We start from the raw sequence: 121,896 nt of genomic DNA, 5'->3' as shown, positions 1-121,896 counted from the left end.
GAGTCAAACACACGCTGAGCATTAGTGAAGCATCATAAAGTCACTTAACACCTGTTGGATCTGTACCTGTCAGACCAAGCTGCACACACATTGGTGGAGCCTCATCTAGGTTTTTACATACAAAAAACAAATTAAAAAATAAAGATTATCCATCTCCCTGTGCTCCCAGTCCACCTACCTCGTATTGCCTCTCTGCATAAGGACAAATACAATCTACTGATCTTGATCCTGATAAAATCAGCCTCACTGTGACTCGCGCTGCAAACATGGGGTGAATTAATGTGGGAGCTCAGTCTCACTTATAATTAGCTGTTGCCTGAGATAATGAAGCCACCTACAGGTGTGTGAGGCGCTGTAATATGTGAGACACACCTGTGCAGTGATTTGTAACAGCTTTCGTCTCTTTCTGGTCATTGTGCGTTTTTCAGTCTCTTCCAAACAACAACTGGGAGCAGGAACATCAAGAGACCTGAGGCCCGATCACCTGTCCACCTGCGGAACGGGTCTAGATGAGCTGGATTGGGCGTCGTGGACACCCAGTCCAGTTCCAATGTGGATCAGACAGTTTGCGGAGAACCTTGAAGGAACCCTGCTGTGTCCGAACTTGTGCTTTGTCCTTGCTGAAGGAGACGGAGCGTCTCTGCAGGCGTCCCACCTCAGAAACACAGGATTTAATGGACTGTCTGCTGATTCGTCCATCAGCCTTTAATTGACCTGCCGAGTGTATATGTGTGTGTGTGTGTCAGAGTGATTTCAAAGAGCATTAAGGGTTAATTATGTCCCAGAGGACGAGTGTTCGACGATTATTTACGTCTCATCACACGTGGACAGAATTACCTGCAGGACCAATCACAGGAGCCGCAGGACGGAGCAGCTTGCGGGGGGGTCTGATGGTGGTGATGGGGGCCAGTGAACCGAACGTTTGCCTTTCAGGCAGAGGCGCTGCAGCTGTCAGACAGATGCAGAGCAGCTGAGGAGACCGGTGAAGGCGGTGATGGAGCTGTCAGCCGGACGGCCATTAGCCGCTCGCTGAGACGCTGCTTCTCCTTCTACTTTGTGTTTTCCTCATTTGCCCCCCCCCCCCAAAAAAAACTCGTCAAACTCGCATGACCGCACACGGAACCGTACGCGAGACAAACATGGCGTCGGTTGCCGTTTGACAGCGTGTTTGTTTGTTTGCAGCAGCTCTCTGCGGGGAGTCAGTGGGACGATGGCGAGGAGGAAATGTGGAGGAAGAGATGGGCTCCAAGGCAGTTACAGACCGGCTGATGGGCTCTGGGTGCAGGGTGGGAGGCGGGAAGAATTAGCATTTAAAGTAGCTGCCCACCAGGCATTAGCGCACCTTGGTGAGCGCAGCCAATATGTTTCCTGCTGCTGCGGGGAGAACGCTGCGGCCAACAACATCCAGCAAAGCAGCTGCCGAAAAATACTTCATCTGTCTTTAAATAGTTCATTAAACACGTAGAAATGATTAAAAACGGTGTCAGGTTTGGTTCAGTTGTAGCCACAGGAGGCAGAAGGTCAAGGTCCAGGTTCTGGAAAACCAGCAGGTTACAGGAAGTAACTTTATTCACAGCTGTGGCACTAGAGTAAAGTCAAGGTTTGTGGTCTGGAGTACAGGTATAGATTTGGGTATAGAGACAGGTTCATGAATACTCTTGTTTAAAGAAGTTCAAACATTGAACAGCAGGAAAAAGGAGCCAAATATTCCAAACATCTTCTCCTCCTTCGTTTTCATTCTACTTACCAGGTGTATTTGGATCCCAGGGAGCAGAAATCTTTTACCTTCAGTCCCCTTCTGTCATTCCACATCAGGAGGAAGAATCGGCCTCCTCCTCCTCCTCGCTGCCCAGAACAAAAGCATCCACGTCCTCAGCAGGCGAAAATGAAAAGTGACACTTGATTAAACCTGACAGGAGGTCAGAGGTCAAACAGCAGAGATGGTAACGTGACGTTGGTCATGTTTCCTGTGAACATGGAGACGTGTACTTTGGTTTAGAGAAAGAAAAACAAACGAGAAGTCTGAGAAAAGAGATGAAAACAAAGAAAAGATGGAGGGAAAAGAGAGGGAAACAACTAATCCCGCTTTCAAACACGAGATGAGACTGAGGGTGAGGGTGGGGATTAAAGAAGCTGAAAATCTTTAATTGGAGTCTTGAAAAGAAGAATGGAGTCGAGCGGCGTCTCTGAACTGTCCGTCATCATTAGAGCATAAGGGGACTTTTATTTTTGTTGTTATTCAAAAGGAAACAGCAGCCACAAGAGTCTCCTCATCATCAGCGTCGGTTTAAATGTGCAGATGTGCGAAAATACGTTGCTCAACAGAACCTCGGCAGGAAGACAGATGAAATCAGTGACCTTGGAGGTCATTGTGTGTCTCCTCGCTGCTCTTACTGTCTCATATTCAGAAACGAGATGCTGAACACTCGACAGCTTCCTGTGGTTTTTGGTCCATGCTGACACATATTTGGGTTTGTATCGTCCCAGTAACAGGTACTGACACTAGCACCAGACCAGTGGCCCAGGCGCCAGAAACTCGGAGCCTGGTTTTATCGGGGTGTCTCTGTTATTCTGTCCACCCGTTTTGCGTGCGTGTGTTGGAGGGTGATTATGTTAAAACTCTGCTCGGACTGAGGGATTTCTGGCTGACAGCTAAGACCAAGCTGCCATGCCAACGCTTTTCCCCCCACAATCCCTCTTTGTTCGGTGGTGTGTCACCGGTCCAACATGCTTATGGACACGCTCCCCCCCCCCACCCCCAAAACAGTCTGTAAAGCCTCAGACGTTGTCGTTTCCACAAGACTGCATGTGACAACGCTTCACTTCTCGTCCCTCGTCCTTTACAATTATTACAATAACGCTTCAGGAATCAGCCTCTTTACTGACTCACTGTAAAGACGACCTCAGAGTTTTAGATAAAAAGTGATTTAATGTTTTTTCTTTGAGGATCAGAACAGTCGCACACTTTCATCAAAATATACGTTTCACCAGATATAAAACCAACAGTCACCTCTCAGACACAAACTGGGCTACAAAACACGTATATACAGTTAACCCCCCCATTACAGACTGGTCCCATTGCTGCCCCACCTGATACGAGGGCGTGTGATGCATTCAAGTCAACTGGGAGAAACACTAATCCGAGTTGAGAAGAATTAAACTCTGGTCTTTGTCTTCATTTACATCCGAACAGTGGAGATTTCATGGGTCTCGTTCTGTCCAATGTCTGAGTAACAAAAATCACACATAAAAGGTGGAGGTGTTCTGGTGAGGATGCAAAGCTCAGTGGGTCAATTCTTTCACTGTTCTCTTGTGAAATGCAGAGACAAAACCCAGCTTATATACACATGAGCTCTCTGTTCAGATACAGACCCAACACTGTGCCCAGAGATGCTCAGAGCTGAGAGGGGAATCTAACGGCCTACATGCTGCAGGTCTTCGGGAGGCAGAACAGGTGTCGCGTACGGAACAAAATAAGTGGTTCTCAAAGACCACTGCGTCGCTCGCTTTCAAACTAACCCCGCACTACTCACAGCTGGTTATATGTCCCAGGTGCATTCAGTCAATCAGAAGCTTGGAAACACCAATTTACTTCATCTTTCCCAACTCCACCCTCACCAATGCCACCTTCCAGCTTCTGAATGATCCAACGCCTAATGGACATGATTAGCAGTGGGTAATGTAGGGCAGGGGGGCCTTGAAGACCAGGATTTTGAAGAGCCACCTTAGAGGATCTACCCCAACGACCAGATAATTAAACTATTTTGCTTTCACTGACCACTGTAGTTAGAACATGCTGATTTTACAGAAACATTTTTTTAGATTCATTGTTAATAATTACAGCAGCAGCTGAGGAACATCAACTTCACCAGAGCTGGAGCCGCTTCCTGCAGCTGGTCTTTAGTCTCTGGAAGATCTGAGATCTAGTTTTCCTCTCAATGATCAACATTTTACTAGGCAAAGACACAAAGGCTGGTGGGAAACTGTCAGCTGTCAAGGACATCATGCATGTCCACATTTAGTGAATGTGGATCTTCTGAACCTGTCGACCTCTAAAAACGGATTTAGACGGATCACAAAAGTGCAAGAGGGAAAGTAACAGCTTTCTTGCTTTTACCTCATCTATAAAACTCCCAGGTGCCTTGAATGCAACATGCTGTAGAAACCCTCAGCGGCTCATTCAGAGGAAACAGTGTTGTCACTTTTAAGTTCAGGTGGAAATCTGAGCCCCTGGAATGTTGACGTAATATTAAGACACACAAAGAAACTAAAACCTGCATCTTGTGGTTTTCAGTACATTTCTGAAGGCTGCAGGGCTTCTTCTCCTACAATCAAGAGGAATCTACAGCTGATGCACGATTCAGTGCTGTGGTGAAGGCACTCCACTTTTGCACCGGTGGACTGAATCCAGTGAAGCGGTCAATAATAAAAAGTCTCGCACAGAGGAAAAAAAAAAAACAAACAACAAGGAACTAAACTAAACCAGTTTTAGTCCTTAGAACCAGAAACCTGAGACAGGCAGATTTGTTTGCATCTAGAAGACTGTTTTTGGTTTTAGCTGTAGTGGATTACAAACTTATAAATAAAACCGTTCAGAGAGGCAACGCGACAGACGAAACAAGCCCACTTTTGTGACATACAAATCCCACACAACACCACAGAAACTAAACATTTGTCTGCAGATTGTAAAAGCAAACAGAGCTGGAAAAAAGAAAAAGTTCAGGAATGATTAAAATATTGCTACAATATTTGATTTTGAATAAAACGTGATTGCATACATAGAAATAACAAATAGGAATCAAAGAGAATTGCATCTAGGACTAAAAACCCAGAAAACCCGCTACAACAGAATCACTTCACATGTTCAATGCTACAGTAACCAGCAGTAAAAAACTAACAGAAACCAATGTAGCACAGTTAAAATACGGATATATGTAATATATATATTAACAGTAAACCTTTATCAGCTGTAAACCTGCTATTTGCCAATTTACAGAGGCATGATGGGTAATTTTCTTTGTTGTACGTCAAGTTCATTACGACTCCAGGAATAAGGCACAAGGATCATGCAAAGCCCAAAGACAGCTCATTTTACCAAAGCCCAGTCTACCAGCTGAGAGCCAGATGGTAAATGTTCGACTTCCCAAACGTCATAGCTGGTATTTTACGGACAGAAGCGTTACTTCACAGGGCAACACTACGGAAGAGGATTAGGGTCAGAGGGAAAACAGAAAAACCACAAATCTGAGATTAAAGACAGAACTCTGAGCTAAGAAATTCAGAATTCTAAGAATGTAAGGCTTTCACAATAAATTAAATTGCTGACTTCAATTCTGAGATTAAAGTCTAAAGGCAAGAGTGGCTAAAACCTAACAAGAAGGCATGAGAGGTCTTGTCCGAATTCTGACAGGGATCTGAGAATTCCCTCTTCATGTTTAAATAATATCTGAAAATCCAGACCTCTGACTTCCTCCAGACCTCTGAGAATGAGTATTTCCAGGGACCCTAATCCTCTCTAGAGGCAAATAACCTAAACATGGATTTGAAAAAAAATAATTTAACATCGCAGCAGACTTCACTGTGGTTTCTGCAGACATGCACTGGAATGATCGGAGTGTAGTGGACACCACTGAGGGCGCTTTCAGAAGATCGTGCAGAATTCAGATGGGGGAGTCCGAGGCTCAGATGGAGGACTTTGAAAAAGAGACCCGCAGGTGGTGGTTCTCTCCCAGGTCGTGGTTGTGGAACTCAATGAGTGACTCAATGGCCTCCTCCACTGAAGCCATCTGGATCAAAGCCATTTTATGGTCCTTCCTAAAAGACAAACAAAAAAAAACAACGAGAGATTATTAAGACTTAAGTCCACAAGGAGACATTAGCTTTAGTGAAAGAGAGAAAGGCGGGGGGGGGGGGGGGGGGGGGGGGGGGGGGGGCTAAACAAAGCGGTTCTGAGACAAGAGCAGCAACTCTGAAAACTTTTATTCATGCTCCAATGAAAAAAGCCTTTATCAAAGGGCAAGTACAGAGAGAAGACTGAAGGCTTTGGGACCTGATTTCTATTTAGCTTTAGCCTTCATTAAAATTAGCTGCATGCTGCTGCATATTCATGACAGCCTCAGTTTTTGTGTCATGTTGCCTAATAATGAACCCAGTAACATCAGGTAATAGAGAAAGAAGCTTCTTATTAACTCAATAACAAGCAGCTAAATCATCTTTTGAACCAGACATTTAGGTGGAGGAGGAAACGGTTTTAACTGATGACAGTGATTCCACAGATCCTGCAGGTTGTTTTAAAAACACTTTGCATAAAAACAATTTCTTGTCTTTTTGTCACTTTTTCTGTAGAGATATCGCTGTCTCCCTCTATTTAGATCCATCTCATGGTAGGCCAGGGAGCTCTAGGCCAATTTTAAAGGGCTTCCAGACAAGAACTAGGTATTTACACAGGGGCTCGAGGGGAAGGTTATAGTGAAGGGGAAAGACTGAGAAATCAGGGTGAGCATAGAGGCGTTGAGGGAAGATTAAGGTCTTCCAAACAAGAACATGGATGTTAAACACTCCAGCACAGGTACCGGGACCACACAACAAAGTGAGAAATTTCTGGAAATGTAGTATATTTTAGGGCTGCAGGACAGGTCCAATAGGAAAGATGGGGCCTTGTGGCAAGAACAAGAACATTGGGAGATGGGACTTTGGGACTACAAAAACACTTGAGGGTAAAATAAGAACAAGAAGTACAGTGCATGGATGTAGGTGAAGATAAATACAGGATTGCGTAAACATTTTGAAATTGACTGAGATTAAACAGACGACTTACTGGAAAAACTTGAAAGCTTTGACCATGGCCCCTGAGCTGGAAAACAGAATCTTGAGTTCATCTTCAACAACAGATGGGCTGAAAACACAGACAGACCAGATTTAACAAGTGTTGCAGGAGGCTGTGGTCATCTCCAGAGTAACAGCCAGTTGTGGATGATGCTTTAGCAGCCGAAGAACTTACGGGATGTTGGAGAGGTGTAAGGTGGCAGAAGGTGGGAAGATGTTAGAGTAGTTCTTGGAGCCAGGCTTCTTAAAGCGATGCAGGGGGGAGTTGCTGTAGTCTTTGGTCAGCCCTTGGTCCTCGTGGCCTTCACGGGGAAGTTGGACGCTGGTGTGTTTGGACAGCGTAATGCGCAGAGGCTTCCCGTGCAGCCGCTGGCCGTTCAGGTGGCTCATGGCTGTAAAACAGACGCGTGGGGAAACCTGCTCAAGTTTCTGATTAGAAAGCAACTACTAAATGAAAACCGTTAAATGCTAAAAGACAGAAAACACTCCTTGTTTGTTGCTGTACAGAATAACAGAGTGAAGCAGCACTAAAGATAAAAATGAGCAGTGGGGACTAGGAGCCGTGAGGCCATTGTTCATGTTTGTAGGCTGATAATGTTGCTTAAGTTCTGAACATTGCTTGAGTTGACAATGTTCATAACAATCTTGAGTAGATGATTAGATTGTGATCATGACATACTGACAGTCACCGTTTCTTAGTCCCCTTCAAACTCCCTCCTCTTTGTGGACCGGGAGAAATGAGTTCATCATCAAACCTACTTAAAACAGGACTGAATGCCATAACTGAAAAAAGTCAAATGTTAATGCTTGTTAGGAGCAGGAGGCATCCAACTCAAGGCTAATTTTGGCAGAGTGACGACCAAGTTGTTACCTAGCTGAGCCTGTGTGCTGTCAGACATCTGAACCAGAGCATTTTCCTTCTTGTTGAACAGAATCTTGACTCTCATCACATCGCCATAAACACCTTAACACGCAGTCAGAAAAAAATATATAAAAAAATGCTGGTTATGTCTTGTCACACATCAAGTCACACAAACATTATGATCTACACATGAAACTGCACAGTTTGACCCTACATGAAGTTGTGTGTGTGAATCTGGTCTGATTGCAGCCTGCCAAGCTACTGACCCAGCTAATGGAAAATAAAACAAAATATGTGTTGACATTTTTCCTTTGAAACGGGGGCTCACTTTCTGGGTATAAAACTTAGAGGTGGAGGTAGAGCAGCAGAGAGATGCTGCCATCAGAATGTGGGAACACTAACTATATTTGTGAATTTAATTTAGAAGGATTCCTGGATATTATACACAGGAAAAAAGTGAGGAAAATTCAGGGTAAGGGTCAGAGAAAATTAAAAATGGCAGATTACCCTGTATGAATTATGGGAGTGTTGACCAGCTGATTCAGCACTGAGGACATGCAAACTGAAAGAAACCCAGCATGCAAATTCAAAAACTGAGACTCAAGTTCACTAAAATAAGATGAAACACACAATAAATGCAGCTCCTCGATGTGCATAACAATAAAAAAAAACGTTAATTTTAACGTCTGTAATTTTAGTCTCTTGCTAGGTGCTAGATGTTTTTGCAAATGATGGGTCACTTGGATTAACATTAGTGAAACCATCTTTAGCTGATTCACAGCTGCTGGCTTCTTGAACCTCTGAGGAACTTTACATAGATGTTGCAGCACTTTGAGGACAATAAGCGCAATAATACTTTTAATTCTGCACCAATTGAATCAAAAACCAAGACTGCAGAGAGTTAGCTTTGCTTTTTGTTTGAGCTTTTCACCTGCATGTGTGATGACCAGTACTGGATCAGTCTATATAGTAAGTGGCAGCTTTTTTCTTTTGTAGAATTTTAAATTGCAAATTATATTTCCTTAACACTATGTATTCTGACATTTTATTTCAATAATTATATTGACTTGTAAACCTCATCATATACAGGGTCCCAACTTGATTCCATTTATTTATTTTCTACAAACATTGTATTTAAAGCCCAGCGGACTCTAAACTTTCACTGTAGTTCTATTTTAATCTCCTGAAGATAAGATCATTTTGATTTTAGTTTCTGATCAGTGTTGGACACCAGATCTACATGTTTCTCATTAACGAGTTTAAATTTGCCTCTTAAATAAAATTTGTTTAAATTAACATTTTTTTTTAGATCACTGTGGAAAAGCTGCAAATATTGTGTATTAACTCAAATCACTCAACACGCAAAATCTGACAAAACCAGCAGACATATTTTCTTCAAAGAACTGAAAAAGAGGAAAACAAAACAAAAAAAAAAACCAACCAAGTGCTTCAAATAATTCAAAATAAGAAGCTAGTGACAACATACCGAAGAGAATAAAGAGGCAGTAGGGCGTAACTCTCTTTAAAGACAGCAGAGAAGGCAGCGGAGGGACAGGACAGGTAAAGGTGGGAGGGCAGGACAGGTGGAGGGTCCGATGCGTTTCCATGGCAACAAATTAAAAAGGAAACAAAAAGAAGACATGTGAGGGGTCAATCAGAAGGTTAATTACCTTTGGAGAGGAGGGGTCAGTTAATGTCCATATGTCTAGAACATGTTTACACAGGACTGGACAGATGTGTGTGTTCACAGGGGGGGAGGGGGGAGGGGGGTCTCTCAGGAGTTTAACGGGAGGACATTTAAACGCGTCATGACATCAGAAGGTAAAAACATGAATGAGAAAACAAAATCATGTCACAGATAAATCAAGTTAGCAGGTAATTTTGGATTTAAACAGCCAATTAAATATCACACTGCAGAAGAACGAAGGTGGTCTCTCATCTATGTGCTGTTCTGTGGGAATGTAGTTACTTTCTTTTGAATCTTTTCTAAAACAGACAAGTTTAGTTGCACACAGGAAATGTGATCGTCACCAATGAGAATGTGTGTAGGTTGGTGAGTCTCATCCTCTGCCTACAATTATCCATAAAAGTCATCAATATTGACACACTGTTACCATAGAGACGGGGGGACTCGAACAAACTCAGAGGGGCGGACTGCAGCAGCAGCTGTTACTTCTTAAAAAACTGGGTAATTGGTCATTGGTTTTGGTGGTGGTTCACACTACAATAGGACTATGAACCAGCTGATGGAAGTATCGACACACAGAAATTCACGGCTCTGTATGTTTTGTGAAGAGGAAAGAAAAAAAAATCATCTTCTGTGTGTTAGAAACATCTACATTTAACTTTAAGCTGCAGGAGACATGTGACACTATGGTAAACCTACAGAGGATACGAGGATGTAAGCTGGGACGTCCCCCATTTATATACTGCTACTGCCATCTACTGCTGCAGAAGTAACGGCTCTTTGTAATTTATCGTGAAGCACATCAGGAAAAAGTGATGGGTAAGAGTTTTTCCTCTCCACTGTTTCCTAGGGCTTGTTCAAGGGGGGAATTGTTGGGTTTTTTTCTCCACATCTTTATGATCTTGACTTTATTCTGGGAAGTGCCTTGAAATGACTTTGTTGTGAATTGGCACAATATAAATAAAGTTGAATTAAATTGAAAAACTGAATTAAGACAACTCAAAACAATACATACAAAACAAAAATCTTCAATTGCATCTCCTGTTCTATTAAGACATTTGATGATTCTTTCACTGTTTAATGTGAATGAGATGAGAAAAAGAATGAATGTTCTGGTATCATCCTCTGGATTTCCACTGTGCTCCATCCGTTTCCTGTTGAGTTTTTTTTTGTCATGAAGGGTTTTAACGTTTGTGTATGACAGCTCTAACAAGGCCCCTGACGTTTATGATCATGGCCCAATGACCTGCACAGAATGGACAATCGGTAAAACACCGATTGAAAACTTTGGGACTCACCTCAGGGTTCAGGTTGCTGACCAGCAGGACACAGTGTCCAGCAGGGATTGGGGGGAATCCCAGCCTGGTGGCCCCAGGAAGCGACAGAGAGGCCAGGGCTCCGGGCAGACCTGGGACCGTAAGGCCTGGATAGGGGGAGGACACTGGGAGAGGTGAGACAAGTAAAAAAAACAAAAAACAATCTGAAACCTGCAGGACACAACCAACTGAGACAAGGAATGAATCATCCTGATTTGTTAAGACCTGGTTTTAGTTCTGGAGGAACTGAGTCCATGTAGACAGCGAGGCCGGAAACTAATGCTCACGTTCTAACTGCCTGATTTGTTCTTTTGTCTCAGGACTGTTTGAGTCATTTTAATGTTTCTCCGTGTGTGGACACCTCGTTTCGTCAGTATGTGAAAGATCAGTCCGTCAATTTCACGTTCTTATTTATTTCTAACTGCTCAGTTCTTAAACCATCGGTGTCCATCATGCTTCAACATACTGGCATGTTTCAGGAATTTTCCTTAGCATCTGAAAGAGGGCAATAACTAATTTACCGGTTATACCTAAGATTTATTATGATACGAGGTTGTGATGCATCTCCACTCACCTGCAGGCTGGATGGTGAAGGCCGGTGGGAAGGCGTGAGTTGCTCCAGCGTATGGTGCAGCTGAGATGATACCTGGAGCTGCAGGAAGACAAGACTTAGCTTAGTTGAAATGAAAGCTTTCACTTTTGTTAGTAAAAACATTTACAATAACAGTTACTTTTAAGAGAATTATCTTTTTTTTTTTAACTTAAAACCTTTTCATTAACTCTTATTTGTGCACATTTAATGACTTAATGAACTGAATATAATTTATGTGTAAACTGAATTTAATTAATAACTCAATACTCGAATCAGAATATGCATCTTTTCTAATCCTAAATGAAATACTTTAATACTTTTTTAAACATATTACAGCCTGTTAGTTTTCTTCCAGCTTTTACACAAACATTACACACCACAAGCTTAAATAATACAAAAGCTCTCTGTGCTAAAACAGAAATCTAGCAAATGTAAGGCAAAAATCTTCACTTTACCGTGCAGCGTTAATTAGGGAGTAACATTAAATTCGACAGCGTATCGTGCAGAACAAAAAGGAAGAATCTTCCCAGATAAGAGCTTCAATGGGCACATTATTCTCCTAAACACGTCTGTGACGGGCACATAATGCTACATGAGTGACCGAATATGAACAAATGAATGACGGTGCTCATTTACACTGTAAATGTAAGTCTATGACGCCGTTGTTGTTAAGAGAATTGAGATCAAATATCACATCTGTCAGAGTTCACAGCTTCGTTAGACGTGTTGTCAGCACAAAGAACCCTATGGCCACACGAGTGCCACAATTATAAAAGGCTTCACAACCAAATATGAGGGCAATGTGACCACGGCTGCCATGTAATTTATACCCTGTGTAAAACAAGTGATGCGACTGTAGCTCTGGTAGCTTTGGTCACTTGTTTTGTAAATGTGCTCTGAAAACAATTGACATGATTAACACCAGAAGCAGTTTCATCACTGCCACAAACACACCACACAATCTCTAACATCTGGATTTCGACACTCTGGGTGGTAAATGATGCTTTTGGTGAATATTGTGGCACAGCTGGACTGAGGATGTTTGTCGTGTGTCTTACTGAATGCTGTGGCCATGGCCGGGTGCTCGATGGTGTGATGGCTTTCTCCACTGGGAAGGTCCGGCCTAGTGAAGTCTCGGCTCTTTTCGTTGTTGTATTTGACATTGAGGCTAGTGAGTTTAGAGAAGCTGATCCTCAGTGTGCAACAGCCATTGTAAATGTTTTGCCCGTCCAGAGACTGAAACAGCAGCGCATCATAATTAATGAGACTCCACTGATACTGACAGCTGGTGTTAGTGGTGTGTGATACTCACCAGTTTAGCAGCCTGAGCTGACGCTCCATCTGGATACTGCAGCAGAGCCTGAAACTGGCCATTCTTGGTGAAGACGATGATCCTCAGCACCGTGCCGAACTTAGCGAAGATCTGAGGACCAGAAAGAGGCTGAGCTTAGCTCATTTCTATAGAAAAGGTTTTTTCTTAGGTTTATTAAGTTTCACTGTTTGTACCTAGTGTACGGGAACAGAGAACTTGAAATTTGAAGGACACTTTAACCAGTGGAACATTTTTTGTTCCCAACAAAACAGCCTCACCATCAGCAGGGTTTGACGTTACCTGGCAAAGGGCATCCAGGGTGACTGGGTAGACCAGGTTCTCCACCACTACTCTCAACACCGTGCTCGGTGCCGCCACAGCTGTATCCATGTGAGATGAACTGAGGGCCCGAAGAGCCGCCTGTGCCCTCTGAGACATGATTGAGGGACAGAGGGTGAACAAATGGCAACACTGGTTTGGAGTGAATGCACATTAAGATTGCTGAGTGTTACCTCCTGGTTGGGGGAGTTGTCAGTCTTCAGCTCCTTGTGGTTGGAGAACTGGACAAAGACCGGATGATGTCTGATGATGGGCATGACTGTAGAGTAATAACCCACCATGTTCTGTGCTGCTTCCTCTGAGTGCATCTCTAAGAAGGCCTGTTGGGAAAGGCCTGTTCAGTACCAACAATCAACACGATCACTGCAGATACACTCATTAGTCCAAGTCCTGCACCTGATTCTTGGCTTTCAGCATCAGCAGGTTGGTGACGTCTCCGAAGGGCAGACCCAGGCTGATGACCTCGGCCTCGTTGATGTCGTTGGGAAGCTTGCGGATGTGGATGACCCTGGACGGCACCCCGGGACCTCTTATGTCACCTTTGAATTTCTTGCTGTCGTTGCCATTTGCTGCAGAGGAACAGAAGGGTTTAAACCACAGCGGAGATGTGGAGACTAGGTTAGATCACACAATGTTTTTGTGTGGGCCATGGACTATATATCCAATACACATAAGCCAAAACATTAGGACTGCACACAGCATTCATTAACCAGATCTACAGAATATGGAAGTCTGGATGTGCCAGGCAGTAATTGAAGTGTCAGCTGCTGTTGTCGAGATGTTGGAGAAATATGCAGGTGTCAACATTTGAGCCACTCTGAGCAGTGGGAGGACCTACAGACTTTTCACTCGCACATGTCATGGAACAGATTTCCATCTTGATGCCGAGACACTACGAGAATGCAGCAGGTTCTTCTGCTCTTCCACAGACAGCTGGTTAACGGTTGATGCTGTGACTGCTCAGGTTCCCTGTGGCACTGTCTGTTCTTTGCTGATGTAGTGTTTTTGCTCGTTTGTGTTTGTGTGTGTGTGTGTGTGTGTGTGTGTGTGTGTGTGTGTGTGTGTGTGTGTGTGTGCACACACGCACTCTGATATCATGCAGTTCACTTTTAGGTGTGATGAAAGTGAGTAATGACCTGTAGTGCTCATGATATACGGGCCGTTGGAGATGCTGGAGAAAAGCTCGTCAGATCCTCTCTGTAACACAGACATCAGTTTTTTGTTCACTGACAGATAAAAACACACAAAGAATATATAGTTTTTACAACTAAGAATTTTTTTCCTTATCAATCTTACAGCTGCTTTCTTATTTAATAATTTGTCTTTTAGAATACATTTCTCTCCTGGCTGCACCAATCCCAACACAGTGGACCCCATCTTGATGGCAGGAGAACTAAAATCAGCGAATATCTGACAGGTCTAACAAGAGACCTGTCATTAGATTCCTGTAATTAGAGTTTAGCTCTGATCTGTTCGGATTAACTGCTATAATCTAATCACCTGTCCCCCCTCCCCTTCAGATAGATTACAGTATATCAAAATCATTCTTTAGTATCAGAGAAGGACAGAAAAACAGTCTGGGTGGAGGGATCTTTTAGTTTGTATCTGCAGTCCTGTCCTCTGCTTCTGAATGAAGAGTACAAACTACTGCCATCTGCTGCTGTGGGACAGAACGTACAAGCAGACTTGGAGCTGGGGGTCTCTCTGGTTTGTTCAGGTGGAACAGTCTTTCCTGGATAAAGGCAACACAACAGTTTGTTCTAGTTCATTGCTGTTGGCTTGGTGTGTCTCTATTCTTAAGCCTCTCAGACTAATGGGTTAATCGTTTTGCGTGCATCAGCGCCCTCTGAGGACTGTACAATCGTGGAGACGAGGATTTTTTATTTTAACTACAGCGTCACTTAACCAATGCCAGCTTTGTTTCTGCTTCATTATTTACCAGGAACTAGCCTGTTGTGACCCTGTTGTTTTTTTTATGTTTATGCCCATCGCTCCTGTAACTACAGCTAACAGTTATTAAAAATGGAGTCAAATTAAAAAAGGCTATTGGGCTTCATCACGATAGTGAAGGCAGAGCTAAAACATTTGCACTCCAATTCTGGGCCGACATCTAAGTTGGAAACTTTTTTTAAAGTTTCCTGCAGATTTGGGTGTGAAGACTTTAATTTTTTTTTTTTAAATGGAATTTAGTTGAATGCACCATGGATCTGCCTTTTTTTATCCTTAGCCGAACACAATTATGAATCTTTTAAAATAACTGCTTTATGTCAATCCACTGATTATTCAGGTGAACATACAGGCACTGAGTTTGATGAATGACAGAGTCCTCTGCAGGTTAGGGAAATAATTATTTATGATGCATTTCCATATTTCTGCATTGAGTGTGGTTGAATGCATTTCTCAGAGGAACCCGATCAGACGTTTTCTTTGTGAACAAAGGATCAGACCTTGTTACTGATCCTGTCGTTAATAAAACAGCAGAAACCCGAGACTGGCTCTTATCTCAGGCTGTCTCTCTGAAGCTGAAGCTTCAGGGTGACAGCTGCTGACCACCGCCTGCCTTGGGCAGAGCAGGAGACAAAGAGCAACAGCTCTATAGATCAACAACGGTTGCTGACAGTCTGTCACAAGTGGTTAATGAGGTTTACAGTCCAAAATAAACTAAATGGTCATTACTGCTCATCACTCTGCCTCAGTGATGAGAAGACCACTTGTTAATTGCATTTCCTTTTATTAATTATATTTTCAGAATGCACTGGTGCCACATTCTATTTTGACTACATTTGGAACATGTGTCAGTGCCAAAAACTAAAAGAGTGGAGTAGCCATCATCTAGTGTTAATTTTTTAAAGGGTTTTGTCGAAATCAAATGTCCATTTGTGGTGTAGAAATTAAAATCCAACTCTGTGGAAACAAACTGCAGCCCTCAGCTATTTAAACCGTATTAAAAATGTTGCATGTGGAAAAACACTATGAAAATTAGATGAATTCTTGCAGAGCTTGAATCCGATTCTGCAAGAATTCAGCAATTTTTTTTTTTTTTTTTAACAGAAACCCGAACAGACTCAACTGTTAAATTTGTTTTCTTCTCCTTTGCAATTATTCATTACAATCAGCACAACAAGCAGCATCTGAGTTCAGTCAGTGAAGTGACAACTCAGACTTCCTTTCTGCGTGTTTAACAGCTGTTTAACACTTGACAAGCACTGTGAAACCAACATGCACAGGGTTGATGTAAAGAGGAACCACTCACTAACAATGAAGCAGGCTCAACCCACAACATATCATTTTAGTCTGTCACATACACAGTTCAGAAAACAAACACACATCATTTTTATTTCGGAATACAAAATGCTCTAGATCTTAAACTCTGACAAGACCGTCTAACCACCCTGGTGAAAATACAGTTAATTAGGACTAAGTTACTCAAAGTGAACCACGTTAAATTGCTAATTATTTCCAAATCCATTGACAAACCACATCAACATTTCAGTTGGTGTTTGCCTTAATAACAAAGAAAAGTGTATTTAAATATCAGAACTCTAATCAAACGCTAGGCTTCATAAATCACTTAACTGGACTCTTCCCAGACCAACAAGGACCTGCAGACTTCTCCAGACCAGAACCAACAGCTGTATATGTCTGTGGGTGTGAATCTGAACAAACTGCAAAAAAAAAAAAAAAAAAACCTGAAATGCTCTTTTAAAGAGAGCTTCAGTGCGGTTTCAGATGACTTGCCCAGGGGAGTTCAGAGGAGGAAACAGGAGAGCTGTGATCATCCCTCCTCCTCACATCACTTCGTGCTCTCTCAGCCTTCAAGTGGTTTTAACCCTTAGGAGTCGACGCCCGCACCGGTGCGGGTTAGGGTTCACCCCAACCCCAACCCTCAGACCACTAAGGGTTAAATTCTGGTTTTGTCCCGAAACCAGCTGCATCAGTGTTTGTCGCCACTTTGCTGCCAGACGAACACCAGCCATGGCAAGTGAGGACAGAGCACGGCTTCTAGAAGATTAGGAGAGAGCACCGCACAAATTTGTCATTGGCCGCTTCCCATAAACTTAAATTGTCTCTGCTCTTACACTGCATCTTATCCTCGGGCCTCAATCCCTCCCACATAAGATATGAGGAAAAAATCCAAGATGCGGAGAGAGGAACAGAGCAGACTGTCAATAGGAGAAATGAGACGTCCTGTCCTATGACCATCACCTAAAGCATCAGTTTCTGATGACTAATGATAGCTGGGTCTACAGGTTTTTACTGCCTTGGAGCTTGTATAGTAAGACATCCTTAATGACGGCAGATGACAAACAATTTCTGGGTTGACCAAAAAAACAAAAAGCCTCACGATCCCCAAACCCAGATCATAGCTTGGAGCAGCTAATATGAGCCACTGCCATCTCTTTTTTTTTTTTTTTACACGCTGCAGATTTTACCAATCAGAGGTGTAAACACCTGTCATGGCGGGATTCAGGTGAGACCTGCAGAGGTAGTCACTAAGTGGATAAAGTAAGTTCAAGACAAAGTATGAGCTCCTGGTCGGTTCTGGCAGTGGTACTGTTAAATGTGTTTAGAGAGGAGAAACTAATAACTGGCCTAGTCACGGCTCCAAGCCTTTGCAACTCCTAAATTTATAACGCAAATGATAATCTACAGCTTACTTTCTTCAACAGGCCACACTGCCCTGTGATTGTAAATTTACAACATTGTACTACTGAACGTCATGCGGAGTAGCTGCTCGTTAGTTAGCAAGGTAGCATTATAGTCAGCTAACAGCTGGGACATGCTACGTTGCCATGTTCTATTGGAAAACAGAAAACAGATGGAGGACAAAGAAAGTAAATTAGACATGCACCAGAAAAGACTTGTGCCCAAGACAGGAGTTTTTTGACCTTGAAAAAAAAATTTAAATCAGAAACAATATCAAAAGACTAGGTTTGTTGTTAGCCTCTGGTGCTAACACTAGCAAGAATCTACTCCATCAGAAAATGTGTTGGAATAGCAGGATTGGGTTACGTTCAGCAGACTTCAGTAATAGGGAAACAGTGAAACCAAACATTGCTTCAAACGTCTGATGTAGAGGCATTTTTATGGAGGAACCAACTGGATGTGGCAACTAAAACAAGCAATTTAGTTGCATAACAAAAGGAGTAAAATTACATGTCATCAGCACAAACATGGCCCTGCTACAGTCATGGTGTCTGTACAATTTTCAATTGATACAAGGTTTAAATAATTTGCAAGTTGTTTCAGTGTATTTGTATCATTTACAGCATCCGAATTTATGTGGAAATGGCAAAAAAAAAAACAACAACTCAGAGTTCAGAATTAAAGCTGTGATATGCGACTGAGACTCAAAAAACTCCCTCTCCCAGCTCTACTACACTGACACACTGTGTACAGCCCTTCAGTTATTAGTCAGTGTCAAATTACACAAAAAGAAAAGAATGAAACAGAAATTAGCGGCATGGTCCTTTAAGAATGTTGTTGTTTAATCAGTTTTTCCTCAGACTTGTTGTGGAATGTGAGTAAATACTGCAGCACAGACAACTAATTACAGAGCAAACCTCTGAATGGTTCCCAGATGGCAGAAACACTCACAGCAGAAACCAAACCATCAGACTGAGACAGGAGGCGGAGGAAGCAGTGGTGCCTACCTTAGTACCAACTGTTATATCGTGGTGGACACTGCTGTGAAGAGAAGACAGCATGTTAGAAGCAGCAGGGAGAAAGAAAAAAAAAAACTAACTCAAAACTGCAGCAAAAAATGTGAAATAATGAAGTTAAAGAGAAACGGAGCAGAGAGAAAAGAGTGAAAGAGTTTCACTGGTAAATGTTCAGGGCTGCACACAGGTATGTTGTACAACAGCATTTTTCTTAGTTTTTCAGCTTATCCCGTGAGTTCAGGGTCGCTACGCCGGATCATTGTGCGCATGTTGATTTGGCACAGTTTTTACACCGGACCCCCCCTCCCCAATTTCTACCGCCTTGGACCGCGGGTTCAGTGTCTTGCCCACAGACATTTAACGACATATAGCCGGGATCGAACCACTGACCCTGTGGTCTTCACCAACTGAGCTACAGCTGCCCCTGGATCAACAGCATTTTACTGAACCCAAATCTAGGTTTAAACATCTTTTTGAATCAAATTGTACAGGTTGGCAGTGTAAAAGCTACTGATGCCATTTTTATTCAGTGCAGTAACAAGCAGAACTTCAACTGTTCTGTGTAGGAGGCTAAACTGAACTAAACTTACAGTGACACAAACATTCTTATATTTGAGTCAATACAGATGAGTATCAGAAAATAATTTAAGAGCCTTTCTGAATCAGGAAGTTTGCTACATTTGCCAGATTCTCATTATGCTTGTGGTGTGCGTGTTTGGTCTGGTAAAGCTAAATCAATATTGGTTCAGGTTTATGACACAGCTTGCAAATCCTAGAAGTCTGATTCACATCTGATTTGTTGCTGAACCTTTTCCAAAACAGTGGAAGCTCTAATGTCAGAATTAACACGTCTCTAAACTCTGTCATGGTTCGAGCTTTTTGTCCCACCCTGCATGTTCTTTGTTAGTCTCATGTGAGGTGTCCACATTAATAAAAACATGGACATGAAGCTTTAAAGTTAATATCACAATACGACAAATGTTCGACAAACTGATCCGATGATAATTGATATCCTGTCTCAAAGCCCTAATTACTTTTTCATTATTATTACAAACTTGTTAGTAGACATGTTTAATGTTCGGGGGGGTTAGAAATGAACCCTTCTCTGAACTACCTCAGGAACAGAAGTAGGATATTTCACACTGCCTTATAGAATGCTCCTGTGTAAATGATGCAAGCTGGAGTCTAGGGTTGGAGGAGGAGGATTATGGGATAGGATTAAATTCTGATGAAATTTTATTTTTATGATCTATATTATCTATATTCAATTTGAGACCTACTTGTTGTTTTTCCTGAATCTCTCCCTCCTACACTGGAGAAAACTGCCTTTTTCTCATGATTCAGACTAAAGAACAAGGTGGGAACAAGCAAATCAGTGTGACATTTAATCCTTTACTCTGAAACCAACTGGGTACAAACCTCCAACTTACCAAGTTTACCTATTACCAGTGGTGATTTTTGGTTTCTTTTTTTTGTTAAAAACCAAGGTCACAATTATTTTAATTTAGCGTCAGACAAGATAAAAATGCTCTTATCACAGAAGCCAGTAGTAGGGAACATTTGCCGTATTTCTTTACGGTGCTTAGTAGAGCTGCTAACACTACAGACAACGACGTTCTAATGTATGATGGTACATAACGGTCTACAAAGCCTATTGGCAAGTGGAGTATGGCTCTAAATTGAGGTGGACTTAAGAATTATTTTAAAGTCATTTAAAGTTGATTATTTGTAAAGCTTGCTGGTAGAACCATGGAAAGATAGTTTAATCCTACATACTAATGCCACACTTTGCTTCATGTCATGCGCATCAACAACAGGTGGTGTCATACTGGTCAAGTTACTGTGAAAGAAAGAGTCTGTTGCATGGGACGTCATACACATCCCAATGCCCTCTTTACGATCTCGGGTGACTTTATTCATGAAACCCTGTCCAAGACCCTCCCCACCTTCACAAAGTATGTGAACTGTCACACCATGGGGGAGAAGACACTGGAACTGATGCACTCAAATGTTAAAGAGGCCTACAGCTCTCCTGTGCTTCCACACCTGACCACAACCTGATCCACTTCCTGCCTGTGTACAAGCCCCTGGTTCAAAGGCAGCCGCCCCCCCAAAGATGGTCTGAGGGGGCCACAAATGCCCTGCAGGGATGTTTTGAGGCCAGGGATTGGAAGACACTCTGTGAGACACATGGCGAGGACATTGATAGACTGACAGGCTGCATTACAGATTACATCAACTTCTGTGTTGACATCTGTATACCAAGCAGCGAGAGAGATCCAGAGGTGGCTGTCGGTAAAGAGCAAAGAGGGGAAGGAGTCTTACAAGAGGAAGCTAGAACAGAGGCCCCAACAGAAGGATACCAGAGCAGTCTGGAGTGGCAAGAAAAGCATCTCCATCTTCTATGCTGTGGTTTGCTGGGGCAGCAATATGAAGGTGGCAGACATCAGGAGACTGGACAAACTAATAAGAAGGGCTGGTTCTGTTCTGGGGAGAAGCTGGACAATCCCACGCACCGAACTCCACTGTGTGCTGGCTGCACAGAGGAGCATTTTCAGCCAGAGACTGATCACAGTCAAGTGTCCCATAGAACAACACAGGAGATCCTTTCTCCCAGTGTCCATTCAAATGTTCAACTCATCCCCCTTTTATTTTATTTATAATTTTTATTTCATTTATTTTTACTCCTCTAGGTGGGTTTTTTCTTACTTACTGATCAGTAGTTTCTACTTGTGGTTGTTTATTGTCTTGGTTTGGTGGAAGTTTTTTCCTCTCTTTTCTACTTTTCACATGGAGAGCAGCTGTAACAAGGCAACACAATTTCCCTATGGGATCAATAAACGTGTTTGAAACTTAAATCTTGAATTGGGACTGTGAAAGCCAAAGTTTACATAAAGTCACCAACATGAGATTATCTGGATGTAGAACAGTGACTGAGCTCCAACCTGACATCGGCTCCACTTCCAAACATCTCCCTATTAAATCTGATCATCTCTGCAGCTAATTAACCACTCCTTCATTTCTGTCCTACCAGATGCAGCTCAGAGTTTAACACCTACTTCCTACCACCAACTAAAGTGAACACAATACCAACTAAACACCATCTCCGTTCAGCAATAATACAATAAGGTGTAGTTGTAACCACAATAGGATTTAGTCTCGATTGCACTACATTACCATCTAGACTATCTAAACATTGACAAGGATTTCTGTTATAAATAACAAAAGTTCATAGATTTTAATATCTGTCATACTCAGAACCTTTGCCTGTTTTTCCAAAATATAAATTTTATTTAAAACAACGCATCCTGCTTTTTGGCAAACGATTAGGAAAGTGTCTTGCTCTAAAAAAACGTATTAGATTAAACTTCAGCAAGCAGTCAATAATGTAGTTTTGCTGTACAAAAGTGTGGCGCATGAGGACATGTACAGGTACAGTTGGACAGCTCTGACTTACTCACTGACATGATACTGAAAACAAAAGAAAAACCGGCTGGTCAGGCTGACACTAACAACACTGTGCAGACTGTAAATCAGCTGGAAGAGGACCCCTCAGGGCACGAATGAGTCCTGACAAAGCAGAAATATTCACAACAGGAACTCAACTAGCCCAAAAGTCTTTAGCTCCTGACAGCAGCAGACGAGAACAGTTTAAAGCACAGTGAACACGATGTGGCCGTTTTCAGAGGAAAGGAATAAGACCAACTGAAATTTTAAACAGGTGCAGGGCAAACTGGTTAGTTAGCTCCTGTTTCCTCCCTTGGCCAACAGCTCTCTGGAGATCAATGGACTAATTCTCTCTTTATATTACCAGCAGGGATATCAGGTTGAACAGAACCACCCAGATCTATAATGCTTAACACTTCAAACTTAAGTTTAGCTTCATGTAGCTTCACTGGGTGGGTGGGGGGCTACAATCACCATTGCAATTTAAGAAAACTTTAGCACTTGTTACTTTTGTAAAAACTGAACTTCATCCATTTTTCTGTCATTTTAAGTTCTTTTTCATATTCACAAAAACCACAAACCCATTAGAATACACGTATCATGCTGCTAATACGTAATCTGAGACCACTCTTTGATTCGGAACACACAAAGCTAAATTAACTCTAAAAGTCAGTCTCAGTCATTGTTAAATATCCGGTTTGGATAACAGCAGTCACAATGTTGGAGCTCTCCACACACACACACACACACACACACACACACACACACACACACTATACCTTCCCATTCGTTCTCTCCGAGTAGAACGTTACTTAGTCATTCACAACTGCATAGCACTTATTTGCTATTTTATTTAAATTTCTACGATACGTTTGTAGTTATCCAGTTTAGCTACAAACATATCGTAACATGACAATTACACTTTTAACATGCATCACCATCAACTCAACAAATTAGCAATATGAAGCTATATTAACTGTAATCGAATCCACAGTTTTGCAACTAAATGACTTAACGACAACAAAATCCAGTTTGATGAGATTTGGTTTCAGATGAATTACCGTTTCTGATGTCTAGCATGTGATTACAGCTAGGAAGAGTAAAATTATACTTCATAATTTTACCATGACTTCAAAGGGTAATTTCCACATGTATAGCGCTTTTTTTTTTAAATCTATATGAGGACAACCCTGGAATTAAGCACATAGAAAATACACAACGACGAGATCACAACACATAAACTTTAAAACTGCAGTAGTGCTCACAGTGGGCGTGAGAACACAGTGAAGCTGAACTGGGAGTTAAAGTGATTCTTGCTACAAATCATTCAGTTGTCTGGTATCGGGGGTTTTGAAATCGGGTTGGTCGTTAAGAAAACCTGTTATAACGGGTAAACGCTCCCACATTGGAAATCCAGGTTGTGTCAAGGAAGTTTAGTGGGTCGTTGTGTCCGCAGAGAATGGCCCGTGTCGAGGCTAATTCGGCTAGCTTAGCTTCCTGTTGCTAACATAAACATAAGTTTACCGATAAATGAGCGAAGAAGAGAAGCCCGGGTGCTCATAGGAAAAACGTTAACGTATTGAGGCTACTGCTCTAACATGCCAGTAAATTATCTATAAAGTAAATTTCACAGGAGCGTGAGTGTAAGCCGATGAGACAACTCACCCGTCCATTGCACAACACGGAACTGCAGAGCAACAGGTTCCAGCCAGCGGCCAACAGGAACCCCCCCCCCCACACACACACACACACACACACACACACAAGCCACCGCTGTTATAAACTGACAAAATGGCGTCCGGATGGAGGAACGCTCTGATTGGACGCTTGACAAGATTTGAAGGCGTTCCAGAAATGACTTGAACCACGATTGGCTGGTTGGACACCGAGTGCAACAACAAAGACCACAGATGCCAGAGATCAAAGATTGTCTATAAAGAAGATTCATTTCACACTCGGAAAACCGGACCATTCTTTTTTTTTTTCTCTCTGAATGAGTGGGCGTCGTCCCGACAAAACAACAGTTGTGCGTGTCTGCAATGCGGGATTAGCAACAGCTTTTACGCTTATAACTTTAGTGGATTTGACCGAAAATGAGAAAAGAAGCAGAAAATCTACATTGACGCGTTCACCACAGTGACGGATTATGATACGATAGGGCAGCGTGAGCCGCAGTTTGCAGGTGGTTGGTTTCTGGTTACAGGGTGCTGGTTTTCTGTGCTGAACTCTGGGTCATGTAACGCTCTTATAAATAATTCCTCCACGTGCTGCTTTTCAGGAAATTGCTTTATTGGTTGAAATACGACCCAGCTGCTCACACACGAATATTTTACCAAAGGCAGAAATAAACCTTTTTACATGTTGTTTACAGTCTCATTGCCCGGTAAACCAAATGACTAGAAATACGTAATCGGAGTAAAAACTAAGAACAAATAATTGTGTTACTATAGAGACTTGGTGTGGAATAAAAACAGCAGCAGGAAAAGATGGAGCTCATTTTAACAACTTAATATACTGACAGCTGATGCATCCTCAGTAATACATCAGCATTTCTTAGCTCATTATATTCTGGATCTGGAGTATAAGTAAAGCAGCATCTCAAAACAAAAGGTTTCTTAAATGTCATTAGTTACTTTCGGTCATTCGTGGAAAATAATTAACAATGAAAATGGCCCATTTCGAGCCTAATTCGGTAAATGAGCTAAGAAGAGAAGCCCGGGGACTCGCATAAAAGCATTAACATAACAATTTGTTCTGTCCCGTGGGGGCGATGTCGAGCTTTGCTTAATTTAAACTACCGTCAAACTACACGAGGAAGAAGAACCAAAGTGCCACATCATTGGTCAGTTTCGTTGTGACGACGCTTCCTATTGGCTGGTTGATTTGCCCCGCCAGTAAAGCGTAGAAACAGCGCCATAATTGAACTGCAGCGAGTTCTTGTTTTCGGTGGATGGTTTGCCTCTGGATTTTACCCAAACAGGATCGCTAAACGATAAACTAGTTGCTTTAGAAAAACTGCGGTTTTATAAAACGTCTACTTAATGTCTGGGAAAATCGAATTTTCTTCTGTTTGTGAAGCTAGCTGAACTATAAAACGAAGCTGATGCGGGCCGAGCTGACAGCTAACCTGGCTAACACGGTTTAGCCGAACCGACGGCGGCATTTGAAGTTAAAGTCACCGACCACAGCGTCACTTTGTTGGCTATAGCAACGATGAGCCTCCCGTTGAAACTCCAGGCTCTACCAAGTGCTGTTCTCGAGGAAGTATTTACTCCAGAGAACTTGAGAGTACGGTGAGTTAATTTTTGAAGACAGTCTAATTACAACTGCTGTGCCTGTGTTAAACCTTCACACCGTGGCGAACAATAACTAAACTCACGTTACTCAAGAAGCCCAACGTTACTGAAGTTTTTGTGTGCACTGCTGCCACTGACACGTCTTTAGGTAACAGATCTAATGTTAGAGTATGTATTTCTCATGAATTACAAGAACCTTTTATTTTTTATTGCTAAAAAATACTTTACGATTGCTACATTTGGCGCTGGAACACAGAGATATTACCAACCATCTTTAGAGATTCTTCCGGATTTCTCCGTGATTCAGACATATTTCGAATTCCTGGACAAACGAAGAAGTTTGTTGATATCATCTGTAGCTTTAGGAACCTGTGATGGTCAACTTTGGAATCGCTTATGCATTTTAGACCCAACTGTGGCTAAACGGATCTTACAAGATTATAGGAAAACAAAGTCATACATATTTGCCTGGAGAGGAGTCGGTCATTTTGTCACCCTTTTGTTGTTCTACAGAACCTCAGTGAACTCTCTCACTCCACTGAGTTTCCCAAAATCCAGATCAGCTCTGTGGGATGGCAACCCTGCAGGGGAGAAGCTGCACCTCCAGCTCTGCTCTCATAGGTAACACATATCTTTTTACCACAAACATCCAAGTTCTACCAGTTAATTTAAAGTTTAAATGACTTCTCAGATATTTCAACACTCTCTGCTTATAAGATTCACATTGTTGATCCGAGATGATCAAACGTCACCTGCTTTTTCACCAAACCACAGGTGATCATTCACTGAGGGGCAGTGGTTCATTCCCTATGTCTGATTTCAGAAAAATTGTGCACTTTGTTTATCCAAAATCAAAATTGTTAAAAAGTATATAAATGTATTTTCAGCTTCTTCTGGATTTAGTAAAATCATTACAGAAACAATTAAACTGTCTCAAAGAAAACCCACAGAGTTTACTTTGAAGTGCAAAGGACAAAGAACTTCATTAATGCCATAATTATTAACAATGCTGTCTAAACCTCTGTTTAAGATTGCTGTACTACTTTACATTTTTTATTGTCTTGCTATATTTGACATAACATAAAAGATCTGATATCTGAAAGGTTGTAACTGTGTCTTCAGTAAGAGGGAGTGAGATGCATTTGAAGGACCCATGGATGGATGAAGGGAATTTAGGAATATTCTTTGTTTCTCTACAGGAAGCCTCGGTTGGTGCTGATGGAGAAAGCTTTGCGTCTGGCTCAGCGCCACGTCCGTCACACCAACAAACCCAACCTCCACTGTTTCTTCTTGGGATCGGTGTCCATTGACTCAGGTGGGACCAACCAACCTGGGTTTTATTTATTTATTCCTTCAATCATATTTAATTTATTAGAATTAGTAATTAGGTTGTCAATGCCACTTTAGTGTAGAAAGCAGGTGGACACACCTGGCCACCCACTAGAACTGCCCATTTCCACCCATTTATTTACTTCAGTAATGTAAGTTCCATGTTTGGAGTAATGCCGCAGATATTTTTATATTTCAAAAAAACAAAACTAAAAATACCCTGTAATAAAAGAAATCACAAAGTGCTGTTTTTTGCTGGAAATGAAAATGTGGAGACTAATATTATTGGATTGGACACATTCTGAACACAGTTGCTTTGTTTAACTGTATAACCTGTGGGTCCGTGTGCAACAGCTGACCTGTTTGCTGTACAGAAAAGTGTTAAGGCTGATAAGGCTACAGTAAGAGCAGGATGTCCAGTCAGATGATTTAAATAGCGGTGGAGCGCATTAAAAAACACCCCTTGTTCATCTGGAGACACACATTGATTCTGTTGCACTTTGACAGTCACAGCAACTTAATAGACTTAATAAACTTCATTAAAAGTCAAGGGAACAGAGCTACATTCTACATTTAGCCAGTCAAAGCGAATCTGTGTCGGTGCCACAATATGTGACACAAAAGCATAACAATTAAAGGAGAGGTGGGTGACATTTAGCGAAAATCAACTCCAGTGCTCTCCAGCAAAATTTAATACACATGAATGCACACATGCTCCTCAGGGTTTCACGAACTAACTGCAGCATTTTATTTTCTCAAGCAAACATACCTCACGTAGGGACATCACAGCTAGCAACTATATTAATTTACACTAAATGCAAATCTTAATGTTAACTTGTGGGACTTCTTGACTTTGTTGACTGGTTGTCTTCTGTTAAGATGCTCATGCACTGATGTTGTGTTGGCTAGTTTGGTTTGACGCTGGAACAAGTGCAAAAACTGTAACGGAAACTTTAGACACGTTCCGTTTTCTCTGGTCTCTCTTATCTTCACCTCCCTGCATTTTCCAATCCATGCCATCACTCAAACATGCAGTGTGTTATGGTGATTCTGCACAATATGAATAAATTAGAAAATGTCTAGAGTTGTTGTTTAAGGCCTGAGATGTGTCCCCTATAAGTAAAGCACACCTCCCTATGTAAAATCTGTGGACAAAAAAACCCACAGAATTAGTGTAACGTACAGTTGTCAGTTTTAAATTTTTGAAACCCTGATATATACGGATATCCTATGCTCTTTGGGCTGCTGTCGTCCAGATGATGAGGGGATCACAGTGACTCTGGACCGGTTCGATCCAGGTCGGGAGCAGACCGGGTCCTCGGGCAGGGTTCCCTCGGCTCTGGTTCCTGGAGACATCCTGGTTCCCTGTTTGTTCTCCACTCAGACCGAGACCACATTCGACCCTGTTCTCCAATCAGAGGCAGAACTCCTGCAGTGCTTCAAGGTGAGTTTTCATCTGTGGATTAGTGAACATTGTGGTTGACTCCAGTCAGTCACTAACCCTAACTCCCTAATGTGAAAACAAGAGAAAACAATCAAAAGAACATGGCAGTTCACCCCTACAGATTCAATACTATTTGCAAAATATACAATATCTTTACAAAAACATGGCACAAAGCCTAACAATTCAAAAATGCTCAACCAGGTTTGGAGGCCAAGGACAGAGAACAGGTGCTGCTGCCAGAGAAAGCCGTCTGGCTGTTGGAAACCGTACTTTTCAAACTCCAGGAAGTGTAGGATGGACCAATCAGCTTCGAGTACTGCCCCCCAATCCGGCCAATCGGGCTGGGCACCTATAACTCAAAAAGATATCTTAAATGTGAAGCATAACTGTGTTTCTTTCAAATCAATGTTAGGGGAACCAAATGGTGATGAACTTTTGCTGGTCTCTCACATTCGTACATAAAGAAACTTGTGCATCGTGTAAAGCAGGTTAATGGTTATTGTCAGCATCCTATTGCTTGTACAATAGGATGTAAATGAAGAAAACCCTTTGGCATAAAACACTACATTTCTTCTTCCCCAAACCATCTCCTACGTTTCCCTAGTCAGAACACAGATCTTTGGGAGCCTGTGCGAGGAGCATGGGCAGTGGCGAAGAGAACTAAGCGTCAAATAATAAACCTATTGTTCACCATTGCAAGTGGTAAATAATGAGCAGACTCGCCATTTTAATCCAGCGGTAACTGATTTACATTAAATTACGTCCATTTGTAGAACAGAAAACCCAGAGTTAAACCCATTATCTGGATTTTCCCCAGGTCTTCTATGGATGTTTGTTTTTATTTATTTATTTTCTTTTCTCATTGCTTTAAATTTGTCTCTCAGGTGTTGCAGCAATTTGTGAGCAGTAGACAGACCCTGGATCTGTCTCAGCTGATAAAGGTCAGAGGTCGTGTTGTCTGCGCTAAGCAATCTGACGCTGCACTGTTCGGTCTCAGTTGGTCGGCTGTCTGTCCATCTGTCAGCTTGGAAGTTCAGCCGGTCCGAGCCGTACCCATCATTCCCACTGCTCTGCTGAGGAGTCTGACCAGCATCAACCAGCCGCTGCAACACACCTCTACCCGCCTGAGAGGGTACGAAAGGGTTCACAAAAATGTCAGTGTCCCTCTGATGGAGCCTGGTCATGTTTCAGCTGCTGTGTTTGTGTTTCCAGGTTTCTGACCATGGACCAGACCAGAAAACTCCTCCTGCTGCTGGAGTCTGACCCCAAAGCGTCCAACCTGCCACTAGTTGGACTGTAAGTCCGACATTCATGTGTTAATTCATTATTTAACAATGGGGTCGAACTTAGCAATTGTTCACATAGTAAAACAAGTCCAACTTGGAAGAAGAATTGTTAAATCAATAAACACAACTCTGTCTGAGCTTTGAGCGTACAATGAATATCACTGCAGTAAGTGATTTTGATTTATTGGAAAGGAATCTCTGGTAGCATAAGAATTTCTTCAAACCCATTTGGAGTCGGGATTTTGAAATGACACGAACGAATTAAAATTACAGAAATTACAATATCTACTCATCAAGCCCTCTAAAGATGATTTCTCTCTCAAAGCTTCCCAAGCACAACATTTTTATTGAATGAGTATTAAATCCTGACTCGAAGACAGAAACCTGGATTAGTCAAAAGCTGGGGGAGCAAATAGATGTGCGGTTTGAATTTTAAATGAGCTGCTTCTGTTTCATTTCTTTGTGGCGTCAGTGTGAATTAACCTAAATTGTTTTCTAAACCACACACACACACACCTTTCTACATCTGGCAACTGTGCAATACTCAGAAATGTTTTAGTTGTGCTATTTGTGCCCTTACAGCTGGCTGAGTGGAGTCACACACATCTACAACCCTCAAGTGTGGGCCTGGTGTCTCAGGTTCCTGTTCAGCTCTGCTCTTCAGGACAGGTGAGGCCCACTGGTGCTTGACAGCTGAACGTCACAATAGGCCAGAAGGTTAAATGGGAATCTCTGAGGTTTATTTTCGACCTCAAAAAGAGAGTTTGACAAACAGTTTAACTGTCGGCCTACACAGAAATATTCGGTTTGCCTCCACTTTCTCAACTTGCCTCCTGAGTACATATCTCTCTGCTTCTAGCTGTAATGTGAGGTAAAATTCCAGTAAGCAACTGAAAAAGAGGATTTACTGTTGTATGATTGTCACGAAGTGTCTCTGCTATATTTCAGAGTTCTGTCAGAGAGCGGATGTTTCCTCCTCGTTTTGTTCGGTTCGACCCACAGAGCTCCTCAGTTCTTCCAGTGTCGAGGACCCAGACCAGGACTACAGTTGGACTACCAGCTGCTGACTGGCTTCCAGTCTGTTAGTCTATACCAGGTAACAACACACCTGATGGTACAGGGACATCAGCAGCTTTTACATGTTATCTGAGTTTCTTTTAAACAATGTATCTGCAGGGAAATACTTTCACTTTAATTAAAAAACACTTTAGAAGCTTTTAAAAATCGTAGCTTTTATTTGTGCTAAAGATGTTTTCTTGTTGGCTGTAGACCCAACATTAGGCATCAGTTGTTTGGAGGCATTGACATATTAAACAGGTGCTGATTTTTTGTTAAAACAACACTTGCATCTCGTGAAATGTGAACACTTTTCTGACAGGACTTTGCTTTGATGTTTTCTCCTTGACTTAGATTCTTGCTGCATGTACCTCACTTGTAAGTGGCTTTGGATAAAAGTGTCTCCTAAATGGGTTTTTTTTTTATATAAAATATCTGGTTAAACCATAAATCAACTTTATGCCAATAATCTTTGTCCAAACAGGGACTGTTGAGACCTGTTGGTTTTACTAGCGATGTCAATACATTTGTTAAATGCATGTATACTAATGCATAGTGTTTAAATACAGGTTATCTCAGTCTTAAAGTCTTACATGCTGACCAAATTTAAATTTTTTAGGGATCCTTTTTAATCACCTTAGTGATAAATGTATTCCTAATGATGAAACCTGGATAAAGTTTTGCTGTCTAATGTGGGCTGATTATGAGCTGTCTGGTCAGCAGGTGGCATCAGTGGATGGTCAGACTCTGCAGTGTGAGCTCAGTCAACATGTTCCCAGCAGACAGATGGAGGTCTTCACCAAGGCCCAGAGCTCCTTCAACAGGTACCAGTGTTACCACCTGAGATGTCCTGGTGTTATTTATGTGAACTTCATTTTTCGTGCCTCTTGTTTATTTATTACCGATAAGTCAGAAAGAGATAATGTCTTTACTTTAAGTTATGTTTTATAGAAAATATGTAATAGTCCCTGAGGGAATTGCTTTTGTACCAGATGTTCCAAGCCAGAGTAGGAATTTTTACATAACAACATAACATATGTCATGTAGAAAGAGAATACAATAAATGTAACCAGAGTATCTGATCTTAGAGGAAGGAGATAAAAAGATTGATGGCCACAGAAAGGAAAGACTTCCTGTGGTGCTCAGTATTTCACTTTGGTGGTGTGAGTCTTGCACTGAAGGTGTCCCTAAGGATCACCAGCACGTCATGCAGAGGATGGAAACCATTCTCCGTACTTCCTCGCAGCTTGGACAGCATCTTGACACTGGTGTTAAAGATGCTCCAACCTCCGTCCCCACAATGTCACTGGCCCCTCTGACCTGTGTATTGAGTCTGTTGGTGTCTGCAGCTCTTAGTCCACTGCCCCAGCAAACAGAAGTGCACTGGCATCCACAGACCCATAAAACATCCTCAGCATGGTTCAACAGATGTTAAAGGACCTGGACCTGATCACAAAATACACTGGCCCTTCTTGACTTCATTGTTCTTTCCCCAGTACAGTTTACTGTCAGTAAACACTCCCAGGTATTTATAATCCTCCACAACTTCACACTGAGACCCTGATTGGAAACTGGGTCCACCAGTGCCTTAGCCCTCCTCAGATCCACAACCACTTTGTCAAATGGTTCTGCTCACACCATGGGACAAAGTTATCCACCACAGCCCTGTATTCAGACTCATCCCCCTTGCTGATACATCCAACTATGGCAGAATCCTCACACAACTCCTGAACTTCTGGCACGACTCTGTCCAGTAGCTGAAGCCCATGGTACAAAGAGTGAAGAATAAGGTAGAGAGGACTGACCTTTGTTGGGCCCAGTGTTGCTCACCGGTTTGTCTGCTACATCGTACTGCAGACGTACAGACTGTGGTCTGCCAGTCAGATAGTCAACAATGCAGGACAGAATCTACCTGCATTGCTGTCAGTTTCTCACCCAGAAGAGCTGGTCTGATGGTGTAAAAAGCACTGGTGAAGTCAAAACAATTTGGCCCTCAGTGCTCACAGGCTTGTCAAGATGGACATATGTGTGGTTCAGCAGGTAGATGATGGCATCCTCAGCTCCTAGCTGGGGCGAGTGCTTTAGAAACATAGGCCGATGTAAAGGAAAGGCTGATGTATCTGTACAACTCTGTCTTCAGTGCCCCTTTACCTGCTGCCGCCCTGCTGTCTGTCAGCGATCAGGACTCTGGAGTCGAGGATGAGGACCTTTCACCACGACCGTCCCCGAGTCCACATGCACCTTCTCAGCAGGTAAGTCACAGGTTCGCTTCGCCTTGGGTCACAAATGCTCACTGCAAACCAGGCTTCCAGATCCCACGGTTTGTGGGAGAGGGGACGAGGTAGGGATATTTGTTTAAATATGTATTTAGCATGAGGAAGAGCTAATTAAGAATTTGTCATTGTTATTGTTGACAAGGGTGAAGATCAGAACTTTCCAATCCTTTTTTTTTTTAAATTGAGCAATAGTTAGCACCAGTTCACCTATTAGATGACCTGGATTAAGAGACTAAAAAGGTGCAGAAAGTGTATGTGTGGTATATATGTGAAATCTGGCCACCTTCAGTGATCAATCACTAAGTGGAGGCTTGGTGATTCATACCTAGTTTCTCCTGGCCACCTATGTACCTGTTGTACTTGTTGAATGTAGCGGCTGTTCACAGCAACTTCTCCATGGGATCAGTGATGGATCTTGACAACTTGGTAAGAACTAAATGTACTAAAACAGAATTTTGAACTGAAAGGAAGGAAACTTTTAAAGGAACAAATTAAATACAAAATACAAACAATTAAACTTGTCAGACAGTGAAAACATGGATCTGTTGGTTGAACCTGGCATTTTTTCTTTCAGACTCGGAGAATTCAGCCTTTGGTTCCTGAACTTTCTCTGCTGATTGACAGCAGCTTTAGCTCCAATCACAATGGCTGGCAGGACCCTCCCTCCACCCACAGACCTCCTCCACCTCCTTCTGCTGACAGAAAGTCTGCTCCTCCAACTAGAAACAACCACACCACTACTACCACCACCTCCTCAGCTCCCACTCCTGCTCCTCCTGCTCACCATCTCCACAGCACCCCCAATTCCAACCTGCAGCAGCCATGCAACTGCTGCTCCACCCACACCTATGACTGTACCACTATTTTCTCCTCCACAGGACTCTACCCTGCTCCCATTCTTCCACCTTCCAGCTTCCACCCTGCTACTTCTCCTACTTCACTACATACAATTTCCACTGCTGCCACAAACCATCCAACTACTCCTTCTGCTCCACCTTCATCTACCCACGGACCTAATACATTCTCCCACCAACCTACTCCTCCTCCATCCACCCACCAACCTACTCCTCCTCCATCCACCCACCAACCTACTCCTCCATCTTTCAGCCACTCTACCCCTCCTCATTCCCATAATCCTTCTTCTCCTTCTTCTACTCAGCGCCACCACACCCCTCCTCCCCCCAGTCATCTGTGTGCTCTTCCTCCCTCCGCCTTCCCCCCACATGCTCCTTCCATTCCATACACTCACCCTACTCCTGTCCCTTTTTGTGGAGACTCCCCCTCTCCTCAACCAGCAGCTCCAGCAGACCCTTTTTATCCCCCCTGGGTTCCCCGGCCCTCCTGTGCAAATCATTGCTGTAATCAGACAGGTGCAGTTGTTCCGTCTGACACCTACCAGCTCCTCCTCCACCAAGACCGGCAGCTCCGCCTTCTGCAGGCCCAGGTAAATGTTCCACTCTGCACCTGACAGAGGCTTTTCCATTCTCTGACTTTATTCTCACAACATTACTTCTAAGCTAAACATTATTAGCATTATTACCATTACTGAGCTAAGTTGGACTGATGGCAAATGTACAGTACAAGCACCTTTTAATACACTAAATCTTTTATCAAAACTTCCTGTGAATCACCTAACGGTGTCATTATTAGCTGTTCATAAGATTTGACCGTATTGAGGTGTGGCTGGGTCCCATTTCTTAAGTAAAACAAAATCTAAGTAATCAAGATTGCTGGTTTATGGTGTTTATTCAGTGGGACTAGTTACAGCCTCCTCAGTTCACTTATCAGTAAATATGTCTGTTTTCTATCTGCCTGTAGGTCCAGATGCTGCTGGAGGCGCAGGGGAAGTTTCAGTCCTCCAGTCGGCAAGTCGACGATCAAACACCCAGGACCACAGCCAGCATCGCTGTGGGAACAGGTGAGACTGTGGTCAGGACAGATCTGAGAATACTGGTTACAGGGAAAAGTCCTCACAGCAAAACAGTGTTCAAAGTATGTGGAAACGGCACATTGGAGCTATGAATCTTTAAAATAAAAAACACTAAAGTGACAGTGGACTGTTAGAAAATATTTACTCCCAATAATTCAGCATGCGCCACGCACAGTCTCACACACATCATACAGACTTGCAGGATAAAGTCCAAGGAAACTCGGGAGCATCTCACCCCATTAGCATTCTCACTTACACCACCTGCAGATAAAATGTGGAGAGGTTCAGGATTTCAGTGCATGTGTAAAAGAGGCTTATGATGTGCTTCTGATCCACTCTGTCTTAAGGTGCCAGTCTGCTCTGGGGGGATCCAGACCAGCCAGTCCCCCAACAGGAAGTAGAGGATCCTCCTCCCCCTTCCTGCTCTACTCCTCCCCCCTCTTTACCCCTTAGTCCTTCCTCCTCCGCCTCAAACGACCTGTCCGTCAACAAACCTGTGGGAGATACTGAGGACAACGATCAAGTCAGGGGTCAGGTGACTCCCTGCTCCTCCTCTGGTCAGCACAGGTGAGATGACTCCCAGCATCATTGCATATTTATTTCCCCAGGGCTTCACAGTGTAAACTCTATTTCCGTATCAAAATAGGGTCCGCTGACATCTCGGCGGTCAGTAAGTGTGTTTACATGGACTTTTCTTATTACAGTTATTTTTCTTGGAAAAGCTGATCTTGTTTCCATAATCGTGGTAGGAGACTATGGAAACTTAATGTCCTCATGTAGATTTCTGTCGGAAAATGCACATTTCTTTGCCGTTGCTATGCGTAACCAGGCTTTAATCGATTTCCTGCGCGCAAGAAAAGGCTGCAAACAGACAAGCAGCTGAGTGAAAGGCTGAATAAAAGGAGAGATCGTCAAAAGAACCGCTGATTTCGGCTTTTCCTTTCAGGGGTCACCACAGCGGAACGTGGACGGCACGTTGGTTTGGCATGAGTTTTTACATCAGATGCCCTTCCTGCTGTAAACTTCTAGTTTTATCTGGCCTCGGGACCCAGGTTGACCCTTGGTGGCTGGACAGGGCCACACCTGGTGGGGTGGGATTTGAACGCAGCCTTTTCCATCCTAACCCAATGCTCTACCACTGAGCCACCAGGCTACTTTTTTCTGTCTACTCTTTTGTTTTACTTCGGTGCGGCATGAACACACACACAAAAAGAAAAGTCAGAGTAATGTTTTCTGGCCGTTTCCCCAACAGTTAAATCTGTAATTAGAAAATAATTCCAGGGTGCAGAAGAAGTCAGGTTTCTCTTCTGCTGCGTGTATATGTGGATTTTAAGTAACCAGGTTGTTAAGTTCATGTCAAAGTCATTTCCCAATTAAGAAAGTTAGTGTATGAAAATCATTCCGTGTGGCTCCCTCATGGTGCAATCAGACCAGTATTAAACCTAAAAACAATTGCTAATGTAACGTGACTTTGTTTTTCCCTAAATCAATGATGCATTAACTGACTTAGAACTTCAGTTGTAATGGGACCATTAATCAACACTATAACAAGTATGTTTATCTGACCAATAACAATATTTCCTTCTCAAGTCGGCTGTTTTTTTACAGACACAACTGCTTCATATACTCATCACTTTGGCTTTTAATGTTATTTGTCTAACATTTTCAGTCTCATTGCTGATGCTAGTTTTTGGTGCTGTGCTTTACTGTTAAACCTGCAGACTATAACCTTTTGCCCTCTGTTTTGTTCAGTCTCAGTGGTCTGGAAAGCCCAGTTCTAGGAGAAAGCGTGAGCATGTACAGACCTGCAGATGACCAGCAGAGCTTCTACCACAACCTCATGGTAACACACCTTCAAACACACCCACTCCCATAAATATAAGTCAAATGAGTTTATTTTGGAAAAGGCTTTTATTTATTTTTAGATTAGATTTTATATCTTTTTAGCAAACTTACAGCCTAAACCTAAAAATTAAGATTGGTTCCTTCAACACAAGCTGCAGCCATGTTCTGGTCTGGTCAGCTGTCCCTCTTTTTTTGGGTGATGCCTGCGTGTGTGTTGGCTTTACTAGTTAACAAGTCATTGAGGCCACGGCAGATAAAGATGATGAAATTAAACATGGAATTGTCGGATGTCTCACCTGATGCCTCTTTCATTTGTCTTTGTGTGCAGGCTTCCCAATAAAAGAGAGTTAACACTATGTTTCCAAAAAAGTCAAAGTCTTACCCAACCTGTAGCAATCATTACTGTGTTATGGTGCAACGTGATGACGTCACATATGGTGCAGGCTGTAGGTCAGCTGTGTTTTGGAAGCAGTTGGGGCCAATACTATGGTTTATTGCTGCACAACTGCTCCTGATGTTATTTTTTACTATGTTTGCAACACGTCTTGTGAATGTTTGTTGTTGTTTTTTTAAAGCAATATGGCACAAAAAATTATTACGGCAGATTTATCATCTGAAAGATGTACAGTACTGATGTTTAGTTATTCGGTAAGAAATGGGTGGATTTTATGTTGTTTAAGACCATTATCTGAAGTAGAGCAGGTTCATGGGTTTCAGAACTGTTTAAGGCCCTGGCTCACAGACACGATCTGCAGGGATCTGCCAATGAAAAGAATAAAGACTAACTTTTTACATTGTTACTTAGTAGATAACCTGTCGACTTGTCCCCTCTTTGTTTCCTCAGACTCAGCTGACCAGTCGTCTTCAGGAGTCCGACGGCAAACAACAGGTGGAGACGAAGGACGACCCCAGGAGAAGCAGTCTGTCTGTGGTTTCTGACCAGTCCCGGCCCTCCCGTTCTTCTTCATCCAGGAGAAAGCAGCAGAGTCCAGTGGACGACCCGGTGGTGAGCGCCACTCTGCGGCAGCTGGAGCAGCTCGGAGTCAATATGGACGAACAAGTTCTGACGGAGTCAGACAGAAGCAGGGTCAGAACTGTCGAAAGCACCAGGTACTGAATTGTGTCTGGGTCAACTAAGGCTTTTTTCCTGCAGCACAGGAGCCACAGTCTGCTCAAGCTTTGTTTTCTGCTGTGATGTCATGTGTCCTTATGACACCACAGTGATGTCATCAGATTCCCTAAAGTTAGGTTCAGATTACACAGTATATCCCCAACAACAGCCTGACCTGACACACACACAGCCTTCGTCACCAGTAAGAGTCTGTTCTGTTTTGACCCTTCTCTGTTTTTTCGACAGCACTCTGGCGAGCATCAATCCGGCAGCGGTCGTGTCCAGACTCAGTGTTTCTGATCCCACAGTCAGCTCTCTGTTCCCAGGAAGCAGCGTGGACCTGAGCCTGGAGGCCAATGCCATCGCCCTGCGTTACCTGAGTGACTCTCAGCTTAGCCGGTTGTCTCTGGGAGCCCCCACGCTCCAACCAGCCCCGACTTCCTCCAATGACTCCCTGCTGTCACCAAGAAACATGTCTCTGGCTACGAGGAAGTACATGAGGAGGTACGGCCTAATCGAGGAGGAGGATGGGGAGGACGAAGAGGAGCCGGAGAAGGTCACAGTTCAGGAAAAGGTGCGGCGTCAACCGCTGAATGAAGCCAACAATGTGGGCCTCCCCCCGCAGAGTCAGCTGATCAGAGACCTCCGGCCAAAGATGCAGCTATTGGCCGTAGAGGCCAAACCTAACTGTGCCACTGACAAGGAGAACTGTTCCAGCAGGCGGCCATCTTTAATCAGGGCAAGCAGCCGCCAGACAGAGGGGTCGGTGGGAAATATCCTGGACCTGAGCCGCCTGAGACAGCTGCCCAAACTGTTCTGACTCCACTACAAACACAGCAGAACCAGCTGTCTGAAGACTGGAAATAATTCTCTGTTTTACAGTCTGTTGTGTCTGAAGTTTTCTGCGTGGAAACGCTCTGCTGATCGTGTTTTCATTCAGCCTGCTTTAGAGGAAATCATCCATCTTCAGTCACACCAAGCAGACATTAGATGGTGCGACTGATGAGAGGCAGCAACACCGACGAATGAAAAGCCAGCTGTTGTGATGTCCTAGAGCTTCTTTTCGAGTCTGGTGGGGCTCGAGTGCTTGATGAAACCCTTTGCAAGCCGTCCTGGTTTTTATGGTCCCACTTACTTTAGTGAAAATTTCCCAACTTTACTTATCGTGAGGTGTGAAACGTGTCCAAACTGTTCTGACTCCATCAGCATTGGAAAAGTGGCTGTTGGGTCAGTTTGACTGTGCAAGACGTCCAGAAAACTTTTAATAGTGCTACTTTTTAAGTGTGTGTGTGTGTGTGTGTGTGTGTGTGTGTGTGTGTGTGTGTGTGTGTGTGTGTGTGTGTGTGTGTGTGTGTGTGTGTGTGTGTGTGTGTGTGTGTGTGTGTGTGTGTGTGTGTGTGTGTGTGTGTGTGTGTGTGTGGTGACTGCTGGTCTGACTCAGGTCCTACTTTTACTGGAAATCTGCCTGCTTGAGTTTGTCTTTGACTAATTTCTATTAGTTTTTCATGTTCATGAATTGTGAGATTTTAAAATGTTGTTTTTTTTTTTGTTTTTTTTTTGTCAATTGTTTTTATGTAAAATGTCTTTTGCACAGATTTATATTTGATTCCACAAATAAAAGTGAGAATATTTTAGTAACTGATGGCTTTTGATTTGACCTGTTACATGAACCTCAGCAATACAGTTTTTCTAAAGAAAGTTACCTGGAGGTTGCGTTGCTTGTCGTCATGGTGGCTAACGATCTTTTTACTCCGGCTGGTGGTAAGAAAGTGCAGTTTATTCCAGTAAGGGCAGACGTCTGTTCACATTCAGATGCAGTTTTCACCTCTTTCACATGTCTAAGGTGTGTTCATGCTTTAGTCGCGTGTTTCTCAGTGACACACATTAATAACCTGACAGAATTGGGGTCTCAGAATGGCATTTAACTCAACTCTCAATGGTTGTGGGTGTTTTGAAAGCCAGGCTGATGTTCTTGACTTGTTGGAAATTGATTTGCCCTGGTAAAGTGTGTGAACCCACAGGTTTAGAAAGGTGATTCCTAGTCCTACTCTCAGACTGAGGAAGCACCAGTGGGTGAGATGATGGCAAACTAAATCGATTAAACTGGCACAGTTGTAATTTTGTTAAAACAACTACATAAGATTTTGAGTTGTTTATCAGAATCAGCCTGAAAGATTCCTAATTCTGCAGGTGAAAGTAAAAATTAATAATGAATTAGTCTGTTTTAAGAAAGTAAGAATATTGCAGATTTATTAAAATACCCACATATATAAAATGCGGTTTGTTTTTTTGTGCAGGGGGGGACATTATAGTCTTTATAAGATTTGGCTGAATTGATTTTCCTTTTTTTTAATTTTTTTTTTTAAACCATCAGACAATCACTGTGAATTAGTGCGATATAAATAACGTTAAATTGAAAATGATCAATATCCGTGTTGAAATATGTGTCAAAGTTATCAGATACTCTAAATGTAGTGAAGAGGAAAAAACCAACTGCAACTGCTACAGAACTGCTTTGGTTTTGTTGTAGCAGGTGGGTCAAGTGGGTTTTTACACCTGTAGATCACAAACAGCTGTTTAGTCTGTAAAACTGTTCCATCATTTATTAGTGGATTGTGTTTTGTAAATGCATCTATAAATCTGCAAAGTATCTAAAGCTGTCAGATACAAGTAGTGTAGAAAATACGAAATGTGGGGCAAAAGTGAAAAGTACAAGAGTCTGTAAAATGTTTTTAGCTGCAGTTGGCGTTTGTGACGGAGACGCCGTGTCCTGCAGCTGTGTTTTCGTGTGGAGGACATGAGTTAATCATCACTGTGTTTGTGTGCTGATGCTTCCTGGTAGAAATCTCTGTTGTGGACCAACAGTCAATCAATGTCTCAAAGGTTGATGTGATGGTTGGTGCTCTGCAGGACACTGACCTGAGTTCAGCTTAAACTGCACAACTGTCTGGAAACGCACGACTACCTGCTCAGGTAACATTTAAGATTTTAAATCCTAAAAACTGTTAGAGAAGCTGTGTGTGTGTGTGTTAACATGTTAAGTCTGGCATCTGGTTTGGTCAGGACTCATTACAACGCTTTCAGCTCACATTTCTTGTTTTTTATGTCCAAATGTTGATGTTGATTAATTTTGGTTTTTAATGCCTGTTCACTTCAACTGAAAATGATTTGCCTTCCTGAGGCAACGTCTAAGTGTGTGTACAAACATGTGTATTGGTGTGATACATTTTAGCAGCAAGTCAACTCCGTGCTTCACATGACATAAAGACAATATGACAAGCAATTAACATATGAAGGGAGTTTTAAAAAGCAGTGGTCATAGTTTCCAAAAACATGATGAAACTCATCACAGATTGAGAGTAAAGGACAAAACCAAGAAATGTTTTAAATCTCTGTATTGAGTGTTTTAATACTGACCTAAAATTGTAAAATCAGCCTTTTAAACACACAGAAATCCGGCTTCTGTTATCAGTGTGTTAATTACTATTTTTCCTTACAAAGAGAAATTTGCTTTTTGGTGTTTGTTTTTGCTTCCTTGGTTTAAACCCAAGATTCAGTAGCAAGACTCGGGTCTGTTTCTGATCCAAAATTCAGTTTCTTAACTCAAACTGGTTTTCAGTGATTCAAATCGCTCACAAGTGACCCGAACATTTACAGTGTTATTGATCGTGGCCTCCTGAGTCTTTGTTAAAGTAGTAACACATTGTGGATTTTGTTGGGTCTCCCTAGAACTGTTTCTCCAGAATGAGGGCTGCTAATTGGCTGTTGGTTCTGGCATTCCTGCCGTCCCTCTCTCTCAGCGTCCACCCGGACATCTGCAGCGCTAAACCCAAACAGCTCCCCCTGGAGCCACGCTGCATCTATCGCAGGCCTGACGCCGAGGACCTGTCACCAGAGAATGAGACGGTCCCCGAGTCCACCAACCCCCGAGTGTGGGAGCTGTCGAAGGCTAACAGCCGCTTTGCCCTATCACTGTACAAACAGCTGTCCAGCACCAAGCCCCCCGAGTCCAACATCTTTATGTCCCCCATCAGCATCTCCACGGCATTTGCCATGACCAAACTGGGAGCCTGCAACCAGACACTGGAGGAGATCATGAAGGTCAGACCGAGCTCTTGTAAAGACGTAAATTTTTTTAAAAATAAGTTTGATTTCCTTTTTATAATTTCTGTAAAGTCTGTAAAGGTTGATCGAGGATTCAGCAGGATTCATCCCATTAACCCTCCTCCTGGTCCATGTTTAGACCGTAACACGGTCAGACACCTTAGGTTTGTCCTGTTTACTGTCAGAATCAGCATCAACAACATTGGATCCAATACAAAACGGACCCATGCAAACCAGGTGTCCATAAATTGTTTTCCTAGAATGAAGTAACCCATGTCCATAGAGTTATGAACCAGCCGAACCTGCAGATTATCAGACCCAAGACCCTAAATGGGGTCAAACAGAGAGACAGAACATGCCAGCAGCAACATGATGAAACTAATATAATGAATGTTTCATAGACGAAAGAGAACACAACCCTTTAAAAGCATGTTGATTGAGAAAATTAGGACCCGACCCCACTGGAGTCCTGGTTTATCAGAACTAAGTCAACCAATGAAGACCTCTTCCTGATAAAAAACTGAACTAACATTGTTGGTGTGTTACTGTGAGCAGGTGTTTGAGTTTGACACCACCAAGGAGAAGACATCGGATCAGGTCCACTTCTTCTTCGCCAAGCTGAACTGTCGCCTGTACAGGAAGAAGGACACAACCACCGAGCTGATCTCTGCCAACAGACTGTTTGGAGACAAATCTCTGGCCTTCAACGAGACCTATCAGAATATCAGTGAGACAGTGTACGGAGCCAAACTGCTGCCTCTCAACTTCAAGGTAATGTCACGGTTCTTTGTGTAAACTCGGACACCTGACAGCACGTACCTGATGAAACTGGTCCTGTCCTGCAGGAAGACCCAGATACGGCACGGGTCATCATCAATGACTGGATTGCCAACAAGACAAAGAACCTGATCCGGGACACACTGCCAGAGGGTGCACTGGATTCCGCCACCGTCCTGGTCCTTGTCAACGCCATCTACTTTAAGGTACCTGAACAGTCGAAAACTCAGAGCCTGATTGGAGGAGAGAAACCCGGAGGCTTAAACTGTGAAGTAACAATGTTTAGTTTTAGTTTATTTTCTTCTTTTTTTTAAATTGTTGTTTTAGTTGAGAAAAATAATCTGACAAAACTCTTTCAGAACTGTTTCAAAGTTCATCAAAGACCGTGAGTGTATGTTAAACTATTTACTTCAGGCCATGACGCACAATATGACGGGCTTCAACGTCAACCTCACAGGTAATAACATGTCGCTCTGAGGTGGCATTTTAGAAACAGTCTGGTCCTGCTGCTGCGAAACAAACTGCTCTCTGCTTGGTTTTCTGTTAACGGGGTTTTCTTTCGATGGAAACTCCGAACGTGAGCTTTTCTTTTCTAGTTTAATGTCCATGTGACAGGTGGCTGAAAATGCATGATCGTGTTTCTCAGTTTAAATGGAAACGGCGCCTCATTTTCCGCCTGACACGCTGACCTACGTACTTCCCTCAGGGAAGTTAACGCTAGGCCTTGTAGCACTACGTCGCCATCTAAAGGTTATAAACGACACAGACTTTCAGAACACGTAATGAGCAGGACCTGCAGGCAGCTGTCAGCAGAACACTAGGTCTGTGATGAATCAATGTACATACATTTAAAACAAATATTTTATTATTCTATTTTCATTTTTTAGCAGCTATCATTACTTTTATTTCATTATGGGTTTTTTTTCTAATCTCTTTTGGTAAATCCATTTATTTTAGTTTAAAAACGTCAAAATAAATATTTAAAAATTCTTCACCAAATTCTCTGAGAAGATTTGCGAACAATGTAAAGTTTACATTTCTCTTAGGGATCATTTGCATGATGGCAACCTCATCCCTGATAACACCTGCATGTTGAAGTTCGAAGTAGGCTGAGGTGACACTAAAAGGTGATGTGAAAAGTAGTGATTGCTCAGAGAGAAGCATCACTGCCAGAGTTATGTCATTGTCTAAACCAAACTCCGGGGAAGTGTGCTCCAAACTTTCCCGACTGAAATCTTTGGTCCTGCAGCCACATGCACAAGTGTGAAGAACGGAGACTCAATAGATACTGTAGAAGAAGATTATGATAAAGAACGGCCGGTTTTTGTGCCATAGTGCGCTGGAAAATAAGTTGAATTTGGTTTGAATTTTCCTCACTGTTGATTCTGCCTCTCAGGGTCAGTGGAAGAACAAGTTCAACAAAGAGGATGTCGTTGCCCGTAATTTCCAAGTCAGTGCAAGTCGCTCCTGCTCGGTGGACATGATGTACCAGTTGACCAAGTTCAGGTACGGAAACTTCCCCGAAGACCAGGTGCAGCTCCTGGAGATGCCGTACCGTGGAGACGATATTACCATGGTGCTCATCCTGCCGAACAAACACACCCTGCTCAGTAAGGTAGTTATCCGTCGGTCAAGTTTGAGAGATTCTCTTTGCTCTTTGGCCCTGACGTCGTCAGTGTCTCTGTGGATTGAACAAACCACAATCTCCTTCAGCCAGTATTAGATAGATAAATTAAAGGAATAGTTCAGGAATTTTCAAATTGGTCTCGTCGGTTATTAAATGTTATTAAATGTCTTCCTGCTTTCCAGTGTCCAACTACCCTGTAGGAAACGAGGGGCCACTGTTTAAAGCCCACGTTCCGTCTAAAAATGCACTTTAACGTCTTTGTTGTGTTGAGGTGGAGGAGAGTCTGACCCTGAAAAAACTGACCAGCTGGTTGGACGGGATGAAGGAAACCAGCATCGCTGTCAACGTCCCTCGGTTCACAGTGGAGGACAGCTTCAGTCTGAAGGAGAAGCTGCAGGCTATGGGGCTTGTCGACCTGTTCAGCGCTGAGAAGGCCAGCCTGCCAGGTGCTTCAACCCGGAACTATGTCCCCCTGTCTCTGGCAGTGTCCACACTCCAGATAAACTGATGTTTTTCTATCTATATTTACCTGTGGTGGTTTGCTGTCCATCACTGGTTTAACCCACACATGCATGTAAATGTGTCCTTTCGCTCAGTCCCGTGTTTGCGTTTGTTGCAGGAATCCTGGAGGACGGCAGTGATATGATCTACATCTCAGACGCCTACCACAAAGCCTTCCTGGAGGTCAGTTAGGTGACATCAGTGACGGCCACTCGCTGCTCACTGTGGATTTGACTATATTTCCAGTTATGTTTTTGTAAATCTCATTTCCTAAAGTAAAGGTCTAAGTATTGTTTTAAATGGTGGTTAAATATATAGGGAGACCTGTAGTGTGGTGGTTCAGACATTTACGGCGATTACTTCCCTTTTGCAGGTGAACGAGGAGGGCAGCGAGGCAGCAGCGGCCTCTGCCGTCGTGGTCACCGGACGCTCCATCAACTTAAATCAGGAGGTTTTCATGGCAGACCGGCCGTTTCTGCTGCTCATCAGAGAGTCGACCATCAACACGCTGATTTTCACCGGCCGCGTGGCCGACCCCTGCCGCCAATAAAAACTGTCCAACAGTCGCCGAGCTGCTGCTTTAATCTGACCTCAGAATCCACAAAATATAAAAATGTAGCGTCTTGTGTGTAAAACTGTGATATGTGACTGTTCAGGACTGGATGACTGTAGACGAGCAGCTTTTTAATACCTTTGCTTGCTGAATGTGGTTTTCCAGTTGGACTGAGCTTATTGGTGGACAAAATCTGCCACAGCATCTGCGGCTCTTGTTAACTAGCGAGTAAAAAGCTGTTATTTCTCTCTCTATGTCCATTTTTATATACGGACTTTGATTGGCTTTCTTCTTCCTGCTTCCTTCCAACATGCAAACAAATACAAAGGGTCACACATGAAACTGAACCAGGGGGAGATTCACAAGTTTTAACTAGCCGATTGCTGCAGACAGCTCACACACTCACGTTCCATCCTTACTTCAGCTGTTTGGAACCCAGTTTACTTTTCCGTATCTCCGAAGCTTCAGTGTCATTATTGTGCGATCAGCCTCAAAAACAGCCTCAAAAACATTACCAGCCTAATTAACTGAAGGGGTCAGAAGAAACATATGAACTGCACTGGACCACAAGGCCTGTTGCACTGATGGACTGAACAATTATACTTCAAACAATTTGACTATTCATTTATTCCCATGTTTGAATGATCATAAAAAGTGACGGCCCTAATCCATATTCCAAAAACACGTATGTGTAAAGGTTGGTTACGTGTTTTAATTGAATGGTCGGCAGTGCTTCCTATCACACTGCTTCTCATTCACCCACTCGCACTCACACTCTGATGACGGAGCCGCTTTGTAGCTGGTTGCAGTTCTAGAGGAGAGTGTGTGTCAAGACTGAGGGTTTTCAGAGTCAGACTCAAACACTTGATACAGGAAATTAAGCAGCCTTATGAATCATCTGCAAGGTGACTGTGAAAAGTTCCTTGCCGGATTTGTAAAATATAATTACCACGCTTTTTTTGAGGTGTAGCATAAACCTTTTGTTTCTTCCAGCCGTAACAAAAATCCCTGACACCACAGCTGAAGACATTCGTAATGTTCACCGAACCACTGTCGTGTACCGATGCTGCACAGGGACCTTGACGCGTCGTCTGATTTAATAACGCGGTTGTTTAACTGCTACGCATCGTAACTCTGTTTTCAGAGGTCGGGGTAAACCAACCAACCAGAACCTGGCTATTTTCTGGAAGATTGAAGAGTAATGAATGAGGCGAGACGCTGCCGTTTTGACACTTAAAGTGCTTTATTTCCTTAGAAGGAGATGTGACCGGTGAGTGATCTAGTGGTCATAGTGAAAGAAGCTTTTTTCACATTTTTACTAAACTAATCAACCTTTGGCCTCACACCCCCCCCCCAACCCCCATGTTTTAGCAACAAAGACATGCAACATAAAAGAGCTTCACATAAAACCTTTCAGGTTTGTCTACTACATGTTAAGTACCTCCTCTTTAAAAACATGTACAGTATTAAAAGTTAATTTACTAAACTCCATTTTTTTTCCTTTGAGTCATTTTCAGCTTCGATATATTAGGGATATAACTTTAAGAATCAACAGTAAAGAGTAAATTTCATTAAGTGAATATATCTAAATGATTTATAATTAGGCATGTTGTGGTCAAGTTAACTGGATAATCATATACTAAACATTTGATTCACATAATAAAAAGTGAAAAAAGAAAAAAGAAAAAAAAAGGTGAAAGCAATGTTTGGCGTTTGTTGTAAAGAGCTGATCAGAAGAACTGAAGCCTTGACCGAGTGAAAGACGCGATGAAGACCAAAGGAGGATGATGATGAGGTTTGGCTGTTTTCACAGTTTGAAGGTGAAACCGAACTGAACCGAGGAACCTTCAAAGAGGAAAAGTCGGATCCTGAGCTGCTTTTTAAACCTGCCTCAAATCAAACTGTGCTCGACCTGGTTCACATCGGCCAGATTGAACATGGCAACCGCACTCAAGTGCAAACCAAAAGAAACTGCACAATGACCCTTTAGTAGATGTGGTCTTGGTCTGGTCACAAATAAACTCTAGTGCAGCTCATTTGTGGAGGGAAAATGTTCAAGGAGAAACTTTTTTTTTTTTTTTTTTTTTTTGCTGATGTGGGTTACAATAAGAAACGTGACCTTTCCTTAACGGTTGGGTTTGAACACGACTTTGATCCGACCTTTCCTTCTTTACAGATTCCTTGAGCAGCAGGAACCAGACCTACCCAGGTTATGGGTTCCGGCCGCTCTGGAAGCAGCTGTTTCTTGACTTGAACTGGCTTGAAAGGATGTGCTGTCCTTTACTGCTTCACCGAACTCAGCCACCACTCAGTGCAGAAAGGAGAAAAGTGACTGAGCCACAATTTCGAGTGGCAGACTTTACCTTAACATGTTCTCGCTGCATTTGATCAGTGCAGTGATGCTCGGAAGTTTGTGAACCCTTTAGAAAATGTTTTTAACACATCCTCGAACAACTTTAAACAATAAGACGAGGGAAAAAAAAGGAGATTGCTCAGAAGAAGAGTTGTTGATGCTGACCAGGCGGGAAATGGTTACAGAGGAAGAGCGGTCGACTGTCCGGTAGATCAAGGACATTCAGACCAGACTTTACAGAAAACTAGAAATCACTACAAGGGTTCATAAACTTTTAGGCACCACTCTAAATATCTATATTTATTCTCTATAAAACAGAGGGAAAAATGCTGATCATATCATCTCTGAAACGCTAACTTTTCATCTCTTCACTGCACTGAGTTGGTTCAGTCGGAATAATTGTGTTGGAGCTGGGCAACATGTTTGTCTTTATTAGGTCAAAACTTCATGCTGGGTTTTCTTAAATACCGATTTCTCATAAGTATTAAATTCAAATTTGTTCATTTGCAAACATCAACTAAATACATTTTCTGCCTGAAACCTTCTAAAATACACGTTAATATTAATTTGTTAAATTTTTCCCAAGTGCTCAGGTACAAAAGAGTAAAACTTCGAGAAAGCTGCTGAAACATCTGCACACAGTGTGGATCTTCTTGTGCTTTAACACGAACTGTGGACTGTTTTCGTTTAATCGCAAATTGAACTAATCGGAAGAGCGTTTAAAACAAGTTTCAACACAAAAATTGGTTTTGGATTTTGTTTGTAGGCTCAGTAACTGACCATCAGGACTGGGAAAAGTAGAAATGACCTTTTAATTCACAATAATATCAGCTTTTGTGGGTTAAACTTCTGAATGGTTTCACCTTAGTCAGATGAACCTTTCTCAGGTCCATCGATACTAAATCAATGTTAGAAGAGCTTATTCGGGCTAAAACTACAGTGTTTGATTTAAGCTTTCAGATGAACTGGATTTACACGTAGCTGGTGCAAAATGCCTGCGTGGACATATCTGGATCGGTTTGGACCCGTTCGTGCTAGTTTGATTAACCCACAGGTTGTATATTCTATGACAAAGCCCTTCAGAAGATAAAAGTTACATTAGGCAACATTTTTCACATAAACAGAAATAGGCTGCAACGCTGCTCCTAATGTAGAGGTGCAGTTGAAGCCTCCACCTCTCTGTGAGCGAGACTCGTGCTACTGACCAATCAGACAAAAGCAACAGTTTGTTTGATCAGTAAGTTTATTAGCTTCTTATTTATTGTAATTGTATAACTACGAGCCGTGCAGAGCAAAGTAAAGCGGTATATCAGAACAGAGAGGACTGATTCAGTGTCTTATGTTAAAATTCGCTTAAGTTGCACACTGTAGCTTCAAGCTTATTAATTTGATCAACAGCTCAGAGATATGACTATATATTTATTACAAGTGTGAAAGTATCAGCTCATTAGAGTTTATAAAACTGCAAATGCAGTCACTCATATGAAACTTTAGGGGTCGCAGGCAACCGAGAGAGATTGTGAGATTTGATTCATTTAACTTATTGGGCCTTTTTCATGCGTGTACTCTGCGTAAATATTACTCGAATTTCTATTAAGACGAGCTTGAATAAATCTCAAACTATTCCGTCAATGTCAGACAGAATAGCACGTTGCCTCAAGACGTCCAGACATTTTAATAAATATTTTCTGCATAAGTCAAACTGTGCAAGTCGTTAGTTGCTTTTTGTGTCTTGTGAGATTCAAAAATGCAATAAAGATTTTATTAAGTATATATTCTGATTATTTTCTTCAATAAACTACATTTGCATTTATATATTTGTGTGAGTAATAACTGCACTATTTTTGCAGGTTTTGGGTTTCTTACAGTCCAACGTGCTAATTAATGGTATTCGCACAGCGGATGGCATGAAGTGAAATCGGTCACGGTGACATGTGACCGGGACAGAAGGCGTCCTGATTTCACAAAACGAAGGACATGTGGAGGTAAAGACTGCCACCAAACAACTGGTTTAGAACAGGGTCTGTGCCTGTGCAGGTGTTTAAGAATACCCGTCATCCCAACACAAACCAGGATTTTCTGTGGCTGTGGTTCATTCAAAAGAGGTCTTGTGGTTATTGTGATTTTTTTTTTGGATTTTTTTTTTTTTTTTTTTTTTTTTGTTCCATATTGCCCAGCCCTAGTATGTGTTTTCTGTTTTCCTCTGCTGTGACTTGCAGGGGTTTCTTACCTGCTGCTGTTGTGTATTTACAGGAGAGTTTTATTTCTTGCACTGAGGTTTAGCCGTTAGCATTCTGCTACGTAGGGAAAGGTGAACATCCGATTCACTGAATAAAAGAAAAGAGTCTGTATACCTGATAGTTCCTGTTTTAGCCTGAAGAGTGAGCGCGGCGGCGGTGCGATCTGGAGGAAAACTCGAGTCCAGCCGGCCGGAGCGAGGACAGAGCCGCTGGCTTCACTTGCATAAAAAAATTGACCATCCACTGAGAATCTGATTCACAGCTCTGTAGAAAAACAGTAACAGCCGATCCATGTGCTACCTGCTTACCACACATCTGAATTCAACTCCTGGCTTCTTTACAATATGCAAAAAAACATCTTAGTAGTTTAAATATGTTTGTCTGATAATATGTTGATTTTCCATTGTTCAGTTATTATAAAAAGTTTCTGTTTCAGACCCCGTATCTGATAAGTGCTGAAGTGTTTTGGCGTTTTGGAGGACCAACGGGGTCATACCGTCTTTCCTTTGGTTGCCAGGTGGTCAGACCTGCACCTGCCCTCAAGCAGGTGAACTTCGACCTCTGGAGCGTTTGTTTTTTTGTTTTTTTTTGTCCAGCTCCATGACCTGGCGACTACATCCATCTGGTCTGACAGGGTCTGGCTCCTTGTCCTGTCGCTACTGGATCGATGTCAGATCGATCAGAAGCATCAGTTGTCAATCCTGCATTACGTCTGCTGCACATGTGCAACCGCACTTCATACAGAAGTAATCGCTCACATTTAGCTGTGATCACTGGATCATTAATCATCCTATGCAAAGTTTGCTCTTGTTGGAGAAGCTAGTTACCCGTTCTAGGCGAGATTTCACTAACTGTTCCTACAGCATTTGAAACATAAACCTTTTCCTTTTGTCTAACTCTACATACAGGTTATTAAGTGTTTTGTTAGCGTTTCAGTTTGGACATCAGCAGGGATCTTCTGCGTCGGTCTCTGATACATCAACTCTAAAAAGGTCCATAACGTTTAAACTATACATAACTAGCTACGTACAGCTGCTAGCTCTTATAACAAAGCAGGTTTGCGGCGTAGAATGAGGTAAAAGAGAAAACGGCTAACAATCAGTGACAATCAGGTGCATGATGTCACCTGACTATCTCACATTAGCTAGCTATTAGCTACAAATGATAGTTTTCAGGTGACGTCACACCCACGAGGCAATGGCCACTTGGCGTTTTATCTATGTCATCAGAGGAGTTATCCTGCCCAAAAAAACATTACTGCCTTGTAACTGCTGGTTGAGAAACCAGCCGAATCCATCATGGATCAATGTCAGGTAGCTAGTCAACGCACGCAGAAAGCTAGCGCTCACCTTCACCTTGAGTCGTGCTTAGACAGGGTCTTCAATCCCCTTTTTTATAACTGAAATACTGCACTTGGTGCTGTTTATAGAATAATTGTGCAGAGCTTTGTTCTCATATGTTTGTATTTGTGATCTGAAAATCATTTCCTTAAGAAGTAAGTTACAATGTCTGTCAGTTTCATGGACTTTCCTGTGCGAGACTCTGCACACAACTATCAGTAGATATCTACGGTGTGGAATAACATATCTGTGCAACTTAAAATAAGCAAAATTTATCAGCAGGCTACAAACTAATGTGGCATTTATGGCTGTACCAACTCGTGGTTAGCATTAGCTAACAAAATGGAGGCTAACGGTAAATAGTAAGCTTCAGCTAAACGAGGCAGCTAACTAGCTCAAAAAACAAGAGCTGCTAGCAATAACACTGGGTGGTGTTAACACATTAACTCTGAGCCAGGAAAACACAATTTGTACAAGATGATTTAGCACAGCTTGAATTAGCATGTAAGCTAACCTTGGTATTTTGATGACACAGCTGTTCTGCTCTTGTTCTGCTGTGTCTTTGTTCCGATGTATTCAAAGTTATTACTTCCCTGCATCTCCTTCACTTCTACTGGTTTTCTCCTAAGCTCAGACGTGCAGCAGATGTAACTTAGATTGACAGCGACGGATGTTACTGATCGGGTCACGACACCGTTTCCTCCTCGAACATGAAGCTTGTGTCACACACATTGTCTGACCAAAAAAAAAAAAAAAAAAAAAAAAAAAGTGTCCAAGAAAAATAAAAAACAAAACAAAACAATAAACACGTGCTTGTTTGTATCTGAGAAGACTGATGGGAGATCTCTGCGCGAGTGGGTCAGAGCGCCCCCCGGTGGTGCTGTACGGTGCAGTGCAGCAGCTGTATTGCGTAGTGATGAGAGGTAACTGAGCTGTGTAGCTTATCTGAGGCTGGACGTGGTCCAGTTTTTCCTGCTGTGTGTCTGTTCAGTCAAAAAGGCTGCCGGATGGTGCAATATAATCAACCCGATCTTTAAAACTGAATTAGCAGCCACAATGATCACAATGAAAATTTATACCGAATGTTACGGCCCAATAATCCATTTGATCCAGTGAGATTGGAGTTCTTCACTTTTCATCCTATGTGTTCACACAAAATGGAATTCTCGAGCCTCAGGGACATGAATGTTCCAAATCCCGGAGCTTTTGAATGAAAGAAGGTTTGTGTACTGCTGGACAAGAAGCAGCAGTGCCTGAGATAGTTTTATTGACTTAAAGACCCCCCACGGGATACAGGTGAGAGATTTGGGAAGTGCTAGTTAGTCCTCATATGTACAATATTTATAACGGAGGATCAAAGATAATTCTAGAAGAAAACGAGTTTGAGAACCTCTCAGCTATTTAAGCTTCTTTTCCTGATTCTAATTTCTATAGATTAAAACCAAACATTTACTTTCTCTAACTGCTGCTCTCATGTTAACTAGGAGGAACTTGAATAATTGGGGATCAGCTCCAGTGACACAGTGCAATAGCCTAAAACCTAAAACAAGTATTTGAGATTTTAGACTTTTTGGGTTTAACTTTTTTCAGGAACACTATTGCTGTTGCATTCCAAAAAGGTGTCGCTTAAATCACTTCAACTTGTATGAGTAAAAAATATTGAAAAACCTCGGTTTTTAAGATCGGGGGTCATTGTAAAGACAGGATGGATGGTGTAAAGCTGTGTAGCGTGAAACCTTTATCCACACTGAACTGAGCGTCAGCTAAACATTTTACAGTAACTAACAGGAAAAGACCAGAGACTCCAATCCCACTGGAACTCTATTTAAAACACTTTTAGTTTTTTCATTGAACCTTTTTGTGCAACCCAATCTTTTAAGCCATTGTGGCACTTAAAGCGCACACAGGATTGTTTCCATTAACCCGACTGCTTCAGATTGTCTCAAGGCAAAGATGAAGGATTTGAACAGTTACACTGGCATTGGGTAGTTTGGCAAAGTGTGCACCAGACAGGCTGTTAGGATGCTGCATTGTGAACGAATAATACGTGTAAATCTGTAACATAAGCTAGATGGAGGCAAACGAGAACCACTGCATTGTGTGGTGCGTGAGGTTACTGGAGTGTGTGGCATTTCTTCAGTTTAGCTTAATCTGTTCGGTTTGGTTAGTGAAGGTAGATGCGGTTTAAAGCGGAAAAAAATCTCAGTTCGGACTCTGAGGTGTCCTTTCTGTCATAGCTTTGACTTCAGCGGGTTAAGGTGTGGTTCCGTTGGCTTCAGGTGCAGAACCAAACCAGCTGTCCACGACTGCCGACCCCCCAGCCCAATACTGACCCTACCCTCCACCCTTTCTCGGGTTCAGTCGGGCCCTGTGGTGGAGACCGAGGCCTGAGGACCCTCACAATACTGGCCACCGCCACTGCCGCTGCCCCCGCCCTCAGGCTCCTCCTGGCTGGGGGAGGCCTCGTCGCTCGGGCCACCCCTGGATGTGACAGAGGTGGTGGTGGTCTCAGGCGAGGCACTGTGAGCTTCCTGGGGGGCACAGCCTGGGTGGTTCTTGCGGAAGTGCTGGTTGAGGATAGCCTGAAAGGGGAAGCTCTTGCCGCAGACATGGCAGTGGAAGGGCTTGTTGCCGGTGTGCTTGCGAATGTGGTACTCCAGCTGGTCTTTGCGGGTGTACTTCTTACCACATATGCGGCAGACAAACGGTGTGATGCCCATGTGTAGGCGCATGTGGCGGTCCAGACTCCCTTTCTGGTTGAAGGACTTGCAACAGTAGATACAGGTGAGGCGAGGATTGTAGCGGAACCATCGGTCTCCTACCTGCTCCCTCAGGTAGTCCTCATAGCCACCCATATCAAATGATGCATGTTCCTCCCCCTGGCAGAATGAGAGAAACAACATTAGCCCACCCAAGAGCAGGACAGACTGAATGTGACTGGATACTGAATGAACAAGCCGGACTTTGTCAAACTGATGAGGCTCAAGTGCAGCTTTAGCATAGCTCCACATGTCTGAGTTACCGTTTAGAAATCTGGTGTTGGACTTGCTTAATTCCTGGATGACCCTAACCCTAATCCCATCAGAGCCAGAATACAATGCAGCTGGACCTGGTGGAATTGTCAGTGAGTAGGCTGAAAGGGTCTCTTGTTAGGTTCTAGTGTTCTTTAAGAAAGATTTAAGAAGATTTTACTCTATAAATAAATACCTATGGTGATTTTGGAGCAATGTGTTTGACCCATATTTCGTTGGGTTTTACTTTCAGTTGTCCACCTTCATTAGGTTAAACACTATTGTACTTTAAGGTTTAACTAAGGACATTTAACCACAGATATGGAAGATTCGGGGTTAATCATTTTCTGACAAAGTTTATGTGAATGCAGCCCCTTTTTCCAGGTAAAATCTGGATGTGTGTAGTCTGATGTTTTACCTGGGAGCTAGGCTGTCGCAGCTCGTCGACCCGGTTGGGAGACTCACTCTTCGCTCTCTGCCGGTCCGACAGCACAACCACGCTGCCGGTGGGACTGAACCTGACATGCATAAAAACCCATCAACACAGACACCTACACACGTCAGTTATTTACATAAGTTTGGGACTCACCTGTCTGTTTCGCTGAAGCTGGAGGAAGGTTGAATGTTCCGGGTCCCCAGCGCTCCCACAGGCCCAGTCACCACCGTGCTGCGTCCTGACGTGTCAATCATCACAGTGGCCCCCTCTTCCACTGGCCCCCCTTCCTGGTGGTGCTCTCCTGCTCCAATCCACTCCTCCATTCTCTCCGTCTTTATCCTGACTCCATCCACACCATTTCCCTCCTCAGCACTGCCAGTCCGTTCAGGTTCGCTGCTCGTCTCCACGTACCACTGACCTGCTCTGTTTATGCGGAGGATCGGTTCTTTGCCCACTCTGCTGGTGGTGGCCCCAGGCCCCTCTAGCCCGCTGTGCTCAACAGTTGGTGGGGGGCTGAGAGGCTCCTCAGCAGGGCTGACCGCCTCACACATATCGGCACCTCCCCGCGGGCCAAGTAGACGCAGATGACTGCCTCCTCGCACCACGGCCTCTAGGGTCCTGCTGCCTCTGGAGCTCTGCACTGCCTCCTCCCTGGGCTCCTCATCCAGGTCAACCAAACTGATCTTCAGGTGAATACCCTCCAGGATCTGGGTGCAGCGGTCGATGATGTGTTGCATCTGCAGGAAGCTTGCGGCCGTCAGGTAGCTGATGATGTCGGCCAGCTGCAGGCAGAGGCGGCCCGTGTAGCAAAATGACAGCAGCTGCTCAAACACTGATGGGTTTCGTATGACTGTCAGTGACACAGTGCTCATCTGGCCCAGAGACATGTGGTCCCGAAAGTAAGGTGAGCTGGCAGCGAGGACCACCTTGTGGGCACGGAAGCTCTGGCCCTGAACGTTGACAACGATGTCACAGAGGCGGCCCTGAACGCGCAGCTGGTTTAGGTGCGACAGAACCGAGTTACTGAAGTCTGGGATATCCAGCTGGATGCTCCCGGAACGCTCCATGCTGCAGCCTGCAGGGGCACTGCAACAACAGGAGAGGATCAGGACAAACAGTGGACACCAGATACGAAAAACTTTGACTAGATCACCAACAGGATCAGACTATATAAGAAACTAACACAGTCAGTGGTTGGTGAAAATCTTATACATTCTGTTGAAGGCTGTTTTCCATCACCAGCAATTCTGCATCTAATATGTAATGCATGTATGGACAGAGGACAGATTTGCCATTGGAGATCAGATCTTTACCCACGATCAACTTCTCAGTGTTTCATTGAATAAAAATCTATTTAAAAGAGAAAATGGTAACAGAAGATGAGGACACACACTAACAGTACTGTATTGGGAAGTGACCCTAGAGTGTGGACATGTTTGTTAACTTTTGAGGCTGCACAGCTTATAGGACAAATGCTCTTCCTTCTCAAGAAAATAAGAAGAAGTGTCAGTGAGACTTTGTCGTATTAACACTGCTGCATCACGTTGTAACGTTTGTTATTTGAGGCGTATCTTGCACAAGCAGACCGGTGAGAGCAACGCTAAAGATGAACTCTAATCAAAGGGTCCATGTTGTCCATAGTATATTTAACTGTTAATGTGTTGATGGGTTTCTGCGTTAATCAACGCCAAAGTTCCTGACATGAGATTAATAACGACAACAAATCACGCAAAAACTACATCTGTCTCTGTCCACTTTGTCCTGAGACTTTCCATCGGCTCCTAGAGACTCCAGAACACTCCTGAAAGTCCTACATATGAATGCAGACGTTTTGTGTCCAAAACGCTCTCATACTACACCTGTGCCCCCCTGCTCTGCTCAGCCCACTGGCAGGTGTCCACAAGCTGTCCAATCAGAACAGAGTGGACTCTTAAAGAGACACGAGCTAAAAAAAAAACTGTTTGCAGAGAAGAAAAAAAGAGAGACTTCCTATACGCTCATTATAGCAAAAAAAAAAAAAACTGTGAAATTACTCAATAACAAATGCTCTAAAACTACTTTCGTACGGCCCCAGAATATGAAAATCAATCTAATTTTATTCAGACTATGGCCTCTTTAAACAAATAAAAATTATCAAAACAGTTGGATATAATGTTTTTTAGGTTGAAAATCACTGCAGACATTTTGGCCGATGAGGGTCACGAAGAGTCCACAAACTCTTGTTTTATTTTGTCCTGGTTTTACAACAAAACATCATCGAGCCTTGAAACACGGATCCATGTCTACAAGGCAACAGAGTGACAGCTATTAATGTCCAGCTGCTGATTGGACGGATGTTTGTTCTCTATAAAATTAATAGGAAAAACCTCTTATAACCTCTTATAATAAAATTACCTTTATTTCTCAGTGTCCCTCAACTGTCCTTAGTGCTACATTTACTTGTAGTCCCAGATTTAGTCCCTTCTTGTGTCCTAACTAGAGCCATGGATGTATTATGGGTAAACAATGGCCTGGATCCGTGTCCAAGGTCCCGTTATCGGTTTTTTGTCTGTCTGAGCCACTGGACATCTTTGGCCTTTGGCCCTGTGCCTGGTGGACCCATCCAGTAATCCACGGTTAAAGCTCCAACAGAACACCCAGGGCCCAGACCCTGAACAACCAGTTTGTTACTGTAATTTATGAACCTGACAGGAAAAATAGTTTTCAACAATTAAACCTCAAATTATTTAATTTTAAAAAACATGTGTTTACTTTTTACACCTTTTGCCTGTTTCTGTTTTTATTGTTCCTGGAACAACAGGGCTCTCTTTAAACTGACCCCACCCCACACAGTGATGCTGTAGTGTCACCTGTCTGGTCTGAATCAGGTTCGGGATCAGGTCACAGAATCAGTTCACCTGTTCCTGTCTCACATCGGAAACGGATTAAGAGGAGCCCAGAGCTGACAGCGCGACACAGAATTAGATTCGAGCCAGTCTGACCACGCAGAGCAAGTATACATCCAGATGTGCAGCTCACCTGAAAGGGGGCGCAAGGAGAGATCGGGTCTGGTTTCAGGGTGCGGTGCTGTCGAGGCTTCAGTCCTGCAGCTGGATGATCACTGACAGCAGCTCAGCTCAGCTCAGCTCGGCTCGGCTCGGCTCGGCACGGCACGGCTCGGCCCGGCAGGCTGCAGCTCCACCCGCCTCTCCTCCAGGCTCCGGAGCTCCAGCGGCGCTCGCGTCGCGTTCAAGGCCCGTAAACGGCAGCAGGACTCGCCTTCCGCTCCGTCAGCAGCCACTGTGCCGCCATTCCGCTGGAAGTCAGACTGGGTTCAGTGTCGGCGGCTGCGACCGTTTCTCATCTTCCTTTTTTCACGGCAGAAGGGCCGAGGCTACAGGAAGGGAAAGGGGAAGGAAGAAATCCCGCAGGGCATGATGGGAAATGCAGTTCACGTCGTGGAGCAGGGCGGGCTGCACGGATGAATGAAAGACTTCACTTCCCGGCATGCATCTGCAAAGACAAGGGTCATGATGGCACTTGGAGTTTGTGGAATTTTTGTTCTGTTCTGTTTATTTAACTTTGTATTTATACCGATTCTATAAATGTACAAGGTTCAAAGCCTCCTAGTGGACTTTGCTCAAATGTTTGATAAATGTAATGTGGGGTTTGAAAAATCTCTCCAATGGAGACTTACAGCAGAATAACCTGCTTTATTCATACATGTCACCATATATTTACAGTAAGTTCAGAGCAGGAAGTTCACCCACTCCCAGGTATGTTGGTATATGACAAAACTCAGACAGTGTAGTCGTAGTAGACCAACAGGTAAAACATGAAGAAGCTGTTCAGTCACTTGTTGGCATCTATCGCCATGGGGAGAATCTTTGATTTTTGAGGCTGTGACTTTAGAGAAGCTTGATTCAAGGTAGGACCGCTGTTGTCCTGCAGAAATGGACTCCACTCGATTCAGTGTCATTACCATGTGAGTGGACAGTAAAGACAGTGGGAGAGGTGGGACGTAACTTTGCCAAAGACATAAGCAGAATTTTCAGGTAGTCGTATTTAACTATTTAGTTGCACTGTGTACCTTTAATCTAGAAAAATGAGGCTGAATCAGTTTGTGTTCTTTGTTCTTTGAGGTCCCTGCTCCGATACAGTGTCACGTCGCTCATTCAGCCAGTTATCATATTAAACTAAACAGGAAGCTAATAAACGTACTAATCAAGCAGACGTCATTGCTGTTCTCTGATCAATGGAGTGAGCAATATATCTGCACTGTCAGTGATGTTCCACTGCACCTCTCCCCAGGAAGATAAGAGTTGCTGTATTCTCTTCGATTTCTTTTCATTTAGTTGTATGTGGACCTATTATGTAACTTTAAGTAATTATATGTTATGTGGGTTCTTTAAAAATGTTCAGTAAAACATCACATTTTGTAGAACAAAAAAGTCATGTGTCATGTGTTCACACATAAAGAACAAAAACTAAAACATAATAAATACTTTACTATATACTTTCATATCAGGCATAAAATGGACCCAGAATTGCCACAGAGACATACAATTAAACATGAGCAGTTGACCAATTTGAAATCGAGCACTCAGATGCAAACTGATCTTAAAGAGGTGGTAAATATTTCACAGGTTAAAGGTTCAATGCAGTGAAATGTTGCATTAAAAACGTCAAGATAACGTTGATCCAATAAACCGACAAATTTAAGCGAAATAAAATTATTAGCTCACACAAACCGAGTGTGTTTAATGTAAAATTATCTGAAGTGAAACTCATCGCAATGAGGTTTTTGTTTCAAATTTCAGCAGCTTCCTTATTATCAAAATGCATTTTAAAGCAAACATTTCCAAACTTTTCATAATGTTAAATAAACCTTCTCCTCTAAAAGTCATCATCTGTTCACAGCCTTGAAACATTGTTGAGAAAATATCTGTTTGTGTCAGCAGAAAAAAATCAGTTCCTTCATTGATTCTAAATTCTGCAACTGAAGAAGGAGAAACGACAGTTTCAGTCTGAAGAGTCGTCATTTGGCTCTGAAATTTCCAGAAACACAGTGTCAGACATTTTTAAAACAAATACATTTAAGTACAAAGTTTAAAATAATTTTAATAATATTAGTATTCATGTTAGATGTTAGTATTTTAATAAAAACATCTTTTTACTTTCATTCAGTCTCACAAATGACATTTGAAGACAGTAACTGAAAATAGCAGAAAGTGCGTAAACCCAAACCCGTCTTCTGTGTCAATGATTGAAAATACTGGAAGAAGCAATGACACCGTTTTAGGGCTCAAACATATTTGGACAACCTGACAAAGGATTAAATTATGAGCCTTAATAGTTGATTGTAAATCCTTTGAGGTCAATGACTGCTTGACGTTTGGAGCTCGTAAACATCACCAGAGGATCCAAAAGTAGAATCGGAGGAAGAGCGTTCAAGCTCCTCCACTGTGGAGCCAGCTCCCGGTTCGGACTCAGGAGCCATCCTCTCTAAGACTAGGCTCCTAAAGCACTGAGCTCCAGAAGGGGCAGATTTCCAGTCAGCTCCTCATCCAAGACGTATTTCCAGATGTCAGGAGCCATAAATACAAAATGAAAATATTTTCCAGTTGAAGAAGGTGTCATGAGTTTTTAGTCCAAGGTTTTTATATTAGAGTTAAATTCTTTGGTTAAGGTTTAGTCCAATGTGTTTTACTGTGAAGACGCAGTTAACCAGTGTTAAACTGTTCAAAGTCCAAAGCAGTGTTATTAGAATATTATTGAGTCTCCAGTGAGACACAGCGTTGGTACTAACGGTTGACACAGTGCATGTTGAGCACAGCGGACGCTCTCTTTCTGGACTCCTGAATGTAGACTTGCATGAACTCTCGTCCAAACATCTCTCTGTCGTCCTCATCGTCATCCACAACATTTGTCTCCCTGGGTGGCAGCGTCACGTCCAGAGTTAGAGGGTTGCCCCGAAAATTTACAAACCTGCCCAAAGACAAAGAATTAGTTAGGACTGAGTGGAGACGGCCTCAGTGGACCATTACAAATTATGTGTGTGGACAGACACTGGACTGACTAACTGCAGGATGGGCAGACAGATATGGGCTTGTACCCATCTCACCTGAGGTTGGACATGCCCTCCATCAGCGGGGGGATGTCTCTCAGTCGGTTGCTGCTGAGAACCAGAGTGTCCAGACTCTGCATCCTGCTGATGTTCTCTGGGAGCCTCTCCAGCTCGTTCCTCTGCAGCCACAGTGTGTGGAGTTTCTCCATCCTGAGGGACAAATTTCTTAATTCTCATTGGCTGATCGCTGAGGGGGCCGTGGCTAAGGTAATGTCACAGTCCCTCACCCACCTGTGTATGTCTTCAGGTAAATGCTGCAATCGATTGCCTCCCATGTCAAGCCACTCGAGTGCCGGAAGTCCGACCACGCAGTCTGGCAGGCAGGTGAAGTTGTTCATGGACAGATCCAGGTGTTGAAGCTTCTTCAGGTTCTTGAACTATGGCAAAGAGAACACAGTAGACCCCCTGTTGATTCAGGTCTGCCGAGCTGGTATGTGATTAAGCTGTGTCCACATCTGGTCTGGAAGGTTTCTGTGGTATTGATCTGTGCCTAAACTGGTTAGTGCTCCTCCTTATTTAGATGTGGTTTGGGTTTTGATATGTAAGCAGTCTGTCTGTGATACTGCTTTATGCCTGACACTGATTCATGTTTGGGTTTGCATGTGCTCTGGTACCTGGTTTATGTTTGTTTATACCTGGTTAGAAAGCTGGTTGGTTTTGGTTTGTACCTGGTCTGGTAGTTGGTCCAAGTCCTGATTCATGGCTAGCTCCAGTCTTTCTAGACTCTCACAGTAGCTCAGCTCCTCAGGGACACATTTGACTCTGTTGTAGCTCAGCAGCATCTCTCTGAGATGGGTCAGCTTCCCTAAAACCAGAACCCGGATATCGAAAGACTAACTGGAGCATCTACAGAACCGAGTCTGTTCTACGGAAGTAAAAAGTTCTGTTTTCCTTTTCGATTTTTGGTGGGTATTTTTAAACATACTGACCGATCTCTTTTGGAATCTCAACAATCCCATTGCGGGATAAATCAAGAACCAGAAGGTTCTGGAAGCTGGAGATGAAATAAGGGATCTTCTGCAGTCCAGTCCGGTGGATCTGCCACTCCTGGACCTGATTCAGCTGGACCAGACATCCTGGCAATGACTGAAGAAATTTAAAACAAAATGACAACCAGAAAATGGCGATGAGTGAAGAGGTGAAACCAACGAATCCATCAGACACTACCTTCCACTCTTCTTGTTCGATTCGGAGGATCAGTCGTCCGTCTTCTGTCACCAGCTTCTGTTTGAGTCGAGCCATAACCGCCCGGTCCTCCCAAACAACAAGATTCAGCCTGGATCACAAATACCACCAGTAAATATCAGAGAACAAAGTTTTTGTTTATCTTTCACATGATTTTTTCATACGTTTATTTGATCAACAAACAGCAGTTTTACCAGGTTCAGGTCAAAACCCATCTGGTTCGGTGCAGGTTTGTGCTAACCTTAATCCCCGGCCCAACTCAAGACAACAGGAGGAGCCTGAGACAGCGGCAAACAGAGATGTGTGACCTGAACAAAACTGATTACTGCAGTTTATCAGCAGCAGGTTCAGGAAGGTTAATCCATTAAAGTTTTCTAGCTCCTCAAAACAATGGTGCTCTTTGGGTGGTGCTGAGATGTTCCCAGGTGTATTTAATCACTCCAGAGAGAGTTGGGTCTTTCCAGTTAGATGTACCCAGAAAACTGAAGGCAACCACCAAGAACCTGAAGTTAAACTACCTCAACTGGGTCTGTTCAGTGTGATTGAGCAGGGGAAGGGGGGGGTGGGGCTCTTTGGGACTATTCAAAAAAATATTGTTCATGTTTGTGTAGCTTAAGGAACTTGCTGCTTACCTGAAAACAAATAATAAAGAAAAACCTCAGGTGAATGGGCAGAGTCTCACCTGCTAGTTGCCCTGTCCCTGGTCGTCCTCCTCTTCTGCTCCTCCTCCACCTCCTCCTTCTTCCTCTTGATCCTCGTCTCCCACAGCGCTTTAATGGAGCTGACTGAGCCACAAACAACCACGCCCACCATGATGACCTCTTCCTGCTATGTGATGTCACAGCACACCAGTGATGTCACAGTGTTCAGGTGAACAGGGGAGATGACCTCTGACCACCAGCCTCCCTCTAACCATCCTATTGTTATTGATTATTGATAAGTGACACTTTATTGAGATGACTGTAAATGTCATTTTTAATTCAATAATTCATTTTTTAAGGTTTTCCATACGTTTTTGAAGATAAACCCTTAAAAACAGACCACATAAAACGGCAGCATAGGTAAGTAAAAGTATTACTTCACAAATGTTCATAGTGTTGTGTCAGTTCTCACCTTGTGGCAGCACTATAGTATCTCAGAGTGCTGTTGTAGTATCCTTGTAGTGCAGTGCAATAGTATTGCTGAAGTAGAATCCTATAGTTTCAATGTAGTACATTGAAGAACTACTTGCAGTTTCTGTTCTCGCTTCGTGGGAGCGACATCCTCCATGCTGCTGAAATCTGACCTCAGACCGGCTGCTGGTTAATTTTAGCCTCCAGCGTCACATGACACCAGAGGTGACAAAAGTGCACTAATCAGTACTCAAGTGCAAGTACTTACCTAAAAAAGTACTCCACTACAACGTCAAAGGCTAAATATGTAAAGAGTCTAAGCACCAACCGCCCTGAAACCTGGTTTCAGTTCTTCCACGATATTTAAATTTAAATGTTTGTTGCACCACTCAGGTCAACCCTAAGGTGGCGCTGTAATAACAATCAGGCTAATTCTGTTCAGAGGTGCATTGCACTCACCAATAAAACAATTGAATACCTAATCTCATGTTATCAAATCAATTTGAAGGCCACAGTATGTGTATATATATATATATGCACTATATGCTGGAAGTCCCAGCACAGCCCCTAGTAACATGACATGTTCACCATTCATTGCTATGAAAACATTGGCATCATGTTATGTTAGTTCAGCATTTTATAGACCTACTAAATATGATCTCAAATATTAATTGACGTGTTTACAATGTTAGAAAATATCACCCTGACTTCACTTCACACTTGAAGCTGTACTATTAAAGGAAGCATGTCTGATCCTTTGATCTGTAACGACTTTCACACGTTAACGTTCCATCAAAAGAAGCTCAGATAATCTGCAGTTTTATTTCTGACAGACATCACTTATTCCTTTTACAATTGACAATACATTTATATGCATTTCTTCAGTTGTTTAAGAAGTCATAAGAAGAAATAAATGGACTTTTTCTTATAATTTTAAAATGTATATACTCAATAATTCACAACTTGTTTAAGGGTTTAGGTTATTGTTTGTGCACTTCAGCTTTATTTAGAGTGATTCAGGTCAAACGTTTCCCACACCAAGAGTCAAAAATACAAAACCAACAGTTAATTCTGCTAAGAAAACAAAACCAGACAAACAGTCATGTAGCAAACAACCAACACAATGTGCGCTTTCACCCAACAGCCACCAGGACTCTGAGGACATCCAGCAGCTTCAGAGAGGAAGAGTTTAATCAGTCCTCCTCCTCCTCCTCCTGATCTTCTCAAAGCAGAATCAGATCACAAACAGTTGAAGCCTAAAGAGCAGAGGTTTTTTCTTCAGGGGTGGAGGAGGGGACCACAGACTGGGTAAAATACTGGACTTCATCACTTGATGAATACAGATGTGGACATTAGGTGAAATGAAGTAAGACACAAATCTTTAGGAGACACATTAGCAGCTACGGTTAGCTTTAGGTTGGTGTGCTCTCAGGTGTCAGTTAATGCTTTAGGTTTACAGCTACATTTAGTATGTTTGTCCATTTACCAGCTGCTAATTATCTTCACATTGATGCTTTAACTGAAACTAACAGTTATCTTCATTATCAACGAAGAGCAGATACAAACTTAACGACTGTTGAGCCGACGATGAATGTGGTTTAGCCGTGAAGACTATTAATGTTTAAAGTTTGCATCTGATACCAGTGACCAATGACGTTACAAATACTACAGCTTTACCTGAAGTTTGCTTTGTTTAACAAAGGTATGTGGCCTTGATTTACCTCTGTACCTCTATAGTTTGCATTGTCCGTGTTCATGATCTTTGTGTTTTTTAAAAAATCTTTTTAGGACAAATTGCAGTTTATAGAAAGTACAAGCTGCTCATTGCCACCATGTTTACTTTGGCACAAAAACATGGATTTGCAGGTTTGTCTGCTCCAAAACGTCCAGCGTTGGGTTTTCACCAACTGTCGCATATTTTCGGTTTCTGAGCAGCAAACACCTTTCAGGTGAGTAAACTCTGTGGTTCTGACAGCAGACAAACCTCTACATTCACCAGGATCGGGCCAATTCTTTCAGGTTCCAAAAGAAACATCAACAGTAAGCAGCAGTTTGTTCCGTTTAATGGGAGAAGCTGGGATCCTAGAAGAAGACTGTAGACAGCACAGAGTGGAGAAGGAAATTGAGGTTAATTTATAAACCGTTAGCAAACTGGAACAGACCTGGTCCAACTTGGTCCAATCAAGCCTCTTGGACAAATCCCATTCAGTCAGCTCAGCAGCACTGTCCCTGCCTTAACAGAGCATCTGTCTCAGCTCTAATCATGCGATAACATCAAAAGCTCCCGAACAGCTACTAAACAGACCTTGTAGTGAAAGTTTCCACAGAAAAGAATAAATTTCCCACAGCAGCAGCTGTTTGCACAGGATGAGTCTCTTTCTCTGCCCCTCGTGCATCGACTTCAGGAAGTTTGTCTTTTACACAGTTTACACAGACACGGCTTAGTTCTTATCCGGATGTCTGATTATGATCTATAAAAAAAAAAAAAACACCACACTGCAGGAGGTTCTGAGGAAAACCAGGTGGATCCACACAGAGGGTTCAGACAGAGAAAGCAATAACCAGACCACAACAAGGATTAGGCCCCTACACTCACAGCCACCTGATGTCACAAGCGATTCATTCTGAAATTACAATCCTGTAGCTTTATTTGTCACTTTTAGTTCAGGTTTTTGATCAGAACTAATATTTCTGATCCGGTTCAGCTGGCAGAGCAGGATCTGTCCTGATCCCTTGAGAGCATATATAAGCAAACAACAACTTGGTTCTGATATGGTAGAGAGGACAGATCCGGTTCTGTATTAAACCGCAGACAAGAGAGATGAAGGAAACAAGAACCGTTCGCTCTGCACAAGTGTCGCGTGTGACCAGACAAACCCAAAATGCTGACGGTTTGATTTAGGGGCTGTCACACACCAAGCCAACAGTCAGCCGGCCGGCAGCATCAGGTCATCGGTAACCATCCACCGGCCTAGTTCTTGTGATGTGTCCCGCACCAATTCAACATGTTGAGCGTTTGTTTACAAGTTGTATGTCCCAGGTTTTCCGCTCTCCCTTCCACCCACACAACTGCGGAATGAACACGACACGTGATCATCGGCTGCGTGGATGATTTAAAATGTTGGGCACAAGGGGGCAAACAACGACATTTCTTCCACTGATATAAACAGAACCCATGATGACTCTTATAGAGGTTATTGTTGAGATCGCGGCAGAGAAATGGCAGCGACAACATAAATTCTGGGCATGCAGACGCAAGTATTGGCTAAGAAATTTCCCACTATTTGTATTATCGTTTTGAGGCTGCTGCCAAGGTTCTTCGATACTGCCAAACCGGACTGCATGTCAAAATACGTGTATCAATTTCTGTTGAGACGCAAAAACCAACGCTCCAAACGAAGGCAGGCTACACAACTATGTACACAGTTAAAACCAAGTATATTTGCACCCGGTGTCGCTGCTAGTTCTTTGACATTGGCTTGGTGTGTCAAGGCCCTAACACACACACACACACACTGATAATCTACTGATTGTTAGCACGAGTCCAAAGACAGAACTGGACCAGAGAATCAAAAACACAAGTAACTGTTTATGATTAGCCTTTTAGTTGTTGCTGTTTTCAGCAGACCAGAGCTCGTTTTTATTAAATAAAAATGGTAGTGATGTTGGACTGAGGAGGAAATCCAACTCATCCAATTCCAGACTCCCCAGGACGTTCTCTTTAGTGTCAGCTGGACCTGTTTGAGGTTCTTAAAGATGTTTCATCATAAGGGCCTCTTCACATCTGATAAGTTACGTAGCTATGCAGGTATGTAACACATGTTCAGGATCATTCAGGTCACACAAGTGAAGGTGGGCTGGTGTGAAACTGCCCAAACTTTGTCCAGAGCAGAAGGAAAATTTGAAGGACTGTGTGTGTGCGCACTCATTATCTCATTACCGGTGTGTACTGGAAGGAGGCAAAGATGATGTGGAGCATGAAGGGTTTTTCAACACCTTACACAGCAACCATAAATTCAGCTCTACAAGTCCTGACCCCCAGGCATTCACACCTTCATTAATGCCCTCAACAAACCTGAAGATGTGAAGCGAAGTAAATCAGTTTGAACCGAAGTGATCTTTTGGATGAAATCTCCTCAAACGTCCAGCTGCCAACAAACAGAAGGCTTATGAAGCACAAGAGCTTGGTCGCTGAGAACGTGCAGAGTGTTGTAGGTTGGTTAATACGTTGCTTTCTCCTCCTGACATGACTTTATTGTGGGCCAAATTCTGTCTAAGACATGTAATACAATGCAGGTGTAAATGCAAAAATGGGACCGTAGCTTATTACAGAGGGCGAAAAGAAAATTCAAACTTTAAAAAAATTATGACTCAAAATCCTGACTAACAGATGATACAGTACCCAAAACATATTGTCAGTGAATATTTTACCCCAAAAACCCCGACTTCATTTAAAGTAACAAGATCGTAAAAGTAGTTTTAAAGGGAATTTTGTGAGTCTATGCCAAATGTACCTCCAGAAAGTATTTGTGTGTTTGCGTTGGCTTCTGTGTAAAAAAAAAAAAACCAACAACATAATTTCATATATTTGTTTCATTAAAAGCTGGACTCATTCAGACTGGAGGAAGTCTTCCTCCTGGTATAACCACTGCTGCATGTTTGATGAATAAAGGTTTTGTCACTGACTTAAACTTGACTCATTCGCGAGATGATTTGGTCACAAGACGCAGCTTTACAGTACATCAATATTTGGAGAGAAACAAAACAGACTTATGCAGATTCATCCAAATCTTACACCATGAAAATGCTCACACTTACAGGATCATGCTGATGTGGTCTTTTGATGTTTCAGTCACTGGATACTTGAGCTGCACTCTGGGTTTGTCTCCTGGATCCGAACTGAGGGTGGCTGAGCAACTAAACTACAAGTCAGCTGCTTTTTGTCATTCAAGTTCACATCTGTCAGGAAACTTCAGAAAAACATCAACTACATTTTGAGGCAACTGTTGTAGCTGGTGTTGTTCTCACATGGGACAAGTTCCTAAGTCAATGAAACTCACAGTTTACTTGCATATACTGGATACCAACCCCCTCCCCTGTGTGTTTAGATGGAGGAGCCTTATCTAAAGGTCCATTTAGTGAATGTTCTGGAGCTTTTACTGAATCAGCAGACAGGGTTGAGATCGAGTGGGACTGCAGGTGTTTAAGCTGTATCACATGCAGCTTCTCAACAATTGTTGCCACTTTTCTGTAATTTGTCAAAGAAATGCAGAATCTGTCACGTACGTGTTCATTGAAGCTCCAGAACAAACAAGACTGAATTTTCCAGGTCTGAACTTCAGCTTCCCTCCCCGATTTTTCACCTTACAGAAACTCTCAGTATGATCCTATGAAAACTAAAACTGTACTAAAGGTCAGATGAGTGAGCTCTGGTTCACTTTAACCAAACTGACCCCGCACTCTGTGTGTGACTGGTTGACATGGAAACAACATGGGGGACAGGCCGTCCCCTCCCCCTCCTGTTGTCACCATGCCGAAAGGCAACAAGAAATCACGAAGGCCTCCAACTGAGAGATGAAGAGAAGGCGGCAGGAGGAGGAGTGACAGTCTGCTGGTGCAGCATATTCCATCGTCGCACGCTTTATTTCAGGTCCAGCATCATGCTAGCCGGGTTCTCCAGGTACTCCTTCCACAGGTTTGAGAAGCGACACATTGTGGCTCCGTCGATGATCCGATGGTCCGCCGACCAGCTCACATTCATGATGTGGGCTCGGACCACCTGATCGTTGGCGTCGAACCGAGGAAGAATCTGACAAAAACAGAACCAGAGGTTCAATATTAAAAACTCGCAAAATCACAAAAAAATGGCTGATGGACCAATCATGAGGATTAAAACCGTGTCAGCTGCTCCTCATTGTAAGTGAGACCTGTTCCTCACAGCGAGCTCGACAGATAGAGATAAATGACGTTAAAATTAATCTTCATCAAATTAGTGCGTTTTACCTGCAGTTGTGAAGGCATTTTGACCCAAACAGAGGAAAAGCTAATTGTCCTCGATCTTGACATGTCTTTAACAAGTTAAGGTGAAAGTATGCTTGTGCATGTTACACTTGTACAACAGATTTTTCCACTTCAGGAAGTGTCACCTTTAGCAAACCGCGGTTTGTTGTCATTGTTATTTCATTGTTCAGGTAATGCTGACTACACGGGAAATCTTGAAACCCACCTGGATTTTTCCCAGTGCTCCAATGGCAACCTCTGGAGGAAGAATGACAGGTTTGGTGTAAGTCCCTCCGATCTAGTTTAACCACAAAGATAAAACAGGGTCATGTTAGTCCAGCACCAGGAACAGAGTTCAGATTCTGCTTTTATTGGAGATCCAGTGCTGGATAGGGTGAAAGTTCTGCTGTTGTATAGCTGGACTCACTGATCCGATGTTGGATAGTGTGAAGGTTCCTCCGCTCAGCTCGCCGGTTCCCAGCTGACCTGCAGCTCCTAGCGCCTGCAGACGGTTCAACTCCTGCGCAATCTCCATCACACTGAGCAGCTGCACGTTCTTCACATTAGGTACCAGCAAACCCTGGCTGGTGTCCATTGCCAAGCCAATGTTATGAGACGCCTGAAGGACACAAAACAACAACAACACAAGAAGCAGCTGAACATCCTGGAAACTGAGAATTAATGCGCCAACAAAGTCAGTAATTAGGAAGTAAACATGTATGTGAATGATGCTGGGCTGAATTTCTTCTTCACCTTGTATGTGATGTTCTGGCAACCTTCGTCCACCGAGGCGTTGAGGATGGGAAACTGGAGCAGCCCGAGGGAGGCAGCCTGAGCCAATGAAAGCACAGCATTAATACATTTATCCTGGATCAACGTTACCCCCGCAGATGCTCTGCTCAGCTCATACCTTGATAAAGAAAGGCATGTAGCTCAGTTTGACACCTCGAGCCTCAGCAACAGATCTGAGTTCGGCTCTCACAGCTACCAGCCGGCTCAGATCGACTTCGTCACAGTAACCAAAGTGAGGAATCTTCAGAGCAGCCGTCATTGTCTTAACCATTGCTTTACTGAAACCTGGACAAACAAAAAAACAGTCACTAGCAGATGGAGACACTGCATTAACAGATTTGTTATGACAGATTTTGTGGTTTCATACTAGGAATTTTCTGTTCAGTGCGAAGAAAATGGTTGTGTTCAGGCCTGTCATAAATTTCTGAACAGGAACGTCTGGTTTAAGAATAGCTGTGGCTTCATTTAAATGACCTCTGACCTTTGAGGGGCTCTGTAATGTCCTTGCCAATGAAGACAGGTTTGGGTGTGGTTGGTGGAGGTTTGGTGGCTGGAGTGCTCACAGGCCTGGCGGTGGCAGCGGCAGCAGCAGCAGGGGCTGGAGCTGGACCCGGAGTCTGTATCTCCTGGAATGGGGTTGGAGGTAAGATGGCCCCTGTCTGCCTCGCCAAGTAGTTCAGGATGTCCTCCTTTAGTATGCGTCCATCTTTTCCCGTCCCCACCACCTCACTGAGCTTAATCTGGGAGGACAAATCAGGCAAACCAGTAAGTTATACTGGGGACAGACTGGGAACCCTGGCACCATCAGGGACAGACTTACGTTGTTCTCCATGGCGAGGCGTCTGACGGCAGGAGTAGCTTGAGTCTTGTGCCCTTTGATCTCCTGGTGGGTGTGTTCTTCTCTAGCCATGGCGGGCGTCTCCACCACATCCTCCTCCTGGATCACCTCTGAACAACAGTAAGGTTTTAGTCTGGGTCAAACCAGAATTTAACGAACTAAACCTGTTTCCTGACTGAAATTAGGTCTGACCTGAACTAGACTCTGTCTCGATGTCGACCAGTGGTTTGCCCACTAAGGCAGTGGCGTCCACATCGTAGTAGAGTTTTTTGATTACCCCATCATAACGACTGGTGATGGTGACTGAAGCCTTGTCGCTCTGAACCTCACAGATGCTGTCAAACTGAGAAACTTTATCCCCCTCCTTTACATACCTGCCAAACAAAAAGTGTTCATTCATACAGGAACAAAGAAAACAAAGTAACTGTGGTTGGTTCCAAAGGTTTAGTGGTAAAAGCCCTGTTTCAACCAAAGGGACATCTGTCCAGGACCCGGAATCTTTAGAAGAACTTAGTTCCTCTACTGGCATCCTCGGTTTAAATTTTGTTCTATAACAAAGGTCTAACTCCTAATAAAGTCCCTAGTCTGGGTGTAGTACTAAGTTAAGGCTCCCAACTCTTAGTGTGGATCCTGCAGATGCCAAATTTTCCTCACTGGTCAGATACCACACAGCATGTTCTTGCAGCAATGAAGCTGTAACTGACCGAGATTATAGCTACAATGGTTATCTGAATACAAATATACAAATACAGTATGGAGTGAGGGTAGATTCCGTGGTCCTTGAGAGGTTATTTGATTTCAGGAAGTGATTCTCAGTAGAATCAGGGCAGTTTCTGTACTGGATTTGGTTTTAAAAGAAAAGAAAGTTTCTGAAATCTGAAGTAGTGTTACTGGTCTAGTGTTAAGTTTCTGTGGTTTAAGAATATTTGTCTGTTTTTAAGTAGCTGGATTGTCCTTGGAGTTTCAAGGTTATGGTTATTTATGTCGTATGTCGAGTGTACATGATCTCTACATTTTTGTGACTTCTGTACATACCACTCCTTCACTGTCACCTCCATGATTCCTTCTCCAATGTCGGACAGTTTGAACTGGACAATGGGCCCTTGACTCACTGCAGAAAAAAACACAACAACAGCATTAGGGTCACTTCCTGTGGGACTGACAAACTCAGCTGATAAGAGCAGGTTTATAAAAAGACCTGATCATCAATAAAAGAAAGTATTTATGCTGAATTGTTAAATAACCCGTGTTAATAAGGACATTTTAAACATCCAGGAAACTCGGATTACAAAACCTAAATTCAGAAAATAAAAATATAACACTTCAATGCATTAAGAGGGTGTTGACCTGTGAGTTTCCAGAATTTCTTATGTCCTGAAAGCGGACTGACCAGGTTTATACAATACTACATAAAAGGTTTTACAAACACATTAAATCATCGAATAAAGAAGCTACAAAATCATTCACAACCAGAACCAAATCACAGTGAGATGCTTTTCTAAAATGATCATGTTACTGGACTCAGGTCCCTGTTGATCTGGACTTACCAATGGCAGTATGCAACGCCCTGCTGCCGAACATCTGGAGGTTTCTGTCACATCTGAAGATGAGTGGCTGCAGAGTCCGATCGGATCTGAAGTTCTGCAGACGGAAACATCGACGGCGATACTGCTGACTCAGCTGACAGGAGGAGACCAGACAACAGTTTAATAACTGCGGACAACATTGATCAGGAACTAATAACATCATCAATTATTTCAATAATGTGCTTGTTCCTGAACTAATAAACTAATGCCAGAAATGGGAAATTGAGGAATAAAACCTCACATAATCTCATGATTTAAGATTTAACATTTTTTGCAACAAAAACACATAATCACTGAAAGCAATGTGAACAGCATCCGTTTTGTAGATCTAGATACTTCTGTGCCTCCAGTTTCCTAAACACCTATAAAGGTGATGAACTTAGTTAATCACCAACAGAACTTCGACTTTCTATTTATTTCTATTATAGTCTGGTGAATGCAGCTGTTGGCACTTTGCACTAATATATCAATGAGCTATCTGAGAAAGTAGCTGCTTATTTGTGTTTTATTGTTGTTAGCATTACCTTCGCAGTTAGCATGTCTGCAGGAGCTAACAGGCTAAGCTAATAAGCTGGCCGAGAGTCGAAGTGATGACATCACTCAAGCATTAGCTCCTCGTTAGCATCGCACACAGAGGGGCAAAGAACAGAAAACGAAACGTTTAAACAGTGAAATATTAAAGCTCTATCTGCTCACCAGCTGTCTCAGCACACTAAAGGAGCCCCTGGTCACCGCCGCCATCTTTCCTTTCTGCTGCTACTGCCGCCGGCACGTCACAACTGCACGCCCCTCGCAACAACCAATCAGCGCCCAGAGTTTTGTTCTTCTGCCTGTCTGACATAGTCGACTAAGGATGCACGTGACCCTGCCACCTATTGCTCAGTTAAGCCGGATCAACATAACATTATTATACTTTTTATTATTATTAATATTATTATTACATTAATAATAACAACCAGAAAAACCATTTCCAAAAAGAAAATGCACCGTAAATGCTGAAACGATTTTCCACTTCAAAAGCACTTAGCCTTAAAAACTTTAAGGGGAAAAACTTCAAAGGCAACTATGGGGAAAATTATCAATGTCTCTTGTTTATAACATGTCGTCAACTTTTAAATCCCATTCATACTTTTCAAACTATTCCACATTGGTTGACCCGTGGTCTAATATAATACAAGATCATCTAACATTTCAGCTTTTCAATTATGAGACTTTGATGTCTTTTTTGTCATTATTTTTCCACTTAAATTACAAAACTGCACGTTGAATAAGTCACTCTGAAGTGGTCACTGTATTCATTTTCATAATCTGAAATGGAATTAAGCAAATAATCGTTTAATTAAAAGAGGAAATAACAAGCAGATAAACCCAGTGTCAAAATATCCATTGGTTCCTGTACAAAGTACCAACATTCAGCTCCACACCAAACAAGAAGCATAAAATGTTACATGTGCGATGCATATGTGGCAGGGAGACAGTAGAACCCATGCAGAAAAAGACTTGGCAGTTAACCCCACCCTGACTGCAATTCTGGTATTGAATGAGGTATTTCAAAATGTCCAAGGTGACATCTGTTTATGGATTTATTACTAAACAAAAGAACTGTCAGAAATAAATACAATGACCAGACTCAAATCACAGTTTTCCTATAAGAAATGTATTAAGAGAAAGTCAATGTCTTGGAAGTTATACTTACCACGGTTTCTCCAGTTTCCTCCCACAGTCCAAAGACATATGCGTTAGGTTAATTGGTGACTGTAAATTGCCCGTGGGTGTTAATGCGAGGGTGAACATTTACATTTAGTCATTTAGCAATGCTGTTATCCAAAGTGACTTAGAGGGTGAATGAATGAACTCACATATCTAGAAACATAATGAAAGACATTCAGTCATTCAGATGAAGGAAATTAGATTCATATCATTAAAACATTATTTTATTGTGAAAGTAATTGGAAGTTTGAAGAAAGAATAAGTATATAGTTGTGAAAGTCCAGATCAGGAGCTGCAGTGAGAACTAAACTCATAATTAAAAGGAAAAAAAAATGCTAATATACCAAGGAGTTTACAAGAAAAGAATGCATTGTTAAACTGTATCGGTTTTTTATATTTTTTCAAAAAGAAGAATTAAGAATTTTATTTATTTATTTATTTATACTTTTAGTTTTCAAGCTAATCTACCAATCCACAATCCGGTCCAGTAGGTGGCGGCAGTGCATCTATAAGAAGGTTTGACACGCGCCATGAAAAGCCAAAGAAGAATGAAAAGCGATTTCGGACGAAGAAGAATTGTAATTACAAACAGAAGAAAAGTCTGGCTTACGCTGTTCGGGCACTAAACTTCCAATTTCTGTGCAAAAATACAGCTTTCGTGTTGAGGAGGAAAATGGATTCAGCAGCGGTGGAGATAGACGGCAGCGTCATGGAAGGAGTGAGTACTTGCACTTTGTTTGCCGGACATATGAACAAAAGCGGCTGTTATACCGCGCTACTAACATGCTAACAGAAGGCTAACAGCAGTGAGTATGTTGTAGCAGGGGAGTAGTTCCTGGGCTCACTGGTGTCTACTCTCTCCCTGGTTGTCGGTTCTCTTTAGGGCGGACAGATTCTGAGAGTCTCCGCCGCGCTCAGCTGCATCACCGGATCCCCCATTAAAATCACCAAAATCCGAGCTGGTAGAAGCACACCGGGGCTAAGGTGAGTTAGCAGCTTCCCGCTAACAGGCTAACGTTAGCCTATTCATTAAAGTTCAGTCATCGGCTAACTTGTGTAGCATATAATAAAAAGATGACAATAAACGCGTGTTTTTATTGTATTGTTTTTTGTTTCCGAGGAGTCCGACGAGCTTCCCAACCTGGGAAACTACACTTCCGAGACTACTTTTTGAAAACCTTGTTCATATAAAAGGATGTTGCTTCTATTGAGAAAAAGAAGACTCCGACCAGACTTTATTCAAAAATGTCGTACAAAAAACAGGATCTTAACTTAAAATAGGTCCAAGGACATCGCGTAACCATCTACAGACTCATTTTAATTCGACATTCTTCTTCTTCTTCGTGCCGCTTTTGCTAAATTCGTTAAACTTTGACAGATTTCTACAATTCTTTGATTCTCTGCCGCAGTCCGTCTTCCAGAAAACTCCCCTGAGCGGCGACACCAAGCTGCTGGGAATTAAAAACGACCTATATTGCGACAAATATTACCGCTGGGCGAATCAAACATAGCTGGTTTATATTGCATCTTATTTGTCGCGTTGCCTTAAGGTGCAAAATATGCCGAATTATTTGTCATTTATCAGTTTCCATAAATGTGTGTAATTGGTTGTATAACGTTTACATTTGACCCTTTATCCAACACGACTTACAAATGAGCATGAAACCCGTTAGAAATCCAAATTGCAGTGTCATGCTGCATTGAATTATATTAAAACAAAGAAAATGTCAAGTTTCTTGATGAGTCTATCTGGGAGTTTTAATAAGCCTTAAAATCTGTTTCTTTTTTTTTTAAACATACAAGCTTTAGGATTAGCTTCTAGGATTTGTAAGTATTATAAGTACTTTTTAAAACTTTGTATAGAAACTGACTAGAATTCTACAGTGCTTTTAGTTCAAGAACACTATAAAGTATATTAAATTGGGATTTCTTTAAAAAATGAATTATTGTTACACATGAGGGAGGTGGTGACAAAAATGTGATTTATAAATGTCAAATTCATGCACTCAATAAATATTGCCTGTCCCTACTAGATTTCACTGATGGCTTTCACACTTTGCATGATATGACTGTTAAACATGTAATAAGTTACATCCTATGTGTAATCAAATGTTGAACCCTGTAAATGGATTTTGGTGAGAATTTGTCACAGGCAGGATGTGATCAGATGTTTAATTGCGCCTTTACTGCTATAAACAATTTCTTTTGTTTTATGTGTATCTTCAGGCCCCAGCACCTGAGCGGCCTGCAGCTGGTCTCAGATCTGTGTTCTGGGAATTTGCAGGGAGCCAGCATTGGCTCCACAGACATCAGTATGACTCCTGGAAAGATCCAGTCTGGAAACCACATGGCAGACACGCAAACAGCAGGGTGAGACAGTCCCTACGTCTCTACACCTGATTGTTTCTGTCAATGGGTGTGGGATCTGTCCTGAACTGTTTAGTGCCTGAACATGCTAACATGCAGAAGACTGCATGCAAACACATCTAGGGGAGCAGTGAACATCTCTGAAAAAGAGGGCATTGTGGTACTTTGTCAAAACCTCTGTCTACATGTGTCAGCTTGGCTTTATTTTATTTGGGGTTTTGGTACATTCATTATTTAGTTGGTAATCTTCTTATCGGTGGTCATTGAAATTAGGTGGAGAAGGAAGTGTTTGGCTTGGGGGTTCTCTCCGACCACTAAGTGACCGGCACATAACAGGCAAATGTGGGGCTTTTACACTGGGTAGAATAACAACACCCTCCACAGCATCATAATCCAATGGAAGTCCAGAGCAATTTACAGAACCCGACGTGTCTTTATTATGTAATCAGCCGTTAGAGTAGCCTAACTGCGTGTGTGTGTGTTTTATATGTGTATATTAAAAAAAAATGTTTTCTCTGTATCAGGAGTGTCTGTCTGCTGCTGCAGATAGCTCTGCCCTGTGCTCTATACGCAGATGCCTCTTCACAGCTCTGTTTGAAGGGAGGAACTAATGCTGAGATGGCTCCTCAGATTGACTACACTGTCAAGGTCTGGGCATAGATACTCTGTGCACACAGTACACTCTGAGAATTCTCTAAGTACACTGACTATACTCATACAGTAAACACACTGTACACATTGTTCGCATGTACACTGTAAAACTTTTTTTCTGCACTGTATACACGCACTCAAATCTGTCATTCATCAATAAACTCTTCAATTGATAAGCTAAAATTCTGATTGTTGTTCCTCTTTAGGTGTTTAAACCCATAGTTGAGAAGTTTGGAATCCATTTTGACTGTGACATTAGAATGAGGTGAGTTTACTGTACTGTACTTGGTAGAAATGGTTGAAAGTATGTGTACATGTGTCTGATTCTGTTAGTGTATCAGGGGTTATTACCCAAAAGGTGGCGGTGATGTGATGGTGACAGTAAATCCGGTCAAAGAACTGCAGCCCATCACAATGACGGAGAGAGGAAACATCACCAAGATCCACGGCAGAGCATTTGTTGCTGGAGTCCTGCCCTACAAAGTAAAGTTTCCACCTCAACACACACAAGCATCACTGTTTTTACACGTCTTTATTTATTTATTCATTCATCAAGTGTACTGATTATAAACGTGTGAAGGAGATGTCCTGACATCAGATGTTTCAGCAACTTTTTAACGCAATTCAGTTCATAAATAAATGTCACATCCTAAAAACCACAGCGGCACAATGTTCAGTGTGATCAGACACCACTCACTGTCCATATTTTATCATTGTCAGTTGTAACGTTTGATCTTATTCCTGCAGACTGTTTTGTGCATCTGTAGCTTATGGCGACCCTGAACTTACGCGATAAGCCGAAAGGACAAAAAAAAAAAAAAAAAAAAAAAAAAAAAATACAAATAAAATCATGCTTCCTGTATATTTTTGTGACTTCAGCTGTATTTGTGTTTTAGTTGGCTAAAGACATGTCGGCTGCTGCTGTTCGGACCATCAGAAAGGAAATTAAAGAACTGTACATCAACATTCAGGCACTGCAGGAGAAAGAAAAGGCCTTTGGCAATGGCAACGGCATAATGTAAGCCCCACCATGCTAGGTTCACTGTCCATTCAAACAACATCCCACAGAAAAAATTAAATGTAATACTATGTGTCACTCAGAGTTATAATGGAAAAACATTATTCTGGTAAAAAGCAGGAAGATGCTTTAGATCAAACTTTTTAAAGAAATGTTGTAGCTTTATTGTGTAAATTGTTTTAAAAGAAAGTGTATTATACTGAATGCACTCTGGATATTGTTTGTAATGAAAAGGTGCACTCCCAAACCTGACTGGCACGATGCCATGTTTATACCTGTTGGGCGTGGTTTCCGTTTATATGGTATGACTCCGCGAAACAAGTGGCACACTGGGCCGGTCAAATGAAGTGCACCTACTGACACAGGTGTATTGTCTGCTGCAGTTCTTATCGGTCCTTCTCTTCTCTTTCAGAATTATTGCCGAGTCTTCTACAGGTTGTCTGTTTGCAGGTTCAGCTCTGGGGAAGAAAGGTGAGGAGCTCACCTGAACCAGCAGGAGGCAGCAAATGCAAAATATAAATCCAAACAAACTCCAGTTTGAAAAATACTAAACTTATATTTCTATCTGCTTATAAACGTCATGTTTTTCAAAGTCAGCAGTAACACTGTACCTCGTGTGTGTGTGTTCCAGGTGTATATGCTGATAAAGTTGGAATTGAAGCTGCTGAAATGTTGCTAAGAAACATCAGACACAATGGCTGTGTAGACGAGTTCCTACAGGACCAGGTGAACGCACCTGCTGACCTCAGTTTGGCCCGACTCTAAACTCTTCTAAACTTTACTCTGAACTCTGTTGTCTTTCTCCTCAGCTCATCATTTTCATGGCGTTGGCAAAAGGAACCTCTCGGATTCGAACAGGCGCAGTGACGCTGCACACGCAGACGGCGATCCACATCGCGGAGAAGCTAACTCAGGTCAGGCACATCTCAGACTAACAAATCTGATGGATTGATTAGTATTTTAGCAGCTTAATTAATGACCTGTCACATAAAAGGATTCTTGGGGATAGAATCCAAATGTTTTTGTATCGACCATAGAACCTTTAACTTGGGTGAAATTAAAGTTCCGTGATGCTTCGTATAATTGGAACATTGTAAGGACAAAATCATGAAGATTGGCAGAACATTTTACATTTTTACGCAGAATGTTATTTTTCTTTTACCTGGTACGTTACAGAATGACTGATTAAAAATTTAAGTAACATCATGTAGTGATAAAATGTGATTCCTGTTAGTTGTTTTTCACCTGTTTAGAATAAAGATGCTTTTATTTCAATAAACTTTTTTTCCTTTTCTTACTTTTAGGCAAAGTTTACCATTACAAAGTGTGAGGATGAGCTGAGCAGTAACGTCACGTACGTCATTGAATGTCAAGGGTCAGGCATAAGTAACCCCAACCTGTAGCCGAACATACAGGGAATAAGTAAAACTTGCCGTCTCTCTCTGCTGGACTCGGTAGCTGCTCCCGTCTTGGCTGACCCTCTTAGCTTCTGTCTCTCAGGGTGTTTCCTTAAATACTGTAAAAATAAATAAGTAAATAAAACCGTGTCCAACATTGACATGTTTTCTGGCATGAATTTATTTTGATTCAAAAGTTTTTCAAGAGTTTTTTTTTTTTTGTTAGTTACATATACAGAGAATAAAATGCACATCTGTAACAACCATGTTTATAAGGCCCATTAAATAAAATGAGTTTGATGGTAAACGTCTTTTAATGTGGTACATTATGATAAAATTAAAGTTTTGAAAGCCTTTGGCAGACTGGACCTCATCATATTTAGGTATATCCATGGTGATACTTTTGAGTTGACAACTTTGAAAATAATTTGTAAAAAGATTTTAACAATCTGAGAAACTGACTCATGTTTTATTTTCCATCAGTGTTATTAGTTAAGTTAATAGTGTATAAACATCTTTTCACCGAATCATGACTTAACAGTCACAGTACATGTATCTCTCTTGTCTGCAATTGTAATATAATAAAGAAGAAACCCTAAAGAAAATGAACAAAACCCAGTTTAGCTAATGTTGCATACAATGTGCCAATTATCCACCAATATAATGAATGACAGGACTCTGAGAGAAAGAGATGACAGGAACAACTGTTTTGACCTGCTCTGGACAGGTAGACCTGGACTTCCTAAAATCCTCGTGTTGTTTCCGTGACATCACTAGCGTGGTGTCGTGTTGTTGTCTTTCTAACCTCTAAAGCTAACTCGCCCATGTACAGTGTGTACAGCAGAAAGTGCAGCTCAGACCTGAGATGTGTGTTGAAACCTGAGGGGGATGTAAGCTCACACCTCTGTCCCCTAAGAAACCAATAGTAACCTGATCTAGATCACCTGACACCATCCTCGGCTCAGTCCAACTCCATTCTCACAGTCTGCGTGCCACCCTACAGCATGGCGGATGCTGGGGCATGGAGGGTGCAACAGGATGGACCCCAGAACCTCCAGCCAGGCCCTGGAAAAGGTCCAACTCCAAATCGTGTCTGGATCTCTCTAATCGCTGGTGAGTCTCAGCAAATAGTAAAGGAGTCATCGGTATTTTAAACCTCCATTTTATACTGAAGTTGGATACAATTAGTGAATAATGGACTTCAGATAATTCTGGAGCTACTTGCACTTTACTTGAGTACTTGCATGGAGGAAAAGTAAAATAAAATATAACTGAGAGTTTTAGTTACATTGATGAGTGATCCAAAATGTAATTAATAAATGCTTATGTATTATTATAGATTATTATTATTGTTGAAACCGCCCTTATTCTCTGCATCATTAGTGATGTTTATACAATGATGCATCCAATAATTTAAAGATCGTTGTACATAATGGGTACTTTTAGCATTTTAAGTAATCTGTAAAATCCTGATATTTATGTGCTTTTACTTCAACATATTTTCGAGTGCAGGACGTTCACTTGAGTTTTTTTACACTGATACTTTGCCTCAAGCAGGAGACCAGAGTACTTCTACCAAAGCAAGAGAGAACAGAAAATACACAGCCCAGTCAGAATCGCCTCATTTACCATGTTTCCCAAGCAGACCTGAACGCAGCGCGGTCATATTCGTTTGCTAATTGGCTGCGTTTATTATGAGAGCGGTTTCCGTTGCTGCGGCAACAAGTCTTAAGGAGGGATTTGTTAAATCACACTTCCAGATTCACGGAACGTCGTCAAGATTCGGCTGTGCTAATATGCTAACCCCGGGAACACTTACCGGTGAGAACACGGAGAACTAAAGACAGGAAACGACAGAAAAAGATTCGAGTGCGAGCAAAGATGAGCCACAGTGTCTGATGGCAAACGGAGAAGAAAGTTTTTGACTTTTTAAGCCGTGTCTTTTCACCTGTGCACGAGCTCTGCTGCTTGCCCGCTAACGGCTAATCACGCTATAGCAGTTTTCAAAGTTTCCGAGAAACTGTTTGCGAGCGTGGGGGAGGCGAGGAATTAGTCGGATCCATGACCGGGGAAGGAGTGAGGCACTCCCCCGTCCTGTCTGCCCTGTTCAGTATGACCGAGGACCCGGAGCTGCACGGGGCCGCACAGTTCATCAAAGGTACCGCCAAAAAGAGTTACACGGAGGAGTTATAAAAGAGCTTATAACAAGCAAAAAGTTGGATAAACGAAAAGTCTGTAATTAATGACAGTTCATTTATGAAACAGCTAATCCATAAAACAGGTTATTACATAACTATTACGGGTTATTGCATAGTTCACTTGAATTAACCGTGTTAAACCAGCTTATAAACGTACAAACACCCCGTTCAGCTTTGAATCAGAGTTTTAATATAGAATGAATGAAGGTTGAGTTCTGGGGAAACCGAAGCTTCCTGAAGCACCGAATCAATACAAAGCCGCTGTGGTGAAACTTGTTCAGCGTTTGGAGAATTTGATCCGGTTCCAAATGGCGTATTCTGCTGCTCATTGGTATTACATGGGAATGGGCGAAATACATGATCAAAACGTTCTTTTATTCAATAGAGCATTCTGGAATTAAATCAGTTTTATATAGAAAAAATCCAAGGCTCAAATAGAATTGAAAACTATATTTGATAATTAAACATTTTTGATGGGCGTGTGAGGTAATTGAAGTTGGATTTGGGGTGTTATCCAAGTTATTTTTATACATTTTGTGTTCTTGGAAACATCTTGCTTCTACTTCTACTACTAAAGCTCGAAACTGTGTCGACTCGTCTGCAATGAGCGTAACATCACTAGTTCATAGTGCAAAATGCCATCTGTGATCGATCTAGATTTGAAAAAATGCACTTTGATGCAATTTCTCTCATTGCTGAGTGTGTCGTAAGCACCAGTCCTGGTTTGCATCAGAAGTGGAGAAATGTGCCTTTGTTTACAAGCTAAAGCTGTAACTGAACCTGGCAAAGTGTCGGAAGCTGGATGCTGACATGTTACTGTAATATTACAGTGTTGTGATGACGCAGCATTAGGGTTGAGATTTTAAACTCTATTCCAAATTAAAACCGATTAAAAAGAGGATCCCGCTCTCCTGTGACAAAAACGGAACCTCGGTTCTTCCTATCAAAAGAAAAAAGTCACAACTCCCATCGGCTTTTCTCTGGTTGATGTGGACACAGGGTTTGAAACAGGACACGTGCGGTTATGCAGAAATCCTGTCCACAGGTGTTTTCAGTGCAGCGTCGTCTCCTCATTGTGTTACAGATTTGCTCGCTACTGCCACCTATGGCCTCGGTGCAGGGGCCGGGGGCGTTTGGGGGGGGGGTCCCAGTTAAGTGGCGGTCATAAACACATATGCACCAGAATCAGAAACCTGGAAGAACAATAAAAGAACAGATATATTTGTCATTTAAAATTTCTTTTACCATTGTGGAATGGAAATGGGGAGTCTCTAAGAATTAGTATTGATAAGCAGATTGGAATCAGAATTAATACAATTCAAATGATGCCCAACTCCCTTCTGCTTACTTTTTCTTGTTCCGTTACAAACAACAGTAATGTGAAAGTGACATTCTGGTGTTTGATTTAATGTGGATACTATCAAAACTGTGGGGCATTACAACAAAGTTCTATCGTGTATTAAATATGCATGTTCAGAAAGTCTTCAACAGAAACACAACAGCTAAAATAATTGTAGAAAGGTTGGTACATTCGTATTTGTGTCTGGATGATAAAAACTAAAACTTCAGTAATACAACCACACATATAGTATAAACAGCCACACTAAATATAACGTAGCTAAGATCCTGTGGTGCTTCCAGATACAGGCTGACAAAATGGTAATGGTTAAGCAACGAGGCATAGTTGTGGTGGACAAACAGAAGAAGGAGCTCGTAGTGATAAATGTAGAATTGGCAGCATTGGGAAGAAAGAACAAGAGAAGTTTGAGAAATACCAAGGGCTCAAAGAAGAATAGTTAGAAAAGATGTGGAAAGTACAAGTGGTCCCCATGGTAATTGGAACACTGAAGGCTGTGACCCTATGACTGAGAGAGTAGCTCCAGCAGTTTCACGGAACAGCTTCTGCAGAGTACCCAGAGGAAACCCACGCAAGCACGGCCAGTACATGCAAACCCCACGGAGAAAGGCTGCAGCCGGCATAATTTAAAGAAGGACACAGGAACTTATTAAAGTTTTAGTTTCAGGCTAAAATGTTTTGGGTAAAGATGGTTTAGTAAAAGAAAAGAAGATTGTACGAATCTGAAGTGTTAAGGTTAAGCGGTGGCAGTAATCATTATCAGCTGCACTTTAAACTTGTGTGGACATTGACGTTTCTGGTTCAGATTGAAAGAAATTCACGTGTCACTGAACAGTCACCACCCAGACACAAGTAATAGTAAAGACTCTTCTCCACTCATGCTCAGTGTCTGTCAGTCCGGAGCTTGGATCATTAAAAAACATCAGACACAGTGCTGCACTTGGTGACATGTTCATTCCAAAGCACTTGGTGGTTTAGGTCAATGTGTTGGTCTTTTCAGACATGCTCTGTAACATTGAACTTCTCCAAACTTTTACCCAGAGGACTGTAATGTGTCCAAGTCACATGGCCCAGATATTAGCTGGACTGTATCCTGAGAGCCGTCAGTCAATGAGCATGTGTGTGGATAGATCAGCATGTTGTATGGAGTACTTAAAACCTTTATATTACTGACCTCAGTCTCTTATAAACAGTATTTATAGTATAAGATTACCACTAGTGATTACTACTGGTACTACAGACCGTTTTAGCCCATTGGTGAATAAGCAATATTTAAGAGGCTCAGCTGTTTTCTGTTCTCTGTTTCTCCGTCTCTCTCAGAGCGTCTGTACTTCGCCACGTTACGCAGCAAACCCAAAAGTACGGCCAACACGCACTACTTCTGCACAGATGACGAGTTCATCTACGAAAAGTAAGTTACCGTCATGTCTTTCTCCATGGTTTATCTAGAAAATCTGCATTTATTAATGGTTAGTTACAGGCCTAATGTCTGATCCAAGTCACATTAGTTTGTGCTTTATATATGTTTATTGAATCCTGGGCTCAGCTGTCTACACTTTAACCCCAACACAGTGTTTCTTGCTCCTAAATCTTACTCTATATTCTTTTCTCCCTGATGCCTAAACTAGTTATACATCAGAGTCACAAACTGATAGAGGAAATAATTTAATGTTTCGGGTAGTTTATTCTTTGTAACATTTGAGAAGACCTGGGTGTAAAACAAAGTGCTCCGCACATGGATCAGGTTTATTCTGAAACACTACAGGATAAACATCTTTTTTTCTGATTGAGTTGGTCTCCGTGTAGGTCACAGTTCAGGTTTGTCCTGAGCTGTGATAAAATGTTGAGTCTTTGATAGGACAAAAATATTTTTGGAATCCAGACTTTGTCTCTGTACTGCTCATCATCACTTTCCATTTCAGCACTTAGTAACCTGAGTAATCACTGACTCCCTGTGTGTCTCCAGTTTCTATGCCGACTTTGGTCCTCTGAACCTGGCCATGTTGTACCGATACTGCTGCAAACTCAACAAGAAACTGAAGGTAAGTTTCTGCTGCCGCCTCTCCCCAAACTGGAATGGCCAGAATGCAGTGCAACAGAGCTTTCTTCAGACAGTGGCATGTTTTGAAATAGTACTTAGTGTCTCAGACCATGGACATCTCCACCTGACGTCTGGGTTCACGTTGCTGCTGCAGCGGAAAGTGTCTAAGAGCTGAGTGCGGCATGTGGTGATTAACAGCTGCAAGAACTCATCCTTTACAGTTCATTATTTGGGTTTAGGTCCTGACGTTGGTCGGACTGGGGTCTACATACAGACCCTGGCCTACCTATAGCTCTAGAATGACATGGTCTGTCCGTGGAGCACAGGATAGTTTTACTCCTTGCATGTGGAAATGACGTCTTTGCTGCAGTGTTTTTAATGAATGGGACTGGTTTTTGGTTTTGCCCTCTGGAAAATCTGGATCTAGGAGACAGACACACAGACATCTGACTGCACTGATCAGATTGGGAATCCATACTGCTGAGGCTTCATGCTCTGTTCTGCGCTAAAATCCATCTGTGTTTGTGTTTGATGGTTGACTGACGTTGCCATGGTGACAACATTCCTCTGGTCAACCGTTGTCATGATTCACACCCGGCGTTTAGCCACATAATCAGATTAGTGTTTGTTTTGCACACATCAGTTTGTACCTGTCAAGATAGAAAACTCCTGAGGCACAAAGTTGATGATGATCAGACTCAACTAGTGACAGTAGTCATTGTTAGGAAAACCTGTCGAAAACAAGCTCAGTCTGATGCACCAGTGCTGCAGAAAGTAAAAGTGATGATGTCCAGCTTATGTTTCGAGAGTTGACTCACCTGTTTGATCATTTCAGAGGCTGCAGGTTGTTCTGTGGTCAAACTGTGTGTTTTACCTGTGGGGATGTTCACACACAGAACACGTGGTGGTCTCTTGGTTTGTCCCGTTGTGTAAATAGCAGTTTCCTAATCAGTAGGAGCCCACGTTATGATTGCACAGCTTCCAGGTCCATTAGGTCACACGTTAGACATGTCTGACAGTAAAACCAGAGCTGTTTCTCCCGTGGCTGTATTTAATTTGGATTAAAGTAGAAAGCTTTAACATTATCAAATAAACATGAAACATGTTCCCCCAGTTTGCCCACTGCTGACTGGATTTACTGGTTTATATAAAATAATACACATAACTTTTCTACATGATAAGAGGTGTGTGTTAGTTACTTTCAGTGTTTAATTAAAACGACTCTCGGCTCCATGTGTTAAACACTGGAAAAAAAACCAGCTTAATGCTGCAGAGTTGAAACAAATAATTTATTTCCATAACTTAAAACACCCCCTCCCCCCCAAAAAGAAACTATTATAAAAATAAAAGAAATGGATGAAGCCCAACAATTAGATTCTTGGTTGCCCCTTCCTCAAAGTAAATCCTAATAAAACACCATTGCATAAAACAAGAGTTAAAACAGAGTCATTGTCCATTGTGAATCTGAGTGTCTGAAGGATTATGATCAAATACTGAAGGGTAAAGATACTGAGGCGTGTAGTGAATAAAGAGTGACTTCAGAAGACAAACCTGCTCTGCTGTTCAGTTTAAATTTAGCCTCTCCCAAAACATATAATCACAGCAGGGTGGATGGCATCCACTCAGGCCTTTGTTGTATTTTCATAGAGCGAGAGGATCATCAAGCACTTATTAAAGCTGAGCTACAGTTGATTTAATTTCAACCTTTTAATTCCTTTGATCTCTATTTGACTCGGTACAGATGAGACCTGACACCGCATACAGTCAGACAGACGTCTTTTCAGAATAAAATGTTTTAGTGCTGTAAGGTGATTTTTACATTTCACCACCAGATAGATGTTTGGTGTTACTCTCAGTCCAGGATGAAGATTAGCAGCAACGTACTAATGAGAAAATAAAGACAGACTATGGTTCAGCACTTTGCTGGGAGAAACTGCAGCTCGGCGTTGGTTTAATTTGACCTGTAATTCACCTCGAGCTTTAGGATAGTTTCTCACCTCCTGTCCTGCCCTTTACTTTTTGTTTAACTATCATGAAATTGAAATTATGTTAATTGTTAAATTCTGTATCACTTTCACTGTAATGTCTTTAAATGTTTGCTAATGATCTGCTCAGTTCACACACGTTTTGATGTTTAGCCATTCGGGGACATGAATCTTATTCGTTTTTTTTTTTTTTTTTTTTTTTCACAGAAGAGAGCTGTAAGAACTATCAACAAATGTTGTAATTAAGGGATTTAAATTTTACATTAAGGTCACTTTTTTACATTTTAACTTTGAGACATTTTAAAACAAAGATGAGACAAAGAATCACAAGACTGTAGATGGTGAATTTCCTGTTGATGAATGATCTGGTCCTTTTTAGTTCTAATCATGCTCCTGCTGCATTTTCCTCCTTTTTCTCTGCAGTCATTCACTTTGACCAGAAAACGCATTGTTCACTACACCAACTTTGACCAGAGGAAGAGATCAAATGCTGCCGTGCTCATTGGAGGCTACGCTGTAAGTACAGCTCTTTCTGTGGCAGTGATAACAACAGGTGCATGCGGATTTTACTGGACGTAAAGACAGAAGCTGGAAAATGTCTCCAGGTGTGATTTTATTTGTTAAGTCACTCCAATAAAAAGACAGCAGCATTGGGTCTGGTACTGCATTCAGGTGAGAAGGTTGAATGGTTTGGAGATGATTAAGGATAAGTGATGCTCTGTGTCTGACAGGAGGCTTTTTTACTTGAGAAGACTTCAAATAACACTTGTTCAATAAGTTAATAAATGTGAGCTACATAGTACGTTAATCTGAGTTTCTGATTTCTCCAGACGGTGTGAAAACAACAAAAATAAGCAAAACATCATTTATCTTTTTTCTGTGGGTTTCAGGTGATCTACCTGAAGAAAACTCCAGAAGAAGCGTACAGGGCCCTGATCTCTGGATCCAACGCCTCCTACCTGCCTTTCAGGTCCGTCTGCCGTCCCTGTGCTGCCCTTTAAGAACACAGAAAGCTGAGCTGTGTTTCTTCTGTGGTGTCAGACTTATTGTGATCCATAGTGTGATCTTTAAAAATGTGAGGTGGATTTGAAAATGCGGCGTTAGGCTGTAATTTATAAAGCTGCGCAACGTGTACTGTGCTGATTTTTTTATTTTTATTTACCAAGTTATGCAAACAAACTAAACTAAATTAAACATCAAATTAAATCTAAATTTAATCTCTTAGAAACTTATTGTTGCAGTGTGTATCTAGTGGGATTTCGATGGCTATGAATTTATTACAGCAACAATGAAACCTGAAACAAAAACTTGAACTTTGCAGGCAGTTTAGAGGCAAAACTGGGAATGTGACTGTTGTTTATTCATGCAGGCCTTTAAGATTTCCTCCAAAAGATGCTTCCTATTTAAGGGATGGGGCCAAGAGACACAGTCCTCCCTCTGTATAAATATATTAAAAGTTAATGTGAAGAAAGTACGAGGCTTCCACCTGCTTTATCACAATAAATGGAGCATTAGCGTAAGAGTTTCTCTTTTTTTTTTCTGTTTTGTTTTCTTTCACTGCAGCTCAGCAGGGAATCTCACATTTTACCTTTAGAAGATTCCATCTAACTTGATTAAATTGGAAGCCTCGTATTAGGTTTAGAGACACTTTAAACACATTTATGAACAGAACAAGGATTGTGGATTTTGGGAAGCGAGCTGTTCATTTGTGGAATAAAAGGGAGGAATGGTTACAACACAGTCTGGTTTTTTTTTAGGACAAACCTATAATAAGTTTTAGTGTGTTTACTTTTATAAAAGAATAAAACGTACATCAAATAAATAATTCATACAGAAACAAGTAGTAGGAGCGTTGTTGTGCTGCACCTGCTTGTAGAATCTTTGTGTTGTTGTTAATCTGCTGCAGGAGTCAGTCTACTGAGCTGAGAACAAGTTAGTTTGAAGCTTTGCTTTGTTTTTTTCTGCAACACAGCATGTGTGTAAGACTATGTTTGCGGAGCATAAAGGACTTTTTGTGGCAGAGCAGTTACATAACAGCAGCAATGTGTTATTCAGTAAGCGTGACGATGCTTAAAACGTGAGGCATTCAGGGAACATAGGAAAATTCAGGACTCAGTTGCTTAAGTCAGAAGTAAATACTCCAAATATTTGTATGATAATGAGGAATTCCACCCACAGCCTTGCTGCATCAGCCACCCAGCTGGTAGATGTCTTGCTGCATTGTGGGTAATATAGGCACCAGGTTTGACAAGGAACCGGATCATGTCCTACCAGAGTGGCAAGACTTAAAACTACATCAACATTAGGAGATGTCACACTGGATTTTTTAACTTTATGATTGAAATAAATTCCAGATTGATCTACCCCGACAGTAAACTCTGAGCTCCCAGACAGATTTATTTTAACTTGCTGAGTCTTGCACTCAGAGAATTAAATATAAGATGTGATCTGTGATGAGGACTCTTGTCAGTAATTATCTCAGCTCAGTGAGACTCTGACACTGCTGCACTAATGAAGTTGAAGATTCTGCTGAACAGCATCATCTTTAATAACACACAGCAGAAAATTCATCTTCAGAAAAGTCATCTTCACTTTATGTTGAATTTATAAAACTATTTTTTAATCTACCTGTATAAATGAGATTTGTGTTACTCCTGGCTCTGATGCCTGTGTTGAGTTTAATTTCTATTAAAAGCTCAAGTTTGGGCAGAGTCTAAAACCATTATTGATTTTGAAGCTTCATGTGGCGTGTGGCTATCAGCTGGAGATCAGTACAGTTTATCAGAAGAAGTGTAAACCGATCGTCTTATTGATTGATTGGTTTCAGTGTAGTTTGTCTCTGTGCAGGGATGCTTCCTTTGGAAACTGCACCTACAACCTCACAGTGCTGGACTGTCTGCAGGGCATCGCGAAGGTAAGTTCACTCTGATTTCCTATGACTGACTGAGTGAATGCTGAGTTCACTACAGATATCAGCAATAAACCTAGAATGGGTCAAAGGATAATTTGGGAAATGTTCTTAATTAATCACCATACAGACACTGAAACCAACATTAAGTCTACTCTACTCCTGTTTGCTTAAGTGTCGGTCTGAATCTGGATTTGCATATTTCTCTGTGCCATAGATCTCTATCATTGTCCCAAATCTCTTAGAAGCACATCAGCTAAGTGACATATTTCCACCTTCTAAAACAATTGGTAGTAATATTTTCGTTAAATGTTGCCCCACTTGCTCTGAATCAGCATTTCCTTGTGCTGTTGCCGGTCACCTGCCCTCGACCACTGGTGGAGTTATGGCGATTTACATCGGTTTGGACAGTATTTGTTGTGAAATGATGAAATATGTCATCCAGTGGATTTGTGTGTCTGTCCGAAAAGGTAGAGAGAGACGTAGCTGAAACACATGCAACAAAATGTAACAAAAGTTACATTTGAACTAGTCATAATTGCAGTTAAATGTGTCCGTAAAACTTAAAGTCTCAACTGATGTGTTTGTGGTTCAGGCCCTGCAGCACGGTTTCTTCGACTTTGAGACCTTCGACGTGGACGAGTATGAACACTATGAGGTAAAAACTGACACCAGGACCAATGCTGACCATTAAAGTACTATTTGTACTATTTGTTGGTTAAAGTGTCTCTGAAGCCAGAGCCTGTAGTACTCACGTAATAAAAAAGGAATGAAAGCGATGGTGCTCCAGCTCCACCTTTACAGAAAATCTAAACAGGGTGTTACATTTTACATGATATTTAATCATTTGGGAGACATATTTATGCAAATTAACTCAAGTCAGGAAACACATACCAGGGAGAAATTAGGGCTCCGTGTTCTCCCCAAGGACACCATGACATGTGGCCAGGAGGAACTGGGAATTGAACCCATAACCCATTGGTTCAGTGACAACTGTTGTGCCAGCTGAGCCACAGATGCCACAGACTCTAGAAGACCAGAGTCCGATTCTCAGTGAATCCTTCTTTCAGCTCATTTCCGCAACGGAGGCTGATGAACTTATGTTTGAACCCGGACCTCTAGGATTTCTCTCGGATTCAAATAGCTGCTGAAATCAGACAGCTGATGTTTCAATGGGGCGCAGACTCACTTACTATAGAGTTACTGCATCAGATCTGACTCTGGATCAGCACATAGTCATTGTTAGAGTACAGCGATCAAAGCCAAAGGAACTTTATCAGGACAGTTGAACCAGGATCAGGACTAATCTTTTTCTTCCCAATTATAACACCCATACAAAGTAGAACCAGCAGCAGTCAGTGTTTCCTCTTGAGCCCTGCAGAGCTCCGGAGTCATCAATAATTTAGATTCAGAAAAAAAAGCTTTTGATGCCTGTCATCAGATCGCCTCTACTTTATTCAGTCTCACAAACAAAACCATCAGAGACCGGCGGAACGAGCTCACCCTAACCCCACCAAAATCCTGTAGATACTCAAGGAAGCTATGTGATCGATCAACAAATCCTAAAAAAGACGAAGGAAATCAGCAGAAGTTAGATGTTAGTGAAGACAAGATATTCTAAGAGTTTATTCTGTTAGTTTTTTTTTATTGTTCTAAATACTGTTTATGTCCTGTAAAGAAACTAAAACCAGGACTGTTATTAGTCTGTGTAGCTGTTTGCAGATTTTTTTTTTTTTTTTTAGTTTCTGATCAACATTGCAGCTCTGAGTCAACAATTTAAAGCAGCTTCTGACGTCCTCATTTATTTCAGTCTTTCTTTGAACAGTAACAAAATACAGTCAGTTTAGACTCCACTTCGTAACGTGTCGGTAGCGTTCAGCGCTACAGTTAGACTGCAGCCCCCCCCTCAGGACCATCACTATAACACCTAAACATTGCAGAGGGGTTAGTCAGTGTGCTGAATGACAGGCAGGCATCATAACAAACCATCTTCAGCATGAATCATTGTAACTATACTGTAGTATAAAAAAAGGAGTAAGCTATCAGTCTGAGCATAATACCTCTAGTTCTGAGAGTGTATCCATCCTAAACCCTCTCAATCCTGTGTGACTGTACTGTCCACGTGTTCCTTGGTTTGTGAGTTAAGTCTTTTCTCTATGTTCACAGCGGGTAGAAAACGGAGACCTGAACTGGATCGTCCCGGCAAAGCTGCTGGCCTTCAGTGGACCACATCCTAAAACTACAGTTGAAAACGGTAAATTGAACAGACTACAGGCCTTTGCTACGGCGGCAGATTGTAGCCTCTTTGGTCGTTGTGGTGTTTTAATTACAAATTACCGGTTGTTACGTATAAAGCACACTGGCCTATGCAACTGAAACCTTTAACTCCCACCCCCAACACCCCCCGCCACAGGTTACCCTCTCCATGCCCCCGAGGCTTACTTTCCGTACTTCAGGAAACACAACGTCACCACTGTCGTCCGTCTGAACAAGAAGATCTATGACTCTAAACGTTTCACAGATGCTGGCTTCGACCACTACGACCTCTTCTTCGTCGACGGCAGCACGCCAAGCGACGTTATTACACGCCGCTTCCTGCACATCTGTGAGAGCACCGAGGGAGCCGTGGCTATCCACTGCAAAGGTGAGGACGTCCTGTCAGACAGCGCATCTTTGCAGATCTGCTTTGAGCTGATGCGGGTTGTTTTTAAATGAAAATGTGATGTGTAATGTAATGTAAGTGTATGAATTACAGTCGTGATGTATTTCCTCTGTTATGATAACCCTGGAGCTGGTGGATGTGTTGCTGCATAAATGTCCCTCTAGCTGTGTGTGCGTGTGTGTGTACATTGTGGGGACTTAAATCTGACTAAAGTCACTTGTTGGGACTTGTTTTTCCTTGTGGGGATAAGCTGCCGACTTGATTTAAAACTAAGGTATGTTTGAGGTTTGCTTAGGAGAAGGGTTATGGTTGGACATGTAGTGGATATGACGAGGGTGAAGGAAATATGTACCAAAATTAATTTCCCACAGGTGGACTCCAATCCGGTTGTAGAAACATCTCAAGGATGATCAGTGGAAACTGTGAATACTATGCGTAACAGTACTAATAATACTACTATATAATATGTACATGGTTTTTCTTTTATTATTATTTTTTTATAAATTTGTAAAGATTTCAAACAAACGTCTTTCACGTTGTCATTATAGTGTATTGTATTAAGAATTACAATTTTGAGGAAAATAATGCATTTGATCCATTTCAGAAGAGGCTGTAACATAAAGTGTGGAAAAAGTTAAGCGCTGTGAATATTCTCCGGATGCACTGTTAGTCAATGTAATGTCCCGGACTGTGTGTGTGTGTATCTGTTTAAGTCTTTGTCCAGCAGAGTGCAGACTCTGCTCAGACTTTGACAGCTCTGTCTGCTGCTCTGCTCATTTTCTTTGTGAGTGCACCAGCTTCAGATTCAGATTCTACATAACCTCTGTGTCTGTCAGCTGGTCTTGGCAGGACGGGCACTCTCATTGGCTGTTACCTGATAAGGCATTACCGCTTCACAGCAGGTGAGGCAATCGCCTGGATTAGGATCTGCAGACCAGGCTCTGTGATTGGACCACAGCAGAATTTCCTTCAAGAGTGAGTCCCTCTGATTAGACACGACTTGACGTTTTTGCTTCTTTTACAGCAGACTGTCAGAAAGAATATTTTATGTACAAAATGTGAGAAAAGGTTTCTGGATCGAGTTAAACACTGGTAAAATATCCAAATTCATTAGAGGCTGACTTCACCAATTTTCAAACTGTTTTCTGTAATTTAGACCTGAGAACAATGTTACTGTGTTTTATCTCTGTGAACAATTCCCATAATGTGTTGGCCTGTGTTTATAGCTTCAAGTCTGATCTTTTGGCTTCTGGTCAACACTACACGTGTGAACCACATTATACATATACCACTATTATTTAGCTTCATTAATCCAATTGAATTGACACAATATTGGTAACAGATATTAGTATAACAAAGAGCAGTTCAGCAGCTGCACTGCTGAATCAACACCAGTCCTAATATACGCTGAACATTTACTGCTGGCTTGTTGGATCAGGCTGACTTAGCTTAGCTGGGTGTTCCTAATAAACTGACCAACAACTGTGTTTTCACATGAAAACTGGAGACGAAATAGCAGTATAATGAATTCAGATTGCTGATCTGCTCCGTGGAGACAGAATCACAGTAACAGTGTGATTGTTTGTTGGTACCTGGAATGTAACAGGCCGATGTTACCTGACCCTGTGTGTTCCAACAGGAAGCAGTCTGCACTGTGGCTGCTCAACGACAGTGAGCGTCCCCAGAAAACCAAGGTGGAGGACAGTGTGGTGTCTCACCTCATCACCAATATGGACAGCCTTACCTTGAACACCACCCACAGCAGCAACACATGCAGACTCCCCAGCTCTGAGCGTCTGCACGAGGTCAAACACACATTCAAACAGTCAGTTCCGAAACTTCAGAAACACGCCCGTCACCTTTCTGTCTCATGGTGCATTTGTTTTCTCCATCAGGATGGGCTAACAGATGGTGGCCTGGTTCTGACTCAGGGAGACAAACTGAGAGCTTTAAAGAGCCGCCGCCCTCCCCGCACCACCACCACCATCGGAGCACTCAGGTGACAGAACCATAATTCAAACTCTTACAGAAGCTAAAAAGTGCAGAACTGCAGATCCTTCGAAGGGCAGTGGTGGAAGTACTTAGATCTGAAATGAAGTAACCTCATTACTGTGTAGAAATACTCTGTTGTCATTATTTTATCATGACTGCAGTGGAATCCAGCTCTTTACTTGCCATTATGTCAAGTAGAGATTAAGGCTGTGCCATATTGTATGGACACATTGTCAGTAATTCCTCACCATGATAAAAGTCTGTTGTTCTGACCTGTCTTGGTGTTTTGTTTCAGGGTGGAGGAGATGAAGGTGCACAGCAGATCATCCACGCAGCCACTCAGGTTGTCAATGGGGGGTGGTCAGGGCTCCTCCTCCCCCCTCAAATCCTCCAAGTTCCCAGCATCTTCTGCTTCCGCTGCAGCCAAGAGGATCGGGAGAAGTCAGTCGTCATCGGTGACCAACATCAGGAGGTCAGTGTCACCCCCAACTTCCTTTCCTTGTTCACATCCTCTTCTTCAACAGACTGAGTCTCTTTCACATGGTCACCTTGGTTTAAATGTGTCTTTGTCTCTACTCCTAACACTCAAGGAGTAGAGCCTGACTTTGACCTCTTTTATAAATGAATCAAACTGAGATAAATCAGACTATCAGTTAAACGGATTTAAATTATCGTACGCAAGATTTGATCGAGGTCTTAATCTGACTCACTTTAAGCTGATCTGTTTCCCCATCAGTTTACCAGCACCCATTAGCATGTGATTTATGTAGGATATGTGTTGTCGGTATGCAACATGAGTTGTGTATAAAATGTACTTCATGTCATGTGTAACATGTTGTGTGTAACAAATGTTGTATGTACCTCAGCTCTGCCCTCAGCACCCGATTGGCCAACTCGCTCAGTGATCTGTACGCTGCAGGTGTGGAAGAGAACAGGAAAACCCCCTACTCCTCTATTTCTTCCCCCTCCTCTTCCTCCAATTTCATGTCCTTCCCTCTCTCCCCCTCCTCTCGGCCCTCCCCCCTGGGTCGTTATGGCAATGGGCCTCGCAGTGTTCAGCACGAGGTCAACAACAACAGTGGTTCCTACACCGGCTCCACAGTGGCCTCTGGAGAGAAAAGCTTTGTTCGGCCGGGGCCTCAGGACTTAAGCCCTTACAGGGGTCCTGGGCCACACAACGCCATGAAGGGCTCGTCAGGACGCTACCTGAGCCGCTCCATACCTGTAAGTCCTCTGACACAGCAGCAGCTCAGCCCAGCCCTCTCTGCTCTGACATCACTCTGACATAACTAACAGAGATCATCACTGATCATCACTTTATACAAATTATTCATTAACAGAAAAATAAGATAAACCAGCTGAAGGATTTGAGAATTTCTGTCACTGCTCAGATTTATTTTCCAGATTTCTAACCAATTATATTAAAGGGTCACACTCACACTTTTACTGAAATCCTATACTTCTCTTTCTTGTTGAATCAGACTTCACGAAACACTAACACCCCATCTAAGTTCCAACACAGTTGTTCCAAATTTCCCACACTGTTTTCCTTTACAAAAGGCAGAATAAATCAGGTATTTCAAAAAAAGAAATCAAATAACCTTTTTAAAGATTAATACGAAATTACATTATCTTCTCTAAAATAGTGTTCCAATAATATGTAGCTGAATAGGTGAAGTGCAGAGAAATGAGACTGGGACAAATTAAACCCATGCCACATTTAGGTTCATCTTTATATCCATAATTCAACTTTATTTAAAAAAACAATTTAGGATATTTGTTTTTTGACGTGTCAGGGGGCCTGGTGGATCAGTGGTAGAGGTTGGGATGGGATTGGTTGGATTGCGATGCAGAATGCCGCAGGTTGGAATCCCCACCCACCAGGTGTGGCCCCGCCCATCCACCAAGGGTCCCGAGCCCGGATAAAATGGGAGGGTTGCGTAAGGGAGGGCGTCTGGCGTAAAAAGTCATGCCGAATCAACATGCGGTGGAGCCAATGATCCCTGTCAAAAAAAAACCTGACAATTATTAGTTGACCAATTTTGTCAACACATATGAGTCTAAAACTATAAATAAAAATCAACATTTGAGAACGTAACTATGATGATCATTGCTTTAGTGCAAAGTCGTATTCAGTGACCTGCATCATGTGTGGAGTCACTAACTGTAGCTCCTGATCCGTGAAACCAAAATATTTCTAGTTCAGAATAGTAAGAAGCTTCTTACATTCAATAACTCTCTGTCTTTTACAGCTGACAATACTGTTTTCTAAAAGAAACAAGTTTATGAACTAAATCATCTAAAATACACTGAGAATTAAACAAGAAGTCATTAAAAATGAGTGAGAAACTAGGAAATAAACGACAGCTCTAACACGGTAACTGTATGTAACAAAGATGGAGACGGCGTTAACCATTTTAATCAAAGTATTTATTTAGTCGTTGTCAAGTCTTTGAAGCTTGTGTCTCTGAAATAAACAAAAATGGAATTCTTCTTAAAATTTGGCTAAAACAATTTTTATCAAACGGCTGAAACAAAACCTAAAAGACTGTATCAGGAGTTTTACTGGCAGGTTGAAAGTTGATGTTTTCATTGTTTTCTTGACCTCTCACCTCACGATCTTTTAATTTTCTTTCTGTGGATTGTTCTGAATTTTCCGACTGCTCAGAAAAAAAAAAGATCACATGACCACGCATCAGCGTACTAGAGAGCAACGCTCTATACTGTTATTTTTAAATAAAAAGGCACCTTGTCATTATCACTCTGTCTCTGAATGATATGTTATATGATTCATACGCACTGAAAGTCTGGTGGGAGGTGATTTGTGTTTCAAGTTAACACCACTAACAACATGAAGCTGCTGCTGAGTTAAAGGAACATTAGCTCATACTCTGTGAGACAGAACCCAAGTCTGATGCCAAGAGCTTTAAGACACAGACTGTGTACAGGAATCTAGATTCAGCTTCACTGCTCCACTTCATCATCTGTTTTTCTCTAGATTTAATTTTACAGTGGCAGCTGAACCGAGCATAATTACAGCAATATTAAGACCCAGGATCAGTGGTTATAACATGTTAATCATTGTGGTCACTGTTTCTGATATATTCTATATATGTTGGAGGAGAAACGGGGAGACTCACCTTCAGTGTTTGTGACCTTCAGGCTCCACATCTCACTTTTCTAACTGGCACATTAAATCATCGTATCTGCCAACCATCATACATGTGCATTCTCATCATAAACTGAGCTCTGAGAAGGTTTCTTCCCTCAGCAGATAAATGTGGGAACAGCCTGAAAGAGTTCAACTCTGCCCAGCTCCAACAGACAGATTCGAATTTGAATTTGAATGAACAGCCAATAAGTTGTTCATTTTCAAACAAACGTATTTGCTTTAATTTGCTGCTTTAATTCGAAAGCAACATTTTCTTCATTCTTGCCTGATATAGGATTGAATTCATCTTTATTTCTATAGTGTCAATTCACAACAAAGTCATCTCAAGACACTTTTTTTTTTACTGAGCCATGTTGTATCAATACCTGAAGAATGTGGTTTGACTTTGTGTTGTTGAAATAAACTTAATCTTCCCTAATAAGACTATGATCAGTTATATGGCAGAATTAATCCTAGTTGTAAACCTGCTTTATCTTTAATGGAGCCTTTACAGATCCATCACAAGTTATCAACGCTGAGTGCAATAAATGCCCCTGATATTCAGTGACATGTCTGTGCATGTGTACAGGAGGAAAGAAAAAGCGAGTGAGTGGTGGAGGCTGATATAATGGGCAAAAATAAATATTCAAAAAGTTTAAATATATTTGTTAGTTTTGCAACAAATAAGCAAATGTTATTGTTGACCTCACTCCATCCTTTGTTCTGGCAGATTCAGCTTCTCCCTGATAGCATCTTTTACCCAGTCATGATACTGACTTGTTGCACATTTATTTTTCACCTTTTTTAATCTTATGTTGCCACTGGCCTAACTTTTTTTTTTTTTTTAATGTATTGGTGGCACCAGTTTTAAAATTGGCAAAGCTTTTTAATAAAAAAAACTTTCAAACTTCTCATTATATTTACATTTGACAATTTTTATCATCAAACCTGACGATCAAACCTGTTTTTAATTTTCCAGTCTCTTCAGTCTGAGTACATCCAATACTAAAACTGCAGACCTTACCTGAGGACACATTACCCAGAATCCCTCCTGTGTTGGAGGTTCAAAGGGAAGCTAATAAACCAGCAGGAGTTACTTCTGTCGGGACTGAAGACATGGATTCTCATCCGAGGTGGTAAAAGCTGCTCCCTGTTAATACTGTATGCTAATGAGATGTATGTTAATAATGTGTGTGCTAATGACAAATATGGTAATGTATGTAAATAAGATGTAATCTACACATTTGGTTGAAGAAGAGGAAGATATATTTAGATAAAGACAGATTTTATATTATTTTTGACAAAGGAAAACATTTGTTTTATTGATAATATGGAGGTTTTTTTATAAACTGAAGGATCAGCTGACGACTCGCTATGTTGTCGTGGTTACAGTATTTAGTTCATGTTGCTGATCAGTTAAAAATCATCAGATTTTTACTGTATGTGACTGAGCGTTTTCTCAGTGTCTGAATGAGGGAACAGATTCTTTTATAATCTACAGCAATAATAATAATAATAATGAAAAATAAGGGATCAGAAACAATGTCAGTGACAATCTCAGGGGATGAAACTGCATGTGAGTGTGTGTTTGGCTAAGTGTCGACTCAGCCTTAAATAAGTTGTTGGTCATTGGTCTCATCAGTTCAGTTTGTAAAGTCAAAACAGAAGCATCCACATCCCCCCAAACATTTTAATACGATCAGTTAATTCCAAATTGAGCTATGAAAGACATTATTTAAAGTTCCAGTATGTGTCATATCGTGTATATATATATATATATATATATATACACATATAAAATATCACAATTAAATGTTTTTTCCAATATCATGCAGCCCTAGTCCATGTATCTGTGAGGGTCTGTGTGGCTAAATAGTTGTCACCTGCCATGTGTGAGGGTCCATGTGGACTGACTGCACCAGCACCAGACAAGCAAAGTGAAAGGTAGTTTCATGCAGTGTAGCTTTGTTTTATTGTATTCTTCACTTCTTCATGTTGTTCAGACAGTGACAAAAGAGTTGCCATTCTTCTGCTTTTTCTTCTTCTTCTCCCGTTGCCTTTTCTCCTGCTTGCTGCAAGAAGTTCTCATCTTGTTTTGTAGAGGACGTGTGTGCCATGCACACACACTTGATTGACTGTCGTATGAATAAAAGCACATATGTTGGAGGGAAATATAGAAATCAGGATTTTGCCTTGAGCAGAATGATCAGGATTTTTTGTGGCTGTAAAGAAGTCTGCAGCCTGCAGGGGGCGCTGTCAGGTCTTTAGTCATCAGTGCTGTAAAAGAGTCATCAGCCAAATTCTCAGTTTAGAGGGAATAAAGTGTATCCCGTGCGATTTTTCAGAGATGTGAAGAGTATGTTTCTTTTAATTATTTTACTTTATTTAAGGTACGTTTTTGACCCAAGCAGTGTTTAAATCAGAGCTGGAAACATGTCAGATCTGAGCCTTGACATCTGCTATGTGCTGCCAGACAATTTTCTTGTTTTAATTTGACACCAAAAACTGAAAGGGTTTTATGAGTTTGAAACACCGTGACCTTTGAAAGGTTCTAAAATTAAGGTTCATATTTAGCCAGCAGAATAAATTATATCACGGTTTGAAGTTAAATGTAATTTAATGTTGAGGATTCTTTTGGTAAAGTTGAATTTGACCAAACCCTGTATAAAAAAAATAAAAATAAAAAAAGAAAAGAAATGAGAAAACCACAAACCAAAGGTGCATACAGGAGAATAAATCACCGAATAGGACGACAGTGGTTTGATTTTTATTTGTTCATACTGTGCAAAAGTATCAGTGCAAACAAGATCAAAGAAAATTCTTTTTTTTTTTTTTCCCACATGTTGGTGTCACTTGTGTTGTGGGTCTGTCATTGACAACATGCTACTTCTTCTAGGCTGACGTTTTGTAAAGAAGTTCAAAATGTGTTTATACCCATTTCCAACCTTGTTTCTACTATAATGATGAGTTCACTGTAATAAGTATTTATGAAATTTGTTTGTAGGAATCTGGCAAGTAGTGTGTGAGTAATTATGTCCCAGTTATCTGACATCGTCCGTATAAGAAAGAATGTTTCCGTCCTGAAATGTTTGGTTATTCTCTGGCAGCCTGGTGTCACTTGCACATGATTTAATCAAGGTAAAAGTGACGGATAGACACACGCAATGGTTCTGCACTCTGGCTCTGCTTTATCTCAATAAGCTCCCTGCATTTAAGAAACCTATTCGTGCAGGCTTCATGCAAACTACAAAGACATGGAAAGTGCATATCAGTGTGAGGAAACGCTCATTGTGGCACACGAAAAGAGACTCTCCACCTCAGTCTTTCCGTTGCCCACCCTCTCTCACATACATATGAAGGTGAATCACTGCTCACTTTACTCTTGCACAATTTTAAAAGGTTTATGAAAATATTAACAAGACTATTTTATCAAGGCTTGTCCAGTTATTTCAGTATGTCGAATGATTAAATCAGTTTTCTGTAGAAAGCATGTACAGCAGTTAGCAGGAAGTCTCCAAGAAATTCCGCTGTTATTTCCAACAACCCGATAATGTGACCAGTTATTCTGCAACGGAACACTTTCAGCAAATCTTTCTCTTCTGATCTAAAAAGCCTGAAAGGATGATTATTGCAGTATGTGTCATCCAAAGCGGCTTTATACTGCTGGAAAAAGGCCTTTCACTTCATTAAAGCCATCATCCCAGGTAGAAGTACACAGAACTAAAGCCTCTGTTTTCAGCAGTGCTGTTACACATCCACAGCAAATACATTGTTTAAATCTTGCGTAAATGACTCCAGGCTGCACTACAATCATGGCCACATCCGACTGGTCAGTAAAATCTGGGTTTGCTGATTGTTATGTAGGAGACATCAGAGTGTTGCATCATGACCTCTTTGCAAAATGTTATTATGGAAATGCAGTAAAGAGCAAATAATGTTGTATCACATTTGACGCTGGGATCATTCAGTTTACAACGTGGGAGGATAGAAATGAGATGAAAAAGCATCACATCAGAGGTGTCGTGTTTTCACACCACGCTGCAACATCCAGACAAGAACATGATTTTTCGGAGAAGCCAATTTGTAATTAGTTTAGCTGTCATACTTCACTGTGCTCTTCCAGGGCACTGAATGATGTATTTATTACCTCTATAGCCTAAAAGATGGGCCAGTCATGACAGAACATGATGGTAAATAACACCAGGACTTTGTGTTCAGAATCTTCTGAAGACAAGAAAAAAGTTTGATCTCATTCAACTTGCTAAGATTTTATTTTTATCATTTTTATAATTTCTGAGGTCATGATGCATTTACTGACCAGCAGCATAGAGAAAATGGAGTAAAAGGGAGTTTCTAGGACATCCCGCTCTTTGTTTGAACCTCATATGATTTCTTTGATTATGGTGTTTGCTGCAATGGATTTATGTCTTTAAAGCTAAAACCACAGCTGAAGGTCAACGATAAATGAAGCTGATCAAAAAATAATTCTTCATGTTTGACTCTTCTACCTCCATGGGCTGTTATTTAGTCAAACTGTAAGAAGTGAAAAACATTTCTGTGACATGAAGACATTCATCACATATCCTTTCAAATTAACAGCTCCTGGTACCTAACAGCATCCTGTGTTTTAGCCACAGTGTAGCACAATTTAAGAGTTTAATTAGTAAATGTTTTCTCAGGCTCCAAAGTCACATGATGCCTTAAACACTGTGATGTGTTAATACAGATTAAGAAAACGCTTTTCTTACTCTGTATTAACACGTCACACCCTCTGCTGTGGTGTGTTAATAGAGAATAAGAAAAGCACTTTTATTTTGGAGTTATCCTGGTGAAGAAGAGGTTTAAATCTTTGACTTGTTGCTTAACTCATGAATGTCCTGGTTCTGTGTTCAATTATGTACTGAAGTTTTTTTTTTTTTATTGAGGGAAAAGAGAAATACTAACCTATTTTTTCTTATCTGAGCAATAAGAGATAATAAAATAATTATTCTCCTGACTCTGTAATACATTTTGTTTGTGTGTTGACTACATTGTAGCACGATATAACAAGAGCTGAAGAGTTTTGACAAGTCCCAGTAAAAAACCATGAGACCAAGAAAAGCAAGAAAACCTGGTTGCAGACAAAGATGGCGAACCTCATCCAACATTACGTGATACTAAGCAGAAATGTTTAACCTCAGCAGAAGATGGCTCAGCCATTGTTCAAAGCCCCCGAACCGTTTCAAAAACACTAACCATGACATCGTCTGGCCACCATCTTGTTGACATTCTGTGATCTGTGTCTGCAGCCATATACATCCATTACCTATAGACTAAGGAAATTTTGAGTCAATGGCTTGGAAGGGGTAAAATATCCCCCTGTGAGATGGGACAGGCCTTGAAAACCTATTCGCTATCATAAAAATAAGTGGCGGAATTATCTGAGGAAGCATGGAGATCCCTCTGTAAGTCACGTGCGACGACACAATTCAAAGCAGCTACAAGTTATAAGCAGAAAAAAAAAATGAAATTCCCTTGACCTTGAGACAAATAAGTCAAAGAATCATTTGAGTGAGACGGTTCAGTCCCAATGAGACCCAGTCCAATTACTACACTGAGATAACCCGCAAGACAAATTCAAAACCTGAGAAAAAAAACAATTTAGATTTAAAGTGGTGGACACATTACAGATGCAAATAATAGCAGTAAAAGCTGGGGGGGGGTCCACTCTGGATAGGTCTCCACTCTGTCTCGGCCTCCCATTTTATCGGGCTTGGGACCGGCACCAAGCTCGCCCCTTGATGGCTGGGTGGGGCCAGTACCTGGCGGGGGTGGGATTCGAACCCGTGGAGCAGGAGGAACACAGTAAAGCATCGTAATTCCCTCACGTAAACTCATTCTGTGAAGAGTTTCTTTACTTACTGCTAATACTTCAATAGTGAACGATCTGTTGTAACGACCCTTTAATGCATTAAACACCTGAGTACTTCATCCTCCTCTGAACTTTCCACCTTCACAGATGACAAACAGAAACAAACATGTCGTCATCCAACAGATCGATAGGAGTCGACAGAGTCACTCACTGTAAATGAATTGATTGATCAGAGGTCAGACACTGACACACACAGTCGAACAAAAAGGTTCATATCTGAACCGTTTGTCACAAGTGATGTATAACGGACAAATGTTGAAATTCAACATTAGGATTCGTTCTGACTTCAGTGTGAAGATTGGATCCTATTGTTCCCTTACATGTCTTTTCTGAACTATTTAACAGACACAGACATAGTTGAATAAAAGGATGCTGACCTTCACTTCCTGTGGAGTGAAACCGTTGACTTTGAGCTGCACTAACGCAGAAAATGTTTAAAACACCGCAGAAGGAAGAAACAGCAACTGATCTTTATTCTGGCGGGATTGTGAAACCACGTCCTTTCCAACAGGTTGTTCGCAGGCTGAATTAAGTAGTTTGAGTGAAATAATCATCACTGATTACATCACATTAACATGGAATGTGGCTCGTTTTACTCGAGTATTGTTCTGGTCTGTTACATATGTCTGACAGCTTTAGTTACTTAGTTACAGATTCAGATCTGTAATAACAGTCCACAAATATTAATTATATTAATAACCGGTAGATGCTAAAATCACCTACACTGTGTTTTTTTTTTATAGATTTGCATCGCACATGTAGTTTGTTAGAAAACTGTGATGTGGCTGCTTTCACTGTGCAGCTTCAGAGAGCTGCAGTGTCCGGTCAGTCCTGGGGGGGGGCACTGTTGTCTGTAGACAAAGGGACACGCATGAGGGGGAGGGGGAGGTATAAAGGGTGAGCAGCTCTTCAGGAGGCGTTTACTGACTGTGTCGAGCTGATTTTCTGCTTTAGACGCCGGGACATCGACACAAAAGGAGACGCTGCACTGTTTATCCATCCATCCACTCATTCATTCAGTCGTTCATTTATTTTGTGCGTGTGTGTCTGAGGTTTGGATCCAAGAGGAATTAACATGTCTTTCTGCAGGATCACAGGTAAGAATGTCCTCTCTTATTGTGTGTTTCTATTCTGAAGGTTTAAAGACGTATTTATATTATTCTCCTCTCTTGGAGATTACGTCTCATGGTGCACATTTGTTCAGGCTTCCTCAGGCGTGTAGTGGACGTGTTCATGACATTATTTTTAGATTTATATTAATATATCATGTAAAATCGTGTGAAAGGTTTTTTACCTAAATGTTTTTTTTTGTATCAAACTAAAGCTTTTCTTAGTAATTACTGATTACAGATCAATGTCACATTATCAGTTTTTAGCTATCAGCTGACTCCATGTGGGGTCACGACCCAGATGTTGAGAAAACACACACATTTTATTTCTGTGTAGTTCTCTGTTCACTTTTTGTATGCGAAGCTCCATCAAAGCTTTAAAATGTAATTTGAATAATTCGGTTCTGCTTTCTAAATTTCAGTGGAGTTCAGCGCTTGAGCAAATGTACTGAACCTTCCACCATAATGATGACCTCAGTATGAACACCGAGGGCAGATTAAATCACAGTGTGTGAAGGAACCTTTGTGTTTTACATTCAAATGTTACAAGGCCTGAGAAAAAAGCAACAATTACCATAAACTAATCAGTAACTAATCCCCAGCCTGAGGAAATGCTCTGACTTGAAGTCAGGAGATACAGATGGCTAAAGATGGCTAGAACACAGAGTGAGATGGAAAAAAATCGGAGGAAAATCACCAGTTTTGTTTCCCAGACACAAACACAACTAAACATTATACTCATCATGACTGGAAGACTTTATTGCAGGGATGTTGTGTTGTGCTGCATTCGGTTTATTTAGTTATAAATTGCAAAGTGTATATTGTGTATATAGACTATATGTTTCCTTCACCATCTCTGTCTCCCCCGTTTCTTCGAGTGAATTTTAAGAGAAAAAAAAAATCAGCAATAAATCAAAGAGACAGTAAAATGTGGCTAAAGTGAGAATCACAACTTCATCATCTGAGCAGGAAGCTCTGGGATGGATCTTATAAATCCATATTAACGAGGAAAATGTCACCTATTTGTGTGGTAAACTCACGAATGTCCTGGTTCTGTGTTCTGTGTCCTGGTTCTTACTGTTCTTCCTCTCTACATTTATTATGTTTATCTATTTGTACTCATTTAGTTGTGTGTGCTATTATTTATGACCAACTTCCAAAACCTTTTTTTTGAGCTTCTCTACTGTTATGTGTCACATTATAAAGCGATTAATTACTGTACATATTTGCAGATTGTTTCCTTGGTGAAATTGAGACATTACAGAGACCATGATAACACTGGTCTCTGTAAGGAGCCAGCACATTATAATGTTTCCCTTTTCTTCTTGTCAGCCATGCTGCTGGTGGGGTTGTGCTGCGTTCAGGGTCTCCGTGTTGACGTGTTCCCCAGAAATCCTTTGTTCAGACTGGGGGAGCGTCAGCAGCTGGTCTGCTCCGTCCACGAATGTAACACAACCAGCATCTCCTGGTCCCACCTCGGGGACCAGCCAGTGACGGCCCCTTTCAGCACCAACCAGACCCACTCTGTGATGATCTTTGACCCTGTGACCACCTCACACGAAGGAGCTCTGCTGTGTAAAGTCAGCTGTGGAGGAGAAACCAAGCAGATCAAAACATCTGTGCAAGTTTACTGTGAGTTCACAGTGCAAAAGACGGAGACACACACACACACACACACACACTGCGACGTATACTCTAACACACAACGTAACAGAGTGTAACACGCCCTAAAGCAAACGTATGTTACAGACACTAACACATCACTCTCACTTTAAGACACTTACAGTTACTCACGTGTTGAAGAACATGCTGTAACACACACACATACAACATGCACTGTGTCAGACTGTATCACACTATTACAAGCACTGTAACACACCAACGTATTTTACGTAACACACTACTGTAGCATCATGTAACACACACAGTGACACGCGCTGTGACGCACAGTATAACACCGTGAGCCATACGGTACAGAGCCAGTTATGAAGCATTTCAGGAGAAAGTCTGACTGATGTTCTGTCACTGCAGAGTCGCAGTAGTTGCTGCTTCAGGCGGAGATTACTGCTTTACCTGTGTGATACAGGTGTTAACCAGTCTCCTCATGTTATTTCCAGCCTTCCCATCAGACCCTGTGATCACGGGTCAGGACCAACTGAGACTGGGGAAGGAGTCCATTCTGACCTGCTGCATTTCTGGTCTTTACCCTGCTGAAATGCTGACCCTCACCTGGTTCAGAGGTGATACAATCCTGCAGAGCGCTGTGGGAGAACATAGGCTCAGATCAGTCCAGAATGAATACAAGTTCACCCCTCTGAACCAGGACTCAGGAGGACACATTGGTTGCAGGGCCACGCTGGACCTGCAGGAACTGCCACCTGAAAACAGAAACAGAGAGACCACCGTCCAACTAAATCTGCTCTGTAAGTCTGAGTCCTGCTGTCTGAGGTCTGACGTTTGAGTCTGACGATCTTGTTTTGACCTCTTCCAAATGCCAGAATCTGGTATAGAATCTTTTTTCTTGTTTCCAGACTCTTGTGATCCTGCTAAAACCTGGTGGAGCTCTCAGGATCTAGCGTAGACAGACAGTTTCAAGAATCATGTTCTGGATTGTCAGGATCTTTATCTTCTCCTTTCTTCTGTAGATCCTCCTGTCATCACCCCCATCCCAGACCCTGTTATCACGAGGGCCGGTGCTACGCTCACTCTCGCCTGTTCAGCGAAGGGAAACCCTGAGCCCACCATCACCTGGAGCTTCAGGACGCCAGAAGGTCAGGTGCAACAACTGAAACAAGGACATGAGTTCGTCTTACGTTCTGTGAGTCTGTCTGACGCTGGACAGTATGAGTGTGAGGCACGAAACACTGAAGGAAACCAGACCACCGCTGTGAATGTCACTGTTCACGGTGAGAGTCCCTATCGTCTCTTTGTCGTCTCCAGTTTGTGGCCAGTTGTCTCCTCTTTCTGTTATTGCTGTCTTTTTTGGTTCTCTTTATTTTTCCTCTTTCTGTTTTTTGTTGTATCCTTTTCTTTCTTCATGTGTCTTTGTTGTCTCCCTTTTCTCTTTTGTGTCTCCTTTTTGTGTGTTTATTGAAAATTTATTGTCTTTTTACTGTCCCCTTTTTGTGTTTTGTTGTCTCCTTGTTGTTGTCTCTATCGTCTACTATTTGTCTCTTTGTGGTCTCATTTTTGTCTTTTGTTTGTCTCCCGTATGCCTCTTTGACTACTTTTTGTCTCTGTGTTGTCTCTTTTTTCTCATTGCCTCCTCTTTCTTTTTCTCTTTTTTTGTATCTTTTGTCTTCTCTGTGTGTTTTCGTTGAATCCTTTTTGACACCTCTTTGTCTCATGGCTGTTTACTCAACGTAAACCTGTCTGTCTCCCACAGCTCCCCCCAACAACACCTACCTGTCGGTGAGTCCCAGTGAGGACACAGTAGAGGGCCAAGAGGTGATGTTTACCTGTCTTTCAGACGGTGTTCCGCCCCCCAGGATCGTGCTGAAGAGAAAGGGGGTGGAGATACAGTTTGCTGAACCCTCCACCTCCTGGCTCTCCTTCAATGTCTCCACCCAGCTGAAAGACTCAGGCCTGTACGAATGCGAAGCCTCCAACCAGTTTGGATCCCAGCTGGTGTCCAAGACCATCACTGTCACAGGTCTGTTTGTTTCTGATCAGCTTCAGAAATTTTTCAAAGTGTCACGGTTTTTATTTGGTAAGAGAGGGAACATACGAGCAGGTGACTCACTAAGGTGTATGGTTATCCTGCTCTGCCAGAAAGGTTCAGGGATCGTTCGCTTTGATTTTTCAAGACTCTTACATCTTCCTGGAGGGATGGAACACTATTTTTCCAAAACATATTCTGGTGTTTATGCCAGCGCATCGAAAATGTCCCAAACTGCCTCTGGCCACAGTGAGGGCCATAGCACATTGTTTAATATGGATTTAATTGCTCGGTTGTACTTTGCAGTGCAGCCACTCATTCAGGATTTCCACTTAATTTAAACCTGTCTGTGCAATTTATTATTAATTTTTATTGTTTTTTTTGTTTTTTTTGTCCTTTCGTCTTATCCTGTGGGTTCAGGGTGGCCACAGCGGATCATTGTCCGCATGTTGATTTGGCAGTTTTTACGCCGGATGCCCTTCCTGACGCAACCCTCCCCAATTTCTGCACAGGTGGGGAGGGGAATGGGCTGCTGGGGGTTCAGTGTCTTGCCCAGAGACATTTTGACCAATAGCCGGGACCAGGACCACTGACCCTGTGGTCTGTGGATGACTGCCTCACCAACCGAACTACAGCCGCCCCCCTGTGCAATTATCCAAATAAATATCCAAATTTATAAATTATTCAGTCCATGTTTTTGACCTTCTTTCTGAGTAAAATTCCCAAATCCAAGTTGAAAATGAAAAGTCTTCAGACCCTGTGAAGACCTCAGTTGATGTGGTGAGACGCGTGTCCTCTGGGTTAAGTTCAGACCAAACATAACTTTGGTGGTGGCGTCCCACTGAACTTAGGTCTCTCTTTGAGTTTGACCTGTAGCTGCACTCGTCAGTTCACACCGGGTTAATAGACAACACATCCGAAATTAAAATATCCCAAACATGTTGATCAAAACAGTGACATCAGAAAAATCCCCTCAGTACAGATCATTAATTATAGACCGTTTAGAATCTGGTTCCTCCACCAAACCTGCATCTGTTACAACTTTGGGTGTGTGATTTCTGTCGTGTCCTTTCAGCTCACCCTCTGCAGGTGAATGTGAGTCCACAGGCCTGGGAAGCCGAGTGGGGTTCGAATCTGACCCTGACCTGCGAAGCCTCTGGATGTCTCCACCCTCCCACCCTCACTTGGAGAAAGAAGGACCAGAATCAGACTGTCCTCCAGAGGACGCAGCAGGACAACGGACAGTCCCTGCTCCACCTGCAGGAGATGGACCTCCAGGATCAGGGAGGGTTCAGCTGTGAGGCAGAGTGTGGCTCTGTCCTCAGGAACAGAACTGCCCAGGTCCACTTATACTGTGAGTCTGACACGTCTGAGGCCCCTTAGTCGGTAACGAGCTCGGGGTTGAGGGAGGAAAATCAAACATGTTCAAGTTGGGACATTTAGATAAAAAGTTGCAGTAAATTTATAGTGTTTACTGAAAACTCTGCTGGGTTTGACTTTCTGTCTGTAAATCTTAGAAAAGTCCTTTAATTCAGCCTTAATTTTCCCCTCAAATCCCATCTAACACCTCCATCTTAATCAGGGTATTTGCCATCAAAGCCATAAAATGTATTTTAATATGAAAAAACCATTTACCATTTACTCCATAGACACTTATTATGTTCATTATTTAATAATTAATTTCAACTATTCACTGAAGTCTAAACTATACATTTAAGTCGTTGCTAATGTTTTCCAAATGAGTTGATTCCAAGAGATTCATGGCTTTTCTTTAAACGACCAACTAAATTAAAACCTAAGAAATGTATTGAACTACGTCATTTGAACTTTTGTGTAATTCAGTTGTTTTTTGAAAGGAGAGAATTCAGGCTTTTAAGTGTTCAAATTAATGTTTAGATGTTATTTGCTGAATTTTAGGACATTTTACCTTTAAAAACCTCCAAAAACCATGAAAAAAACTCAGATATGTAGCATCTGTTAGTAGCATTTGTCTGTGATCAGTAGAGGAGTCTGATTTTACTGTTCTTCCAAAGTTGATGCTCAGATTTGAGTTTTCTTTTAAAAAGGTTCGTAGCCTTTGAACAAGCCCGTAAATTTCATGTACGTAAGCCACTATGGGTGAAGTCATAAGCAGCTTTTTTCTGTGATCGTTGAAAGGTAAATCCGTGGAGTTTTGGGGTCCGGTTGATCATGCAAATGAGAGGATATTTTCTTATTTTGTCCCCTGTCTTTAAGAAGACCTCCATAAACAATAGAGGCAGAGCAGCTGTAAAATGTCAGAAACACTCAGTACGCACTAATTTTCCTCCCTATCAGCTTTTGTTAGTCAGACAGTGGTGGTGTGACCTGGAGTCATAAATAATACAAAAGAGGCTGGAAACAGGGGGAAAGGAGCGAACTGGAGTGAAAGCTGGAAACTGAGGTCACATCGGTTTCACTTAGCTTTTAAAATGAATCACAGCTCGACTTCACTTTCACTTGTGAATGTACCAAGAAACACTGAAACAGATCCTGCCAGACGTGTTGTTACACGCTGGAAATAAAGATGTTAAATAATCATAAAATGAACCCTCACCTGACCCTGAGCTACTTTGGAGTTCAGTGTTCAGCCGCCCACAAATCCCAGGTTAACCCCTACACACTAGCAAGTTCAGAATAGAAATGTACTAAATCCGCATATTTTATCCACTTGTCTTTTTGACACGTGGGGGAGTTTTTCTTAAAACAGAATCCACGATCCTGTTAAAATGATAGAGAGTTTCTTGAGAACGGGGAAGAACTGTGACTCATGTTTGGGCATCAGAGGAAAAACAGCCTCGTATGAAACATCAGGGTTTAATTTCAGACATTCTCCAGGTCTCTGCTGGGCTCAGTGGGAGTCCAGAGTCAGTACTGGACCAGAGTCAGGGTTGCACATTTAGTCCCGTTTATCCGAGCCCATAGGTCAAAGGTCAGAGAGTTTAGCTTGGTTCCAGAGATCTGTCTTCAGTTTGAGCTGGGGAGGACATAGGAAGTGCCCCCTCCCACTACAACTGGAGCACTTGGAATAAAATATTGTGAAATCGTCCCACACAGAGACGGGAGGGGAGAATTGACTGTTTCTGGTAATAACATTTAATCAGAGCTTGTTGTGCCTCCTGTTCCGACAAAATTATTTATTAGCTCTTGTCTCGACTTTATCATTAAAATCTGGTCGACAGTGAATATTTTTGTTGGCACCAATGACCAGTGAATCTAAAGTGACTTGGTGGGAAAGGACCTGGCCCCAACATTTAGTAGCTCGTGTGTTGTCACATTCCCTTTTTTTTATTTTCCTCCTCCTGTAAATCTAAAACCCGCAGCAGCTAAATTGTGATTCTGTAACATGTTTCTTTTGTTTCTCTAGCTTTTCCCTTTGATCCAATTCTGGAGGATCCTGGTACTGTCCTGCTGGGCCAGGAGGCGATCTTTCGCTGTGATGTCATTAACGCCTTCTCTGCCAATGAGCTAAGGATCCACTGGATGTCGGGGAACGCGACTCTAACGACAGAGAAATTCAACTTCTCCAACTCTTTACAGAACATCTCATCTGTTCTTCGTCACCTGGTCAAGGAGGACCAGCAGGTTCTGACCTGCAGCGTGGAGCTGCTGAGAGAAAACGGAGAGGTGTGGAGGTCCAGGAGGACCAGCGTCCCTCTGCGGGTCCACTGTGAGTCTGTCCCATAAACTTACTCAAGGCCAAAAGTATTTGGACAATGACACCTACATGTTGGGTTTGTGTATCACTGAAGACAAAATGTTCTGATTTGGGTTTTGTTTCTTTTAAAATCCGTCTCAGGGTTTGTGAGATTCACCAGTTTCTTAAACTTCATCAAATGACCAACCCTGACCAAAAGTTTAACTAAACAGAATCAGGTTCTCATTTTCACAAACTCACATTCAGGTTTGGTTAATCTCAGGTTCAGGTTTAATCTTAGTCCTGAGCTGTTTTTTCAGTGGCTGATAAACCATGTCCAGCTCAGAAACAGCTGTTGGTGTCTGACGCATTCTTACTGGAAACACTCTTTGATTTTGTCAAGGAGTGATGCCGGGGAGGGCACACAACGGGCAAAACGGGAAGTACGCTGCGCACAACGACGCATGAATGGTCACATGATTAGAAACAAAGGGTTATGTTTATAACCCCAGTTCCCAGAATTACAAAAGTAAGGTATGATATTAGAAAATATAGATTTTTCTGGTGTTTTACTGAGTGGGACCACGTCAAGTCACCCACTCACCCTCTGGTAATTCTCTAGACAATGACCTGCTCAATTCACACAGGGGCTCAAATGAGCATTTCACAGACTCGATACTGGAGCTGACAGGTAAAGTCCAGCTGACTCAGACCACAGCTTCTCTGGGTAATGTCTGTCCGGTCTGTCTGTGTTTCAGATGCTCCAAGAAGAACCTCTCTGTCACTGAGTACAGGTGAGGAGGTGGTAGAGGGCCAAAAGGTGACATTTACCTGTCACTCAGACGGAGCTCCGCCCCCCAGGATCGTGCTGAGGAGGAAGGGGGGGGAGCTACAGTTGGCTGACCACACCACCTCCTGGCTCTCCTTCAATCTCTCCGCCAAGCTGGAGGATTCGGACCAGTACCAGTGCGAAGCCTCAAACCAGTTCGGATCTCAGCTGGTGTCCAGCTCCATCACTGTCAGAGGTTTGTTTATTTTCTGATCAGCTTCAGAAACATCCACAGTTTCACCAGGTTCTGGTTTCATTAACCTGAACCTGAATATTTGCAGAAGATGCTGCAGACGTAAATGTTCCTCACTGAGAAATTCTTAGCTTCCCTTCAATTTATTCATTTTGTTGTGTTAAATATTTAATTTTGCACATTCTCTGCAGCAGCTGAACTGAAACACAAACACTGTGTCACTCACACAGAAGCTGTTTAATGCAGCACAGTGTGACTGACACACGTGTATGTGCCACAATTCAGTGTGGATTCTTCCCCTTTCTGTTGTGTGAGTCTCTTATCGGAACACTCAACCTCCTTCGCATGACGCTCCTGCAGACAGAAATAAAGTCTGACTCCTCTGTTCAGTAATGTGTCAGACGCTTCACAGGCTGATTACAGCAAACTGAGCTGAGCGCGTCCAGCTCTGAGGTTAAGTTGTTCAGGAAAGAGCTGCTGCTTTTTCATCTCCATGTCCCTGTTCAAGATTCTGTAGGTGGAAAAGAGACAATTTACATATTCACATTCTTTTAATTTGGACACAGTTATTCTAGGAATTTAGTATTTATTATTCTATTCTGTTGTCTCAAAAAGACACAAAGTGACATAATGGAAAATGAGCGGTGAAGCAGTAACACTGCATCTGTCACAGAGAGAAATGTCCAGGATCAGGTGGTGAAGTGTTGGGTTAAAGGTTTAACTAAAGGTCGCGAGTTTCAGCCGTTTGACAGGCAAGATGAAACTTGGTTTCAGGTCAGAAATACAATATTCTTTTTACATGAAATAATCTCAAACTTTTTTTTTTATTCATACAGCTGCATTTTTTTTTTCAAGCATAAAAGAGAGTAAATGCAAATTTGGGAGAATTACGAGGAAAAACTGGAAATGAAATGTGAGATTTACGTCCAAAGCTGCTTTACACGGACAAAAACACATTACAAAGACATAAGGACATGACTTACATGTCATGTAATGTCAAATAAAACACATAAAAAGACATTTCAAGTGCCAAAATAAACGTCAGCAGACTAAGAATGTGTCTGTTTGCTTCTTAAATGTAACGTGGAAAACAAAAGATGGACCCCAGGAAGATGTAATAAAACAAACTCACCCCTGAAACTGAAGAGAACAAAAGATTCAACCAAACAAAGAGGACATATATGTTTTGAACCAAAGTCTGAGCACTGAGCAGAGACCAGGACTGGCTGAGAGACATTTGGTTTCGGACAGAGCAGGATAGACATATCATTGTGTCAGATTCCAGATGTTGTTTGAAGAAGGATGAGGTTTCAAACACCTGCTGGCCTCTAAAAGAATCTGTTTTCATCTGTCCCAGATGTAACTTTTAAAATTTCCAAAAATGTCTTTGATGAAAGTTCATCCCTGCTCCTCTGCAAGATCCTCAGTCTCCTTAGCAGGGAGCTCTGTGTATCATCTGGAGGCATTTTGTCCCTTTATTAACAATAATAACATTATTAGTAATGAAGTTAAAGGAAAAGTTCAGGATTTTTTAAACCTGGTCTTAATAAAAAGTGAGAGCTATTTTTGAAAAGACTGTTGGTTGGTTTTACATTTGGGAAAGTGAATAAAACCTGAGACTCATGAAACTTCAGCTGTCCATGGGCCAAATCAAATGGGAATCTATCAAAGTTAGTCCTTTAATTATGGTGAAAGTTGTGCCTCAGTTCGTCGTTGTTTAGTGAGCAACTTTCTTTACAAGTTGTGATGAGAGTTAACTTGGAAGCATATGTGTGTACTTTTACCTGTAGCTGTGTGACCACTAAAGCGCCTTTTTATTCAGGATGAGAACTGTAAACTGTGGCTCTCATTTCTTGTAGTGAAGTCGTATTAAAGGTGGAAACATTCAGTGACACTGTGTGTTCAACATGCTTAAGAAAACACTCGAGTTTCTATTAAGACCAGGTTGAAAAATCCTGAAGTAGGATCCCTTAAGGTGAAGCCGTCAAACTGCTTACAGAAGATGAAACTGTACATGACGTCCAGAGATGATAATGAAAACATAAAGCAATACAATAACCATTTGTCATAAAAGGTTCTACTGAAAACCTTGACACATACTGTCTATACCGCCTTAAAACCACAGACGTCTCAACTCTGAAAATCGACGGCTGTTTCCTTCAGCAGCCGCTTCCTGCATCGCAGAAATCTGATTATTACTTCTTGTTTGAACATTAATGAGTTGAAATTAGTCCCTGAGTTGTTTATCTGTAGTACCATGCAGTACAAGTACAAAATAAATACCTCACTAATGTTTTACTAATCATTTATTAATGCATTAATGGAAATTGCAGTGAAGTCTAAACAATTAAAGCCGTGTGGAAAAAATAACCAACAGCCAGTCGAATTCAGGCTGATGAAAACAAAAAAATCTGTTGACATCTACATTATTACAACAAACAGCCACTGGTTTTTTTTTAAACAAAGTTTTCCTGGATGAAGATGCTAATGTTGGCCGAGAGGATTTACTTTTTTAAAATCTGCATTCTTGTGGTCCAGCTCCCCCAAGGAACACCACAGTCCTTGTCCTGCCATCTGCTGTGGTCCAGGAGGGACAAAATGTCACTGTCTGCTGCCAAACCATCAGCTTCCCACCATCTGCCATGATCCTGAGGAAGCTGACCAATGGGACGGAGCTGTTTTCCCCCAACGGAATCTTCCTGCTGCTGAATGTCACAGCCAGAGACTCCGGGCTGTACCAAGTCAACGTGACCAATGACCTTGGATATCAGGTCACAGTCTTCAGCATCAGCGTCAGAGGTCAGTGAAACTAGTTCAGACCAGTTTAGATCAGATTGCATTCCAGTTTGTGTCACTTTCTTCTAAGCTGTCCCCCCCCCCCCCCCCCGTCTCCTTCCAGAGAGAAGCAGCGGCCATCCTCCCAGGCTTAGCTTCATCATCATCCCAGCCGCCTGTGCTGCTGCTGGGCTAGCAGCTGCCGCCCTGCTCCTCGACTACCTGAGGAGATCCAGGAAGAAAGGCTTTTATCAGCTGCCCCAGTCTGCGCCACCTTCAGCCTGAGCTTAACTTTAGGCTACCAAGTTTCAAAACGTGACTACTATGTCCTTAATGTCGCTGGCGTCTCAAGAAATGCGGCTACTAAAGGACAACATCTCCTTTATAAGGTTATGGCTTTGATATGCCAAGAGGTGGCTAACATGTCGTCACAGGGGGCTACTGACTTTAGTTATGTGGCTTCAGTATCCTGGATATGTGACTACCAGACCCCATGTGTCACTAGCTCCTATGAAAATGCAGCTACTAGTGTTCAACATGTGTTTTTTATAACTTAGCATGTGGCTACTGATTTCACCATGTGACTTCATTATGGTCTTTAAGAGCCTTTGCACATAATTGTCAAATTTTAGGATAGTATATAAATATATATTTGTGTGTGTGTGTGTGTGTGTGTGTGTGTGTGTGTGTTTGGCTTGTTCTGTGTGAAAATTTGTGCCATCATCTTGAATAAGAGGATCTGTTAAATGACTCCCAACATGTGGCTACACCTGGAACCATGAGGCTACTATTCCCCAGGCCACTATGGGTCAACATGAGGCTAACATGTCTCAGAATATTGCCCTGCATGTGGCTACAACCTTCCAATATGTGGCCACCAACTGCTGACATGGCTACCATGTCCTAACGTGACTCTGATCTTCCAACATGTGGCCTGATAACTACTGAACCATTAGCCACTGCTAAATGATGTAATATGTGAACTGCAGTATCTAACAGTCCACAATGAGCTTTTAGTAATTTTGCAGCAGACCGATCATGTGACTTCAGCAACCGAGGACCCTGTGTTTAGTGAACTGCCCCTTAACAGTTTAACAGAGCAGGAATCAGGAACAATGCTTTACCTTTACAGCATTTAACCTGTGACCTGTCCTTTCACCTGGTGATTGTCTTTGTCTCCTGGTGGAGACAAAGACAATCAGTGGGACCAGACGTTTTTTTTTTCACTTCCCTCAGAACGAAGTTTGGTGCTGCAGCACCTTCAATGTTCCTGCTCTGTGCACAGAACCCGTTTGTGTTGATGCTGAATAATCTGCAGGAGTTTTTTTAGTTGAATGTTGTGGTGTGTACAGTTTCGCACTTCTGCGCTTTTATTAAAGATATTTATTTCCTCACTGCTGTCCCACAGCTTGTTGGAGCATAATTTCCTGTGAATCAGCAGCAGAGTTCCCTTTCACTTTTGTCCAATCCAATTACAGGAATTGTCATTCAGCAGCAAGGTGGACGCCCGTGTGTTACAGAGTGGTTCCCCAGAGACGCATAGTTCATTAGCTGCAGAATGTCTCACACATGAGCAGAAATATACAAAGAGGGATTTTCTGCAGGAGCTCTGTAAAGACTCCTCTCCTCCAGGGTTTCTGCTCAGGCCGGGGGAAGAGGGGGGGGGATTAAAGTCTCTATTCTGTCTGTAAACAGGCTGAAATTTTCCCTGAAATATAAAAACACTCCTTCAGGAAGAGATTGTATTTGGAAATGTTTGGAATGAAGCAGCATTAAAATAGAACCCCCCCCCGACAGGATCACATTTCTGCTTAAGGTCCTGGGCTTTGTTTCCCATGCAGGGGGTGTCAGGACCCCCACAAAGGATAGATAGATTAAATAAAAGTAAATGCAAGGCTGTTGTTATCTAGTCCTGTCATACTCTCAGGACTAAGTGATGACGCTCAGCACTACAACAAACTCTAAATATACTATAAATTAACTGTTCAGCAACCAGTTGTGAAGAGGTTAAAACTCGGACCTCCTGGATCACGAAAGCTGCCGCATATGGAAGTGAAACTAAGTCCTGTTGCCTCATTGTGATTGTTTCCGAGAGTAAAAAAGAGAAAAGTATTTAGTGGTAGGATTTCATTACATTTTGGTCTTTGAGATTTGTTGAAGTGACCATTACATATGACCCTGATGAGCTTATTGTCAGTCTGCAGCTTGTTGAGCCTAATGTCCCAAACTTTCTGTAATGACTCAATCACAAAGAAACTAAATCATTTTCGCACACTGCTGCAGGTTCACATCCGAACAAATCACCGATCAATCTCCGGTTTAATATATTCTTCAGCAGAACCTGGTAAACAGGCTTTAGTCTACAACTGAAACTGGTCCAAAGACTCGAAGTCTGACCCCCTTTTCATTTCTTCGCACCTCGCATCTCAAACCGTCCTGTTCCCATGACGACGGGCTGAGGAGCCAATGAGCTTAGTGTTAGAGCCAAAAACACCAGAACGTGCTATTCATTAATTCAGCTCGTTGAACAGAGAGCCATGAATTAGACTGATCCCACTGCCACACACTGCCGGAATAAAATCACATGTAATGTAGTAGTGTTGGGTCTCTTTGTGGCGGTTTTGTGTCTCTTTACGTTGGTTTTTGTGTCTCTGTGTTGGATTTGTCACTTTCTGTTGTTACATTTGTGTGTCTTTGGGATGGATTTCGGTCTTACGGGGTGGTTTTCTGTCTCTTTGTGATGAATTAGTGTCTCTTTTTTTTTGGATTTGTGTCTCTTTGCAGTGCACTTTCTTTTGGTTTTAAGAGTCTCTGTCACACTGTTTTGCTGACTCCTGTCCAAAGCTTCCCGTCACAGTTGATCTACAGTGACCCTCTGCAGATATTAGATTAAAATGCTGCAGCCCCCCCCCCCAAGGTCCCCCTGACCCTGTACTGGCCAGTAGTCCACTTCAGGATAAACCACTTCATGCAGATTCAGCTTAAACTAAGTGAAACAATGATAAATGTGTTTCTTTTTGCTCCATCTGGTGTTTTTCAAATGTGTGGTATTCACTGTCCTGTTGTGGCTCCGTGACCTCTGCGTGCTGTTGCATGAGAGAGGACGAAGGGTTCTGCTGCATCTTGTCATTTTAATGTCCTGCTCCGCTGGTATTTCCTGTCTGAGAGAAGACGAGATGCAGCTCTTTGTTTTCCTGAGCTGAAGAGGCTCCGTCAGCATCAGCAGCTGTAGTTGGAAGCAACACTTTATCATGACATAAATCATCTTTACAGATTCTCCTCAACCTCTGCGTGGACATAGATCTATTTATATTGAGCTCGTGCCACGTTCTGCAGAGGACAGTCTGTCAGGATGGAACCAGTGTGTGAAATGCTTTAGACCAAAGATTAAAGTTTTATATCTGATCGGAAATTATTCAAACATAAGTTCACTAACTGTCCTGGTGCATTTTGCTCAGATGTGACATATTCCCACAGACTCCCAGAGACCGATTATTATTACATTTCTTACAAACCACTACTACTACTAGTACTACTTCTTCTTTTTCTTTGGGCTGCTCCCTTTCAGGTGTCGCCACAGTGAATCATGTGTCTCCATCTAACCCTGTCCTTTGAATCCTCTTCTTTCACACCAACTAACTTCATGTCCTCTCTCACTACATCCATAAATCTCCTCTTTGATCGTCCTCTAGACCTCCTGCCTGGCAGCTCCAACCTCAGCATCCTTCTGCCGAAATTTCACAGTTTCTCCTCTGAACATGTCCAAACCACCTCAATCTGGCCTCTCTGACTTTATCTCCAACACATCTAACATGAGCTGTCCCTCTGATGTCCTCATTCCTGATCCTGTCCATCCTCGTCCCTCCCAAAGAGAACCTCAACATCTTAAGCTCTGCTACCTCCAGCTCTGCCTCCTGTCTTTTCTTCAGTGCCACTGTCTCTAAGCTGAACAACATCTCTGGTCTCACCACCGTCTTGATCACCTTTCCTTTCATTCTCGCTGATACAACACACCTGACACTTTTCTCCACCCGTTCCAACCTGCTTGCACTCGCCTCTTCACCTTTTTTCCACACTCTCTGTTGCTCTGAACCGTTGTCCCTAAGTACTTAACTACTACTAGTACTACTAATATTATTATTATAATTGTTGTCGCTGTTGTTGTTGTTTGCTTTATTTCTATAGCACCTTTCAAGTACAAGTGCTACACATTAGTAAGAACTAGCAAACAATTTCTACTAAAACTAATACAGACTTATAAAAACAGTAAATATAAAACAATACAAACAAAAAAAATAATATAAAAGGAATAATAATAAAAGAGAACCGAGTAGAAGTATTAGGATATAAACAGGTTTTTAGTTTAGCTTTAATAGTAACATTCAGATTCTTCCAAAGGAGTGGGTCTCAATATAAAAAAGGGGCTTTTACCAGCTGATTTTTGTTTTCTAACTCTGGGAATACACAGAGTGGAGGAGTCTAGATGGAACGTAAAAATATGCCGGTGCCATTCAATTTAAACTCTTGTAAAAGAAGCATCTAGGACGCCAGTGGAGTATTGGTGTAATGTGATCTAACTGCCTGGCTGGATAAGGACCCTAGCTGCAGTGTTCCAGACCCTCTGGAAGTTTCTAACGCTCGAATGTGCTACACCTGACAGCAGTACATTGCAGTAATCGGGGCTGTATGTTAGAAGCAATGTCAGTAAATGACAGAAAAGATGCAGATTTAGTGAGCTCCTTAAAGGAAGAAAACAAAAGAAGCTACAGCTAAATGAATTTAGCCAACATATACAAGCTGAATATGAGATGTGGGTAAAGAATTTCACCTCAAATTCTTTGGGTCTCTAACAAAGGCTGGAATGTGTGTGCTCTAGTGTCCATGCTCCAAAACCTCTGCAAGAAACATCTGTTAAGAACTTTAGAACATCATCAGCTGTTTCAGCAGCAGCTTAAACCTACTTATATGGAAAAGTGATGCAGCCCCTGAAACATGAAGTAAATGTGTCCTGATAATCTCACGTAGGAATAGACTAAAAAGAAATGAATTATTATTATTATTATTATTACCTGTCCAGCTACACCTCACCTCTCACACAGTGACTGGTGTGATCAGCTCCACTGTTAGTCTAGAACTCGGTGTCTGATACCCAGCAGCAGACTTTCAGACTGTCTGTGAACTCACCTCTGGCAGCTGGTGTTTAGTCTCAGGATGATCAGTGTGGGAAGATGGAGCCGCTGCTGATGGCGCGTCGGCGTCTCCATCCCGACAAGGTCGTGGAGTTTTGTGGTCGCCATGGAAACTGATCAGCGGCACCTCTCATCTATGCACAAACACAACAGACACACACACTGAGTGATTTCATAACTGGCTGATGTTTATTCACCAACATCACAGATTCAGTTTCTGAAAGTTGTTTTAGGAGGTGAAATGTTTGCTGTGACAAAAATCCACGTCTTCCTTGATGTTGCCTGAGTAATAAGCGAAGAGACAGACATGACACAAGCTGAAATAATTCAGTGTGAGGTGTAGTCCTACTCAGCGTGTCATTACCTCTGATGTCCTTCCAGAATACACCTCCAAATGCACTAAATTCACTTGGAGATTAGAAAAAAACAGAGGCTGCATAACTTCATTCAGAATCCTCTTTTGTTTTTCTTCCAGTTGTCATTAGTGTAACAGTAACCCAGTGATAGTACATCAATGCAAACAGGTGCTGAATGTTGAGAATTCTGGTCATTTTAATTGGACAGTTTGAAGAAACAGGGACAAAGACTGAGCTCAAAGAGAACAGCAGCCCCGAGCTGTAGCTGACAGTTCAACAAACTATAAAAAGAAATGATGTGGATTTAAATGACAGTTTACAAGCAGAAGCTCAGTCACTGTAATTCAGGGTGAAGAGCAGGTAAAGTTAAAAACCACCTCCTATTCTCCACAAGCAAACTTTTCATAGTTTGTTTTTTTTTTGTCACCGATCAAATTTTTCTTTCATTTTCTGAACTTGTTTTTGTTCTTGACAGTGTGCACACAGATCCAAATAAAGAGAGAAGAATAGAGTAAACACGTGTCTGAGCTCAGACTTTGTCCTTCAGGCTGAAACCTCAGACATGACTCAAAGTCAACAAACCCTGAGGCTCCACACACACACACAC

At 42.1% G+C, this 121,896-nt stretch overlaps 9 protein-coding genes across 21 annotated transcripts; 5 read left to right on the top strand and 4 right to left on the bottom strand.

The window, feature by feature from the left end:
• Positions 1–2,909: 2,909 nt before the first annotated feature.
• On the bottom strand, positions 2,910–23,790 carry ptbp1b (polypyrimidine tract binding protein 1b). Of its 7 annotated transcripts, none has more exons than XM_067513516.1 (15): positions 23,709–23,767; positions 18,588–18,621; positions 14,070–14,130; positions 13,330–13,502; positions 13,107–13,253; positions 12,895–13,023; positions 12,595–12,705; positions 12,341–12,518; positions 11,265–11,342; positions 10,673–10,797; positions 9,174–9,207; positions 7,697–7,789; positions 7,001–7,217; positions 6,818–6,895; positions 2,910–5,814 (listed from the first exon to the last, which is right to left on the bottom strand). In XM_067513516.1, exons 1-15 carry the CDS (start codon positions 23,714–23,716, stop codon positions 5,682–5,684), a joined length of 1,599 nt encoding a protein of 532 aa, XP_067369617.1. In that variant the 5' UTR covers positions 23,717–23,767; the 3' UTR covers positions 2,910–5,681. The 7 variants fall into 7 exon arrangements, with proteins under 7 accessions (XP_067369617.1, XP_067369615.1, XP_067369616.1 ...); XM_067513514.1 differs by having other exon boundaries at positions 10,673–10,815; positions 23,709–23,766; XM_067513515.1 differs by having other exon boundaries at positions 10,673–10,815; positions 18,588–18,618; positions 23,709–23,731.
• Positions 23,791–23,965: 175 nt separating this feature from the next.
• stil (STIL centriolar assembly protein) lies at positions 23,966–39,266 on the top strand. Of its 2 annotated transcripts, none has more exons than XM_067513513.1 (16): positions 23,966–25,336; positions 25,853–25,960; positions 26,539–26,654; positions 27,925–28,112; positions 28,997–29,244; positions 29,325–29,408; positions 29,981–30,067; positions 30,347–30,494; positions 31,178–31,278; positions 32,595–32,706; positions 33,305–34,174; positions 34,549–34,648; positions 35,008–35,227; positions 36,413–36,503; positions 37,350–37,615; positions 37,863–39,266. In XM_067513513.1, the coding sequence occupies exons 1-16, from the start codon at positions 25,257–25,259 to the stop codon at positions 38,434–38,436; spliced, it is 3,393 nt and encodes a 1,130-aa protein (XP_067369614.1). In that variant the 5' UTR covers positions 23,966–25,256; the 3' UTR covers positions 38,437–39,266. The 2 variants fall into 2 exon arrangements, with proteins under 2 accessions (XP_067369614.1, XP_067369613.1); XM_067513512.1 differs by having other exon boundaries at positions 31,175–31,278.
• A 1,173-nt stretch (positions 39,267–40,439) lies between these two features.
• Positions 40,440–45,426, top strand: serpinc1 (serpin peptidase inhibitor, clade C (antithrombin), member 1). 2 transcript variants are annotated; one of them, XM_067513523.1, is made up of 8 exons: positions 40,440–40,589; positions 41,346–41,717; positions 42,276–42,491; positions 42,566–42,703; positions 43,894–44,112; positions 44,396–44,570; positions 44,744–44,808; positions 44,999–45,426. In XM_067513523.1, the coding sequence occupies exons 2-8, from the start codon at positions 41,361–41,363 to the stop codon at positions 45,173–45,175; spliced, it is 1,347 nt and encodes a 448-aa protein (XP_067369624.1). In that variant the 5' UTR covers positions 40,440–40,589; positions 41,346–41,360; the 3' UTR covers positions 45,176–45,426. The 2 variants fall into 2 exon arrangements, with proteins under 2 accessions (XP_067369624.1, XP_067369625.1); XM_067513524.1 differs by lacking the exon at positions 43,894–44,112.
• A 1,046-nt stretch (positions 45,427–46,472) lies between these two features.
• Positions 46,473–57,945, bottom strand: zbtb37 (zinc finger and BTB domain containing 37). 2 transcript variants are annotated; one of them, XM_067513521.1, is made up of 4 exons: positions 57,577–57,945; positions 54,712–55,644; positions 54,541–54,640; positions 46,473–53,990 (listed from the first exon to the last, which is right to left on the bottom strand). In XM_067513521.1, the coding sequence occupies exons 2-4, from the start codon at positions 55,623–55,625 to the stop codon at positions 53,469–53,471; spliced, it is 1,536 nt and encodes a 511-aa protein (XP_067369622.1). In that variant the 5' UTR covers positions 55,626–55,644; positions 57,577–57,945; the 3' UTR covers positions 46,473–53,468. The 2 variants fall into 2 exon arrangements, with proteins under 2 accessions (XP_067369622.1, XP_067369623.1); XM_067513522.1 differs by having other exon boundaries at positions 54,541–54,634.
• Positions 57,946–59,027: 1,082 nt separating this feature from the next.
• Positions 59,028–63,316, bottom strand: lrrc39 (leucine rich repeat containing 39). Of its 2 annotated transcripts, none has more exons than XM_067513527.1 (9): positions 62,963–63,316; positions 62,532–62,677; positions 61,832–61,940; positions 61,594–61,750; positions 61,333–61,469; positions 60,896–61,041; positions 60,662–60,814; positions 60,347–60,525; positions 59,028–59,585 (listed from the first exon to the last, which is right to left on the bottom strand). In XM_067513527.1, exons 2-9 carry the CDS (start codon positions 62,660–62,662, stop codon positions 59,560–59,562), a joined length of 1,038 nt encoding a protein of 345 aa, XP_067369628.1. In that variant the 5' UTR covers positions 62,663–62,677; positions 62,963–63,316; the 3' UTR covers positions 59,028–59,559. The 2 variants fall into 2 exon arrangements, with proteins under 2 accessions (XP_067369628.1, XP_067369627.1); XM_067513526.1 differs by having other exon boundaries at positions 62,532–62,766; positions 62,963–63,314.
• Positions 63,317–63,924: 608 nt separating this feature from the next.
• On the bottom strand, positions 63,925–73,016 carry dbt (dihydrolipoamide branched chain transacylase E2). The gene is made up of 11 exons (XM_067513261.1): positions 72,874–73,016; positions 72,139–72,271; positions 71,627–71,702; positions 70,784–70,965; positions 70,574–70,701; positions 70,235–70,493; positions 69,872–70,038; positions 69,715–69,792; positions 69,389–69,580; positions 69,188–69,259; positions 63,925–68,770 (listed from the first exon to the last, which is right to left on the bottom strand). Exons 1-11 carry the CDS (start codon positions 72,916–72,918, stop codon positions 68,603–68,605), a joined length of 1,500 nt encoding a protein of 499 aa, XP_067369362.1. The 5' UTR covers positions 72,919–73,016; the 3' UTR covers positions 63,925–68,602.
• A 1,412-nt stretch (positions 73,017–74,428) lies between these two features.
• Positions 74,429–79,481, top strand: rtca (RNA 3'-terminal phosphate cyclase). Its single transcript, XM_067512983.1, has 11 exons — positions 74,429–74,605; positions 74,771–74,871; positions 76,114–76,257; positions 76,779–76,902; positions 77,112–77,170; positions 77,247–77,388; positions 77,802–77,923; positions 78,336–78,394; positions 78,555–78,649; positions 78,733–78,837; positions 79,228–79,481. Exons 1-11 carry the CDS (start codon positions 74,561–74,563, stop codon positions 79,324–79,326), a joined length of 1,095 nt encoding a protein of 364 aa, XP_067369084.1. The 5' UTR covers positions 74,429–74,560; the 3' UTR covers positions 79,327–79,481.
• Positions 79,482–81,054: 1,573 nt separating this feature from the next.
• On the top strand, positions 81,055–102,610 carry cdc14ab (cell division cycle 14Ab). Of its 3 annotated transcripts, XM_067512981.1 has the most exons (15): positions 81,059–81,478; positions 84,196–84,286; positions 84,842–84,917; positions 87,325–87,417; positions 87,792–87,871; positions 89,749–89,815; positions 90,405–90,467; positions 91,976–92,063; positions 92,223–92,453; positions 93,308–93,446; positions 94,111–94,276; positions 94,367–94,470; positions 94,759–94,935; positions 95,330–95,687; positions 98,594–102,610. In XM_067512981.1, the coding sequence occupies exons 1-15, from the start codon at positions 81,382–81,384 to the stop codon at positions 98,621–98,623; spliced, it is 1,860 nt and encodes a 619-aa protein (XP_067369082.1). In that variant the 5' UTR covers positions 81,059–81,381; the 3' UTR covers positions 98,624–102,610. The 3 variants fall into 3 exon arrangements, with proteins under 3 accessions (XP_067369083.1, XP_067369081.1, XP_067369082.1); XM_067512982.1 differs by lacking the exon at positions 95,330–95,687 and having other exon boundaries at positions 81,055–81,478; XM_067512980.1 differs by having other exon boundaries at positions 81,055–81,478; positions 94,111–94,470.
• Positions 102,611–104,441: 1,831 nt separating this feature from the next.
• Positions 104,442–117,138, top strand: vcam1b (vascular cell adhesion molecule 1b). Its single transcript, XM_067512534.1, has 10 exons — positions 104,442–104,622; positions 105,967–106,266; positions 106,752–107,057; positions 107,280–107,540; positions 108,020–108,286; positions 109,368–109,646; positions 111,678–111,980; positions 112,706–112,972; positions 115,508–115,768; positions 115,869–117,138. The coding sequence occupies exons 1-10, from the start codon at positions 104,601–104,603 to the stop codon at positions 116,027–116,029; spliced, it is 2,427 nt and encodes an 808-aa protein (XP_067368635.1). The 5' UTR covers positions 104,442–104,600; the 3' UTR covers positions 116,030–117,138.
• The last annotated feature ends 4,758 nt before the right edge of the window (positions 117,139–121,896 follow it).

Source organism: Channa argus, chromosome 8 (genome assembly GCF_033026475.1).
Source record: "Channa argus isolate prfri chromosome 8, Channa argus male v1.0, whole genome shotgun sequence".
NCBI classification, from domain to species: Eukaryota; Metazoa; Chordata; class Actinopteri; order Anabantiformes; family Channidae; genus Channa; species Channa argus.
The sequence above is the reverse complement of the archived record's forward strand: the minus strand, read 5'-3'. Positions and strand labels throughout refer to the sequence as shown.

Bases quoted from the DNA above. Each gene is read 5' to 3' on its own strand.
- cdc14ab (XM_067512980.1), top strand. From the start codon at position 81,382: ATGACCGGGGAAGGAGTGAGGCACTCCCCCGTCCTGTCTGCCCTGTTC. The intron at 84,287-84,841 runs GTAAGTTACCGT...GTGTGTCTCCAG, and splicing joins GACGAGTTCATCTACGAAAA to TTTCTATGCCGACTTTGGTC. The intron at 92,064-92,222 runs GTAAATTGAACA...CCCCCGCCACAG, and splicing joins TAAAACTACAGTTGAAAACG to GTTACCCTCTCCATGCCCCC.
- dbt (XM_067513261.1), bottom strand. From the start codon at position 72,918: ATGGCGGCGGTGACCAGGGGCTCCTTTAGTGTGCTGAGACAGCTG. The intron at 71,703-72,138 runs GTAAGTCCAGAT...TTTTTTCTGCAG, and splicing joins GGCGTTGCATACTGCCATTG to TGAGTCAAGGGCCCATTGTC. The intron at 68,771-69,187 runs GTGGGTTTCAAG...TGTTTTTGTCAG, and splicing joins GAGCACTGGGAAAAATCCAG to ATTCTTCCTCGGTTCGACGC.
- rtca (XM_067512983.1), top strand. From the start codon at position 74,561: ATGGATTCAGCAGCGGTGGAGATAGACGGCAGCGTCATGGAAGGA. The intron at 76,258-76,778 runs GTGAGACAGTCC...TCTCTGTATCAG, and splicing joins GCAGACACGCAAACAGCAGG to GAGTGTCTGTCTGCTGCTGC. The intron at 78,838-79,227 runs GTCAGGCACATC...TCTTACTTTTAG, and splicing joins TCGCGGAGAAGCTAACTCAG to GCAAAGTTTACCATTACAAA.
- ptbp1b (XM_067513514.1), bottom strand. The intron at 10,816-11,264 runs GTGAGTGGAGAT...CACCTCTCCCAG, and splicing joins CTTCACCATCCAGCCTGCAG to TGTCCTCCCCCTATCCAGGC. The intron at 7,218-7,696 runs GTAACAACTTGG...TCTGTTTTACAG, and splicing joins CAGCACACAGGCTCAGCTAG to CCATGAGCCACCTGAACGGC.
- serpinc1 (XM_067513523.1), top strand. From the start codon at position 41,361: ATGAGGGCTGCTAATTGGCTGTTGGTTCTGGCATTCCTGCCGTCCCTC. The intron at 42,492-42,565 runs GTAATGTCACGG...CCTGTCCTGCAG, and splicing joins TGCTGCCTCTCAACTTCAAG to GAAGACCCAGATACGGCACG. The intron at 44,571-44,743 runs GTGCTTCAACCC...CGTTTGTTGCAG, and splicing joins TGAGAAGGCCAGCCTGCCAG to GAATCCTGGAGGACGGCAGT.
- vcam1b (XM_067512534.1), top strand. From the start codon at position 104,601: ATGTCTTTCTGCAGGATCACAG. The intron at 111,981-112,705 runs GTGAGTCTGTCC...TCTGTGTTTCAG, and splicing joins CGTCCCTCTGCGGGTCCACT to ATGCTCCAAGAAGAACCTCT. The intron at 115,769-115,868 runs GTCAGTGAAACT...GTCTCCTTCCAG, and splicing joins CTTCAGCATCAGCGTCAGAG to AGAGAAGCAGCGGCCATCCT.
- lrrc39 (XM_067513527.1), bottom strand. From the start codon at position 62,662: ATGGTGGGCGTGGTTGTTTGTGGCTCAGTCAGCTCCATTAAAGCGCTG. The intron at 61,470-61,593 runs GTCAGTATGTTT...TTCTGGTTTTAG, and splicing joins TGAGATTCCAAAAGAGATCG to GGAAGCTGACCCATCTCAGA. The intron at 60,815-60,895 runs GTGGGTGAGGGA...TTTGTCCCTCAG, and splicing joins TTACCTGAAGACATACACAG to GATGGAGAAACTCCACACAC.
- stil (XM_067513512.1), top strand. From the start codon at position 25,257: ATGAGCCTCCCGTTGAAACTCCAGGCTCTACCAAGTGCTGTTCTCGAG. The intron at 26,655-27,924 runs GTGGGACCAACC...GCTGTCGTCCAG, and splicing joins ATCGGTGTCCATTGACTCAG to ATGATGAGGGGATCACAGTG. The intron at 30,068-30,346 runs GTGAGGCCCACT...GCTATATTTCAG, and splicing joins AGCTCTGCTCTTCAGGACAG to AGTTCTGTCAGAGAGCGGAT.
- zbtb37 (XM_067513521.1), bottom strand. From the start codon at position 55,625: ATGGAGCGTTCCGGGAGCATCCAGCTGGATATCCCAGACTTCAGTAAC. The intron at 54,641-54,711 runs GTGAGTCCCAAA...TATGCATGTCAG, and splicing joins AGCTTCAGCGAAACAGACAG to GTTCAGTCCCACCGGCAGCG. The intron at 53,991-54,540 runs GTAAAACATCAG...TCATTCTGCCAG, and splicing joins TGCGACAGCCTAGCTCCCAG to GGGGAGGAACATGCATCATT.